Consider the following 142,512-nt stretch of genomic DNA (forward strand, 5'->3'; position numbering starts at 1 on the left):
GATTGTGTGCGCAGCTTGCCAACTGAGAGAAAACAGTACCTGACAACTCTCCTGCCTTTTCTATTCACATGAACATTCGATTGCAAGCTGTTTTGGACAACTTTCTTTCTCTTCTTGCAAAACACTCGGCAGACCTCCGTGCAGCCTCTAGAACACGATAGGAGATGTTTTCTGTGCTGGCGAAGTTTCTCCTTGCCAGACAGAGTGGAAAAGCTTTTTGCTAAGATGTAGACGAGAAGAGAGGCTAAAGACGAAGGTACGGTGCTCTGCAGAGCTGAGCACCGCTCCCGGACCTCTTTCGGCAGAAGGCGCACACCGCAGAGCACTGTGAGCGGCAGAATCGTCTTTGCGCGAAGAAGCAGCTTCTTCGTCTCCGGGAGCCGGAGAGAGCAGCAGCTTCGCAAAGGTGATGAAACAAGCTGTACAACACTGCGATTGTGTGCGCAGCTTGCCAACTGAGAGAAAACAGTACCTGACCACTCTCCTGCCTTTTCTATTCACATGAACATTCGATTGCAAGCTGTTTTGGACAACTTTCTTTCTCTTCTTGCAAAACACTCGGCAGACCTCCGTGCAGCTTCTAGAACACGATGGGAGATGTTTTCTGTGCTGGCACAGTTTCTCCTTGCCAGACAGAGTGGAAAAGCTTTTTGCTAAGATGTAGACGAGAAGAGAGGCTAAAGACGAAGGTACGGTGCTCTGCAGAGCTAAGCACCGCTCCCGGACCTCTTTCGGCAGAAGCCGCACAGCGCAGAGCACTGTGAGCGGCAGAATCGTCTTTGCGCGAAGAAGCAGCTTCTTCGTCTCCGGGAGCCGGAGAGAGCGGCAGCTTCGCAAAGGTGATGAAACAAGCTGTACAACACTGCGATTGTGTGCGCAGCTTGCCAACTGAGATAAAACAGTACCTGACCACTCTCCTGCCTTTTCTCTTCACTTGAACATTCGATTGGAAGCTGTTTTGGACAACTTTCTTTCTCTTCTTGCAAAACACTCGGCAGACCTCCGTGCAGCCTCTAGAACACGATGGGAGATGTTTTTGTGCTGGCACAGTTTCTCCTTGCCAGACAGAGTGGAAAAGCTTTTTGCTAAGATGTAGATGAGAAGAGAAGCTAAAGAAGCAGGTATGGTGCTCTGCAGAGCTAAGCACAGCTCCCGGGCCTCTTGCGGCAGAAGACACACACTGTAGAGCACTGTGAGCGGCAGAATCGTCTTTGCGTGAAGAAGCATCTTCTTCGTCTCCGGGAGCCGGAGAGAGCGGAAACTTTGCAAAGGTGATGAAACAAGCTGTACAACACTGCGATTGTGTGCGCAGCTTGCCAACTGAGAGAAAACAGTACCTGACCACTCTCCTGCCTTTTCTATTCACATGAACATTCGATTGCAAGCTGTTTTGGACAACTTTCTTTCTCTTCTTGCAAAACACTCGGCAGACCTCCGTGCAGCCTCTAGAACACGATGGGAGATGTTTTTTGTGCTGGCACAGTTTCTCCTTGCCAGACAGAGTGGAAAAGCTTTTTGCTAAGATGTAGACGAGAAGAGAGGCTAAAGACGAAGGTACAGTGCTCTGCAGAGCTAAGCACAGCTCCCGGACCTCTTTCGGCAGAAGACACACACTGCAGAGCACGGTGAGCGGCAGAATCGTCTTTGCGCGAAGAAGCAGCTTCTTCGTCTCCGGGAGCCAGAGAGAGCGGCAGCTTCGCAAAGGTGATGAAACAAGCTGTACAACACTGCGATTGTGTGCGCAGCTTGCCAACTGAGAGAAAACAGTACCTGACCACTCTCCTGCCTTTTCTATTCCCATGAACATTCGATTGCAAGCTTCTTTTGGACAACTTTCTTTCTCTTCTTGCAAAAGACTCGGCAGACCTCCGTGCAGCCTCTAGAACACGATGGGATATGTTTTATGTGCTGGCACAGTTTCTCCTTGCCAGACAGAGTGGAAAAGCTTTTTGCTAAGATGTAGACGAGAAGAGAGGCTAAAGACGAAGGTACGGTGCTCTGCAGAGCTAAGCACCGCTCCCGGGCCTCTTTCGGCAGAAGGCGCACAACGCAGAGCACTGTGAGCGGCAGAATCGTCTTTGCGCGAAGAAGCAGCTTCTTCGTCTCCGGGAGCCGGAGAGAGCGGCAGCTTCGCAAAGGTGATGAAACAAGCTGTACAACACTGCGATTGTGTGCGCAGCTTGCCAACTGAGAGAAAACAGTACCTGACCACTCTCCTGCCTTTTCTATTCACATGAACATTCGATTGCAAGCTGTTTTGGACAACTTTCTTTCTCTTCTTGCAAAACACTCGGCAGACCTCCATGCAGCCTCTAGAACATGATGGGAGATGTTTTTTGTGCTGGCACAGTTTCTCCTTGCCAGACAGAGTGGAAAAGCTTTTTGCTAAGATGTAGACGAGAAGAGAGGCTAAAGACGAAGGTACGGTGCTCTGCAGTGCTAAGCACCGCTCCCGGACCTCTTTCGGCAGAAGGCGCATCCCGCAGAGCACTGTGGCGGCAGAATCGTCTTTGCGCGAAGAAGCAGCTTCTTCGTCTCCGGGAGCCGGAGAGAGCGGCAGCTTCGCAAAGGTGATGAAACAAGCTGTACAACACTGCGATTGTGTGCGCAGCTTGCCAACTGAGAGAAAACAGTACCTGACCACTCTCCTGCCTTTTCTATTCACATGAATGTGGAGAATATTGTTAATAAATGGTTAAGTGAGAAAAATCATCCTGACATAATGCCGCTGGTTAAGCTCGATAGGGAAGACAGCAGGCTCTGATTCAGTGACTGCTGACAGGCAAGAATGCCGGATGGCCTTGCTGCAACATGAGGAAAGGGAGGTGAGATTAGTCCTGAATATCTGCAGAATGTAACAGAAGAATAAGCACAAGAATGTAGAAGTAGGTGTAGTTGCTGATATGTAACTAACCAATCCTGAGCTCAACTTTTGCAATATGTATGAAGCTTATTAAGAACTATATTTAACCCGCCGTATTCGATCAATAAATCGGACTTGGATGAACCAACTGGTGTCTGGGTCTCCTTCCTCCGACAAATGGTGGAGAATGCAGGCAAAGGCAGCATTCTGAACGTTCGCTCTCTTGGATTATAAATTCGCCACGGTCGGGGAAGTTGGGTGAGAGTCCTTGCAGCCGGGACGGTGCCGGATTTTAAAAGCACCCTTGAGGATCACAAAGGTGACTCAAGTCTCTACGTGTCGCCTGAAGCCTGGAAGGCTGCAACAGCGCGCGCTGATATATAGGTATGTATAGGCAAGCGACATACGGTCCCTTCTCCTCATATTTAGATAGGCGAGGAGTAAAAGGGATAGATTTAAAAAAGGAATTACCAGGGTTATTAGCTTATGGTCATTCTAAAGGAATTTTTGCTAATCCCCATATATTTAATGAGATAGCAGAGTGGAAAAAGTTTGGGGATATCCTGTGGGATACAGTGTTAGATGATGATAAGTCAGCAAAGAATTTTGGCAAGTTATGGCGGGTGGTATATAACACGTTGCTTCAGCAGGTCTCTGAGAGAAAGGCAGCAGAAAGGGCGACAGAAGCTTATAAGAGGAATATAGGGTATGGTCGTGAGGATGATCCCCTGGCACCTTCTGTAACTCAGATATTTATGCCTAAGGGTCCCCAGCAAAATGGTGTGGAAAACTTTCCTTTAGATACAGTGGAGCCATCTGCACCCTTCCTGTCAGAGGGGGAGGGCGAGTTGGATGGTGGAGGTAGGAGCAAGCCAGCTTCGCCTCCGCCGCCAGCTTCAGGCGGGTCGGATGGTGGGGGTGGGAGCAAGCCAGCTTCGCCTCCGCCGCCAGCCTGGCCTCCGCCGCTTCCCCCGAGCGGGCCGGCTCCGGCGGGGGGGGGTCACTTCCCCCGCACGGGTCGTCTCCGGTTTCACTGTCAGCTCCAGCAGCGGGGGGGCCGCTTCCCCCGCGCGAGCCGGCTCCTGCTCCTCCGCCTTCCCCGTGCGAGAGCTCGGTCTCGGTACCGAAGTGCCAGCAGCATAGCACCCTTAAAAAGTCAGATCCCATCCCGGGGGCACACAGTGACCTATGGGGGGAGATGGCTAAACAGAGGAGGGAAGCTTGGGCTGCTGTGGCAAAAGAAGTAATACAAATGGGGGATGGCGAGGCGGTGGAAGTAGCTTCTAATCTTGCATGTCCGGTCACATACACACCACAATATGATGCACAGGGGGAACCTTACACATAATATAGTGGCATATACTCCCTTAGATTGGAAGTTGTTAGCCCAGTTACGTTCTACGGTTAGTCAGTTTGGAGTAAAAAGTGAACCTGTTAGGCAAATGCAAGAGTGTTAGCTACTTTATGGGAAAATTGGACTATTGAGGAAGCTTCAGAGCGAATGGCATTAATGCCAACAGCTTCACAGGCATTTATAGTAGATACTTTAAAGGAATTAGGATTAGGGTTACAAAGGCAAGCAGAGTCTACTCAAAATCAGGTGTTAGCTGCTCAGAATCAGGTGTTAGCTGCTCTTGCTCCTCTCCGAAGCGGCTCACTGGCGGACACGCAGAGCTCGAGACCGTTCATCAAGTGTTACCGATGCGGCAATGAGGGACATACGCGCCCAGACACAAGTAGCCGCCGTGACATCGGAGACACCAGCTGCTGCCGTAACATCACTGCACCTCCTGTCTGCAACAGCAACAGCAGAGAGCCTCGGTTTGGATTTATCAGCAGCAGTAGACGTCACACTAATGACGAACCGGCCTGAGAGGATACAAACTGGAGTAAAGGGTCCTCTTATGTTAAATGGATAAAGATGTGGAGCATTGTTATTAGGACGTTCTTCAATAACTATGCTGGGATTATTTGTATTGCCTGGTGTTATCGATGTGGATTATACAGGGGAAATACAAATCATGGTTTACACCCTTTATCCTCCTATTAAAATAACAAAAGGACAACGCATCGCACAATTGGTACCACTATCACAAATGACATCTGGTATACCATCATTTACTGGGCAAACACGGAATGAAAAAGGGTTTTGGCTCTACTGGTATTACACTTTTGACTGTGGATTTACAAAATAGACCAAAACAAAAGGTGGAAATTACCCATGGGCATCAAAGCATAACCCTTTATGGATTATTGGATACAGGAGCTATTACTGCTTTTACAGATGCTGGAAAGAAATCAAGGCGTACTGCTGTCACCTGGCAAGAAAAAGGACAATGGAAGCATCAACTTCTTACAGCAGATCCTGCAGATAGTTTACAAACTTTAGATTTGTTAGCAGTAGTATGGGCAGTGTCTAATCTACAGGAGCCTTTAAAGGTGGTCGCAGATTCTATGAAGTGAATAATAAACGATTGTATGAGTTACTGGTACAATTAAGGAAAGCTTTATGGGAGAGAAATGCAGCGTATTCTGTGATTCATATTAGGAGCCTTAAATGGTCTGAAGGTTTAGGAGAAGGGAATGAATGTGCAGATAAATTGGTTGCCTTACCCATTGATAACTCTTGTCCTATTGATAAGCATACATTGGCCAGAGAAGCACATAGTAGATATCATCAAAATACAAAGGGACTAGCAAAGCACTCTGAGCTGAGTTTGTTAGAAGCTAAGGCTATTGTTAGAGCATGTCCAACATGTAGTTATCATAATGGTGGAATAGGTTTAGGCATTGGAGTTAATCCTCGAGGTTTAGAAATAAATGAGAAGTGGCAAATGGATGTTACACATATAGCTAGATTTGGTAAAGTTAAGTGCGTGCATGTCACTATAGATACATATAGTCACTACATATGGGCTACGGCTCAGGCAGGAGAAAAAGCTACACATGTTATCAGGCACCTGTTAAGTTGTTTTGCTGTTATGGGAGTTCCAAGAAGCATCAAAACAGATAATGGTCGAGCTTATGTGTGTGCTAGGGTCCAGAAATTCTTGAATCAGTGGTCTGTTAGGCATGTGACAGGTATTCCACACTCTCCTACTGGATAGGCAATAGTGGAAAGAGCAAATGGTACCCTTAAGCAGTATATTGAGAAGCATCAAGATTTAACAGACCCACAATCATGCTTAGCTAAGGTTCTGTATGTGATCAATCATTTATGTATTTTTGGGGAAGACGATATCCCTCCTGCAATTAAACATCATCCGAGGTCAGGTCAGGAAATTAAAACTCGACTACAGGATTATGGGAAAAACCTGCAAAAGTATTATACTGGGGTCGGGGATATCTTTGTGTTTCCTCACCTACAGGACCTTTGTGGGTGCCTGCTAAGTGGACTAAACCTGTTTTTGATGCAGCCTCTAGTGGACCGCCTCACGGAAAAGGACAGGGAGTGACTGGGGAAGAAACTGCTTCTAGTCCTACGACCACTACTGTTACAGTTGAAGGGACACTTGAAAGCGGTGGACAGAGCACTGACATGTCACTATCGGACAGCCCAGGAGTTGATTGGTTTTATTGACTCATTATCAACTTTTCGTTTAGCAAATCTAACAAAGGAACATTGCCTTGACTGTTACAATCCACATTGTGCTGCCTGGATAGCCCTACATTGTGGGGGTTGTGATAGAACTTTTTGGATAGAACAATCATTATTACGGAATTTATGGTGTCATACTTGTGAGCACGAGCACACGTGGGGTAAAAACTGGCAAGACGAATTAAGGAGACAGATGGGACAAAATGCATATATAGCTTTAAATCTTTATGAGTCTCCTGAACAAAAAATTCTTGCTTATTATCGTTGGGAAGTACAATGTGTTGTAAATAGAATTAAGATTCAGAGTAAATCACATATAGTCTCTGTAAGGTGTAGGAAATTAGTTCCTTTAACACAACGTTCTATTGTAGGACCCTTCAGGGGGAATCCTGAAAGAGCACTAGACTGTTGCATTGAAAAGTTGCAAAAATTAAGTTTGCAAGTGACAGGACCAGTGAAATTAGGAGCAGCAAAACTGAAAACTGATAAGAAAAAGAAGGCTAGAAAGGGAACGACCTCTTCTAAATAAGGCTAATTAGTTTCTATGATTAGAACATTTTTAACAATTCAAACAATGAAAAAAAAAAAAAAAAAAAAAACAAACCACACTTTGCACTAAAGAAAGAGCTTGAACTATTAGCCTTATATAGTAAGAAAGGTGAAGAGGCTTTGCAAACACCATCATTAAACTGGTTGCATTGGATCGAAGAGACAGACTTTTATACTGGTCCTTACTTACATTCACTTCCTTGTTATGTTTGCAAAAGGGATGTTGATAAGTGCTATGCATGGATAGCTTTGCATTGTGCTGATTGCAATAAGGTTTATTGGTATTCACAGAGGACAGTAGGAATTTTATGGTGTCACCCTTGTTTTGGGAAGAGGATTCAATATTTTGTCTGGGTTAGAGCTCTTGAACAAAGCACTGGCCTGCCAGGAAGGGCAGGATTAGAGCTTTTTGAGAGTGCAGAACAAGTGGCTATAGCATATATTAGATGGAAGTTGCAGCAAGTACTTAGAGAGTTTGAAAATTACTAGTGCCTCACGCATCATAGCAGCTTGCTGTAAAGCTGATTTGCCTTTAAATCTACCAGACGCTATATCTGTAAGCAAGGATATTGATTTAGAATTAGACCAGTGTATTCAAAAACTAACTTAGGTCTCTATTAACCATTCTAACAAGTCAGATAAAAGACAGTAAAGAAAAGGAGAAAAATGTAGCTTGTTTTTATTATACTGCTGAATGCTGTAGCAATTAAAGCAGTAAGAATAACACATTTTAGTCAGCCAAGAGAAAATTTATGGGTAACACTTGCTAAACAGATTAACCAATCGTCGCTTTGTCTTAGTCTTGGAAGAGTTACTAACCCATTTCGAACATGCCTGGTAGGACTTCCAGTGTGGTCTCCTAGAGAATTTTGCAGTTTGATAAGTAATCGAACTTTATGCATGCGTAACATGTCAAATATCACACTGCCAGTGCAACAAGGGTATACTGCAGGTCAGAGTGATGGCTATCGCCAATGCTTACTAATCCAATCACTTAACACTTCTTTGCATTCTCCTCCTGAAGAATTGGATCTTTTTGGAAGTGCAAATGCCAGTATGCCTAACACCACAGCTGGAGGATGGTTCAGTTTCAAACCCTTAGATGCCCAGAATTTAAATCAACCTAAAGACACATGGGCCACCTTAGATTCATCCCTGAATTTGAGTGAATTCTCTCCACAGCATTACAGTCAATGTAACGGCACAAACATCACGGCACCAATGAAATTACCTACAGGAATATTTCTAATTTGTGGAGACAGGGTGTGGAATGGTGTACCAGCTAAACCACAGGGTGGACCCTGTTATTTGGGAAAATTGTCCTTGTTTCACCCTAATGTGTCCTTGCTAATGCAGCTCAGTCAAACATCAAACAGGAAAAGGCGTAGCATACATGACTTGGACTGCAGCCAGATTGGAGATCCAAAGTTTTGGGGTACATTCAGACAAGTAGTAGTTTCAACTATCTTACCAGGAGGATCTGCCAATAAAGCTATGAATTTAGCAAAACAATTAGGGTGCTGGACAAGAAATGAGCTGAACCAGACATCCCAAATTCTGGACATGATGACTGCAGATGTGCAAAGTGTTAACCATGCTGTTTTACAAAATAGAGCTGCTGTAGATTTTTTGCTCTTAGCACAAGGGCATGGATGTGAAGAATTTGAGGGAATGTGTTGTATGAATTTGTCTGATCATTCGGTGTCCATTCATACTAAGATAAAAGAACTACAACAGGGACTTCACAATCTCAAAGAAGAAGAAGGTTTAGGAATTGACGAATGGCTTAAAGGCTTAGGGCTTGGACCATGACTAAGGAACATTGTGACATATGCTATCGGCTTACTCGGTGTGATCTTAATGTTTTTGCTTATTTTGCCTTGTATTTTTACTAGTATTCAAAACATGGTTGGTCGTATGATAGCAAAAACTTGGCACACTAATCTCCTTGCTCAAAAAGAAAGCGGGGGAAATGTGGAGAATATTGTTAATAAATGGTTAAGTGAGAAAAATCATCCTGACATAATGCCGCTGGTTAAGCTCGATAGGGAAGACAGCAGGCTCTGATCCAGTGACTGCTGACAGGCAAGAATGCCGGATGGCCTTGCTGCAACATGAGGAAAGGGAGGTGAGATTAGTCCTGAATATCTGCAGAATGTAACAGAAGAATAAGCACAAGAATGTAGAAGTAGGTGTAGTTGCTGATATGTAACTAACCAATCCTGAGCTCAACTTTTGCAATATGTATGAAGCTTATTAAGAACTATATTTAACCCGCCGTATTCGATCAATAAATCGGACTTGGATGAACCAACTGGTGCCTGGGTCTCCTTCCTCCGACACATGAACATTCGATTGCAAGCTGTTTTGGACAACTTTCTTTCTCTTCTTGCAAAACACTCTGCAGACCACCGTGCAGATTCTAGAACATGATGGGAGATGTTTTCTGTGCTGGCGAAATTTCTCCTTGCCAGACAGAGTGGAAAAGCTTTTTGCTAAGATGTAGATGAGAAGAGAGGCTAAAGACGAAGGTACGGTGCTCTGCAGAGCTAAGCACAGCACCCGGGCCTCTTTCGGCAGAAGACACACACTGCAGAGCACTGTGAGCGGCAGAATCGTCTTTGCGCGAAGAAGCAGCTTCTTCGTCTCCGGGAGCCGGAGAGAGCGGCAGCTTCGCAAAGGTGATGAAACAAGCTGTACAACACTGCGATTGTGTGCGCAGCTTGCCAACTGAGAGAAAACAGTACCTGACCACTCTCCTGCCTTTTCTATTCACATGAACATTCGATTGCAAGCTGTTTTGGACAACTTTCTTTCTCTTCTTGCAAAACACTCGGCAGACCTCCGTGCAGCCTCTAGAACACGATGGGAGATGTTTTTTGTGCTGGCACAGTTTCTCCTTGCCAGACAGAGTGGAAAAGCTTTTTGCTAACATGTAGACGAGAAGAGAGGCTAAAGACGAAGGTACGGTGCTCTACAGAGCTAAGCACCGCTCCCGGACCTCTTTCGGCAGAAGGCGCACACCGCAGAGCACTGTGAGCGGCAGAATCGTCTTTGCGCGAAGAAGCAGCTTCTTCGTCTCCGGGAGCCGGAGAGAGCGGCAGCTTCGCAAAGGTGATGAAACAAGCTGTACAACACTGCGATTGTGTGCGCAGCTTGCCAACTGAGAGAAAACAGTACCTGACCATCTCCTGCCTTTTCTATTCACATGAATATTCGATTGCAAGCTGTTTTGGACAACTTTCTTTCTCTTCTTGCAAAACACTCGGCAGACCTCCGTGCAGCCTCTAGAACACGATGGGAGATGTTTTCTGTGCTGGCACAGTTTCTCCTTGCCAGACAGAGTGGAAAAGCTTTTTGCTAAGATGTAGACGAGAAGAGAGGCTAAAGACGAAGGTACGGTGCTCTGCAGAGCTAAGCACCGCTCCCGGGCCTCTTTCGGCAGAAGGCGCACACCGCAGAGCACTGTGAGCGGCAGAATCGTCTTTGCGCGAAGAAGCAGCTTCTTCGTCTCCGGGAGCCGGAGAGAGCGGCAGCTTCGCAAAGGTGATGAAACAAGCTGTACAACACTGCGATTGTGTGCGCAGCTTGCCAACTGAGAGAAAACAGTACCTGACCATCTCCTGCCTTTTTTATTCACATGAATATTTGATGCAAGCTGTTTTGGACAACTTTCTTTCTCTTCTTGCAAAACACTCGGCAGACCTCCGTGCAGCCTCTAGAACACGATGGGAGATGTTTTCTGTGCTGGCACAGTTTCTCCTTGCCAGACAGAGTGGAAAAGCTTTTTGCTAAGATGTAGACGAGAAGAGAGGCTAAAGACGAAGGTACGGTGCTCTGCAGTGCTAAGCACCGCTCCCGGACCTCTTTCGGCAGAAGGCGCACACCGCAGAGCACTGTGGCGGCAGAATCGTCTTTGCGCGAAGAAGCAGCTTCTTCGTCTCCGGGAGCCGGAGAGAGCGGCAGCTTCGCAAAGGTGATGAAACAAGCTGTACAACACTGCGATTGTGTGCGCAGCTTGCCAACTGAGAGAAAACAGTACCTGACAACTCTCCTGCCTTTTCTATTCACATGAACATTCGACTGCAAGCAGTTTTGGACAACTTTCTTTCTCTTCTTGCAAAACACTCGGCAGACCTCCGTGCAGATTCTAGAACATGATGGGAGATGTTTTCTGTGCTGGCGAAGTTTCTCCTTGCCAGACAGAGTGGAAAAGCTTTTTGCTAAGATGTAGACGAGAAGAGAGGCTAAAGACGAAGGTACGGTGCTCTGCAGAGCTAAGCACCGCTCCCGGACCTCTTTCGGCAGAAGGCGCACACCGCAGAGCACTGTGAGCGGCAGAATCGTCTTTGCGCAAAGAAGCAGCTTCTTCGTCTCCGGGAGCCGGAGAGAGCGGCAGCTTCGCAAAGGTGATGAAACAAGCTGTACAACACTGCGATTGTGTGCGCAGCTTGCCAACTGAGATAAAACAGTACCTGACCACTCTCCTGCCTTTTCTATTCACTTGAACATTCGATTGGAAGCTGTTTTGGACAACTTTCTTTCTCTTCTTGCAAAACACTCGGCAGACCTCCGTGCAGCCTCTAGAACACGATGGGAGATGTTTTTTGTGCTGGCACAGTTTCTCCTTGCCAGACAGAGTGGAAAAGCTTTTTGCTAAGATGTAGACGAGAAGAGAGGCTAAAGACGAAGGTACGGTGCTCTGCAGTGCTAAGCACCGCTCCCGGACCTCTTTCGGCAGAAGGCGCACACCGCAGAGCACTGTGGCGGCAGAATCGTCTTTGCGCGAAGAAGCAGCTTCTTCGTCTCCGGGAGCCGGAGAGAGCGGCAGCTTCGCAAAGGTGATGAAACAAGCTGTACAACACTGCGATTGTGTGCGCAGCTTGCCAACTGAGAGAAAACAGTACCTGACCACTCTCCTGCCTTTTCTATTCACATGAACATTCGATTGCAAGCTGTTTTGGACAACTTTCTTTCTCTTCTTGCAAAACACTCTGCAGACCACCGTGCAGATTTTAGAACATGATGGGAGATGTTTTCTGTGCTGGCGAAGTTTCTCCTTGCCAGACAGAGTGGAAAAGCTTTTTGCTAAGATGTAGATGAGAAGAGAGGCTAAAGACGAAGGTACGGTGCTCTGCAGAGCTAAGCACAGCACCCGGGCCTCTTTCGGCAGAAGACACACACTGCAGAGCACTGTGAGCGGCAGAATCGTCTTTGCGCGAAGAAGCAGCTTCTTCGTCTCCGGGAGCCGGAGAGAGCGGCAGCTTCGCAAAGGTGATGAAACAAGCTGTACAACACTGCGATTGTGTGCGCAGCTTGCCAACTGAGAGAAAACAGTACCTGACCACTCTCCTGCCTTTTCTATTCACATGAACATTCGATTGCAAGCTGTTTTCGACAACTTTGTTTCTCTTCTTGCAAAACACTCGGCAGACCTCCGTGCAGCTTCTAGAACACGATGGGAGATGTTTTCTGTGCTGGCGAAGTTTCTCCTTGCCAGACAGAGTGGAAAAGCTTTTTGCTAAGATGTAGACGAGAAGAGAGTCTAAAGACGAAGGTACGGTGCTCTGCAGAGCTAAGCACAGCTCCCGGGCCTCTTTCAGCAGAAGACACACACTGCAGAGCACTGTGAGCGGCAGAATCGTCTTTGCGCGAAGAAGCAGCTTCTTCGTCTCCGGGAGCCGGAGAGAGCGGCAGCTTCGCAAAGGTGATGAAACAAGTTGTACAACACTGCGATTGTGTGCGCAGCTTGCCAACTGAGAGAAAACAGTACCTGACCACTCTCCTGCATTTTCTATTCACATGAACATTCGATTGCAAGCTGTTTTGGACAACTTTCTTTCTCTTCTTGCAAAATAGTCGGCAGACCTGCGTGCAGCCTCTAGAACACGATGGGAGATGTTTTTTGTGCTGGCACAGTTTCTCCTTGCCAGACAGAGTGGAAAAGCTTTTTGCTAAGATTTAGACGAGAAGAGAAGCTAAAGAATCAGGTATGGTGCTCTGCAGAGCTAAGCACCGCTCCCGGACCTCTTTCGGCAGAAGCCGTACACCGCAGAGCACTGTGCGCGGCAGAATTGTCTTTGCGCGAAGAAGCCGCTTCTTCGTCTCCGGGAGCCGGAGAGAGCGGCAACTTCGCAAAGGTGATGAAACAAGCTGTACAACACTGCGATTGTGTGCGCAGCTTGCCAACTGAGAGAAAACAGTACCTGACCACTCTCCTGCCTTTTCTATTCACATGAACCTTCGATTGCAAGCTGTTTTGGACAACTTTCTTTCTCTTCTTGCAAAACACTCGGCAGACCTCCGTGCAGCCTCTAGAACACGATGGGAGATGTTTTCTGTGCTGGCGAAGTTTCTCCTTGCCAGACAGAGTGGAAAAGCTTTTTGCTAAGATGTAGACGAGAAGAGAGGCTAAAGACGAAGGTACGGTGCTCTGCAGAGCTAAGCACAGCTCCCGGGCCTCTTTCGGCAGAAGACACACACTGCAGAGCACTGTGAGCGGCAGAATCGTCTTTGCGCGAAGAAGCAGCTTCTTCGTCTCCGGGAGCCGGAGAGAGCGGCAGCTTCGCAAAGGTGATGAAACAAGTTGTACAACACTGCGATTGTGTGCGCAGCTTGTCAACCGAGAGAAAACAGTACCTGACCACTCTCCTGCCTTTTCTATTCACATGAACATTCGATTGCAAGCTGTTTTGGACAACTTTCTTTCTCTTCCTGCAAAATACTCGGCAGACCTGCGTGCAGCCTCTAGAACACGATGGGAGATGTTTTTTGTGCTGGCACAGTTTCTCCTTGCCAGACAGAGTGGAAAAGCTTTTTGCTAAGATTTAGACGAGAAGAGAAGCTAAAGAAGCAGGTACGGTGCTCTGCAGAGCTAAGCACCGCTCCCGGGCCTCTTTCGGCAGAAGGCGCACACCGCAGAGCACTGTGAGCGGCAGAATCGTCTTTGCGCGAAGAAGCAGCTTCTTCGTCTCTGGGAGCCGGAGAGAGCGGCAGCTCCGCAAAGGTGATGAAACAAGCTGTACAACACTGCGATTGTGTGCGCAGCTTGCCAACTGAGAGAAAACAGTACCTGACCATCTCCTGCCTTTTCTATTCACATGAATATTCGATTGCAAGCTGTTTTGGACAACTTTCTTTCTCTTCTTGCAAAACACTCGGCAGACCTCCGTGCAGCCTCTAGAACACGATGGGAGATGTTTTCTGTGCTGGCACAGTTTCTCCTTGCCAGACAGAGTGGAAAAGCTTTTTGCTAAGATGTAGACGAGAAGAGAGGCTAAAGACGAAGGTACGGTGCTCTGCAGAGCTAAGCACCGCTCCTGGGCCTCTTTCGGCAGAAGGCGCACACCGCAGAGCACTGTGAGCGGCAGAATCGTCTTTGCGCGAAGAAGCAGCTTCTTCGTCTCCGGGAGCCGGAGAGAGCGGCAGCTTCGCAAAGGTGATGAAAAAAGCTGTACAACACTGCGATTGTGTGCGCAGCTTGCCAACTGAGAGAAAACAGTACCTGACCACTCTCCTGCCTTTTCTATTCACATGAACATTCGATTGCAAGCTGTTTTGGACAACTTTCTTTCTCTTCTTGCAAAACACTCGGCAGACCTCCGTGCAACTTCTAGAACACGATGGGAGATGATTTCTCTGCTGGCACAGTTTCTCCTTGCCAGACAGAGTGGAAAAGCTTTTTGCTAAGATGTAGATGAGAAGAGAGGCTAAAGACGAAGGTACGGTGCTCTGCAGAGCTAAGCACAGCTCCCGGGCCTCTATCGGCAGAAGACACACACTGCAGAGCACTGTGAGCCGCAGAATAGTCTTTGCGCGAAGAAGCAGCTTCTTCGTCTCCGGGAGCCGGAGAGAGCGGCAGCTTCGCAAAGGTGATGAAACAAGCTGTACAACACTGCGATTGTGTGCGCAGCATGACAACTGAGAGAAAACAGTACCTGACCACTCTCCTGCCTTTTCTATTCACATGAACATTCGATTGCAAGCTGTTTTGGACAACTTTCTTTCTCTTCTTGCAAAACACTCGGCAGACCTCCGTGCAGCCTCTAGAACACGATGGGAGATGTTTTTTGTGCTGGCACAGTTTTTCCTTGCCAGACAGAGTGGAAAAGATTTTTGCTAAGATGTAGACGAGAAGAGAGGCTAAAGACGAAGGTACGGTGCTCTGCAGAGCTAAGCACCGCTCCCGGGCCTCTTTCGGCACAAGGCGCACACCGCAGAGCACTGTGAGCGGCAGAATCGTCTTTGCGCGAAGAAGCAGCTTCTTCGTCTCCGGGAGCCGGAGAGAGCGGCAGCTTCGCAAAGGTGATGAAACAAGCTGTACAACACTGCGATTGTGTGCGCAGCATGACAACTGAGAGAAAACAGTACCTGACCACTCTCCTGCCTTTTCTATTCACATGAACATTCGATTGGAAGCTGTTTTGGACAACTTCCTTTCTCTTCTTGCAAAACACTCGGCAGACCTCCGTGCAGCTTCTAGAACACGATGGGAGATGTTTTCTGTGCTGGCGAAGTTTCTCCTTGCCAGACAGAGTGGAAAAGCTTTTTGCTAAGATGTAGACGAGAAGAGAGTCTAAAGACGAAGGTACGGTGCTCTGCAGAGCTAAGCACAGCTCCCGGGCCTCATTCAGCAGAAGACACACACTGCAGAGCACTGTGAGCGGCAGAATCGTCTTTGCGCGAAGAAGCAGCTTCTTCGTCTCCGGGAGCCGGAGAGAGCGGCAGCTTCGCAAAGGTGATGAAACAAGTTGTACAACACTGCGATTGTGTGCGCAGCTTGCCAACTGAGAGAAAACAGTACCTGACCACTCTCCTGCATTTTCTATTCACATGAACATTCGATTGCAAGCTGTTTTGGACAACTTTCTTTCTCTTCTTGCAAAATAGTCGGCAGACCTGCGTGCAGCCTCTAGAACACGATGGGAGATGTTTTTTGTGCTGGCACAGTTTCTCCTTGCCAGACAGAGTGGAAAAGCTTTTTGCTAAGATTTAGACGAGAAGAGAAGCTAAAGAATCAGGTATGGTGCTCTGCAGAGCTAAGCACCGCTCCCGGACCTCTTTCGGCAGAAGCCGTACACCGCAGAGCACTGTGCGCGGCAGAATTGTCTTTGCGCGAAGAAGCCGCTTCTTCGTCTCCGGGAGCCGGAGAGAGCGGCAACTTCGCAAAGGTGATGAAACAAGCTGTACAACACTGCGATTGTGTGCGCAGCTTGCCAACTGAGAGAAAACAGTACCTGACCACTCTCCTGCCTTTTCTATTCACATGAACCTTCGATTGCAAGCTGTTTTGGACAACTTTCTTTCTCTTCTTGCAAAACACTCGGCAGACCTCCGTGCAGCCTCTAGAACACGATGGGAGATGTTTTCTGTGCTGGCGAAGTTTCTCCTTGCCAGACAGAGTGGAAAAGCTTTTTGCTAAGATGTAGACGAGAAGAGAGGCTAAAGACGAAGGTACGGTGCTCTGCAGAGCTAAGCACAGCTCCCGGGCCTCTTTCGGCAGAAGACACACACTGCAGAGCACTGTGAGCGGCAGAATCGTCTTTGCGCGAAGAAGCAGCTTCTTCGTCTCCGGGAGCCGGAGAGAGCGGCAGCTTCGCAAAGGTGATGAAACAAGTTGTACAACACTGCGATTGTGTGCGCAGCTTGTCAACCGAGAGAAAACAGTACCTGACCACTCTCCTGCCTTTTCTATTCACATGAACATTCGATTGCAAGCTGTTTTGGACAACTTTCTTTCTCTTCCTGCAAAATACTCGGCAGACCTGCGTGCAGCCTCTAGAACACGATGGGAGATGTTTTTTGTGCTGGCACAGTTTCTCCTTGCCAGACAGAGTGGAAAAGCTTTTTGCTAAGATTTAGACGAGAAGAGAAGCTAAAGAAGCAGGTACGGTGCTCTGCAGAGCTAAGCACCGCTCCCGGGCCTCTTTCGGCAGAAGGCGCACACCGCAGAGCACTGTGAGCGGCAGAATCGTCTTTGCGCAAAGAAGCAGCTTCTTCGTCTCCGGGAGCCGGACAGAGCGGCAACTTCGCAAAGGTGATGAAACAAGCTGTACAACACTGCAATTGTGTGCGCAGCTTGCCAACTGAGAGAAAACAGTACCTGACCACTCTCCTGCCTTTTCTATTCACATGAACATTCGATTGCAAGCTGTTTTCGACAACTTTCTTTCACTTCTTGCAAAACACTCGGCAGACCTCCGTGCAGACTCTAGAACACGATGGGAGATGTCTTCTGTGCTGGCAAAGTTTCTCCTTGCCAGACAGAGTGGAAAAGCTTTTTGCTAAGATGTAGACGAGAAGAGAGGCTAAAGACGAAGGTCCGGTGCTCTGCAGAGCTAAGCACAGCACCCGGGCCTCTTTCGGCAGAAGACACACACTGCAGAGCACTGTGAGCGGCAGAATCGTCTTTGCGCGAAGAAGCAGCTTCTTCGTCTCCGGGAGCCGGAGAGAGCGGCAGCTTCGCAAAGGTGATGAAACAAGCTGTACAACACTGCGATTGTGTGCGCAGCTTGCCAACTGAGAGAAAACAGTACCTGACCACTCTCCTGCCTTTTCTATTCACATGAACATTCGATTGCAAGCTGTTTTGGACAACTTTCTTTCTCTTCTTGCAAAACACTCGGCAGACCTCCGTGCAGCCTCTAGAAGACGATGGGAGATGTTTTCTGTGCTGGCACAGTTTCTCCTTGCCAGACAGAGTGGAAAAGCTTTTTGCTAAGATGTAGACGAGAAGAGAGGCTAAAGACGAAGGTACGGTGCTCTGCAGAGCTAAGCACCGCTCCCGGACCTCTTTCTGCAGAAGGCGCACACCGCAGAGCACTGTGAGCGGCAGAATCGTCTTTGCGCGAAGAAGCAGCTTCTTCGTCTCCGGGAGCCGGAGAGAGCGGCAGCTTCGCAAAGGTGATGAAACAAGCTGTACAACACTGCGATTGTGTGCGCAGCTTGCCAACTGAGAGAAAACAGTACCTGACCATTCTCCTGCATTTTCTAATCACATGAACATTCGATTGCAAGCTGTTTTGGACAACTTTCTTTCTCTTCTTGCAAAACACTCGGCAGACCTCCGTGCAACTTCTAGAACACGATGGGAGATGTTTTTTGTGCTGGCACAGTTTCTCCTTGCCAGACAGAGTGGAAAAGCTTTTTGCTAAGATGTAGACGAGAAGAGAGGCTGACGACGAAGGTACGGTGCTCTGCAGAGCTAAGCACCGCTCCCGGATCTCTTTCGGCAGAAGACGCACACCGCACAGCACTGTGAGCGGCAGAATCGTCTTTGCGCGAAGAAGCAGCTTCTTCGTCTCCGGGAGCCGGAGAGAGCGGCAGCTTCGCAAAGGTGATGAAACAAGCTGTACAACACTGCAATTGTGTGCGCAGCTTGCCAACTGAGAGAAAACAGTACCTGACCACTCTCCTGCCTTTTCTATTCACATGAACATTCGATTGCAAGCTGTTTTGGACAACTTTCTTTCTCTTCTTGCAAAACACTCGGCAGACCTCCGTGCAGCCTCTAGAACACGATGGGAGATGTTTTTGGTGCTGGCACAGATTCTCCTTGCCAGACAGAGTGGAAAAGCTTTTTGCTAAGATGTAGACGAGAAGAGAGGCTAAAGACGAAGGTACGGTGCTCTGCAGAGCTAAGCACCGTTCCCGGACCTCTTTCGGCAGAAGGCGCACACCGCAGAGCACTGTGAGCGGCAGAATCGTCTTTGCGCGAAGAAGCAGCTTCTTCGTCTCCGGGTGCCGGAGAGAGCGGCAGCTTCGCAAAGGTGATGAAACAAGCTGTACAACACTGCGATTGTGTGCGCAGCTTGCCAACTGAGAGAAAACAGTACCTGACCACTCTCCTGCCTTTTCTATTCACATCAACATTCGATTGCAAGCTGTTTTGGACAACTTTCTCTCTCTTCTTGCAAAACACTCGGCAGACCTCCGTGCAGCCTCTAGAACTCGATGGGAGATGTCTTTTGTGCTGGCACAGTTTCTCCTTGCCAGACAGAGTGGAAAAGCTTTTTGCTAACATGTAGACGAGAAGAGAGGCTAAAGACGAAGGTACGGTGCTCTGCAGAGCTAAGCACCGTTCCCGGACCTCTTTCGGCAGAAGGCGCACACCGCAGAGTACTGTGAGTGGCAGAATCGTCTTTGCGCGAAGAAGCAGCTTCTTCGTCTCCGGGTGCCGGAGAGAGCGGCAGCTTCGCAAAGGTGATGAAACAAGCTGTACAACACTGCGATTGTGTGCGCAGCTTGCCAACTGAGAGAAAACAGTACCTGACCACTCTCCTGCCTTTTCTATTCACATGAACATTCGATTGCAAGCTGTTTTGGACAACTTTCTTTCTCTTCTTGCAAAACACTCGGCAGACCTCCGTGCTGCTTCTATTCCACGATGGGAGATGTTTTCTGTGCTGGCACAGTTTCTCCTTGCCAGACAGAGTGGAAAAGCTTTTTGCTAAGATGTAGACGAGAAGAGAGGCTAAAGACGAAGGTACGGTGCTCTGCAGAGCTAAGCACCGCTCCCGGACCTCTTTCGGCAGAATGCGCACACCGCAGCGCACTGTGAACGGCAGAATCGTCTTTGCGCGAAGAATGAGCTTCTTCGTCTCCGGGAACCGGAGAGCGGCAACTTCGCAAAGGTGATGAAACAAGCTGTACAACACTGCGATTGTGTGCGCAGCTTGCCAACTGAGAGAAAACAGTACCTGACCACTCTCCTGCCTTTTCTATTCACATGAACATTCGATTGCAAGCTGTTTTCGACAACTTTCTTTCTCTTCTTGCAAAACACTCGGCAGACCTGCGTGCAGCCTCTAGAACACGATGGGAGATGTTTTTTGTGCTGGCACAGTTTCTCCTTGCCAGACAGAGTGGAAAAGCTTTTTGCTAAGATGTAGACGAGAAGAGAGGCTAAAGACCAAGGTACGGTGCTCTGCAGAGCTAAGCACAGCTCCCGGACCTCTTTCGGCAGAAGGCGCACACCGCAGAGCACTGTGAGCGGCAGAATCGTCTTTGCGCGAAGAAGCAGCTTCTTCGTCTCCGGGAGCCGGAGAGAGCGGCAGCTTCGCAAAGGTGATGAAACAAGCTGTACAACACTGCGATTGTGTGCGCAGCTTGCCAACTGAGAGAAAACAGTACCTGACCACTCTCCTGCCTTTTCTAATCACATGAACATTTGATTGTAAGCTGTTTTGGACAACTTTCTTTCTTCTCTTGCAAAACACTCGGCAGACCTCCGTGCAGCCTCTAGAACACGGTGGGAGATGGTTTTTGTGCTGGCACAGTTTCTCCTTGCCAGACAGAGTGGAAAAGTTTTTGCTAAGATGTAGACGAGAAGAGAGGCTAACGACGAAGGTACGGTGCTCTGCAGAGCTAAGCACCGCTCCCGGATTTCTTTCGGCAGAAGGCGCACACCGCACAGCACTGTGAGCGGCAGAATCGTCTTTGCGCGAAGAAGCAGCTTCTTCGTCTCCGGGAGCCGGAGAGAGCGGCAGCTTCACAAAGGTGATGAAACAAGCTGTACAACACTGCGATTGTGTGCGCAGCTTGCCAACTGAGAGAAAACAGTACCTGACCACTCTCCTGCCTTTTCTATTCACATGAACATTCGATTGCAAGCTGTTTTCGACAACTTTCTTTCTCTTCTTGCAAAACACTCGGCAGACCTCCGTGCAGCCTCTAGAACACGATGGGAGATGTTTTCTGTGCTGGCACAGTTTCTCCTTGCCAGACAGAGTGGAAAAGCTTTTTGCTAAGATGTAGACGAGAAGAGAGGCTAAAGACCAAGGTACGGTGCTCTGCAGAGCTAAGCACAGCTCCCGGACCTCTTTCGGCAGAAGGCGCACACCGCAGAGCACTGTGAGCGGCAGAATCGTCTTTGCGCGAAGAAGCAGCTTCTTCGTCTCCGGGAGCCGGAGAGAGCGGCAGCTTCGCAAAGGTGATGAAACAAGCTGTACAACACTGCGATTGTGTGCGCAGCTTGCCAACTGAGAGAAAACAGTACCTGACCACTCTCCTGCCTTTTCTATTCACATGAACATTCGATTGCAAGCTGTTTTGGACAACTTTCTTTCTCTTCTTGCAAAACACTCGGCAGACCTCCGTGCAGCTTATAGAGCACGATGGGAGATGTTTTTTGTGCTGGCACAGTTTCTCCTTGCCAGACAGAGTGGAAAAGCTTTTTGCTAAGATGTAGACGAGAAGAGAGGCTAAAGACGAAGGTACGGTGCTCTGCAGAGCTAAGCACAGCTCCCGGGACTCTTTCGGCAGAAGGCGCACACCGCAGAGCACTGTGAGCGGCAGAATCGTCTTTGCGCGAAGAAGCAGCTTCTTCGCCTCCGGGAGCCGGAGAGAGCGGCAGCTTCGCAAAGGTGATGAAACAAGCTGTACAACACTGCGATTGTGTGCGCAGCTTGCCAACTGAGAGAAAACAGTACCTGACCACTCTCCTGCCTTTTCTATTCACATGAACATTCGATTGCAAGCTGTTTTGGACAACTTTCTTTCTCTTCTTGCAAAACACTCGGCAGACCTCCGTGCAGCCTCTAGAACACGATGGGAGATGTTTTCTGTGCTGGCACAGTTTCTCCTTGCCAGACAGAGTGGAAAAGCTTTTTGCTAAGATGTAGATGAGAAGAGAGGCTAAAGACCAAGGTACGGTGCTCTGCAGAGCTAAGCACCGCTCCCGGGCCTCTATCGGCAGAAGGCGCACACCGCAGAGCACTGTGAGCGGCAGAATCGTCTTTGCGCGAAGAAGCAGCTTCTTCGTCTCCGGGAGCCGGAGTGAGCGGCAGCTTCGCAAGGTGATGGAACAAGCTGTACAACACTGCGATTGTGTGCGCAGCATGACAACTGAGAGAAAACAGTACCTGACCACTCTCCTGCATTTTCTAATCACATGAACATTCGATTGCAAGCTGTTTTGGACAACTTTCTTTCTCTTCTTGCAAAACACTCGGCAGACCTCCGTGCAGCCTCTAGAACACGATGGGAGATGTTTTCTGTGCTGGCACAGTTTCTCCTTGCCAGACAGAGTGGAAAAGCTTTTTGCTAAGATGTAGACGAGAAGAGAGGCTAAAGACGAAGGTACGGTGCTCTGCAGAGCTAAGCACCGCTCCCGGGCTTCTTTCGGCAGAAGGCGCACACCGCAGAGCACTGTGAGCGGCAGAATCGTCTTTGCGCGAAGAAGCAGCTTCTTCGTCTCCGGGAGCCAGACTGAGCGGCAGCTTCGCAAAGGTGATGAAACAAGTTGTACAACACTACGATTGTGTGCGCAGCTTGCCAACTGAGAGAAAACAGTACCTGACCACTCTCCTGCCTTTTCTATTCACATGAACATTCGATTGCAAGCTGTTTTGGACAACTTTCTTTCTCTTCTTGCAAAACACTCGGCAGACCTCCGTGCAGCCTCTAGAACACGATGGGAGATGTTTTCTGTGCTGGCACAGTTTCTCCTTGCCAGACAGAGTGGAAAAGCGTTTTGCTAAGATGTAGACGAGAAGAGAGGCTAAAGACCAAGGTACGGTGCTCTGCAGAGCTAAGCACAGCTCCCGGGCCTCTTTCGGCAGAAGGTGCACACCGCAGAGCACTGTGAGCGGCAGAATCGTCTTTGCGCGAAGAAGCAGCTTCTTCGTCTCCGGGAGCCGGAGAGAGCGGCAACTTCGCAAAGGTGATGAAACAAGCTGTACAACACTGCGATTGTGTGCGCAGCTTGCCAACTGAGAGAAAACAGTACCTGACCACTCTCCTGCCTTTTCTAATCACATGAACATTCGATTGCAAGCTGTTTTGGACAACTTTCTTTCACTTCTTGCAAAACACTCGGCAGACCTCCGTGCTGCTTCTAGAACACGATGGGGGATGTTTTCTGTGCTGGCACAGTTTCTCCTTGCCAGACAGAGTGGAAAAGCTTTTTGCTAAGATGTAGACGAGAAGAAAGGCTAAAGACGAAGGTACGGTGCTCTGCAGAGCTAAGCACAGCTCCCGGATCTCTTTCGGCAGAAGGCGCACACCGCAGAGCACTGTGAGCGGCAGAATCGTCTTTGCGCGAAGAAGCAGCTTCTTCGTCTCCGGGAGCCGGAGAGAGCGGCAACTTCGCAAAGGTGATGAAACAAGCTGTACAACACTGCGATTGTGTGCGCAGCTTGCCAACTGAGAGAAAACAGTACCTGACCACTCTCCTGACTTTTCTAATCAAAAGAACATTCGATTGAAGGCTGTTTTGGACAACTTTATTTCTCTTCTTGCAAAACACTCAGCAGACCTCCGTGCCGCTTCTAGAACACGATGGGGGATGTTTTTGGTGCTGGCACAGTTTCTCCTTGCCAGACAGAGTGGAAAAGCTTTTTGCTAAGATGTAGACGATAAGAGAGGCTAAAGACGAAGGTACGGTGCTCTGCAGAGCTAAGCACAGCTCCCGGGACTCTTTCGGCAGAAGGCGCACACCGCACAGCACTGTGAGCGGCAGAATCGTCTTTGCGCGAAGAAGCAGCTTCTTAGCCTCCGGGAGCCGGAGAGAGCGGCAGCTTCGCAAAGGTGATGAAACAAGCTGTACAACACTGCGATTGTGTGCGCAGCTTGCCAACTGAGAGAAAACAGTACCTGACCACTCTCCTGCCTTTTCTATTCACATGAACATTCGATTGCAAGCTGTTTTCGACAACTCTGTTTCACTTCTTGCAAAACACTCGGCAGACCTCCGTGCAGCCTCTAGAACACGATGGGAGATGTTTTCTGTGCTGGCAAAGTTTCTCCTTGCCAGACAGAGTGGAAAAGCTTTTTGCTAAGATGTAGACGAGAAGAGAGGCTAAAGACGAAGGTCCGGTGCTCTGCAGAGCTAAGCACAGCACCCGGGCCTCTTTCGGCCGAAGACACACACTGCAGAGCACTGTGAGCGGCAGAATCGTCTTTGCGCGAAGAAGCAGCTTCTTCGTCTCCGGGAGCCGGAGAGAGCGGCAGCTTCGCAAAGGTGATGAAACAAGCTGTACAACACTGCGATTGTGTGCGCAGCTTGCCAACTGAGAGAAAACAGTACCTGACCACTCTCCTGCCTTTTCTATTCACATGAACATTCGATTGCAAGCTGTTTTGGACAACTTTCTTTCTCTTCTTGCAAAACACTCGGCAGACCTCCGTGCAGCCTCTAGAACACGATGGGAGATGTTTTCTGTGCTGGCACAGTTTCTCCTTGCCAGACAGAGTGGAAAAGCTTTTTGCTAAGATGTAGACGAGAAGAGAGGCTAAAGACGAAGGTACGGTGCTCTGCAGAGCTAAGCACCGCTCCCGGACCTCTTTCGGCAGAAGGCGCACACCGCAGAGCACTGTGAGCGGCAGAATCGTCTTTGCGCGAAGAAGCAGCTTCTTCGTCTCCGGGAGCCGGAGAGAGCGGCAGCTTCGCAAAGGTGATGAAACAAGCTGTACAACACTGCGATTGTGTGCGCAGCTTGCCAACTGAGAGAAAACAGTACCTGACCATCTCCTGCCTTTTCTATTCACATGAATATTCGATTGCAAGCTGTTTTGGACAACTTTCTTTCTCTTCTTGCAAAACACTCGGCAGACCTCCGTGCAGCCTCTAGAACACGATGGGAGATGTTTTCTGTGCTGGCACAGTTTCTCCTTAGCAGACAGAGTGGAAAAGCTTTTTTCTAACATATAGACGAGAAGAGAGGCTAAAGACGAAGGTACGGTGCTCTGCAGAGCTAAGCACCGCTCCCGGACCTCTTTCGTCAGAAGGCGCACACCGCAGAGCACTGTGAGCCGCAGAATCGTCTTTGCGCGAAGAAGCAGCTTCTTCGTCTCCGGGAGCCGGAGAGCGGCAACTTCGCAAAGGTGATGAAACAAGCTGTACAACACTGCGATTGTGTGCGCAGCTTGCCAACTGAGAGAAAACAGTACCTGACCACTCTCCTGCCTTTTCTATTCACATGAACATTCGATTGCAAGCTGTTTTGGACAACTTTCTTTCTCTTCTTGCAAAATACTCGGCAGACCTGCGTGCAGCCTCTAGAACACGATGGGAGATGTTTTTTGTGCTGGCACAGTTTCTCCTTGCCAGACAGAGTGGAAAAGATTTTTGCTAAGATGTAGACGAGAAGAGAAGCTAAAGAAGCAGGTATGGTGCTCTGCAGAGCTAAGCACAGCTCCCGGGCCTCTTTCGGCAGAAGACACACACTGTAGAGCACTGTGAGCGGCAGAATCGTCTTTGCGTGAAGAAGCAGCTTCTTCGTCTCCGGGAGCCGGAGAGAGCGGCAACTTTGCAAAGGTGATGAAACAAGCTGTACAACACTGCGATTGTGTGCGCAGCTTGCCAACTGAGAGAAAACAGTACCTGACCACTCTCCTGCATTTTCTATTCAATGAACATTCGATTGCAAGCTGTTTTGGACAACTTTCTCTCTCTTCTTGCAAAACACTCGGCAGACCTCCGTGCAGCCTCTAGAACTCGATGGGAGATGTCTTTTGTGCTGGCACAGTTTCTCCTTGCCAGACAGAGTGGAAAAGCTTTTTGCTAACATGTAGACGAGAAGAGAGGCTAAAGACGAAGGTACGGTGCTCTGCAGAGCTAAGCACCGTTCCCGGACCTCTTTCGGCAGAAGGCGCACACCGCAGAGTACTGTGAGTGGCAGAATCGTCTTTGCGCGAAGAAGCAGCTTCTTCGTCTCCGGGTGCCGGAGAGAGCGGCAGCTTCGCAAAGGTGATGAAACAAGCTGTACAACACTGCGATTGTGTGCGCAGCTTGCCAACTGAGAGAAAACAGTACCTGACCACTCTCCTGCCTTTTCTATTCACATGAACATTCGATTGCAAGCTGTTTTGGACAACTTTCTTTCTCTTCTTGCAAAACACTCGGCAGACCTCCGTGCAGCCTCTAGAACACGATGGGAGATGTTTTCTGTGCTGGCAAAGTTTCTCCTTGCCAGACAGAGTGGAAAAGCTTTTTGCTAAGATGTAGACGAGAAGAGAGGCTAAAGACGAAGGTACGGTGCTCTGCAGAGCTAAGCACCGCTCCCGGACCTCTTTCGGCAGAAGGCGCACACCGCAGCGCACTGTGAACGGCAGAATCGTCTTTGCGCGAAGAATGAGCTTCTTCGTCTCCGGGAACCGGAGAGCGGCAACTTCGCAAAGGTGATGAAACAAGCTGTACAACACTGCGATTGTGTGCGCAGCTTGCCAACTGAGAGAAAACAGTACCTGACCACTCTCCTGCCTTTTCTATTCACATGAACATTCGATTGCAAGCTGTTTTGGACAACTTTCTTTCTCTTCTTGCAAAACACTCGGCAGACCTGCGTGCAGCCTCTAGAACACGATGGGAGATGTTTTTTGTGCTGGCACAGTTTCTCCTTGCCAGACAGAGTGGAAAAGCTTTTTGCTAAGATGTAGACGATAAGAGAGGCTAAAGACCAAGGTACGGTGCTCTGCAGAGCTAAGCACAGCTCCCGGGCCTCTTTCGGCAGAAGGCGCACACCGCAGAGCACTGTGAGCGGCAGAATCGTCTTTGCGCGAAGAAGCAGCTTCTTCGTCTCCGGGAGCCGGAGAGAGCGGCAGCTTCGCAAAGGTGATGAAACAAGCTGTACAACACTGCGATTGTGTGCGCAGCTTGCCAACTGAGAGAAAACAGTACCTGACCACTCTCCTGCCTTTTCTAATCACATGAACATTTGATTGTAAGCTGTTTTGGACAACTTTCTTTCTTCTCTTGCAAAACACTCGGCAGACCTCCGTGCAGCCTCTAGAACACGGTGGGAGATGGTTTTTGTGCTGGCACAGTTTCTCCTTGCCAGACAGAGTGGAAAAGTTTTTGCTAAGATGTAGACGAGAAGAGAGGCTAACGACGAAGGTACGGTGCTCTGCAGAGCTAAGCACCGCTCCCGGATTTCTTTCGGCAGAAGGCGCACACCGCAGATCACTGTGAGCGGCAGAATCGTCTTTGCGCGAAGAAGCAGCTTCTTCGTCTCCGGGAGCCGGAGAGAGCGGCAGCTTCACAAAGGTGATGAAACAAGCTGTACAACACTGCGATTGTGTGCGCAGCTTGCCAACTGAGAGAAAACAGTACCTGACCACTCTCCTGCCTTTTCTATTCACATGAACATTCGATTGCAAGCTGTTTTCGACAACTTTCTTTCTCTTCTTGCAAAACACTCGGCAGACCTCCGTGCAGCCTCTAGAACACGATGGGAGATGTTTTCTGTGCTGGCACAGTTTCTCCTTGCCAGACAGAGTGGAAAAGCTTTTTGCTAAGATGTAGACGAGAAGAGAGGCTAAAGACCAAGGTACGGTGCTCTGCAGAGCTAAGCACAGCTCCCGGACCTCTTTCGGCAGAAGGCGCACACCGCAGAGCACTGTGAGCGGCAGAATCGTCTTTGCGCGAAGAAGCAGCTTCTTCGTCTCCGGGAGCCGGAGAGAGCGGCAGCTTCGCAAAGGTGATGAAACAAGCTGTACAACACTGCGATTGTGTGCGCAGCTTGCCAACTGAGAGAAAACAGTACCTGACCACTCTCCTGCCTTTTCTATTCACATGAACATTCGATTGCAAGCTGTTTTGGACAACTTTCTTTCTCTTCTTGCAAAACACTCGGCAGACCTCCGTGCAGCTTATAGAGCACGATGGGAGATATTTTCTGTGCTGGCACAGTTTCTCCTTGCCAGACAGAGTGGAAAAGCTTTTTGCTAAGATGTAGACGAGAAGAGAGGCTAAAGACGAAGGTACGGTGCTCTGCAGAGCTAAGCACAGCTCCCGGGACTCTTTCGGCAGAAGGCGCACACCGCAGAGCACTGTGAGCGGCAGAATCGTCTTTGCGCGAAGAAGCAGCTTCTTCGCCTCCGGGAGCCGGAGAGAGCGGCAGCTTCGCAAAGGTGATGAAACAAGCTGTACAACACTGCGATTGTGTGCGCAGCTTGCCAACTGAGAGAAAACAGTACCTGACCACTCTCCTGCCTTTTCTATTCACATGAACATTCGATTGCAAGCTGTTTTGGACAACTTTCTTTCTCTTCTTGCAAAACACTCGGCAGACCTCCGTGCAGCCTCTAGAACACGATGGGAGATGTTTTCTGTGCTGGCACAGTTTCTCCTTGCCAGACAGAGTGGAAAAGCTTTTTGCTAAGATGTAGATGAGAAGAGAGGCTAAAGACCAAGGTACGGTGCTCTGCAGAGCTAAGCACCGCTCCCGGGCCTCTTTCGGCAGAAGGCGCACACCGCAGAGCACTGTGAGCGGCAGAATCGTCTTTGCGCGAAGAAGCAGCTTCTTCGTCTCCGGGAGCCGGAGTGAGCGGCAGCTTCGCAAAGGTGATGAAACAAGCTGTACAACACTGCGATTGTGTGCGCAGCATGACAACTGAGAGAAAACAGTACCTGACCACTCTCCTGCATTTTCTAATCACATGAACATTCGATTGCAAGCTGTTTTGGACAACTTTCTTTCTCTTCTTGCAAAACACTCGGCAGACCTCCGTGCAGCCTCTAGAACACGATGGGAGATGTTTTCTGTGCTGGCACAGTTTCTCCTTGCCAGACAGAGTGGAAAAGCTTTTTGCTAAGATGTAGACGAGAAGAGAGGCTAAAGACGAAGGTACGGTGCTCTGCAGAGCTAAGCACCGCTCCCGGGCCTCTTTCGGCAGAAGGCGCACACCGCAGAGCACTGTGAGCGGCAGAATCGTCTTTGCGCGAAGAAGCAGCTTCTTCGTCTCCGGGAGCCAGACTGAGCGGCAGCTTCGCAAAGGTGATGAAACAAGTTGTACAACACTACGATTGTGTGCGCAGCTTGCCAACTGAGAGAAAACAGTACCTGACCACTCTCCTGCCTTTTCTATTCACATGAACATTCGATTGCAAGCTGTTTTGGACAACTTTCTTTCTCTTCTTGCAAAACACTCGGCAGACCTCCGTGCAGCCTCTAGAACACGATGGGAGATGTTTTCTGTGCTGGCACAGTTTCTCCTTGCCAGACAGAGTGGAAAAGCTTTTTGCTAAGATGTAGACGAGAAGAGAGGCTAAAGACGAAGGTACGGTGCTCTGCAGAGCTAAGCACCGCTCCCGGACCTCTTTCGGCAGAAGGCGCACACCGCAGAGCACTGTGAGCGGCAGAATCGTCTTTGCGCGAAGAAGCAGCTTCTTCGTCTCCGGGAGCCGGAGAGAGCGGCAGCTTCGCAAAGGTGATGAAACAAGCTGTACAACACTGCGATTGTGTGCGCAGCTTGCCAACTGAGAGAAAACAGTACCTGACCATCTCCTGCCTTTTCTATTCACATGAATATTCGATTGCAAGCTGTTTTGGACAACTTTCTTTCTCTTCTTGCAAAACACTCGGCAGACCTCCGTGCAGCCTCTAGAACACGATGGGAGATGTTTTCTGTGCTGGCACAGTTTCTCCTTAGCAGACAGAGTGGAAAAGCTTTTTTCTAACATATAGACGAGAAGAGAGGCTAAAGACGAAGGTACGGTGCTCTGCAGAGCTAAGCACCGCTCCCGGACCTCTTTCGTCAGAAGGCGCACACCGCAGAGCACTGTGAGCCGCAGAATCGTCTTTGCGCGAAGAAGCAGCTTCTTCGTCTCCGGGAGCCGGAGAGCGGCAACTTCGCAAAGGTGATGAAACAAGCTGTACAACACTGCGATTGTGTGCGCAGCTTGCCAACTGAGAGAAAACAGTACCTGACCACTCTCCTGCCTTTTCTATTCACATGAATATTCGATTGCAAGCTGTTTTGGACAACTTTCTTTCTCTTCTTGCAAAATACTCGGCAGACCTGCGTGCAGCCTCTAGAACACGATGGGAGATGTTTTTTGTGCTGGCACAGTTTCTCCTTGCCAGACAGAGTGGAAAAGATTTTTGCTAAGATGTAGACGAGAAGAGAAGCTAAAGAAGCAGGTATGGTGCTCTGCAGAGCTAAGCACAGCTCCCGGGCCTCTTTCGGCAGAAGACACACACTGTAGAGCACTGTGAGCGGCAGAATCGTCTTTGCGTGAAGAAGCAGCTTCTTCGTCTCCGGGAGCCGGAGAGAGCGGCAACTTTGCAAAGGTGATGAAACAAGCTGTACAACACTGCGATTGTGTGCGCAGCTTGCCAACTGAGAGAAAACAGTACCTGACCACTCTCCTGCATTTTCTATTCACATGAACATTCGATTGCAAGCTGTTTTGGACAACTTTCTCTCTCTTCTTGCAAAACACTCGGCAGACCTCCGTGCAGCCTCTAGAACTCGATGGGAGATGTCTTTTGTGCTGGCACAGTTTCTCCTTGCCAGACAGAGTGGAAAAGCTTTTTGCTAACATGTAGACGAGAAGAGAGGCTAAAGACGAAGGTACGGTGCTCTGCAGAGCTAAGCACCGTTCCCGGACCTCTTTCGGCAGAAGGCGCACACCGCAGAGTACTGTGAGTGGCAGAATCGTCTTTGCGCGAAGAAGCAGCTTCTTCGTCTCCGGGTGCCGGAGAGAGCGGCAGCTTCGCAAAGGTGATGAAACAAGCTGTACAACACTGCGATTGTGTGCGCAGCTTGCCAACTGAGAGAAAACAGTACCTGACCACTCTCCTGCCTTTTCTATTCACATGAACATTCGATTGCAAGCTGTTTTGGACAACTTTCTTTCTCTTCTTGCAAAACACTCGGCAGACCTCCGTGCTGCTTCTATTCCACGATGGGAGATGTTTTCTGTGCTGGCAAAGTTTCTCCTTGCCAGACAGAGTGGAAAAGCTTTTTGCTAAGATGTAGACGAGAAGAGAGGCTAAAGACGAAGGTACGGTGCTCTGCAGAGCTAAGCACCGCTCCCGGACCTCTTTCGGCGGAAGGCGCACACCGCAGCGCACTGTGAACGGCAGAATCGTCTTTGCGCGAAGAATGAGCTTCTTCGTCTCCGGGAACCGGAGAGCGGCAACTTCGCAAAGGTGATGAAACAAGCTGTACAACACTGCGATTGTGTGCGCAGCTTGCCAACTGAGAGAAAACAGTACCTGACCACTCTCCTGCCTTTTCTATTCACATGAACATTCGATTGCAAGCTGTTTTGGACAACTTTCTTTCTCTTCTTGCAAAACACTCGGCAGACCTGCGTGCAGCCTCTAGAACACGATGGGAGATGTTTTTTGTGCTGGCACAGTTTCTCCTTGCCAGACAGAGTGGAAAAGCTTTTTGCTAAGATGTAGATGATAAGAGAGGCTAAAGACCAAGGTACGGTGCTCTGCAGAGCTAAGCACAGCTCCCGGGCCTCTTTCGGCAGAAGGCGCACACCGCAGAGCACTGTGAGCGGCAGAATCGTCTTTGCGCGAAGAAGCAGCTTCTTCGTCTCCGGGAGCCGGAGAGAGCGGCAGCTTCGCAAAGGTGATGAAACAAGCTGTACAACACTGCGATTGTGTGCGCAGCTTGCCAACTGAGAGAAAACAGTACCTGACCACTCTCCTGCCTTTTCTAATCACATGAACATTTGATTGTAAGCTGTTTTGGACAACTTTCTTTCTTCTCTTGCAAAACACTCGGCAGACCTCCGTGCAGCCTCTAGAACACGGTGGGAGATGGTTTTTGTGCTGGCACAGTTTCTCCTTGCCAGACAGAGTGGAAAAGTTTTTGCTAAGATGTAGACGAGAAGAGAGGCTAACGACGAAGGTACGGTGCTCTGCAGAGCTAAGCACCGCTCCCGGATTTCTTTCGGCAGAAGGCGCACACCGCACAGCACTGTGAGCGGCAGAATCGTCTTTGCGCGAAGAAGCAGCTTCTTCGTCTCCGGGAGCCGGAGAGAGCGGCAGCTTCACAAAGGTGATGAAACAAGCTGTACAACACTGCGATTGTGTGCGCAGCTTGCCAACTGAGAGAAAACAGTACCTGACCACTCTCCTGCCTTTTCTATTCACATGAACATTCGATTGCAAGCTGTTTTGGACAACTTTCTTTCTCTTCTTGCAAAACACTCGGCAGACCTCCGTGCAGCCTCTAGAACACGATGGGAGATGTTTTCTGTGCTGGCACAGTTTCTCCTTGCCAGACAGAGTGGAAAAGCTTTTTGCTAAGATGTAGACGAGAAGAGAGGCTAAAGACGAAGGTACGGTGCTCTGCAGAGCTAAGCACCGCTCCCGGACCTCTTTCGGCAGAAGGCGCACACCGCAGAGCACTGTGAGCGGCAGAATCGTCTTTGCGCGAAGAAGCAGCTTCTTCGTCTCCGGGAGCCGGAGAGAGCGGCAGCTTCGCAAAGGTGATGAAACAAGCTGTACAACACTGCGATTGTGTGCGCAGCTTGCCAACTGAGAGAAAACAGTACCTGACCATCTCCTGCCTTTTCTATTCACATGAATATTCGATTGCAAGCTGTTTTGGACAACTTTCTTTCTCTTCTTGCAAAACACTCGGCAGACCTCCGTGCAGCCTCTAGAACACGATGGGAGATGTTTTCTGTGCTGGCACAGTTTCTCCTTAGCAGACAGAGTGGAAAAGCTTTTTTCTAACATATAGACGAGAAGAGAGGCTAAAGACGAAGGTACGGTGCTCTGCAGAGCTAAGCACCGCTCCCGGACCTCTTTCGTCAGAAGGCGCACACCGCAGAGCACTGTGAGCCGCAGAATCGTCTTTGCGCGAAGAAGCAGCTTCTTCGTCTCCGGGAGCCGGAGAGCGGCAACTTCGCAAAGGTGATGAAACAAGCTGTACAACACTGCGATTGTGTGCGCAGCTTGCCAACTGAGAGAAAACAGTACCTGACCACTCTCCTGCCTTTTCTATTCACATGAATATTCGATTGCAAGCTGTTTTGGACAACTTTCTTTCTCTTCTTGCAAAATACTCGGCAGACCTGCGTGCAGCCTCTAGAACACGATGGGAGATGTTTTTTGTGCTGGCACAGTTTCTCCTTGCCAGACAGAGTGGAAAAGATTTTTGCTAAGATGTAGACGAGAAGAGAAGCTAAAGAAGCAGGTATGGTGCTCTGCAGAGCTAAGCACAGCTCCCGGGCCTCTTTCGGCAGAAGACACACACTGTAGAGCACTGTGAGCGGCAGAATCGTCTTTGCGTGAAGAAGCAGCTTCTTCGTCTCCGGGAGCCGGAGAGAGCGGCAACTTTGCAAAGGTGATGAAACAAGCTGTACAACACTGCGATTGTGTGCGCAGCTTGCCAACTGAGAGAAAACAGTACCTGACCACTCTCCTGCATTTTCTATTCACATGAACATTCGATTGCAAGCTGTTTTGGACAACTTTCTCTCTCTTCTTGCAAAACACTCGGCAGACCTCCGTGCAGCCTCTAGAACTCGATGGGAGATGTCTTTTGTGCTGGCACAGTTTCTCCTTGCCAGACAGAGTGGAAAAGCTTTTTGCTAACATGTAGACGAGAAGAGAGGCTAAAGACGAAGGTACGGTGCTCTGCAGAGCTAAGCACCGTTCCCGGACCTCTTTCGGCAGAAGGCGCACACCGCAGAGTACTGTGAGTGGCAGAATCGTCTTTGCGCGAAGAAGCAGCTTCTTCGTCTCCGGGTGCCGGAGAGAGCGGCAGCTTCGCAAAGGTGATGAAACAAGCTGTACAACACTGCGATTGTGTGCGCAGCTTGCCAACTGAGAGAAAACAGTACCTGACCACTCTCCTGCCTTTTCTATTCACATGAACATTCGATTGCAAGCTGTTTTGGACAACTTTCTTTCTCTTCTTGCAAAACACTCGGCAGACCTCCGTGCTGCTTCTATTCCACGATGGGAGATGTTTTCTGTGCTGGCAAAGTTTCTCCTTGCCAGACAGAGTGGAAAAGCTTTTTGCTAAGATGTAGACGAGAAGAGAGGCTAAAGACGAAGGTACGGTGCTCTGCAGAGCTAAGCACCGCTCCCGGACCTCTTTCGGCGGAAGGCGCACACCGCAGCGCACTGTGAACGGCAGAATCGTCTTTGCGCGAAGAATGAGCTTCTTCGTCTCCGGGAACCGGAGAGCGGCAACTTCGCAAAGGTGATGAAACAAGCTGTACAACACTGCGATTGTGTGCGCAGCTTGCCAACTGAGAGAAAACAGTACCTGACCACTCTCCTGCCTTTTCTATTCACATGAACATTCGATTGCAAGCTGTTTTGGACAACTTTCTTTCTCTTCTTGCAAAACACTCGGCAGACCTGCGTGCAGCCTCTAGAACACGATGGGAGATGTTTTTTGTGCTGGCACAGTTTCTCCTTGCCAGACAGAGTGGAAAAGCTTTTTGCTAAGATGTAGATGATAAGAGAGGCTAAAGACCAAGGTACGGTGCTCTGCAGAGCTAAGCACAGCTCCCGGGCCTCTTTCGGCAGAAGGCGCACACCGCAGAGCACTGTGAGCGGCAGAATCGTCTTTGCGCGAAGAAGCAGCTTCTTCGTCTCCGGGAGCCGGAGAGAGCGGCAGCTTCGCAAAGGTGATGAAACAAGCTGTACAACACTGCGATTGTGTGCGCAGCTTGCCAACTGAGAGAAAACAGTACCTGACCACTCTCCTGCCTTTTCTAATCACATGAACATTTGATTGTAAGCTGTTTTGGACAACTTTCTTTCTTCTCTTGCAAAACACTCGGCAGACCTCCGTGCAGCCTCTACAACACGGTGGGAGATGGTTTTTGTGCTGGCACAGTTTCTCCTTGCCAGACAGAGTGGAAAAGTTTTTGCTAAGATGTAGACGAGAAGAGAGGCTAACGACGAAGGTACGGTGCTCTGCAGAGCTAAGCACCGCTCCCGGATTTCTTTCGGCAGAAGGCGCACACCGCACAGCACTGTGAGCGGCAGAATCGTCTTTGCGCGAAGAAGCAGCTTCTTCGTCTCCGGGAGCCGGAGAGAGCGGCAGCTTCACAAAGGTGATGAAACAAGCTGTACAACACTGCGATTGTGTGCGCAGCTTGCCAACTGAGAGAAAACAGTACCTGACCACTCTCCTGCCTTTTCTATTCACATGAACATTCGATTGCAAGCTGTTTTGGACAACTTTCTTTCTCTTCTTGCAAAACACTCGGCAGACCTCCGTGCAGCCTCTAGAACACGATGGGAGATGTTTTCTGTGCTGGCACAGTTTCTCCTTGCCAGACAGAGTGGAAAAGCTTTTTGCTAAGATGTAGACGAGAAGAGAGGCTAAAGACGAAGGTACGGTGCTCTGCAGAGCTAAGCACCGCTCCCGGACCTCTTTCGGCAGAAGGCGCACACCGCAGAGCACTGTGAGCGGCAGAATCGTCTTTGCGCGAAGAAGCAGCTTCTTCGTCTCCGGGAGCCGGAGAGAGCGGCAGCTTCGCAAAGGTGATGAAACAAGCTGTACAACACTGCGATTGTGTGCGCAGCTTGCCAACTGAGAGAAAACAGTACCTGACCATCTCCTGCCTTTTCTATTCACATGAATATTCGATTGCAAGCTGTTTTGGACAACTTTCTTTCTCTTCTTGCAAAACACTCGGCAGACCTCCGTGCAGCCTCTAGAACACGATGGGAGATGTTTTCTGTGCTGGCACAGTTTCTCCTTAGCAGACAGAGTGGAAAAGCTTTTTTCTAACATATAGACGAGAAGAGAGGCTAAAGACGAAGGTACGGTGCTCTGCAGAGCTAAGCACCGCTCCCGGACCTCTTTCGTCAGAAGGCGCACACCGCAGAGCACTGTGAGCCGCAGAATCGTCTTTGCGCGAAGAAGCAGCTTCTTCGTCTCCGGGAGCCGGAGAGCGGCAACTTCGCAAAGGTGATGAAACAAGCTGTACAACACTGCGATTGTGTGCGCAGCTTGCCAACTGAGAGAAAACAGTACCTGACCACTCTCCTGCCTTTTCTATTCACATGAATATTCGATTGCAAGCTGTTTTGGACAACTTTCTTTCTCTTCTTGCAAAATACTCGGCAGACCTGCGTGCAGCCTCTAGAACACGATGGGAGATGTTTTTTGTGCTGGCACAGTTTCTCCTTGCCAGACAGAGTGGAAAAGATTTTTGCTAAGATGTAGACGAGAAGAGAAGCTAAAGAAGCAGGTATGGTGCTCTGCAGAGCTAAGCACAGCTCCCGGGCCTCTTTCGGCAGAAGACACACACTGTAGAGCACTGTGAGCGGCAGAATCGTCTTTGCGTGAAGAAGCAGCTTCTTCGTCTCCGGGAGCCGGAGAGAGCGGCAACTTTGCAAAGGTGATGAAACAAGCTGTACAACACTGCGATTGTGTGCGCAGCTTGCCAACTGAGAGAAAACAGTACCTGACCACTCTCCTGCATTTTCTATTCACATGAACATTCGATTGCAAGCTGTTTTGGACAACTTTCTCTCTCTTCTTGCAAAACACTCGGCAGACCTCCGTGCAGCCTCTAGAACTCGATGGGAGATGTCTTTTGTGCTGGCACAGTTTCTCCTTGCCAGACAGAGTGGAAAAGCTTTTTGCTAACATGTAGACGAGAAGAGAGGCTAAAGACGAAGGTACGGTGCTCTGCAGAGCTAAGCACCGTTCCCGGACCTCTTTCGGCAGAAGGCGCACACCGCAGAGTACTGTGAGTGGCAGAATCGTCTTTGCGCGAAGAAGCAGCTTCTTCGTCTCCGGGTGCCGGAGAGAGCGGCAGCTTCGCAAAGGTGATGAAACAAGCTGTACAACACTGCGATTGTGTGCGCAGCTTGCCAACTGAGAGAAAACAGTACCTGACCACTCTCCTGCCTTTTCTATTCACATGAACATTCGATTGCAAGCTGTTTTGGACAACTTTCTTTCTCTTCTTGCAAAACACTCGGCAGACCTCCGTGCTGCTTCTATTCCACGATGGGAGATGTTTTCTGTGCTGGCAAAGTTTCTCCTTGCCAGACAGAGTGGAAAAGCTTTTTGCTAAGACGTAGACGAGAAGAGAGGCTAAAGACGAAGGTACGGTGCTCTGCAGAGCTAAGCACCGCTCCCGGACCTCTTTCGGCGGAAGGCGCACACCGCAGCGCACTGTGAACGGCAGAATCGTCTTTGCGCGAAGAATGAGCTTCTTCGTCTCCGGGAACCGGAGAGCGGCAACTTCGCAAAGGTGATGAAACAAGCTGTACAACACTGCGATTGTGTGCGCAGCTTGCCAACTGAGAGAAAACAGTACCTGACCACTCTCCTGCCTTTTCTATTCACATGAACATTCGATTGCAAGCTGTTTTGGACAACTTTCTTTCTCTTCTTGCAAAACACTCGGCAGACCTCCGTGCAGCCTCTAGAACACGATGGGAGATGTTTTTTGTGCTGGCACAGTTTCTCCTTGCCAGACAGAGTGGAAAAGCTTTTTGCTAAGATGTAGACGATAAGAGAGGCTAAAGACCAAGGTACGGTGCTCTGCAGAGCTAAGCACAGCTCCCGGGCCTCTTTCGGCAGAAGGCGCACACCGCAGAGCACTGTGAGCGGCAGAATCGTCTTTGCGCGAAGAAGCAGCTTCTTCGTCTCCGGGAGCCGGAGAGAGCGGCAGCTTCGCAAAGGTGATGAAACAAGCTGTACAACACTGCGATTGTGTGCGCAGCTTGCCAACTGAGAGAAAACAGTACCTGACCACTCTCCTGCCTTTTCTAATCACATGAACATTTGATTGTAAGCTGTTTTGGACAACTTTCTTTCTTCTCTTGCAAAACACTCGGCAGACCTCCGTGCAGCCTCTAGAACACGGTGGGAGATGGTTTTTGTGCTGGCACAGTTTCTCCTTGCCAGACAGAGTGGAAAAGTTTTTGCTAAGATGTAGACGAGAAGAGAGGCTAACGACGAAGGTACGGTGCTCTGCAGAGCTAAGCACCGCTCCCGGATTTCTTTCGGCAGAAGGCGCACACCGCACAGCACTGTGAGCGGCAGAATCGTCTTTGCGCGAAGAAGCAGCTTCTTCGTCTCCGGGAGCCGGAGAGAGCGGCAGCTTCACAAAGGTGATGAAACAAGCTGTACAACACTGCGATTGTGTGCGCAGCTTGCCAACTGAGAGAAAACAGTACCTGACCACTCTCCTGCCTTTTCTATTCACATGAACATTCGATTGCAAGCTGTTTTCGACAACTTTCTTTCTCTTCTTGCAAAACACTCGGCAGACCTCCGTGCAGCCTCTAGAACACGATGGGAGATGTTTTCTGTGCTGGCACAGTTTCTCCTTGCCAGACAGAGTGGAAAAGCTTTTTGCTAAGATGTAGACGAGAAGAGAGGCTAAAGACCAAGGTACGGTGCTCTGCAGAGCTAAGCACAGCTCCCGGACCTCTTTCGGCAGAAGGCGCACACCGCAGAGCACTGTGAGCGGCAGAATCGTCTTTGCGCGAAGAAGCAGCTTCTTCGTCTCCGGGAGCCGGAGAGAGCGGCAGCTTCGCAAAGGTGATGAAACAAGCTGTACAACACTGCGATTGTGTGCGCAGCTTGCCAACTGAGAGAAAACAGTACCTGACCACTCTCCTGCCTTTTCTATTCACATGAACATTCGATTGCAAGCTGTTTTGGACAACTTTCTTTCTCTTCTTGCAAAACACTCGGCAGACCTCCGTGCAGCTTATAGAGCACGATGGGAGATATTTTCTGTGCTGGCACAGTTTCTCCTTGCCAGACAGAGTGGAAAAGCTTTTTGCTAAGATGTAGACGAGAAGAGAGGCTAAAGACGAAGGTACGGTGCTCTGCAGAGCTAAGCACAGCTCCCGGGACTCTTTCGGCAGAAGGCGCACACCGCAGAGCACTGTGAGCGGCAGAATCGTCTTTGCGCGAAGAAGCAGCTTCTTCGCCTCCGGGAGCCGGAGAGAGCGGCAGCTTCGCAAAGGTGATGAAACAAGCTGTACAACACTGCGATTGTGTGCGCAGCTTGCCAACTGAGAGAAAACAGTACCTGACCACTCTCCTGCCTTTTCTATTCACATGAACATTCGATTGCAAGCTGTTTTGGACAACTTTCTTTCTCTTCTTGCAAAACACTCGGCAGACCTCCGTGCAGCCTCTAGAACACGATGGGAGATGTTTTCTGTGCTGGCACATTTTCTCCTTGCCAGACAGAGTGGAAAAGCTTTTTGCTAAGATGTAGATGAGAAGAGAGGCTAAAGACCAAGGTACGGTGCTCTGCAGAGCTAAGCACCGCTCCCGGGCCTCTTTCGGCAGAAGGCGCACACCGCAGAGCACTGTGAGCGGCAGAATCGTCTTTGCGCGAAGAAGCAGCTTCTTCGTCTCCGGGAGCCGGAGTGAGCGGCAGCTTCGCAAAGGTGATGAAACAAGCTGTACAACACTGCGATTGTGTGCGCAGCATGACAACTGAGAGAAAACAGTACCTGACCACTCTCCTGCATTTTCTAATCACATGAACATTCGATTGCAAGCTGTTTTGGACAACTTTCTTTCTCTTCTTGCAAAACACTCGGCAGACCTCCGTGCAGCCTCTAGAACACGATGGGAGATGTTTTCTGTGCTGGCACAGTTTCTCCTTGCCAGACAGAGTGGAAAAGCTTTTTGCTAAGATGTAGACGAGAAGAGAGGCTAAAGACGAAGGTACGGTGCTCTGCAGAGCTAAGCACCGCTCCCGGGCCTCTTTCGGCAGAAGGCGCACACCGCAGAGCACTGTGAGCGGCAGAATCGTCTTTGCGCGAAGAAGCAGCTTCTTCGTCTCCGGGAGCCAGACTGAGCGGCAGCTTCGCAAAGGTGATGAAACAAGTTGTACAACACTACGATTGTGTGCGCAGCTTGCCAACTGAGAGAAAACAGTACCTGACCACTCTCCTGCCTTTTCTATTCACATGAACATTCGATTGCAAGCTGTTTTGGACAACTTTCTTTCTCTTCTTGCAAAACACTCGGCAGACCTCCGTGCAGCCTCTAGAACACGATGGGAGATGTTTTCTGTGCTGGCACAGTTTCTCCTTGCCAGACAGAGTGGAAAAGCTTTTTGCTAAGATGTAGACGAGAAGAGAGGCTAAAGACCAAGGTACGGTGCTCTGCAGAGCTAAGCACAGCTCCCGGGCCTCTTTCGGCAGAAGGTGCACACCGCAGAGCACTGTGAGCGGCAGAATCGTCTTTGCGCGAAGAAGCAGCTTCTTCGTCTCCGGGAGCCGGAGAGAGCGGCAACTTCGCAAAGGTGATGAAACAAGCTGTACAACACTGCGATTGTGTGCGCAGCTTGCCAACTGAGAGAAAACAGTACCTGACCACTCTCCTGCCTTTTCTATTCACATGAACATTCGATTGCAAGCTGTTTTGGACAACTTTCTTTCACTTCTTGCAAAACACTCGGCAGACCTCCGTGCTGCTTCTAGAACACGATGGGGGATGTTTTCTGTGCTGGCACAGTTTCTCCTTGCCAGACAGAGTGGAAAAGCTTTTTGCTAAGATGTAGACGAGAAGAAAGGCTAAAGACGAAGGTACGGTGCTCTGCAGAGCTAAGCACAGCTCCCGGATCTCTTTCGGCAGAAGGCGCACACCGCAGAGCACTGTGAGCGGCAGAATCGTCTTTGCGCGAAGAAGCAGCTTCTTCGTCTCCGGGAGCCGGAGAGAGCGGCAACTTCGCAAAGGTGATGAAACAAGCTGTACAACACTGCGATTGTGTGCGCAGCTTGCCAACTGAGAGAAAACAGTACCTGACCACTCTCCTGCCTTTTCTAATCAAAAGAACATTCGATTGAAGGCTGTTTTGGACAACTTTATTTCTCTTCTTGCAAAACACTCAGCAGACCTCCGTGCCGCTTCTAGAACACGATGGGGGATGTTTTTGGTGCTGGCACAGTTTCTCCTTGCCAGACAGAGTGGAAAAGCTTTTTGCTAAGATGTAGACGATAAGAGAGGCTAAAGACGAAGGTACGGTGCTCTGCAGAGCTAAGCACAGCTCCCGGGACTCTTTCGGCAGAAGGCGCACACCGCAGAGCACTGTGAGCGGCAGAATCGTCTTTGCGCGAAGAAGCAGCTTCTTCGCCTCCGGGAGCCGGAGAGAGCGGCAGCTTCGCAAAGGTGATGAAACAAGCTGTACAACACTGCGATTGTGTGCGCAGCTTGCCAACTGAGAGAAAACAGTACCTGACCACTCTCCTGCCTTTTCTATTCACATGAACATTCGATTGCAAGCTGTTTTGGACAACTTTCTTTCTCTTCTTGCAAAACACTCGGCAGACCTCCGTGCAGCCTCTAGAACACGATGGGAGATGTTTTCTGTGCTGGCACAGTTTCTCCTTCCCAGACAGAGTGGAAAAGCTTTTTGCTAACATGTAGACGAGAAGAGAGGCTAAAGACCAAGGTACGGTGCTCTGCAGAGCTAAGCACCGCTCCCGGGCCTCTTTCGGCAGAAGGCGCACACCGCAGAGCACTGTGAGCGGCAGAATCGTCTTTGCGCGAAGAAGCAGCTTCTTCGTCTCCGGGAGCCAGAGTGAGCGGCAGCTTCGCAAAGGTGATGAAACAAGCTGTACAACACTGCGATTGTTTGCGCAGCATGACAACTGAGAGAAAACAGTACCTGACCACTCTCCTGCATTTTCTAATCACATGAACATTCGATTGCAAGCTGTTTTGGACAACTTTCTTTCTCTTCTTGCAAAACACTCGGCAGACCTCCGTGCAGCCTCTAGAACACGATGGGAGATGTTTTCTGTGCTGGCACAGTTTCTCCTTGCCAGACAGAGTGGAAAAGCTTTTTGCTAAGATGTAGACGAGAAGAGAGGCTAAAGACGAAGGTACGGTGCTCTGCAGAGCTAAGCACCGCTCCCGGGCCTCTTTCGGCAGAAGGCGCACACCGCAGAGCACTGTGAGCGGCAGAATCGTCTTTGCGCGAAGAAGCAGCTTCTTCGTCTCCGGGAGCCAGACTGAGCGGCAGCTTCGCAAAGGTGATGAAACAAGTTGTACAACACTACGATTGTGTGCGCAGCTTGCCAACTGAGAGAAAACAGTACCTGACCACTCTCCTGCCTTTTCTATTCACATGAACATTCGATTGGAAGCTGTTTTGGACAACTTTCTTTCTCTTCTTGCAAAACACTCGGCAGACCTCCGTGCAGCCTCTAGAACACGATGGGGGATGTTTTTTGTGCTGGCACAGTTTCTCCTTGCCAGACAGAGTGGAAAAGCTTTTTGCTAAGATGTAGACGAGAAGAGAGGCTAAAGACCAAGGTACGGTGCTCTGCAGAGCTAAGCACAGCTCCCGGGCCTCTTTCGGCAGAAGGTGCACACCGCAGAGCACTGTGAGCGGCAGAATCGTCTTTGCGCGAAGAAGCAGCTTCTTCGTCTCCGGGAGCCGGAGAGAGCGGCAACTTCGCAAAGGTGATGAAACAAGCTGTACAACACTGCGATTGTGTGCGCAGCTTGCCAACTGAGAGAAAACAGTACCTGACCACTCTCCTGCCTTTTCTAATCACATGAACATTCGATTGCAAGCTGTTTTGGACAACTTTCTTTCACTTCTTGCAAAACACTCGGCAGACCTCCGTGCTGCTTCTAGAACACGATGGGGGATGTTTTCTGTGCTGGCACAGTTTCTCCTTGCCAGACAGAGTGGAAAAGCTTTTTGCTAAGATGTAGACGAGAAGAGAGGCTAAAGACGAAGGTACGGTGCTCTGCAGAGCTAAGCACAGCTCCCGGATCTCTTTCGGCAGAAGGCGCACACCGCAGAGCACTGTGAGCGGCAGAATCGTCTTTGCGCGAAGAAGCAGCTTCTTCGTCTCCGGGAGCTGGAGAGAGCGGCAACTTCGCAAAGGTGATGAAACAAGCTGTACAACACTGCGATTCTGTGCGCAGCTTGCCAAGTGAGAGAAAACAGTACCTGACCACTCTCCTGCCTTTTCTAATCAAAAGAACATTCGATTGAAGGCTGTTTTGGACAACTTTATTTCTCTTCTTGCAAAACACTCGGCAGACCTCCGTGCCGCTTCTAGAACACGATGGGGGATGTTTACTGTGCTGGCACAGTTTCTCCTTGCCAGACAGAGTGGAAAAGCTTTTTGCTAAGATGTAGACGAGAAGAGAGGCTAACGACGAAGGTACGGTGCTCTGCAGAGCTAAGCACCGCTCCCGGACCTCTTTCGGCAGAAGCCGTACACCGCAGAGCACTGTGCGCGGTACAATCGTCTTTGCGCGAAGAAGCAGCTTCTTCGTCTCCGGGAGCCGGAGAGAGCGGCAACTTCGCAAAGGTGATGAAACAAGCTGTACAACACTGCGATTGTGTGCGCAGCTTGCCAACTGAGAGAAAACAGTACCTGACCACTCTCCTGCCTTTTCTATTCAATGAACATTCGATTGCAAGCTGTTTTGGACAACTTTCTTTCTCTTCTTGCAAAACACTCGGCAGACCTCCGTGCAGCCTCTAGAACACGATGGGAGATGTTTTCTGTGCTGGCGAAGTTTCTCCTTGCCAGACAGAGTGGAAAAGCTTTTTGCTAAGATGTAGACGAGAAGAGAGGCTAAAGACGAAGGTACGGTGCTCTGCAGAGCTAAGCATAGTTCTTGGGCCTCTTTCGGCAGAAGACACACACTGCAGAGCACTGTGAGCGGCAGAATCGTCTTTGCGCGAAGAAGCAGCTTCTTCGTCTCCGGGAGCCGGAGCGAGCGGCAACTTTGCAAAGGTGATGAAACAAGCTGTACAACACTGCGATTGTGTGCGCAGCTTGCCAACTGAGAGAAAACAGTACCTGACCATCTCCTGCCTTTTCTATTCACATGAATATTCGATTGCAAGCTGTTTTGGACAACTTTCTTTATCTTCTTGCAAAACACTCGGCAGACCTGCGTGCAGCCTCTAGAACACGATGGGAGATGTTTTCTGTGCTGGCACAGTTTCTCCTTGCCAGACAGAGTGGAAAAGCTTTTTGCTAAGATGTAGACGAGAAGAGAGGCTAAAGACGAAGGTACGGTGCTCTGCAGAGCTAAGCACCGCTCCCGGACCTCTTTCGGCAGAAGGCGCACACCGCAGAGCACTGTGAACGGCAGAATCGTCTTTGCGCGAAGAAGCAGCTTCTTCGTCTCCGGGAGCCGGAGAGCGGCAACTTCGCAAAGGTGATGAAACAAGCTGTACAACACTGCGATTGTGTGCGCAGCTTGCCAACTGAGAGAAAACAGTACCTGACCACTCTCCTGCCTTTTCTATTCACATGAACATTCGATTGCAAGCTGTTTTGGACAACTTTCTTTCTCTTCTTGCAAAACACTCGGCAGACCACCGTGCAGCCTCTAGAACACGATGGGAGATGTTTTTTGTGCTGGCACAGTTTCTCCTTGCCAGACAGAGTGGAAAAGCTTTTTGCTAAGATGTAGACGAGAAGAGAGGCTAAAGACGAAGGTACGGTGCTCTGCAGAGCTAAGCACAGCTCTTGGGCCTCTTTCGGCAGAAGACACACCCTGCAGAGCACTGTGAGCGGCAGAATCGTCTTTGCGCGAAGAAGCAGCTTCTTCGTCTCCGGGAGCCGGAGCGAGCGGCAACTTTGCAAAGGTGATGAAACAAGCTTTACAACACTGCGATTATGTGCGCAGCTTGCCAACTGAGAGAAAACAGTACCTGACCACTCTCCTGCCTTTTCTATTCACATGAACATTCGATTGCAAGCTGTTTTGGACCACTTTCTTTCTCTTCTTGCAAAACACTCGGCAGACCTCCGTGCAGCCTCTAGAACACGATGGGAGATGTTTTCTGTGCTGGCACAGTTTCTCCTTGCCAGACAGAGTGGAAAAGCTTTTTGCTAAGATGTAGACGAGAAGAGAGGCTAAAGACGAAGGTACGGTGCTCTGCAGAGCTAAGCACAGCTCTTGGGCCTCTTTCGGCAGAAGCCGTACACCGCAGAGCACTGTGCGCGGCAGAATCGTCTTTGCGCGAAGAAGCAGCTTCTTCGTCTCCGGGAGCCGGAGCGAGCGGCAACTTTGCAAAGGTGATGAAACAAGCTTTACAACACTGCGATTGTGTGCGCAGCTTGCCAACTGAGAAAAAACAGTACCTGACCACTCTCCTGCCTTTTCTATTCACATGAACATTCGATTGCAAGCTGTTTTGGACCACTTTCTTTCTCTTCTTGCAAAACACTCGGCAGACCTCCGTGCAGCCTCTAGAACACGATGGGAGATGTCTTCTGTGCTGGCACAGTTTCTCCTTGCCAGACAGAGTGGAAAAGCTTTTTGCTAAGATGTAGACGAGAAGAGAGGCTAAAGACGAAGGTACGGTGCTCTGCAGAGCTAAGCACCGCTCCCGGGCCTCTTTCGGCAAAAGGCGCACACCGCAGAGCACTGTGAGCGGCAGAATCGTCTTTGCGCGAAGAAGCAGCTTCTTCGTCTCCGGGAGCCGGAGAGAGCGGCAGCTTCGCAAAGGTGATGAAACAAGCTGTACAACACTGCGATTGTGTGCGCAGCATGACAACTGAGAGAAAACAGTACCTGACCACTCTCCTGCATTTTCTAATCACATGAACATTCGATTGCAAGCTGTTTTGGACAACTTCCTTTCTCTTCTTGCAAAACAGTCGGCAGACCTCCGTGCAGCTTCTAGAACACGATGGGAGATGTTTTCTGTGCTTGCGAAGTTTCTCCTTGCCAGACAGAGTGGAAAAGCTTTTTGCTAAGATGTAGACGAGAAGAGAGGCTAAAGACGAAGGTACGGTGCTCTGCAGAGCTAAGCACAGCTCCCGGGCCTCTTTCGGCAGAAGACACACACTGCAGAGCACTGTGAGCGGCAGAATTGTCTTTGCGCGAAGAAGCAGCTTCTTCGTCTCCGGGAGCCGGAGAGAGCGGCAACTTCGCAAAGGAGATGAAACAAGCTGTACAACACTGCGATTGTGTGCGCAGCTTGCCAAGTGAGAGAAAACAGTACCTGACCACTCTCCTGCCTTTTCTAATCAAAAGAACATTCGATTGAAGGCTGTTTTGGACAAGTTTATTTCTCTTCTTGCAAAACACTCGGCAGACCTCCGTGCCGCTTCTAGAACACGATGGGGGATGTTTACTGTGCTGGCACAGTTTCTCCTTGCCAGACAGAGTGGAAAAGCTTTTTGCTAAGATGTAGACGAGAAGAGAGGCTAAAGACGAAGGTACGGTGCTCTGCAGAGCTAAGCACCGCTCCCGGACCTCTTTCGGCAGAAGCCGTACACCGCAGAGCACTGTGCGCGGCAGAATCGTCTTTGCGCGAAGAAGCAGCTTCTTCGTCTCCGGGAGCCGGAGAGAGCGGCAACTTCGCAAAGGTGATGAAACAAGCTGTACAACACTGCGATTGTGTGCGCAGCTTGCCAACTGAGAGAAAACAGTACCTGACCACTCTCCTGCCTTTTCTATTCACATGAACATTCGATTGCAAGCTGTTTTGGACAACTTTCTTTCTCTTCTTGCAAAACACTCGGCAGACCTCCGTGCAGCCTCTAGAACACGATGGGAGATGTTTTTTGTGCTGGCACAGTTTCTCCTTGCCAGACAGAGTGGAAAAGCTTTTTGCTAAGATGTAGACGAGAAGAGAGGCTAAAGACGAAGGTACGGTGCTCTGCAGAGCTAAGCACAGCTCTTGGGCCTCTTTCGGCAGAAGACACACCCTGCAGAGCAGTGTGAGCGGCAGAATCGTCTTTGCGCGAAGAAGCAGCTTCTTCGTCTCCGGGAGCCGGAGAGAGCGGCAACTTCGCAAAGGTGATGAAACAAGCTGTACAACACTGCGATTGTGTGCGCAGCTTGCCAAGTGAGAGAAAACAGTACCTGACCACTCTCCTGTCTTTTCTAATCAAAAGAACATTCGATTGAAGGCTGTTTTGGACAACTTTCTTTCTCTTCTTGCAAAACACTCGGCAGACCTCCGTGCCGCTTCTAGAACACGATGGGGGATGTTTACTGTGCTGGCACAGTTTCTCCTTGCCAGACAGAGTGGAAAAGCTTTTTGCTAAGATGTAGACGATAAGAGAGGCTAAAGACGAAGGTACGGTGCTCTGCAGAGCTAAGCACCGCTCCCGGACCTCTTGCGGCAGAAGCCGTACACCGCAGAGCACTGTGCGCGGCAGAATCGTCTTTGCGCGAAGAAGCAGCTTCTTCGTCTCCGGGAGCCGGAGAGAGCGGCAACTTCGCAAAGGTGATGAAACAAGCTGTACAACACTGCGATTGTGTGCGCAGCTTGCCAACTGAGAGAAAACAGTACCTGACCACTCTCCTGCCTTTTCTATTCACATGAACCTTCGATTGCAAGCTGTTTTGGACAACTTTCTTTCTCTTCTTGCAAAACACTCGGCAGACCTCCGTGCGGCCTCTAGAACACGATGGGAGATGTTTTCTGTGCTGGCGAAGTTTCTCCTTGCCAGACAGAGTGGAAAAGCTTTTTGCTAAGATGTAGACGAGAAGAGAGGCTAAAGACGAAGGTACGGTGCTCTGCAGAGCTAAGCACAGCTCCCAGGCCTCTTTCGGCAGAAGGCGCACACCGCAGAGCACTGTGAGCGGCAGAATCGTCTTTGCGCGAAGAAGCAGCTTCTTCGCCTCCGGGAGCCGGAGAGAGCGGCAGCTTCGCAAAGGTGATGAAACAAGCTGTACAACACTGCGATTGTGTGCGCAGCTTGCCAACTGAGAGAAAACAGTACCTGACCACTCTCCTGCCTTTTCTATTCACATGAACCTTCGATTGCAAGCTGTTTTGGACAACTTTCTTTCTCTTCTTGCAAAACACTCGGCAGACCTCCGTGCAGCCTCTAGAACACGATGGGAGATGTTTTCTGTGCTGGCACAGTTTCTCCTTGCCAGACAGAGTGGAAAAGCTTTTTGCTAAGATGTAGACGAGAAGAGAGGCTAAAGACGAAGGTACGGTGCTCTGCAGAGCTAAGCACCGCTCCCGGGCCTCTTTCGGCAGAAGGCGCACACCGCAGAGCACTGTGAGCGGCAGAATCGTCTTTGCGCGAAGAAGCAGCTTCTTCGTCTCCGGGAGCCAGACTGAGCGGCAGCTTCGCAAAGGTGATGAAACAAGTTGTACAACACTACGATTGTGTGCGCAGCTTGCCAACTGAGAGAAAACAGTACCTGACCACTCTCCTGCCTTTTCTATTCACATGAACATTCGATTGCAAGCTGTTTTGGACAACTTTCTTTCTCTTCTTGCAAAACACTCGGCAGACCTCCGTGCAGCCTCTAGAACACGATGGGAGATGTTTTTTGTGCTGGCACAGTTTCTCCTTGCCAGACAGAGTGGAAAAGCTTTTTGCTAAGATGTAGACGAGAAGAGAGGCTAAAGACGAAGGTACGGTGCTCTGCAGAGCTAAGCACAGCTCCCGGGCCTCTTTCGGCAGAAGGTGCACACCGCAGAGCACTGTGAGCGGCAGAATCGTCTTTGCGCGAAGAAGCAGCTTCTTCGTCTCCGGGAGCCGGAGAGAGCGGCAACTTCGCAAAGGTGATGAAACAAGCTGTACAACACTGCGATTGTGTGCGCAGCTTGCCAACTGAGAGAAAACAGTACCTGACCACTCTCCTGCCTTTTCTATTCACATGAACATTCGATTGCAAGCTGTTTTGGACAACTTTCTTTCTCTTCTTGCAAAACACTCGGCAGACCTCCGTGCAGCCTCTAGAACACGATGGGAGATGTTTTTTGTGCTGGCACAGTTTCTCCTTGCCAGACAGAGTGGAAAAGCTTTTTGCTAAGATGTAGACGAGAAGAGAGGCTAAAGACGAAGGTACGGTGCTCTGCAGAGCTAAGCACCGCTCCCGGGCCTCTTTCGGCAGAAGGCGCACACCGCAGAGCACTGTGAGCGGCAGAATCGTCTTTGCGCGAAGAAGCAGCTTCTTCGTCTCCGGGAGCCGGAGAGAGCGGCAACTTCGCAAAGGTGATGAAACAAGCTGTACAACACTGCGATTGTGTGCGCAGCTTGCCAACTGAGAGAAAACAGTACCTGACCACTCTCCTGCCTTTTCTAATCACATGAACATTTGATTGCAAGCTGTTTTGGACAACTTTCTTTCTCTTCTTGCAAAACACTCGGCAGACCTCCGTGCAGCCTCTAGAACACGGTGGGAGATGTTTTTTGTGCTGGCACAGTTTCTCCTTGCCAGACAGAGTGGAAAAGCTTTTTGCTAAGATGTAGACGAGAAGAGAGGCTAACGACGAAGGTACGGTGCTCTGCAGAGCTAAGCACCGCTCCCGGATCTCTTTCGGCAGAAGGCGCACACCGCACAGCACTGTGAGCGGCAGAATCGTCTTTGCGCGAAGAAGCAGCTTCTTCGTCTCCGGGAGCCGGAGAGAGCGGCAGCTTCGCAAAGGTGATGAAACAAGCTGTACAACACTGCGATTGTGTGCGCAGTTTGCCAACTGAGAGAAAACAGTACCTGACCACTCTCCTGCCTTTTCTATTCACATGAACATTCGATTGCAAGCTGTTTTGGACAACTTTCTTTCTCTTCTTGCAAAACACTCGGCAGACCTCCGTGCAGCCTCTAGAACACGGTGGGAGATGTTTTTTGTGCTGGCACAGTTTCTCCTCGCCAGACAGAGTGGAAAAGGTTTTTGCTAAGATGTAGACGAGAAGAGAGGCTAACGACGAAGGTACGGTGCTCTGCAGAGCTAAGCACCGCTCCCGGATCTCTTTCGGCAGAAGGCGCACACCGCAGAGCACTGTGAGCGGCAGAATCGTCTTTGCGCGAAGAAGCAGCTTCTTCGTCTCCGGGAGCCGGAGAGAGCGGCAGCTTCGCAAAGGTGATGAAACAAGCTGTACAACACTGCGATTGTGTGCGCAGCTTGCCAACTGAGAGAAAACAGTACCTGACCACTCTCCTGCCTTTTCTATTCACATGAACATTCGATTGCAAGCTGTTTTGGACAACTTTCTTTCTCTTCTTGCAAAACACTCGGCAGACCTCCGTGCAGCCTCTAGAACACGCAGGGAGATGTTTTTTCTGCTGGCACAGTTTCTCCTTGCCAGACAGAGTGGAAAAGCTTTTTGCTAAGATGTAGACGAGAAGAGAGGCTAAAGACCAAGGTACGGTGCTCTGCAGAGCTAAGCACAGCTCCCGGGCCTCTTTCGGCAGAAGCCGCACACCGCAGAGCACTGTGAGCGGCAGAATCGTCTTTGCGCGAAGAAGCAGCTTCTTCGTCTCCGGGAGCCGGAGAGAGCGGCAACTTCGCAAAGGTGATGAAACAAGCTGTACAACACTGCGATTGTGTGCGCAGCTTGCCAACTGAGAGAAAACAGTACCTGACCACTCTCCTGCCTTTTCTATTCACATGAACATTCGATTGCAAGCTGTTTTGGACAACTTTCTTTCACTTCTGGCAAAACACTCGGCAGACCTCCGTGCAGCTTCTAGAACACGATGGGAGATGTTTTCTGTGCTGGCACAGTTTCTCCTTGCCAGACAGAGTGGAAAAGCTTTTTGCTAAGATGTAGACGAGAAGAGAGGCTAAAGACGGAGGTACGGTGCTCTGCAGAGCTAAGCACAGCTCCCGGGCCTCTTTCGGCAGAAGGCGCACACCGCAGAGCACTGTGAGCGGCAGAATCGTCTTTGCGCGAAGAAGCAGCTTCTTCGTCTCCGGGAGCCGGAGAGAGCGGCAGCTTCGCAAAGGTGATGAAACAAGCTGTACAACACTGCGATTGTGTGCGCAGCTTGCCAACTGAGAGAAAACAGTACCTGACCACTCTCCTGCCTTTTCTATTCACATGAACATTCGATTGCAAGCTGTTTTGGACAACTTTCTTTCACTTCTGGCAAAACACTCGGCAGACCTCCGTGCAGCTTCTGGAACACGATGGGAGATGTTTTCTGTGCTGGCACAGTTTCTTTTTGCCAGACAGAGTGGAAAAGCTTTTTGCTAAGATGTAGACGAGAAGAGAGGCTAAAGACGGAGGTACGGTGCTCTGCAGAGCTAAGCACAGCTCCCGGGCCTCTTTCGGCAGAAGGCGCACACCGCAGAGCACTGTGAGCGGCAGAATCGTCTTTGCGCGAAGAAGCAGCTTCTTCGTCTCCGGGAGCCGGAGAGAGCGGCAGCTTCGCAAAGGTGATGAAACAAGCTGTACAACACTGCGATTGTGTGCGCAGCTTACCAACTGAGAGAAAACAGTACCTGACCACTCTCCTGACTTTTCTATTCACATGAACATTCGATTGCAAGCTGTTTTGGACAACTTTCTTTCTCTTCTTGCAAAACACTCGGCAGACCTCCGTGCAGCCTCTAGAACACGATGGGAGATGTTTTCTGTGCTGGCACAGTTTCTCCTTGCCAGACAGAGTGGAAAAGCTTTTTGCTAAGATGTAGACGAGAAGAGAGGCTAAAGACGAAGGTACGGTGCTCTGCAGAGCTAAGCACCGCTCCCGGGCCTCTTTCGGCAGAAGGCGCACACCGCAGAGCACTCTGAGCGGCAGAATCGTCTTTGCGCGAAGAAGCAGCTTCTTCGTCTCCGGGAGCCAGAGTGAGCGGCAGCTTCGCAAAGGTGATGAAACAAGTTGTACAACACTACGATTGTGAGCGCAGCTTGCCAACTGAGAGAAAACAGTACCTGACCACTCTCCTGCCTTTTCTATTCACATGAACATTCGATTGCAAGCTGTTTTGGACAACTTTCTTTCTCTTCTTGCAAAACACTCGGCAGACCTCCGTGCAGCCTCTAGAACACGATGGGAGATGTTTTTTGTGCTGGCACAGTTTCTCCTTGCCAGACAGAGTGGAAAAGCTTTTTGCTAAGATGTAGACGAGAAGAGAGGCTAAAGACGAAGGTACGGTGCTCTGCAGAGCTAAGCACCGCTCCCGGGCCTCTTTCGGCAGAAGGCGCACACCGCAGAGCACTGTGAGCGGCAGAATCGTCTTTGCGCGAAGAAGCAGCTTCTTCGTCTCCGGGAGCCGGAGAGAGCGGCAACTTCGCAAAGGTGATGAAACAAGCTGTACAACACTGCGATTGTGTGCGCAGCTTGCCAACTGAGAGAAAACAGTACCTGACCACTCTCCTGCCTTTTCTAATCACATGAACATTTGATTGCAAGCTGTTTTGGACAACTTTCTTTCTCTTCTTGCAAAACACTCGGCAGACCTCCGTGCAGCTTCTAGAACACGGTGGGAGATGTTTTTTGTGCTGGCACAGTTTCTCCTTGCCAGACAGAGTGGAAAAGCTTTTTGCTAAGATGTAGACGAGAAGAGAGGCTAACGACGAAGGTACGGTGCTCTGCAGAGCTAAGCACCGCTCCCGGATCTCTTTCGGCAGAAGGCGCACACCGCACAGCACTGTGAGCGGCAGAATCGTCTTTGCGCGAAGAAGCAGCTTCTTCGTCTCCGGGAGCCGGAGAGAGCGGCAGCTTCGCAAAGGTGATGAAACAAGCTGTACAACACTGCGATTGTGTGCGCAGCTTGCCAACTGAGAGAAAACAGTACCTGACCACTCTCCTGCCTTTTCTAATCACATGAACATTTGATTGCAAGCTGTTTTGGACAACTTTCTTTCTCTTCTTGCAAAACACTCGGCAGACCTCCGTGCAGCCTCTAGAACACGGTGGGAGATGTTTTTTGTGCTGGCACAGTTTCTCCTTGCCAGACAGAGTGGAAAAGCTTTTTGCTAAGATGTAGACGAGAAGAGAGGCTAACGACGAAGGTACGGTGCTCTGCAGAGCTAAGCACCGCTCCCGGATCTCTTTCGGCAGAAGGCGCACACCGCAGAGCACTGTGAGCGGCAGAATCGTCTTTGCGCGAAGAAGCAGCTTCTTCGTCTCCGGGAGCCGGAGAGAGCGGCAGCTTCGCAAAGGTGATGAAACAAGCTGTACAACACTGCGATTGTGTGCGCAGTTTGCCAACTGAGAGAAAACAGTACCTGACCACTCTCCTGCCTTTTCTATTCACATGAACATTCGATTGCAAGCTGTTTTGGACAACTTTCTTTCTCTTCTTGCAAAACACTCGGCAGACCTCCGTGCAGCCTCTAGAACACGGTGGGAGATGTTTTTTGTGCTGGCACAGTTTCTCCTCGCCAGACAGAGTGGAAAAGGTTTTTGCTAAGATGTAGACGAGAAGAGAGGCTAACGACGAAGGTACGGTGCTCTGCAGAGCTAAGCACCGCTCCCGGATCTCTTTCGGCAGAAGGCGCACACCGCAGAGCACTGTGAGCGGCAGAATCGTCTTTGCGCGAAGAAGCAGCTTCTTCGTCTCCGGGAGCCGGAGAGAGCGGCAGCTTCGCAAAGGTGATGAAACAAGCTGTACAACACTGCGATTGTGTGCGCAGCTTGCCAACTGAGAGAAAACAGTACCTGACCACTCTCCTGCCTTTTCTATTCACATGAACATTCGATTGCAAGCTGTTTTGGACAACTTTCTTTCTCTTCTTGCAAAACACTCGGCAGACCTCCGTGCAGCCTCTAGAACACGCAGGGAGATGTTTTTTCTGCTGGCACAGTTTCTCCTTGCCAGACAGAGTGGAAAAGCTTTTTGCTAAGATGTAGACGAGAAGAGAGGCTAAAGACCAAGGTACGGTGCTCTGCAGAGCTAAGCACAGCTCCCGGGCCTCTTTCGGCAGAAGCCGCACACCGCAGAGCACTGTGAGCGGCAGAATCGTCTTTGCGCGAAGAAGCAGCTTCTTCGTCTCCGGGAGCCGGAGAGAGCGGCAACTTCGCAAAGGTGATGAAACAAGCTGTACAACACTGCGATTGTGTGCGCAGCTTGCCAACTGAGAGAAAACAGTACCTGACCACTCTCCTGCCTTTTCTATTCACATGAACATTCGATTGCAAGCTGTTTTGGACAACTTTCTTTCACTTCTGGCAAAACACTCGGCAGACCTCCGTGCAGCTTCTAGAACACGATGGGAGATGTTTTCTGTGCTGGCACAGTTTCTCCTTGCCAGACAGAGTGGAAAAGCTTTTTGCTAAGATGTAGACGAGAAGAGAGGCTAAAGACGGAGGTACGGTGCTCTGCAGAGCTAAGCACAGCTCCCGGGCCTCTTTCGGCAGAAGGCGCACACCGCAGAGCACTGTGAGCGGCAGAATCGTCTTTGCGCGAAGAAGCAGCTTCTTCGTCTCCGGGAGCCGGAGAGAGCGGCAGCTTCGCAAAGGTGATGAAACAAGCTGTACAACACTGCGATTGTGTGCGCAGCTTGCCAACTGAGAGAAAACAGTACCTGACCACTCTCCTGCCTTTTCTATTCACATGAACATTCGATTGCAAGCTGTTTTGGACAACTTTCTTTCACTTCTGGCAAAACACTCGGCAGACCTCCGTGCAGCTTCTGGAACACGATGGGAGATGTTTTCTGTGCTGGCACAGTTTCTTTTTGCCAGACAGAGTGGAAAAGCTTTTTGCTAAGATGTAGACGAGAAGAGAGGCTAAAGACGGAGGTACGGTGCTCTGCAGAGCTAAGCACAGCTCCCGGGCCTCTTTCGGCAGAAGGCGCACACCGCAGAGCACTGTGAGCGGCAGAATCGTCTTTGCGCGAAGAAGCAGCTTCTTCGTCTCCGGGAGCCGGAGAGAGCGGCAGCTTCGCAAAGGTGATGAAACAAGCTGTACAACACTGCGATTGTGTGCGCAGCTTACCAACTGAGAGAAAACAGTACCTGACCACTCTCCTGACTTTTCTATTCACATGAACATTCGATTGCAAGCTGTTTTGGACAACTTTCTTTCTCTTCTTGCAAAACACTCGGCAGACCTCCGTGCAGCCTCTAGAACACGATGGGAGATGTTTTCTGTGCTGGCACAGTTTCTCCTTGCCAGACAGAGTGGAAAAGCTTTTTGCTAAGATGTAGACGAGAAGAGAGGCTAAAGACGAAGGTACGGTGCTCTGCAGAGCTAAGCACCGCTCCCGGGCCTCTTTCGGCAGAAGGCGCACACCGCAGAGCACTCTGAGCGGCAGAATCGTCTTTGCGCGAAGAAGCAGCTTCTTCGTCTCCGGGAGCCAGAGTGAGCGGCAGCTTCGCAAAGGTGATGAAACAAGTTGTACAACACTACGATTGTGAGCGCAGCTTGCCAACTGAGAGAAAACAGTACCTGACCACTCTCCTGCCTTTTCTATTCACATGAACATTCGATTGCAAGCTGTTTTGGACAACTTTCTTTCTCTTCTTGCAAAACACTCGGCAGACCTCCGTGCAGCCTCTAGAACACGATGGGAGATGTTTTTTGTGCTGGCACAGTTTCTCCTTGCCAGACAGAGTGGAAAAGCTTTTTGCTAAGATGTAGACGAGAAGAGAGGCTAAAGACGAAGGTACGGTGCTCTGCAGAGCTAAGCACCGCTCCCGGGCCTCTTTCGGCAGAAGGCGCACACCGCAGAGCACTGTGAGCGGCAGAATCGTCTTTGCGCGAAGAAGCAGCTTCTTCGTCTCCGGGAGCCGGAGAGAGCGGCAACTTCGCAAAGGTGATGAAACAAGCTGTACAACACTGCGATTGTGTGCGCAGCTTGCCAACTGAGAGAAAACAGTACCTGACCACTCTCCTGCCTTTTCTAATCACATGAACATTTGATTGCAAGCTGTTTTGGACAACTTTCTTTCTCTTCTTGCAAAACACTCGGCAGACCTCCGTGCAGCTTCTAGAACACGGTGGGAGATGTTTTTTGTGCTGGCACAGTTTCTCCTTGCCAGACAGAGTGGAAAAGCTTTTTGCTAAGATGTAGACGAGAAGAGAGGCTAACGACGAAGGTACGGTGCTCTGCAGAGCTAAGCACCGCTCCCGGATCTCTTTCGGCAGAAGGCGCACACCGCACAGCACTGTGAGCGGCAGAATCGTCTTTGCGCGAAGAAGCAGCTTCTTCGTCTCCGGGAGCCGGAGAGAGCGGCAGCTTCGCAAAGGTGATGAAACAAGCTGTACAACACTGCGATTGTGTGCGCAGCTTGCCAACTGAGAGAAAACAGTACCTGACCACTCTCCTGCCTTTTCTATTCACATGAACATTCGATTGCAAGCTGTTTTGGACAACTTTCTTTCCCTTCTTGCAAAACACTCGGCAGACCTCCGTGCAGCCTCTAGAACACGGTGGGAGATGTTTTTTGTGCTGGCACAGTTTCTCCTCGCCAGACAGAGTGGAAAAGCTTTTTGCTAAGATGTAGACGAGAAGAGAGGCTAACGACGAAGGTACGGTGCTCTGCAGAGCTAAGCACCGCTCCCGGATCTCTTTCGGCAGAAGGCGCACACCGCAGAGCACTGTGAGCGGCAGAATCGTCTTTGCGCGAAGAAGCAGCTTCTTCGTCTCCGGGAGCCGGAGAGAGCGGCAGCTTCGCAAAGGTGATGAAACAAGCTGTACAACACTGCGATTGTGTGCGCAGCTTGCCAACTGAGAGAAAACAGTACCTGACCACTCTCCTGCCTTTTCTATTCACATGAACATTCGATTGCAAGCTGTTTTGGACAACTTTCTTTCTCTTCTTGCAAAACACTCGGCAGACCTCCGTGCAGCCTCTAGAACACGCAGGGAGATGTTTTTTCTGCTGGCACAGTTTCTCCTTGCCAGACAGAGTGGAAAAGCTTTTTGCTAAGATGTAGACGAGAAGAGAGGCTAAAGACGGAGGTACGGTGCTCTGCAGAGCTAAGCACAGCTCCCGGGCCTCTTTCGGCAGAAGCCGCACACCGCAGAGCACTGTGAGCGGCAGAATCGTCTTTGCGCGAAGAAGCAGCTTCTTCGTCTCCGGGAGCCGGAGAGAGCGGCAACTTCGCAAAGGTGATGAAACAAGCTGTACAACACTGCGATTGTGTGCGCAGCTTGCCAACTGAGAGAAAACAGTACCTGGCCACTCTCCTGCCTTTTCTATTCACATGAACATTCGATTGCAAGCTGTTTTGGACAACTTTCTTTCTCTTCTTGCAAAACACTCGGCAGACCTCCGTGCAGCCTCTAGAACACGATGGGAGATGTTTTCTGTGCTGGCGAAGTTTCTCCTTGCCAGACAGAGTGGAAAAGCTTTTTGCTAAGATGTAGACGAGAAGAGAGGCTAAAGACGAAGGTACGGTGCTCTGCAGAGCTAAGCACAGCTCTTGGGCCTCTTTCGGCAGAAGACACACACTGCAGAGCACTGTGAGCGGCAGAATCGTCTTTGCGCGAAGAAGCAGCTTCTTCGTCTCCGGGAGCCGGAGAGAGCGGCAACTTCGCAAAGGTGATGAAACAAGCTGTACAACACTGCGATTGTGTGTGCAGCTTGCCAACTGAGAGAAAACAGTACCTGACCACTCTCCTGCCTTTTCTAATCACAAGAACATTCGATTGAAGGCTGTTTTGGACAACTTTCTTTCTCTTCTTGCAAAACACTCGGCAGACCTCCGTGCCGCTTCTAGAACACGATGGGGGATGTTTTCTGTGCTGGCACAGTTTCTCCTTGCCAGACAGAGTGGAAAAGCTTTTTGCTAAGATGTAGACGAGAAGAGAGGCTAAAGACGAAGGTACGGTGCTCTGCAGAGATAAGCACCGCTCCCGGACCTCTTTCGGCAGAAGCCGTACACCGCAGAGCACTGTGCGCGGCAGAATCGTCTTTGCGCGAAAAAGCAGCTTCTTCGTCTCCGGGAGCCGGAGAGAGCGGCAACTTCGCAAAGGTGATGAAACAAGCTGTACAACACTGCGATTGTGTGCGCAGCTTGCCAACTGAGAGAAAACAGTACCTGACCACTCTCCTGCCTTTTCTATTCACATGAACATTCGATTGCAAGCTGTTTTGGACAACTTTCTTTCTCTTCTTGCAAAACACTCGGCAGACCTCCGTGCAGCCTCTAGAACACGATGGGAGATGTTTTCTGTGCTGGCACAGTTTCTCCTTGCCAGACAGAGTGGAAAAGCTTTTTGCTAAGATGTAGACGAGAAGAGAGGCTAAAGACCAAGGTACGGTGCTCTGCAGAGCTAAGCACCGCTCCCGGGCCTCTTTCGGCAGAAGGCGCACACCGCAGAGCACTGTGAGCGGCAGAATCGTCTTTGCGCGAAGAAGCAGCTTCTTCGTCTCCGGGAGCCGGAGAGAGCGGCAGCTTCGCAAAGGTGATGAAACAAGCTGTACAACACTGCGATTGTGTGCGCAGCTTACCAACTGAGAGAAAACAGTACCTGACCACTCTCCTGCCTTTTCTATTCACATGAACATTCGATTGCAAGCTGTTTTGGACAACTTTCTTTCTCTTCTTGCAAAACACTTGGCAGACCTCCGTGCAGCCTCTAGAACACGATGGGAGATGTTTTCTGTGCTGGCACAGTTTCTCCTTGCCAGACAGAGTGGAAAAGCTTTTTGCTAAGATGTAGACGAGAAGAGAGGCTAAAGACGAAGGTACGGTGCTCTGCAAAGCTAAGCACCGCTCCCGTGCCTCTTTCGGCAGAAGGCGCACACCGCAGAGCACTGTGAGCGGCAGAATCGTCTTTGCGCGAAGAAGCAGCTTCTTCGTCTCCGGGAGCCGGAGAGAGCGGCAACTTCGCAAAGGTGATGAAACAAGCTGTACAACACTGCGATTGTGTGCGCAGCTTGCCAACTGAGAGAAAACAGTACCTGACCACTCTCCTGCCTTTTCTAATCACATGAACATTCGATTGCAAGCTGTTTTGGACAACTTTCTTTCACTTCTTGCAAAACACTCGGCAGACCTCCGTGCTGCTTCTAGAAAACGATGGGGGATGTTTTCTGTGCTGGCACAGTTTCTCCTTGCCAGACAGAGTGGAAAAGCTTTTTGCTAAGATGTAGACGAGAAGAGAGGCTAAAGACGAAGGTACGGTGCTCTGCAGAGCTAAGCACAGCTCCCGGATCTCTTTCGGCAGAAGGCGCACACCGCAGAGCACTGTGAGCGGCAGAATCGTCTTTGCGCGAAGAAGCAGCTTCTTCGTCTCCGGGAGCCGGAGAGAGCGGCAACTTCGCAAAGGTGATGAAACAAGCTGTACAACACTGCGATTGTGTGCGCAGCTTGCCAAGTGAGAGAAAACAGTACCTGACCACTCTCCTGCCTTTTCTAATCAAAAGAACATTCGATTGAAGGCTGTTTTGGACAACTTTATTTCTCTTCTTGCAAAACACTCGGCAGACCTCCGTGCCGCTTCTAGAACACGATGGGGGATGTTTACTGTGCTGGCACAGTTTCTCCTTGCCAGACAGAGTGGAAAAGCTTTTTGCTAAGATGTAGACGAGAAGAGAGGCTAAAGACGAAGGTACGGTGCTCTGCAGAGCTAAGCACCGCTCCCGGACCTCTTTCGGCAGAAGCCGTACACCGCAGAGCACTGTGCGCGGTACAATCGTCTTTGCGCGAAGAAGCAGCTTCTTCGTCTCCGGGAGCCGGAGAGAGCGGCAACTTCGCAAAGGTGATGAAACAAGCTGTACAACACTGCGATTGTGTGCGCAGCTTGCCAACTGAGAGAAAACAGTACCTGACCACTCTCCTGCCTTTTCTAATCACATGAACATTTGATTGCAAGCTGTTTTGGACAACTTTCTTTCTCTTCTTGCAAAACACTCGGCAGACCTCCGTGCAGCCTCTAGAACACGGTGGGAGATGTTTTTTGTGCTGGCACAGTTTCTCCTTGCCAGACAGAGTGGAAAAGCTTTTTGCTAAGATGTAGACGAGAAGAGAGGCTAACGACGAAGGTACGGTGCTCTGCAGAGCTAAGCACCGCTCCCGGATCTCTTTCGGCAGAAGGCGCACACCGCACAGCACTGTGAGCGGCAGAATCGTCTTTGCGCGAAGAAGCAGCTTCTTCGTCTCCGGGAGCCGGAGAGAGCGGCAGCTTCGCAAAGGTGATGAAACAAGCTGTACAACACTGCGATTGTGTGCGCAGTTTGCCAACTGAGAGAAAACAGTACCTGACCACTCTCCTGCCTTTTCTATTCACATGAACATTCGATTGCAAGCTGTTTTGGACAACTTTCTTTCTCTTCTTGCAAAACACTCGGCAGACCTCCGTGCAGCCTCTAGAACACGGTGGGAGATGTTTTTTGTGCTGGCACAGTTTCTCCTCGCCAGACAGAGTGGAAAAGGTTTTTGCTAAGATGTAGACGAGAAGAGAGGCTAACGACGAAGGTACGGTGCTCTGCAGAGCTAAGCACCGCTCCCGGATCTCTTTCGGCAGAAGGCGCACACCGCAGAGCACTGTGAGCGGCAGAATCGTCTTTGCGCGAAGAAGCAGCTTCTTCGTCTCCGGGAGCCGGAGAGAGCGGCAGCTTCGCAAAGGTGATGAAACAAGCTGTACAACACTGCGATTGTGTGCGCAGCTTGCCAACTGAGAGAAAACAGTACCTGACCACTCTCCTGCCTTTTCTATTCACATGAACATTCGATTGCAAGCTGTTTTGGACAACTTTCTTTCTCTTCTTGCAAAACACTCGGCAGACCTCCGTGCAGCCTCTAGAACACGCAGGGAGATGTTTTTTCTGCTGGCACAGTTTCTCCTTGCCAGACAGAGTGGAAAAGCTTTTTGCTAAGATGTAGACGAGAAGAGAGGCTAAAGACCAAGGTACGGTGCTCTGCAGAGCTAAGCACAGATCCCGGGCCTCTTTCGGCAGAAGCCGCACACCGCAGAGCACTGTGAGCGGCAGAATCGTCTTTGCGCGAAGAAGCAGCTTCTTCGTCTCCGGGAGCCGGAGAGAGCGGCAACTTCGCAAAGGTGATGAAACAAGCTGTACAACACTGCGATTGTGTGCGCAGCTTGCCAACTGAGAGAAAACAGTACCTGACCACTCTCCTGCCTTTTCTATTCACATGAACATTCGATTGCAAGCTGTTTTGGACAACTTTCTTTCACTTCTGGCAAAACACTCGGCAGACCTCCGTGCAGCTTCTAGAACACGATGGGAGATGTTTTCTGTGCTGGCACAGTTTCTCCTTGCCAGACAGAGTGGAAAAGCTTTTTGCTAAGATGTAGACGAGAAGAGAGGCTAAAGACGGAGGTACGGTGCTCTGCAGAGCTAAGCACAGCTCCCGGGCCTCTTTCGGCAGAAGGCGCACACCGCAGAGCACTGTGAGCGGCAGAATCGTCTTTGCGCGAAGAAGCAGCTTCTTCGTCTCCGGGAGCCGGAGAGAGCGGCAGCTTCGCAAAGGTGATGAAACAAGCTGTACAACACTGCGATTGTGTGCGCAGCTTGCCAACTGAGAGAAAACAGTACCTGACCACTCTCCTGCCTTTTCTATTCACATGAACATTCGATTGCAAGCTGTTTTGGACAACTTTCTTTCACTTCTGGCAAAACACTCGGCAGACCTCCGTGCAGCTTCTGGAACACGATGGGAGATGTTTTCTGTGCTGGCACAGTTTCTTTTTGCCAGACAGAGTGGAAAAGCTTTTTGCTAAGATGTAGACGAGAAGAGAGGCTAAAGACGGAGGTACGGTGCTCTGCAGAGCTAAGCACAGCTCCCGGGCCTCTTTCGGCAGAAGGCGCACACCGCAGAGCACTGTGAGCGGCAGAATCGTCTTTGCGCGAAGAAGCAGCTTCTTCGTCTCCGGGAGCCGGAGAGAGCGGCAGCTTCGCAAAGGTGATGAAACAAGCTGTACAACACTGCGATTGTGTGCGCAGCTTACCAACTGAGAGAAAACAGTACCTGACCACTCTCCTGACTTTTCTATTCACATGAACATTCGATTGCAAGCTGTTTTGGACAACTTTCTTTCTCTTCTTGCAAAACACTCGGCAGACCTCCGTGCAGCCTCTAGAACACGATGGGAGATGTTTTCTGTGCTGGCACAGTTTCTCCTTGCCAGACAGAGTGGAAAAGCTTTTTGCTAAGATGTAGACGAGAAGAGAGGCTAAAGACGAAGGTACGGTGCTCTGCAGAGCTAAGCACCGCTCCCGGGCCTCTTTCGGCAGAAGGCGCACACCGCAGAGCACTCTGAGCGGCAGAATCGTCTTTGCGCGAAGAAGCAGCTTCTTCGTCTCCGGGAGCCAGAGTGAGCGGCAGCTTCGCAAAGGTGATGAAACAAGTTGTACAACACTACGATTGTGAGCGCAGCTTGCCAACTGAGAGAAAACAGTACCTGACCACTCTCCTGCCTTTTCTATTCACATGAACATTCGATTGCAAGCTGTTTTGGACAACTTTCTTTCTCTTCTTGCAAAACACTCGGCAGACCTCCGTGCAGCCTCTAGAACACGATGGGAGATGTTTTTTGTGCTGGCACAGTTTCTCCTTGCCAGACAGAGTGGAAAAGCTTTTTGCTAAGATGTAGACGAGAAGAGAGGCTAAAGACGAAGGTACGGTGCTCTGCAGAGCTAAGCACCGCTCCCGGGCCTCTTTCGGCAGAAGGCGCACACCGCAGAGCACTGTGAGCGGCAGAATCGTCTTTGCGCGAAGAAGCAGCTTCTTCGTCTCCGGGAGCCGGAGAGAGCGGCAACTTCGCAAAGGTGATGAAACAAGCTGTACAACACTGCGATTGTGTGCGCAGCTTGCCAACTGAGAGAAAACAGTACCTGACCACTCTCCTGCCTTTTCTAATCACATGAACATTTGATTGCAAGCTGTTTTGGACAACTTTCTTTCTCTTCTTGCAAAACACTCGGCAGACCTCCGTGCAGCTTCTAGAACACGGTGGGAGATGTTTTTTGTGCTGGCACAGTTTCTCCTTGCCAGACAGAGTGGAAAAGCTTTTTGCTAAGATGTAGACGAGAAGAGAGGCTAACGACGAAGGTACGGTGCTCTGCAGAGCTAAGCACCGCTCCCGGATCTCTTTCGGCAGAAGGCGCACACCGCACAGCACTGTGAGCGGCAGAATCGTCTTTGCGCGAAGAAGCAGCTTCTTCGTCTCCGGGAGCCGGAGAGAGCGGCAGCTTCGCAAAGGTGATGAAACAAGCTGTACAACACTGCGATTGTGTGCGCAGCTTGCCAACTGAGAGAAAACAGTACCTGACCACTCTCCTGCCTTTTCTATTCACATGAACATTCGATTGCAAGCTGTTTTGGACAACTTTCTTTCCCTTCTTGCAAAACACTCGGCAGACCTCCGTGCAGCCTCTAGAACACGGTGGGAGATGTTTTTTGTGCTGGCACAGTTTCTCCTCGCCAGACAGAGTGGAAAAGGTTTTTGCTAAGATGTAGACGAGAAGAGAGGCTAACGACGAAGGTACGGTGCTCTGCAGAGCTAAGCACCGCTCCCGGATCTCTTTCGGCAGAAGGCGCACACCGCAGAGCACTGTGAGCGGCAGAATCGTCTTTGCGCGAAGAAGCAGCTTCTTCGTCTCCGGGAGCCGGAGAGAGCGGCAGCTTCGCAAAGGTGATGAAACAAGCTGTACAACACTGCGATTGTGTGCGCAGCTTGCCAACTGAGAGAAAACAGTACCTGACCACTCTCCTGCCTTTTCTATTCACATGAACATTCGATTGCAAGCTGTTTTGGACAACTTTCTTTCTCTTCTTGCAAAACACTCGGCAGACCTCCGTGCAGCCTCTAGAACACGCAGGGAGATGTTTTTTCTGCTGGCACAGTTTCTCCTTGCCAGACAGAGTGGAAAAGCTTTTTGCTAAGATGTAGACGAGAAGAGAGGCTAAAGACGGAGGTACGGTGCTCTGCAGAGCTAAGCACAGCTCCCGGGCCTCTTTCGGCAGAAGCCGCACACCGCAGAGCACTGTGAGCGGCAGAATCGTCTTTGCGCGAAGAAGCAGCTTCTTCGTCTCCGGGAGCCGGAGAGAGCGGCAACTTCGCAAAGGTGATGAAACAAGCTGTACAACACTGCGATTGTGTGCGCAGCTTGCCAACTGAGAGAAAACAGTACCTGGCCACTCTCCTGCCTTTTCTATTCACATGAACATTCAATTGCAAGCTGTTTTGGACAACTTTCTTTCTCTTCTTGCAAAACACTCGGCAGACCTCCGTGCAGCCTCTAGAACACGATGGGAGATGTTTTCTGTGCTGGCGAAGTTTCTCCTTGCCAGACAGAGTGGAAAAGCTTTTTGCTAAGATGTAGACGAGAAGAGAGGCTAAAGACGAAGGTACGGTGCTCTGCAGAGCTAAGCACAGCTCTTGGGCCTCTTTCGGCAGAAGACACACACTGCAGAGCACTGTGAGCGGCAGAATCGTCTTTGCGCGAAGAAGCAGCTTCTTCGTCTCCGGGAGCCGGAGAGAGCGGCAACTTCGCAAAGGTGATGAAACAAGCTGTACAACACTGCGATTGTGTGTGCAGCTTGCCAACTGAGAGAAAACAGTACCTGACCACTCTCCTGCCTTTTCTAATCACAAGAACATTCGATTGAAGGCTGTTTTGGACAACTTTCTTTCTCTTCTTGCAAAACACTCGGCAGACCTCCGTGCCGCTTCTAGAACACGATGGGGGATGTTTTCTGTGCTGGCACAGTTTCTCCTTGCCAGACAGAGTGGAAAAGCTTTTTGCTAAGATGTAGACGAGAAGAGAGGCTAAAGACGAAGGTACGGTGCTCTGCAGAGATAAGCACCGCTCCCGGACCTCTTTCGGCAGAAGCCGTACACCGCAGAGCACTGTGCGCGGCAGAATCGTCTTTGCGCGAAAAAGCAGCTTCTTCGTCTCCGGGAGCCGGAGAGAGCGGCAACTTCGCAAAGGTGATGAAACAAGCTGTACAACACTGCGATTGTGTGCGCAGCTTGCCAACTGAGAGAAAACAGTACCTGACCACTCTCCTGCCTTTTCTATTCACATGAACATTCGATTGCAAGCTGTTTTGGACAACTTTCTTTCTCTTCTTGCAAAACACTCGGCAGACCTCCGTGCAGCCTCTAGAACACGATGGGAGATGTTTTCTGTGCTGGCACAGTTTCTCCTTGCCAGACAGAGTGGAAAAGCTTTTTGCTAAGATGTAGACGAGAAGAGAGGCTAAAGACCAAGGTACGGTGCTCTGCAGAGCTAAGCACCGCTCCCGGGCCTCTTTCGGCAGAAGGCGCACACCGCAGAGCACTGTGAGCGGCAGAATCGTCTTTGCGCGAAGAAGCAGCTTCTTCGTCTCCGGGAGCCGGAGAGAGCGGCAGCTTCGCAAAGGTGATGAAACAAGCTGTACAACACTGCGATTGTGTGCGCAGCTTACCAACTGAGAGAAAACAGTACCTGACCACTCTCCTGCCTTTTCTATTCACATGAACATTCGATTGCAAGCTGTTTTGGACAACTTTCTTTCTCTTCTTGCAAAACACTTGGCAGACCTCCGTGCAGCCTCTAGAACACGATGGGAGATGTTTTCTGTGCTGGCACAGTTTCTCCTTGCCAGACAGAGTGGAAAAGCTTTTTGCTAAGATGTAGACGAGAAGAGAGGCTAAAGACGAAGGTACGGTGCTCTGCAAAGCTAAGCACCGCTCCCGTGCCTCTTTCGGCAGAAGGCGCACACCGCAGAGCACTGTGAGCGGCAGAATCGTCTTTGCGCGAAGAAGCAGCTTCTTCGTCTCCGGGAGCCGGAGAGAGCGGCAACTTCGCAAAGGTGATGAAACAAGCTGTACAACACTGCGATTGTGTGCGCAGCTTGCCAACTGAGAGAAAACAGTACCTGACCACTCTCCTGCCTTTTCTAATCACATGAACATTCGATTGCAAGCTGTTTTGGACAACTTTCTTTCACTTCTTGCAAAACACTCGGCAGACCTCCGTGCTGCTTCTAGAACACGATGGGGGATGTTTTCTGTGCTGGCACAGTTTCTCCTTGCCAGACAGAGTGGAAAAGCTTTTTGCTAAGATGTAGACGAGAAGAGAGGCTAAAGACGAAGGTACGGTGCTCTGCAGAGCTAAGCACAGCTCCCGGATCTCTTTCGGCAGAAGGCGCACACCGCAGAGCACTGTGAGCGGCAGAATCGTCTTTGCGCGAAGAAGCAGCTTCTTCGTCTCCGGGAGCCGGAGAGAGCGGCAACTTCGCAAAGGTGATGAAACAAGCTGTACAACACTGCGATTGTGTGCGCAGCTTGCCAAGTGAGAGAAAACAGTACCTGACCACTCTCCTGCCTTTTCTAATCAAAAGAACATTCGATTGAAGGCTGTTTTGGACAACTTTATTTCTCTTCTTGCAAAACACTCGGCAGACCTCCGTGCCGCTTCTAGAACACGATGGGGGATGTTTACTGTGCTGGCACAGTTTCTCCTTGCCAGACAGAGTGGAAAAGCTTTTTGCTAAGATGTAGACGAGAAGAGAGGCTAAAGACGAAGGTACGGTGCTCTGCAGAGCTAAGCACCGCTCCCGGACCTCTTTCGGCAGAAGCCGTACACCGCAGAGCACTGTGCGCGGTACAATCGTCTTTGCGCGAAGAAGCAGCTTCTTCGTCTCCGGGAGCCGGAGAGAGCGGCAACTTCGCAAAGGTGATGAAACAAGCTGTACAACACTGCGATTTTTTGCGCAGCTTGCCAACTGAGAGAAAACAGTACCTGACCACTCTCCTGCCTTTTCTATTCACATGAACATTCGATTGCAAGCTGTTTTGGACAACTTTCTTTCTCTTCTTGCAAAACACTCGGCAGACCTCCGTGCAGCCTCTAGAACACGATGGGAGATGTTTTCTGTGCTGGCGAAGTTTCTCCTTGCCAGACAGAGTGGAAAAGCTTTTTGCTAAGATGTAGACGAGAAGAGAGGCTAAAGACGAAGGTACGGTGCTCTGCAGAGCTAAGCATAGTTCTTGGGCCTCTTTCGGCAGAAGACACACACTGCAGAGCACTGTGAGCGGCAGAATCGTCTTTGCGCGAAGAAGCAGCTTCTTCGTCTCCGGGAGCCGGAGCGAGCGGCAACTTTGCAAAGGTGATGAAACAAGCTGTACAACACTGCGATTGTGTGCGCAGCTTGCCAACTGAGAGAAAACAGTACCTGACCATCTCCTGCCTTTTCTATTCACATGAATATTCGATTGCAAGCTGTTTTGGACAACTTTCTTTATCTTCTTGCAAAACACTCGGCAGACCTGCGTGCAGCCTCTAGAACACGATGGGAGATGTTTTCTGTGCTGGCACAGTTTCTCCTTGCCAGACAGAGTGGAAAAGCTTTTTGCTAAGATGTAGACGAGAAGAGAGGCTAAAGACGAAGGTACGGTGCTCTGCAGAGCTAAGCACCGCTCCCGGACCTCTTTCGGCAGAAGGCGCACACCGCAGAGCACTGTGAACGGCAGAATCGTCTTTGCGCGAAGAAGCAGCTTCTTCGTCTCCGGGAGCCGGAGAGCGGCAACTTCGCAAAGGTGATGAAACAAGCTGTACAACACTGCGATTGTGTGCGCAGCTTGCCAACTGAGAGAAAACAGTACCTGACCACTCTCCTGCCTTTTCTATTCACATGAACATTCGATTGCAAGCTGTTTTGGACAACTTTCTTTCTCTTCTTGCAAAACACTCGGCAGACCACCGTGCAGCCTCTAGAACACGATGGGAGATGTTTTTTGTGCTGGCACAGTTTCTCCTTGCCAGACAGAGTGGAAAAGCTTTTTGCTAAGATGTAGACGAGAAGAGAGGCTAAAGACGAAGGTACGGTGCTCTGCAGAGCTAAGCACAGCTCTTGGGCCTCTTTCGGCAGAAGACACACCCTGCAGAGCACTGTGAGCGGCAGAATCGTCTTTGCGCGAAGAAGCAGCTTCTTCGTCTCCGGGAGCCGGAGCGAGCGGCAACTTTGCAAAGGTGATGAAACAAGCTTTACAACACTGCGATTGTGTGCGCAGCTTGCCAACTGAGAGAAAACAGTACCTGACCACTCTCCTGCCTTTTCTATTCACATGAACATTCGATTGCAAGCTGTTTTGGACCACTTTCTTTCTCTTCTTGCAAAACACTCGGCAGACCTCCGTGCAGCCTCTAGAACACGATGGGAGATGTTTTCTGTGCTGGCACAGTTTCTCCTTGCCAGACAGAGTGGAAAAGCTTTTTGCTAAGATGTAGACGAGAAGAGAGGCTAAAGACGAAGGTACGGTGCTCTGCAGAGCTAAGCACAGCTCTTGGGCCTCTTTCGGCAGAAGCCGTACACCGCAGAGCACTGTGCGCGGCAGAATCGTCTTTGCGCGAAGAAGCAGCTTCTTCGTCTCCGGGAGCCGGAGCGAGCGGCAACTTTGCAAAGGTGATGAAACAAGCTTTACAACACTGCGATTGTGTGCGCAGCTTGCCAACTGAGAAAAAACAGTACCTGACCACTCTCCTGCCTTTTCTATTCACATGAACATTCGATTGCAAGCTGTTTTGGACCACTTTCTTTCTCTTCTTGCAAAACACTCGGCAGACCTCCGTGCAGCCTCTAGAACACGATGGGAGATGTCTTCTGTGCTGGCACAGTTTCTCCTTGCCAGACAGAGTGGAAAAGCTTTTTGCTAAGATGTAGACGAGAAGAGAGGCTAAAGACGAAGGTACGGTGCTCTGCAGAGCTAAGCACCGCTCCCGGGCCTCTTTCGGCAAAAGGCGCACACCGCAGAGCACTGTGAGCGGCAGAATCGTCTTTGCGCGAAGAAGCAGCTTCTTCGTCTCCGGGAGCCGGAGAGAGCGGCAGCTTCGCAAAGGTGATGAAACAAGCTGTACAACACTGCGATTGTGTGCGCAGCATGACAACTGAGAGAAAACAGTACCTGACCACTCTCCTGCATTTTCTAATCCCATGAACATTCGATTGCAAGCTGTTTTGGACAACTTCCTTTCTCTTCTTGCAAAACAGTCGGCAGACCTCCGTGCAGCTTCTAGAACACGATGGGAGATGTTTTCTGTGCTTGCCAAGTTTCTCCTTGCCAGACAGAGTGGAAAAGCTTTTTGCTAAGATGTAGACGAGAAGAGAGGCTAAAGACGAAGGTACGGTGCTCTGCAGAGCTAAGCACAGCTCCCGGGCCTCTTTCGGCAGAAGACACACACTGCAGAGCACTGTGAGCGGCAGAATTGTCTTTGCGCGAAGAAGCAGCTTCTTCGTCTCCGGGAGCCGGAGAGAGCGGCAACTTCGCAAAGGAGATGAAACAAGCTGTACAACACTGCGATTGTGTGCGCAGCTTGCCAAGTGAGAGAAAACAGTACCTGACCACTCTCCTGCCTTTTCTAATCAAAAGAACATTCGATTGAAGGCTGTTTTGGACAAGTTTATTTCTCTTCTTGCAAAACACTCGGCAGACCTCAGTGCCGCTTCTAGAACACGATGGGGGATGTTTACTGTGCTGGCACAGTTTCTCCTTGCCAGACAGAGTGGAAAAGCTTTTTGCTAAGATGTAGACGAGAAGAGAGGCTAAAGACGAAGGTACGGTGCTCTGCAGAGCTAAGCACCGCTCCCGGGCCTCTTTCGGCAGAAGCCGTACACCGCAGAGCACTGTGCGCGGCAGAATCGTCTTTGCGCGAAGAAGCAGCTTCTTCGTCTCCGGGAGCCGGAGAGAGCGGCAACTTCGCAAAGGTGATGAAACAAGCTGTACAACACTGCGATTGTGTGCGCAGCTTGCCAACTGAGAGAAAACAGTACCTGACCACTCTCCTGCCTTTTCTATTCACATGAACATTCGATTGCAAGCTGTTTTGGACAACTTTCTTTCTCTTCTTGCAAAACACTCGGCAGACGTGCGTGCAGCCTCTAGAACACGATGGGAGATGTTTTTTGTGCTGGCACAGTTTCTCCTTGCCAGACAGAGTGGAAAAGCTTTTTGCTAAGATGTAGACGAGAAGAGAGGCTAAAGACCAAGGTACGGTGCTCTGCAGAGCTAAGCACAGCTCTTGGGCCTCTTTCGGCAGAAGACACACCCTGCAGAGCAGTGTGAGCGGCAGAATCGTCTTTGCGCGAAGAAGCAGCTTCTTCGTCTCCGGGAGCCGGAGAGAGCGGCAACTTCGCAAAGGTGATGAAACAAGCTGTACAACACTGCGATTGTGTGCGCAGCTTGCCAAGTGAGAGAAAACAGTACCTGACCACTCTCCTGTCTTTTCTAATCAAAAGAACATTCGATTGAAGGCTGTTTTGGACAACTTTCTTTCTCTTCTTGCAAAACACTCGGCAGACCTCCGTGCCGCTTCTAGAACACGATGGGGGATGTTTACTGTGCTGGCACAGTTTCTCCTTGCCAGACAGAGTGGAAAAGCTTTTTGCTAAGATGTAGACGATAAGAGAGGCTAAAGACGAAGGTACGGTGCTCTGCAGAGCTAAGCACCGCTCCCGGACCTCTTGCGGCAGAAGCCGTACACCGCAGAGCACTGTGCGCGGCAGAATCGTCTTTGCGCGAAGAAGCAGCTTCTTCGTCTCCGGGAGCCGGAGAGAGCGGCAACTTCGCAAAGGTGATGAAACAAGCTGTACAACACTGCGATTGTGTGCGCAGCTTGCCAACTGAGAGAAAACAGTACCTGACCACTCTCCTGCCTTTTCTATTCACATGAACCTTCGATTGCAAGCTGTTTTGGACAACTTTCTTTCTCTTCTTGCAAAACACTCGGCAGACCTCCGTGCGGCCTCTAGAACACGATGGGAGATGTTTTCTGTGCTGGCGAAGTTTCTCCTTGCCAGACAGAGTGGAAAAGCTTTTTGCTAAGATGTAGACGAGAAGAGAGGCTAAAGACGAAGGTACGGTGCTCTGCAGAGCTAAGCACAGCTCCCAGGCCTCTTTCGGCAGAAGGCGCACACCGCAGAGCACTGTGAGCGGCAGAATCGTCTTTGCGCGAAGAAGCAGCTTCTTCGCCTCCGGGAGCCGGAGAGAGCGGCAGCTTCGCAAAGGTGATGAAACAAGCTGTACAACACTGCGATTGTGTGCGCAGCTTGCCAACTGAGAGAAAACAGTACCTGACCACTCTCCTGCCTTTTCTATTCACATGAACCTTCGATTGCAAGCTGTTTTGGACAACTTTCTTTCTCTTCTTGCAAAACACTCGGCAGACCTCCGTGCAGCCTCTAGAACACGATGGGAGATGTTTTCTGTGCTGGCACAGTTTCTCCTTGCCAGACAGAGTGGAAAAGCTTTTTGCTAAGATGTAGACGAGAAGAGAGGCTAAAGACGAAGGTACGGTGCTCTGCAGAGCTAAGCACCGCTCCCGGGCCTCTTTCGGCAGAAGGCGCACACCGCAGAGCACTGTGAGCGGCAGAATCGTCTTTGCGCGAAGAAGCAGCTTCTTCGTCTCCGGGAGCCAGACTGAGCGGCAGCTTCGCAAAGGTGATGAAACAAGTTGTACAACACTACGATTGTGTGCGCAGCTTGCCAACTGAGAGAAAACAGTACCTGACCACTCTCCTGCCTTTTCTATTCACATGAACATTCGATTGCAAGCTGTTTTGGACAACTTTCTTTCTCTTCTTGCAAAACACTCGGCAGACCTCCGTGCAGCCTCTAGAACACGATGGGAGATGTTTTTTGTGCTGGCACAGTTTCTCCTTGCCAGACAGAGTGGAAAAGCTTTTTGCTAACATGTAGACGAGAAGAGAGGCTAAAGACCAAGGTACGGTGCTCTGCAGAGCTAAGCACAGCTCCCGGGCCTCTTTCGGCAGAAGGTGCACACCGCAGAGCACTGTGAGCGGCAGAATCGTCTTTGCGCGAAGAAGCAGCTTCTTCGTCTCCGGGAGCCGGAGAGAGCGGCAACTTCGCAAAGGTGATGAAACAAGCTGTACAACACTGCGATTGTGTGCGCAGCTTGCCAACTGAGAGAAAACAGTACCTGACCACTCTCCTGCCTTTTCTATTCACATGAACATTCGATTGCAAGCTGTTTTGGACAACTTTCTTTCTCTTCTTGCAAAACACTCGGCAGACCTCCGTGCAGCCTCTAGAACACGATGGGAGATGTTTTTTGTGCTGGCACAGTTTCTCCTTGCCAGACAGAGTGGAAAAGCTTTTTGCTAAGATGTAGACGAGAAGAGAGGCTAAAGACGAAGGTACGGTGCTCTGCAGAGCTAAGCACCGCTCCCGGGCCTCTTTCGGCAGAAGGCGCACACCGCAGAGCACTGTGAGCGGCAGAATCGTCTTTGCGCGAAGAAGCAGCTTCTTCGTCTCCGGGAGCCGGAGAGAGCGGCAACTTCGCAAAGGTGATGAAACAAGCTGTACAACACTGCGATTGTGTGCGCAGCTTGCCAACTGAGAGAAAACAGTACCTGACCACTCTCCTGCCTTTTCTAATCACATGAACATTTGATTGCAAGCTGTTTTGGACAACTTTCTTTCTCTTCTTGCAAAACACTCGGCAGACCTCCGTGCAGCCTCTAGAACACGGTGGGAGATGTTTTTTGTGCTGGCACAGTTTCTCCTTGCCAGACAGAGTGGAAAAGCTTTTTGCTAAGATGTAGACGAGAAGAGAGGCTAACGACGAAGGTACGGTGCTCTGCAGAGCTAAGCACCGCTCCCGGATCTCTTTCGGCAGAAGGCGCACACCGCACAGCACTGTGAGCGGCAGAATCGTCTTTGCGCGAAGAAGCAGCTTCTTCGTCTCCGGGAGCCGGAGAGAGCGGCAGCTTCGCAAAGGTGATGAAACAAGCTGTACAACACTGCGATTGTGTGCGCAGTTTGCCAACTGAGAGAAAACAGTACCTGACCACTCTCCTGCCTTTTCTATTCACATGAACATTCGATTGCAAGCTGTTTTGGACAACTTTCTTTCTCTTCTTGCAAAACACTCGGCAGACCTCCGTGCAGCCTCTAGAACACGGTGGGAGATGTTTTTTGTGCTGGCACAGTTTCTCCTCGCCAGACAGAGTGGAAAAGGTTTTTGCTAAGATGTAGACGAGAAGAGAGGCTAACGACGAATGTACGGTGCTCTGCAGAGCTAAGCACCGCTCCCGGATCTCTTTCGGCAGAAGGCGCACACCGCAGAGCACTGTGAGCGGCAGAATCGTCTTTGCGCGAAGAAGCAGCTTCTTCGTCTCCGGGAGCCGGAGAGAGCGGCAGCTTCGCAAAGGTGATGAAACAAGCTGTACAACACTGCGATTGTGTGCGCAGCTTGCCAACTGAGAGAAAACAGTACCTGACCACTCTCCTGCCTTTTCTATTCACATGAACATTCGATTGCAAGCTGTTTTGGACAACTTTCTCTTCTTGCAAAACACTCGGCAGACCTCCGTGCAGCCTCTAGAACACGCAGGGAGATGTTTTTTCTGCTGGCACAGTTTCTCCTTGCCAGACAGAGTGGAAAAGCTTTTTGCTAAGATGTAGACGAGAAGAGAGGCTAAAGACCAAGGTACGGTGCTCTGCAGAGCTAAGCACAGCTCCCGGGCCTCTTTCGGCAGAAGCCGCACACCGCAGAGCACTGTGAGCGGCAGAATCGTCTTTGCGCGAAGAAGCAGCTTCTTCGTCTCCGGGAGCCGGAGAGAGCGGCAACTTCGCAAAGGTGATGAAACAAGCTGTACAACACTGCGATTGTGTGCGCAGCTTGCCAACTGAGAGAAAACAGTACCTGACCACTCTCCTGCCTTTTCTATTCACATGAACATTCGATTGCAAGCTGTTTTGGACAACTTTCTTTCACTTCTGGCAAAACACTCGGCAGACCTCCGTGCAGCTTCTAGAACACGATGGGAGATGTTTTCTGTGCTGGCACAGTTTCTCCTTGCCAGACAGAGTGGAAAAGCTTTTTGCTAAGATGTAGACGAGAAGAGAGGCTAAAGACGGAGGTACGGTGCTCTGCAGAGCTAAGCACAGCTCCCGGGCCTCTTTCGGCAGAAGGCGCACACCGCAGAGCACTGTGAGCGGCAGAATCGTCTTTGCGCGAAGAAGCAGCTTCTTCGTCTCCGGGAGCCGGAGAGAGCGGCAGCTTCGCAAAGGTGATGAAACAAGCTGTACAACACTGCGATTGTGTGCGCAGCTTGCCAACTGAGAGAAAACAGTACCTGACCACTCTCCTGCCTTTTCTATTCACATGAACATTCGATTGCAAGCTGTTTTGGACAACTTTCTTTCTCTTCTTGCAAAACACTCGGCAGACCTCCGTGCAGCCTCTAGAACACGCAGGGAGATGTTTTTTCTGCTGGCACAGTTTCTCCTTGCCAGACAGAGTGGAAAAGCTTTTTGCTAAGATGTAGACGAGAAGAGAGGCTAAAGACCAAGGTACGGTGCTCTGCAGAGCTAAGCACAGCTCGCGGGCCTCTTTCGGCAGAAGCCGCACACCGCAGAGCACTGTGAGCGGCAGAATCGTCTTTGCGCGAAGAAGCAGCTTCTTCGTCTCCGGGAGCCGGAGAGAGCGGCAACTTCGCAAAGGTGATGAAACAAGCTGTACAACACTGCGATTGTGTGCGCAGCTTGCCAACTGAGAGAAAACAGTACCTGACCACTCTCCTGCCTTTTCTATTCACATGAACATTCGATTGCAAGCTGTTTTGGACAACTTTCTTTCACTTCTGGCAAAACACTCGGCAGACCTCCGTGCAGCTTCTGGAACACGATGGGAGATGTTTTCTGTGCTGGCACAGTTTCTTTTTGCCAGACAGAGTGGAAAAGCTTTTTGCTAAGATGTAGACGAGAAGAGAGGCTAAAGACGGAGGTACGGTGCTCTGCAGAGCTAAGCACAGCTCCCGGGCCTCTTTCGGCAGAAGGCGCACACCGCAGAGCACTGTGAGCGGCAGAATCGTCTTTGCGCGAAGAAGCAGCTTCTTCGTCTCCGGGAGCCGGAGAGAGCGGCAGCTTCGCAAAGGTGATGAAACAAGCTGTACAACACTGCGATTGTGTGCGCAGCTTACCAACTGAGAGAAAACAGTACCTGACCACTCTCCTGACTTTTCTATTCACATGAACATTCGATTGCAAGCTGTTTTGGACAACTTTCTTTCTCTTCTTGCAAAACACTCGGCAGACCTCCGTGCAGCCTCTAGAACACGATGGGAGATGTTTTCTGTGCTGGCACAGTTTCTCCTTGCCAGACAGAGTGGAAAAGCTTTTTGCTAAGATGTAGACGAGAAGAGAGGCTAAAGACGAAGGTACGGTGCTCTGCAGAGCTAAGCACCGCTCCCGGGCCTCTTTCGGCAGAAGGCGCACACCGCAGAGCACTCTGAGCGGCAGAATCGTCTTTGCGCGAAGAAGCAGCTTCTTCGTCTCCGGGAGCCAGAGTGAGCGGCAGCTTCGCAAAGGTGATGAAACAAGTTGTACAACACTACGATTGTGAGCGCAGCTTGCCAACTGAGAGAAAACAGTACCTGACCACTCTCCTGCCTTTTCTATTCACATGAACATTCGATTGCAAGCTGTTTTGGACAACTTTCTTTCTCTTCTTGCAAAACACTCGGCAGACCTCCGTGCAGCCTCTAGAACACGATGGGAGATGTTTTTTGTGCTGGCACAGTTTCTCCTTGCCAGACAGAGTGGAAAAGCTTTTTGCTAAGATGTAGACGAGAAGAGAGGCTAAAGACGAAGGTACGGTGCTCTGCAGAGCTAAGCACCGCTCCCGGGCCTCTTTCGGCAGAAGGCGCACACCGCAGAGCACTGTGAGTGGCAGAATCGTCTTTGCGCGAAGAAGCAGCTTCTTCGTCTCCGGGAGCCGGAGAGAGCGGCAACTTCGCAAAGGTGATGAAACAAGCTGTACAACACTGCGATTGTGTGCGCAGCTTGCCAACTGAGAGAAAACAGTACCTGACCACTCTCCTGCCTTTTCTAATCACATGAACATTTGATTGCAAGCTGTTTTGGACAACTTTCTTTCTCTTCTTGCAAAACACTCGGCAGACCTCCGTGCAGCTTCTAGAACACGGTGGGAGATGTTTTTTGTGCTGGCACAGTTTCTCCTTGCCAGACAGAGTGGAAAAGCTTTTTGCTAAGATGTAGACGAGAAGAGAGGCTAAAGACGGAGGTACGGTGCTCTGCAGAGCTAAGCACCGCTCCCGGATCTCTTTCGGCAGAAGCCGCACACCGCAGAGCACTGTGAGCGGCAGAATCGTCTTTGCGCGAAGAAGCAGCTTCTTCGTCTCCGGGAGCCGGAGAGAGCGGCAGCTTCGCAAAGGTGATGAAACAAGCTGTACAACACTGCGATTGTGTGCGCAGCTTGCCAACTGAGAGAAAACAGTACCTGACCACTCTCCTGCCTTTTCTATTCACATGAACATTCGATTGCAAGCTGTTTTGGACAACTTTCTTTCTCTTCTTGCAAAACACTCGGCAGACCTCCGTGCAGCCTCTAGAACACGGTGGGAGATGTTTTTTGTGCTGGCACAGTTTCTCCTCGCCAGACAGAGTGGAAAAGGTTTTTGCTAAGATGTAGACGAGAAGAGAGGCTAACGACGAAGGTATGGTGCTCTGCAGAGCTAAGCACCGCTCCCGGATCTCTTTCGGCAGAAGGCGCACACCGCAGAGCACTGTGAGCGGCAGAATCGTCTTTGCGCGAAGAAGCAGCTTCTTCGTCTCCGGGAGCCGGAGAGAGCGGCAGCTTCGCAAAGGTGATGAAACAAGCTGTACAACACTGCGATTGTGTGCGCAGCTTGCCAACTGAGAGAAAACAGTACCTGACCACTCTCCTGCCTTTTCTATTCACATGAACATTCGATTGCAAGCTGTTTTGGACAACTTTCTTTCTCTTCTTGCAAAACACTCGGCAGACCTCCGTGCAGCCTCTAGAACACGCAGGGAGATGTTTTTTCTGCTGGCACAGTTTCTCCTTGCCAGACAGAGTGGAAAAGCTTTTTGCTAAGATGTAGACGAGAAGAGAGGCTAAAGACGGAGGTACGGTGCTCTGCAGAGCTAAGCACAGCTCCCGGGCCTCTTTCGGCAGAAGCCGCACACCGCAGAGCACTGTGAGCGGCAGAATCGTCTTTGCGCGAAGAAGCAGCTTCTTCGTCTCCGGGAGCCGGAGAGAGCGGCAACTTCGCAAAGGTGATGAAACAAGCTGTACAACACTGCGATTGTGTGCGCAGCTTGCCAACTGAGAGAAAACAGTACCTGGCCACTCTCCTGCCTTTTCTATTCACATGAACATTCGATTGCAAGCTGTTTTGGACAACTTTCTTTCTCTTCTTGCAAAACACTCGGCAGACCTCCGTGCAGCCTCTAGAACACGATGGGAGATGTTTTCTGTGCTGGCGAAGTTTCTCCTTGCCAGACAGAGTGGAAAAGCTTTTTGCTAAGATGTAGACGAGAAGAGAGGCTAAAGACGAAGGTACGGTGCTCTGCAGAGCTAAGCACAGCTCTTGGGCCTCTTTCGGCAGAAGACACACACTGCAGAGCACTGTGAGCGGCAGAATCGTCTTTGCGCGAAGAAGCAGCTTCTTCGTCTCCGGGAGCCGGAGAGAGCGGCAACTTCGCAAAGGTGATGAAACAAGCTGTACAACACTGCGATTGTGTGTGCAGCTTGCCAACTGAGAGAAAACAGTACCTGACCACTCTCCTGCCTTTTCTAATCACAAGAACATTCGATTGAAGGCTGTTTTGGACAACTTTCTTTCTCTTCTTGCAAAACACTCGGCAGACCTCCGTGCCGCTTCTAGAACACGATGGGGGATGTTTTCTGTGCTGGCACAGTTTCTCCTTGCCAGACAGAGTGGAAAAGCTTTTTGCTAAGATGTAGACGAGAAGAGAGGCTAAAGACGAAGGTACGGTGCTCTGCAGAGATAAGCACCGCTCCCGGACCTCTTTCGGCAGAAGCCGTACACCGCAGAGCACTGTGCGCGGCAGAATCGTCTTTGCGCGAAAAAGCAGCTTCTTCGTCTCCGGGAGCCGGAGAGAGCGGCAACTTCGCAAAGGTGATGAAACAAGCTGTACAACACTGCGATTGTGTGCGCAGCTTGCCAACTGAGAGAAAACAGTACCTGACCACTCTCCTGCCTTTTCTATTCACATGAACATTCGATTGCAAGCTGTTTTGGACAACTTTCTTTCTCTTCTTGCAAAACACTCGGCAGACCTCCGTGCAGCCTCTAGAACACGATGGGAGATGTTTTCTGTGCTGGCACAGTTTCTCCTTGCCAGACAGAGTGGAAAAGCTTTTTGCTAAGATGTAGACGAGAAGAGAGGCTAAAGACCAAGGTACGGTGCTCTGCAGAGCTAAGCACCGCTCCCGGGCCTCTTTCGGCAGAAGGCGCACACCGCAGAGCACTGTGAGCGGCAGAATCGTCTTTGCGCGAAGAAGCAGCTTCTTCGTCTCCGGGAGCCGGAGAGAGCGGCAGCTTCGCAAAGGTGATGAAACAAGCTGTACAACACTGCGATTGTGTGCGCAGCTTACCAACTGAGAGAAAACAGTACCTGACCACTCTCCTGCCTTTTCTATTCACATGAACATTCGATTGCAAGCTGTTTTGGACAACTTTCTTTCTCTTCTTGCAAAACACTTGGCAGACCTCCGTGCAGCCTCTAGAACACGATGGGAGATGTTTTCTGTGCTGGCACAGTTTCTCCTTGCCAGACAGAGTGGAAAAGCTTTTTGCTAAGATGTAGACGAGAAGAGAGGCTAAAGACGAAGGTACGGTGCTCTGCAGAGCTAAGCACCGCTCCCGGGCCTCTTTCGGCACAAGGCGCACACCGCAGAGCACTGTGAGCGGCAGAATCGTCTTTGCGCGAAGAAGCAGCTTCTTCGTCTCCGGGAGCCGGAGCGAGCGGCAACTTTGCAAAGGTGATGAAACAAGCTTTACAACACTGCGATTGTGTGCGCAGCTTGCCAACTGAGAAAAAACAGTACCTGACCACTCTCCTGCCTTTTCTATTCACATGAACATTCGATTGGAAGCTGTTTTGGACAACTTTCTTTCTCTTCTTGCAAAACACTCGGCAGACCTCCGTGCAGCCTCTAGAACAGGATGGGAGATGTTTTCTGTGCTGGCACAGTTTCTCCTTGCCAGACAGAGTGGAAAAGCTTTTTGCTAAGATGTAGACGAGAAGAGAGGCTAAAGACGAAGGTACGGTGCTCTGCAGAGCTAAGCACCGCTCCCGGGCCTCTTTCGGCAGAAGGCGCACACCGCAGAGCACTGTGAGCGGCAGAATCGTCTTTGCGCGAAGAAGCAGCTTCTTCGTCTCCGGAAGCCGGAGAGAGCGGCAGCTTCGCAAAGGTGATGAAACAAGCTGTACAACACTGCGATTGTGTGCGCAGCTTGCCAACTGAGAGAAAACAGTACCTGACCACTCTCCTGCCTTTTCTATTCACATGAATATTCCATTGGAAGCTGTTTTGGACAACTTTCTTTCTCTTCTTGCAAAACACTCGGCAGACCTCCGTGCAGCCTCTAGAACACGATGGGAGATGTTTTTTGTGCTGGCACAGTTTCTCCTTGCCAGACAGAGTGGAAAAGCTTTTTGCTAAGATGTAGACGAGAAGAGAGGCTAAAGACGAAGGTACGGTGCTCTGCAGAGCTAAGCACAGCTCCCGGGACTCTTTCGGCAGAAGGCGCACACCGCAGAGCACTGTGAGCGGCAGAATCGTCTTTGCGCAAAGAAGCAGCTTCTTCGTCTCCGGGAGCCGGAGAGAGCGGCAGCTTCGCAAAGGTGATGAAACAAGCTGTACAACACTGCGATTGTGTGCGCAGCTTGCCAACTGAGAGAAAACAGTACCTGACCACTCTCCTGCCTTTTCTATTCACATGAACATTCGATTGCAAGCTGTTTTGGACAACTTTCTTTCTCTTCTTGCAAAACACTCGGCAGACCTCCGTGCAGCCTCTAGAACACGATGGGAGATGTTTTCTGTGCTGGCACAGTTTCTCCTTGCCAGACAGAGTGGAAAAGCTTTTTGCTAAGATGTAGACGAGAAGAGAGGCTAAAGACGAAGGTACGGTGCTCTGCAGAGCTAAGCACCGCTCCTGGGCCTCTTTCGGCAGAAGGCGCACACCGCAGAGCACTGTGAGCGGCAGAATCGTCTTTGCGCGAAGAAGCAGCTTCTTCGTCTCCGGGAGCCAGAGTGAGCGGCAGCTTCGCAAAGGTGATGAAACAAGCTGTACAACACTGCGATTGTGTGCGCAGCTTGCCAACTGAGAGAAAACAGTACCTGACCATCTCCTGCCTTTTCTATTCACATGAACATTCGATTGCAAGCTGTTTTGGACAACTTTCTTTCTCTTCTTGCAAAACACTCGGCAGACCTCCGTGCAGCCTCTAGAACACGATGGGAGATGTTTTTTGTGCTGGCACAGTTTCTCCGTGCCAGACAGAGTGGAAAAGCTTTTTGCTAAGATGTAGACAAGAAGAGAGGCTAAAGAAGTAGGTATGGTGCTCTGCAAAGCTAAGCACAGCTCCCAGGCCTCTTTCGGCAGAAGAAACACACTGCAGAGCACTGTGAGCGGCAGAATCGTCTTTGCGCGAAAAAGCAGCTTCTTCGTCTCCGGGAGCCGGAGAGAGCGGCAAGTTCGCAAAGGTGATGAAACAAGCTGTACAACACTGCGATTGTGTGCGCAGCTTGCCAACTGATAGAAAACAGTACCTGACCACTCTCCTGCATTTTCTATTCACATGAACATTCGATTGCAAGCTGTTTTGGACAACTTTCTTTCTCTTCTTGCAAAACACTCGGCAGACCTCCGTGCAGCCTCTAGAACACGATGGGAGATGTTTTCTGTGCTGGCACAGTTTCTCCTTGCCAGACAGAGTGGAAAAGCTTTTTGCTAAGATGTAGACGAGAAGAGAGGCTAAAGACGAAGGTACAGTGCTCTGCAGAGCTAAGCACCGCTCCCGGGCCTCTTTCGGCAGAAGGCGCACACCGCAGAGCACTGTGAGCGGCAGAATCGTCTTTGCGCGAAGAAGCAGCTTCTTCGTCTCCGGGAGCCGGAGAGAGCGGCAGCTTCGCAAAGGTGATGAAACAAACTGTACAACACTGCGATTGTGTGCGCAGCTTGCCAACTGAGAGAAAACAGTACCTGACCACTCTCCTGCCTTTTCTATTCACATGAACATTCGATTGCAAGCTGTTTTGGACAACTTTCTTTCTCTTCTTGCAAAACACTCGGCAGACCTCCGTGCAGCCTCTAGAACAGGATGGGAGATGTTTTCTGTGCTGGCACAGTTTCTCCTTGCCAGACAGAGTGGAAAAGCTTTTTGCTAAGATGTAGACGAGAAGAGAGGCTAAAGACCAAGGTACGGTGCTCTGCAGAGCTAAGCACCGCTCCTGGGCCTCTTTCGGCAGAAGGCGCACACCGCAGAGCACTGTGAGCGGCAGAATCGTCTTTGCGCGAAGAAGCAGCTTCTTCGTCTCCGGGAGCCAGAGTGAGCGGCAGCTTCGCAAAGGTGATGAAACAAGCTGTACAACACTGCGATTGTGTGCGCAGCTTGCCAACTGAGAGAAAACAGTACCTGACCATCTCCTGCCTTTTCTATTCACATGAACATTCGATTGGAAGCTGTTTTGGACAACATTCTTTCTCTTCTTGCAAAACACTCGGCAGACCTCCGTGCAGCCTCTAGAACACGATGGGAGATGTTTTTTGTGCTGGCACAGTTTCTCCTTGCCAGACAGAGTGGAAAAGCTTTTTGCTAAGATGTAGACGAGAAGAGAGGCTAAAGACGAAGGTACGGTGCTCTGCAGAGCTAAGCACCGCTCCCGGGCCTCTTTCGGCAGAAGGCGCACACCGCAGAGCACTGTGAGCGGCAGAATCGTCTTTGCGCGAAGAAGCAGCTTCTTCGTCTCCGGGAGCCGGAGCGAGCGGCAACTTTGCAAAGGTGATGAAACAAGCTTTACAACACTGCGATTGTGTGCGCAGCTTGCCAACTGAGAAAAAACAGTACCTGACCACTCTCCTGCCTTTTCTATTCACATGAACATTCGATTGGAAGCTGTTTTGGACAACTTTCTTTCTCTTCTTGCAAAACACTCGGCAGACCTCCGTGCAGCCTCTAGAACACGATGGGAGATGTTTTCTGTGCTGGCACAGTTTCTCCTTGCCAGACAGAGTGGAAAAGCTTTTTGCTAAGATGTAGACGAGAAGAGAGGCTAAAGACCAAGGTACGGTGCTCTGCAGAGCTAAGCACCGCTCCCGGGCCTCTTTCGGCAGAAGGCGCACACCGCAGAGCACTGTGAGCGGCAGAATCGTCTTTGCGCGAAGAAGCAGCTTCTTCGTCTCCGGAAGCCGGAGAGAGCGGCAGCTTCGCAAAGGTGATGAAACAAGCTGTACAACACTGCGATTGTGTGCGCAGCTTGCCAACTGAGAGAAAACAGTACCTGACCACTCTCCTGCCTTTTCTATTCACATGAACATTCGATTGCAAGCTGTTTTGGACAACTTTCTTTCTCTTCTTGCAAAACACTCGGCAGACCTCCGTGCAGCCTCTAGAACACGATGGGAGATGTTTTCTGTGCTGGCACAGTTTCTCCTTGCCAGACAGAGTGGAAAAGCTTTTTGCTAAGATGTAGACGAGAAGAGAGGCTAAAGACGAAGGTACGGTGCTCTGCAGAGCTAAGCACCGCTCCTGGGCCTCTTTCGGCAGAAGGCGCACACCGCAGAGCACTGTGAGCGGCAGAATCGTCTTTGCGCGAAGAAGCAGCTTCTTCGTCTCCGGGAGCCAGAGTGAGCGGCAGCTTCGCAAAGGTGATGAAACAAGCTGTACAACACTGCGATTGTGTGCGCTGCTTGCCAACTGAGAGAAAACAGTACCTGACCATCTCCTGCCTTTTCTATTCACATGAACATTCGATTGCAAGCTGTTTTGGACAACTTTCTTTCTCTTCTTGCAAAACACTCGGCAGACCTCCGTGCAGCCTCTAGAACACGATGGGAGATGTTTTTTGTGCTGGCACAGTTTCTCCTTGCCAGACAGAGTGGAAAAGCTTTTTGCTAAGATGTAGACGAGAAGAGAGGCTAAAGAAGTAGGTATGGTGCTCTGCAAAGCTAAGCACAGCTCCCAGGCCTCTTTCGGCAGAAGACACACACTGCAGAGCACTGTGAGCGGCAGAATCGTCTTTGCGCGAAAAAGCAGCTTCTTCGTCTCCGGGAGCCGGAGAGAGCGGCAAGTTCGCAAAGGTGATGAAACAAGCTGTACAACACTGCGATTGTGTGCGCAGCTTGCCAACTGATAGAAAACAGTACCTGACCACTCTCCTGCATTTTCTATTCACATGAACATTCGATTGCAAGCTGTTTTGGACAACTTTCTTTCTCTTCTTGCAAAACACTCGGCAGACCTCCGTGCAGCCTCTAGAACACGATGGGAGATGTTTTCTGTGCTGGCACAGTTTCTCCTTGCCAGACAGAGTGGAAAAGCTTTTTGCTAAGATGTAGACGAGAAGAGAGGCTAAAGACGAAGGTACAGTGCTCTGCAGAGCTAAGCACCGCTCCCGGGCCTCTTTCGGCAGAAGGCGCACACCGCAGAGCACTGTGAGCGGCAGAATCGTCTTTGCGCGAAGAAGCAGCTTCTTCGTCTCCGGGAGCCGGAGTGAGCGGCAGCTTCGCAAAGGTGATGAAACAAGCTGTACAACACTGCGATTGTGTGCGCAGCTTGCCAACTGAGAGAAAACAGTACCTGACCACTCTCCTGCCTTTTCTATTCACATGAACATTCGATTGCAAGCTGTTTTGGACAACTTTCTTTCTCTTCTTGCAAAACACTCGGCAGACCTCCGTGCAGCCTCTAGAACAGGATGGGAGATGTTTTCTGTGCTGGCACAGTTTCTCCTTGCCAGACAGAGTGGAAAAGCTTTTTGCTAAGATGTAGACGAGAAGAGAGGCTAAAGACCAAGGTACGGTGCTCTGCAGAGCTAAGCACCGCTCCTGGGCCTCTTTCGGCAGAAGGCGCACACCGCAGAGCACTGTGAGCGGCAGAATCGTCTTTGCGCGAAGAAGCAGCTTCTTCGTCTCCGGGAGCCAGAGTGAGCGGCAGCTTCGCAAAGGTGATGAAACAAGCTGTACAACACTGCGATTGTGTGCGCAGCTTGCCAACTGAGAGAAAACAGTACCTGACCATCTCCTGCCTTTTCAATTCACATGAACATTCGATTGGAAGCTGTTTTGGACAACTTTCTTTCTCTTCTTGCAAAACACTCGGCAGACCTCCGTGCAGCCTCTAGAACACGATGGGAGATGTTTTTTGTGCTGGCACAGTTTCTCCTTGCCAGACAGAGTGGAAAAGCTTTTTGCTAAGATGTAGACGAGAAGAGAGGCTAAAGAAGTAGGTATGGTGCTCTGCAAAGCTAAGCACAGCTCCCAGGCCTCTTTCGGCAGAAGACACACACTGCAGAGCACTGTGAGCGGCAGAATCGTCTTTGCGCGAAAAAGCAGCTTCTTCGTCTCCGGGAGCCGGAGAGAGCGGCAAGTTCGCAAAGGTGATGAAACAAGCTGTACAACACTGCGATTGTGTGCGCAGCTTGCCAACTGAGAGAAAACAGTACCTGACCACTCTCCTGCCTTTTCTATTCACATGAACATTCGATTGCAAGCTGTTTTGGACAACTTTCTTTCTCTTCTTGCAAAACACTCGGCAGACCTCTGTGCAGCCTCTAGAACACGATGGGAGATGTTTTCTGTGCTGGCACAGTTTCTCCTTGCCAGACAGAGTGGAAAAGCTTTTTGCTAAGATGTAGACGAGAAGAGAGGCTAAAGACGAAGGTACGGTGCTCTGCAGAGCTAAGCACAGCTCCCGGGCCTCTTTCGGCAGAAGGCGCACACCGCAGAGCACTGTGAGCGGCAGAATCGTCTTTGCGCGAAGAAGCAGCTTCTTCGTCTCCGGGAGCCGGAGAGAGCGGCAACTTCGCAAAGGTGATGAAACAAGCTGTACAACACTGCGATTGTGTGCGCAGCTTGCCAACTGAGAGAAAACAGTACCTGACCACTCTCCTGCCTTTTCTATTCACATGAACATTCGATTGCAAGCTGTTTTGGACAACTTTCTTTCACTTCTGGCAAAACACTCGGCAGACCTCCGTGCAGCTTCTAGAACACGATGGGAGATGTTTTTTGTGCTGGCACAGTTTCTCCTTGCCAGACAGAGTGGAAAAGCTTTTTGCTAAGATGTAGACGAGAAGAGAGGCTAAAGACGGAGGTACGGTGCTCTGCAGAGCTAAGCACAGCTCCCGGGCCTCTTTCGGCAGAAGCCGCACACCGCAGAGCACTGTGAGCTGCAGAATTGTCTTTGCGCGAAGAAGCAGCTTCTTCGTCTCCGGGAGCCGGAGAGAGCGGCAGCTTCGCAAAGGTGATGAAACAAGCTGTACAACACTGCGATTGTGTGCGCAGCTTGCCAACTGAGAGAAAACAGTACCTGACCACTCTCCTGCCTTTTCTATTCACATGAACATTCGATTGCAAGCTGTTTTGGACAACTTTCTTTCTCTTCTTGCAAAACACTCGGCAGACCTCCGTGCAGCTTCTAGAACACGATGGGAGATGTTTTCTGTGCTGGCACAGTTTCTCCTTGCCAGACAGAGTGGAAAAGCTTTTTGCTAAGATGTAGACGAGAAGAGAGGCTAAGGACGGAGGTACGGTGCTCTGCAGAGCTAAGCACCGCTCCCGGGCCTCTTTCGGCAGAAGGCGCACACCGCAGAGCACTGTGAGCTGCAGAATTGTCTTTGCGCGAAGAAGCAGCTTCTTCGTCTCCGGGAGCCGGAGAGAGCAGCAGCTTCGCAAAGGTGATGAAACAAGCTGTACAACACTGCGATTGTGTGCGCAGCTTGCCAACTGAGAGAAAACAGTACCTGACCACTCTCCTGCCTTTTCTATTCACATGAACATTCGATTGCAAGCTGTTTTGGACAACTTTCTTTCACTTCTGGCAAAACACTCGGCAGACCTCCGTGCAGCTTCTAGAACACGATGGGAGATGTTTTCTGTGCTGGCACAGTTTCTCCTTGCCAGACAGAGTGGAAAAGCTTTTTGCTAAGATGTAGACGAGAAGAGAGGTTAAAGACGAAGGTACGGTGCTCTGCAGAGCAAAGCACAGCTCCCGGACCTCTTTCGGCAGAAGGCGCACACCGCAGAGCACTGTGAGCGGCAGAATCGTCTTTGCGCGAAGAAGCAGCTTCTTCGTCTCCGGGAGCCGGAGAGAGCGGCAGCTTCGCAAAGGTGATGAAACAAGCTGTACAACACTGCGATTGTGTGCGCAGCTTGCCAACTGAGAGAAAACAGTACCTGACCACTCTCCTGCCTTTTCTATTCACATGAACATTCGATTGCAAGCTGTTTTGGACAACTTTCTTTCTCTTCTTGCAAAACACTCGGCAGACCTCCGTGCAGCCTCTAGAACACGATGGGAGATGTTTTCTGTGCTGGCACAGTTTCTCCTTGCCAGACAGAGTGGAAAAGCTTTTTGCTAAGATGTAGACGAGAAGAGAGGCTAAAGACGAAGGTACGGTGCTCTGCAGAGCTAAGCACAGCTCCCGGGCCTCTTTCGGCAGAAGCCGCACACCGCAGAGCACTGTGAGCGGCAGAATCGTCTTTGCGCGAAGAAGCAGCTTCTTCGTCTCCGGGAGCCGGAGAGAGCGGCAGCTTCGCAAAGGTGATGAAACAAGCTGTACAACACTGCGATTGTGTGCGCAGCTTGCCAACTGAGAGAAAACAGTACCTGACCACTCTCCTGCCTTTTCTATTCACATGAACATTCGATTGCAAGCTGTTTTGGACAACTTTCTTTCTCTTCTTGCAAAACACTCGGCAGACCTCCGTGCAGCCTCTAGAACACGATGGGAGATGTTTTCTGTGCTGGCACAGTTTCTCCTTGCCAGACAGAGTGGAAAAGCTTTTTGCTAAGATGTAGACGAGAAGAGAGGCTAAAGACGAAGGTACGGTGCTCTGCAGAGCTAAGCACCGCTCCCGGGCCTCTTTCGGCAGAAGGCGCACACCGCAGAGCACTGTGAGCGGCAGAATCGTCTTTGCGCGAAGAAGCAGCTTCTTCGTCTCCGGGAGCCGGAGTGAGCGGCAGCTTCGCAAAGGTGATGAAACAAGCTGTACAACACTGCGATTGTGTGCGCAGCTTGCCAACTGAGAGAAAACAGTACCTGACCACTCTCCTGCCTTTTCTATTCACATGAACATTCGATTGCAAGCTGTTTTGGACAACTTTCTTTCTCTTCTTGCAAAACACTCGGCAGACCTCCGTGCAGCCTCTAGAACAGGATGGGAGATGTTTTCTGTGCTGGCACAGTTTCTCCTTGCCAGACAGAGTGGAAAAGCTTTTTGCTAAGATGTAGACGAGAAGAGAGGCTAAAGACCAAGGTACGGTGCTCTGCAGAGCTAAGCACCGCTCCTGGGCCTCTTTCGGCAGAAGGCGCACACCGCAGAGCACTGTGAGCGGCAGAATCGTCTTTGCGCGAAGAAGCAGCTTCTTCGTCTCCGGGAGCCAGAGTGAGCGGCAGCTTCGCAAAGGTGATGAAACAAGCTGTACAACACTGCGATTGTGTGCGCAGCTTGCCAACTGAGAGAAAACAGTACCTGACCATCTCCTGCCTTTTCTATTCACATGAACATTCGATTGGAAGCTGTTTTGGACAACTTTCTTTCTCTTCTTGCAAAACACTCGGCAGACCTCCGTGCAGCCTCTAGAACACGATGGGAGATGTTTTTTGTGCTGGCACAGTTTCTCCTTGCCAGACAGAGTGGAAAAGCTTTTTGCTAAGATGTAGACGAGAAGAGAGGCTAAAGAAGTAGGTATGGTGCTCTGCAAAGCTAAGCACAGCTCCCAGGCCTCTTTCGGCAGAAGACACACACTGCAGAGCACTGTGAGCGGCAGAATCGTCTTTGCGCGAAAAAGCAGCTTCTTCGTCTCCGGGAGCCGGAGAGAGCGGCAAGTTCGCAAAGGTGATGAAACAAGCTGTACAACACTGCGATTGTGTGCGCAGCTTGCCAACTGAGAGAAAACAGTACCTGACCACTCTCCTGCCTTTTCTATTCACATGAACATTCGATTGCAAGCTGTTTTGGACAACTTTCTTTCTCTTCTTGCAAAACACTCGGCAGACCTCTGTGCAGCCTCTAGAACACGATGGGAGATGTTTTCTGTGCTGGCACAGTTTCTCCTTGCCAGACAGAGTGGAAAAGCTTTTTGCTAAGATGTAGACGAGAAGAGAGGCTAAAGACGAAGGTACGGTGCTCTGCAGAGCTAAGCACAGCTCCCGGGCCTCTTTCGGCAGAAGCCGCACACCGCAGAGCACTGTGAGCGGCAGAATCGTCTTTGCGCGAAGAAGCAGCTTCTTCGTCTCCGGGAGCCGGAGAGAGCGGCAACTTCGCAAAGGTGATGAAACAAGCTGTACAACACTGCGATTGTGTGCGCAGCTTGCCAACTGAGAGAAAACAGTACCTGACCACTCTCCTGCCTTTTCTATTCACATGAACATTCGATTGCAAGCTGTTTTGGACAACTTTCTTTCACTTCTGGCAAAACACTCGGCAGACCTCCGTGCAGCTTCTAGAACACGATGGGAGATGTTTTTTGTGCTGGCACAGTTTCTCCTTGCCAGACAGAGTGGAAAAGCTTTTTGCTAAGATGTAGACGAGAAGAGAGGCTAAAGACGGAGGTACGGTGCTCTGCAGAGCTAAGCACAGCTCCCGGGCCTCTTTCGGCAGAAGCCGCACACCGCAGAGCACTGTGAGCTGCAGAATTGTCTTTGCGCGAAGAAGCAGCTTCTTCGTCTCCGGGAGCCGGAGAGAGCGGCAGCTTCGCAAAGGTGATGAAACAAGCTGTACAACACTGCGATTGTGTGCGCAGCTTGCCAACTGAGAGAAAACAGTACCTGACCACTCTCCTGCCTTTTCTATTCACATGAACATTCGATTGCAAGCTGTTTTGGACAACTTTCTTTCTCTTCTTGCAAAACACTCGGCAGACCTCCGTGCAGCTTCTAGAACACGATGGGAGATGTTTTCTGTGCTGGCACAGTTTCTCCTTGCCAGACAGAGTGGAAAAGCTTTTTGCTAAGATGTAGACGAGAAGAGAGGCTAAAGACGGAGGTACGGTGCTCTGCAGAGCTAAGCACCGCTCCCGGGCCTCTTTCGGCAGAAGGCGCACACCGCAGAGCACTGTGAGCTGCAGAATTGTCTTTGCGCGAAGAAGCAGCTTCTTCGTCTCCGGGAGCCGGAGAGAGCAGCAGCTTCGCAAAGGTGATGAAACAAGCTGTACAACACTGCGATTGTGTGCGCAGCTTGCCAACTGAGAGAAAACAGTACCTGACCACTCTCCTGCCTTTTCTATTCACATGAACATTCGATTGCAAGCTGTTTTGGACAACTTTCTTTCTCTTCTTGCAAAACACTCGGCAGACCTCCGTGCAGCCTCTAGAACAGGATGGGAGATGTTTTCTGTGCTGGCACAGTTTCTCCTTGCCAGACAGAGTGGAAAAGCTTTTTGCTAAGATGTAGACGAGAAGAGAGGCTAAAGACGAAGGTACGGTGCTCTGCAGAGCTAAGCACAGCTCCCGGGCCTCTTTCGGCAGAAGCCGCACACCGCAGAGCACTGTGAGCGGCAGAATCGTCTTTGCGCGAAGAAGCAGCTTCTTCGTCTCCGGGAGCCGGAGAGAGCGGCAGCTTCGCAAAGGTGATGAAACAAGCTGTACAACACTGCGATTGTGTGCGCAGCTTGCCAACTGAGAGAAAACAGTACCTGACCACTCTCCTGCCTTTTCTATTCACATGAACATTCGATTGCAAGCTGTTTTGGACAACTTTCTTTCTCTTCTTGCAAAACACTCGGCAGACCTCCGTGCAGCCTCTAGAACACGATGGGAGATGTTTTCTGTGCTGGCACAGTTTCTCCTTGCCAGACAGAGTGGAAAAGCTTTTTGCTAAGATGTAGACGAGAAGAGAGGCTAAAGACGAAGGTACGGTGCTCTGCAGAGCTAAGCACCGCTCCCGGGCCTCTTTCGGCAGAAGGCGCACACCGCAGAGCACTGTGAGCGGCAGAATCGTCTTTGCGCGAAGAAGCAGCTTCTTCGTCTCCGGGAGCTGGAGTGAGCGGCAGCTTCGCAAAGGTGATGAAACAAGCTGTACAACACTGCGATTGTGTGCGCAGCTTGCCAACTGAGAGAAAACAGTACCTGACCACTCTCCTGCCTTTTCTATTCACATGAACATTCGATTGCAAGCTGTTTTGGACAACTTTCTTTCTCTTCTTGCAAAACACTCGGCAGACCTCCGTGCAGCCTCTAGAACACGATGGGAGATGTTTTCTGTGCTGGCACAGTTTCTCCTTGCCAGACAGAGTGGAAAAGCTTTTTGCTAAGATGTAGACGAGAAGAGAGGCTAAAGACGAAGGTACGGTGCTCTGCAGAGCTAAGCACCGCTCCCGGGCCTCTTTCGGCAGAAGGCGCACACCGCAGAGCACTGTGAGCGGCAGAATCGTCTTTGCGCGAAGAAGCAGCTTCTTCGTCTCCGGGAGCCAGAGTGAGCGGCAGCTTCGCAAAGGTGATGAAACAAGCTGTACAACACTGCGATTGTGTGCGCAGCTTGCCAACTGAGAGAAAACAGTACCTGACCATCTCCTGCCTTTTCTATTCACATGAACATTCGATTGCAAGCTGTTTTGGACAACTTTCTTTCTCTTCTTGCAAAACACTCGGCAGACCTCCGTGCAGCCTCTAGAACACGATGGGAGATGTTTTTTGTGCTGGCACAGTTTCTCCTTGCCAGACAGAGTGGAAAAGCTTTTTGCTAAGATGTAGACGAGAAGAGAGGCTAAAGAAGTAGGTATGGTGCTCTACAAAGCTAAGCACAGCTCCCGGGCCTCTTTCGGCAGAAGACACACACTGCAGAGCACTGTGAGCGGCAGAATCGTCTTTGCGCGAAAAAGCAGCTTCTTCGTCTCCGGGTGCCGGAGAGAGCGGCAGCTTCGCAAAGGTGATGAAACAAGCTGTACAACACTGCGATTGTGTGCGCAGCTTGCCAACTGAGAGAAAACAGTACCTGACCACTCTCCTGCCTTTTCTATTCACATGAACATTCGATTGCAAGCTGTTTTGGACAACTTTCTTTCTCTTCTTGCAAAACACTCGGCAGACCTCCGTGCAGCTTCTATAACACGATGGGAGATGTTTTCTGTGCTGGCAAAGTTTCTCCTTGCCAGACAGAGTGGAAAAGCTTTTTGCTAAGATGTAGACGAGAAGAGAGGCTAAAGACGAAGTTACGGTGCTCTGCAGAGCTAAGCACAGTTCCCGGGCCTCTTTCGGCAGAAGGCGCACACCGCAGAGCACTGTGAGCGGCAGAATCGTCTTTGCGCGAAGAAGCAGCTTCTTCGTCTCCGGGAGCCGGAGAGAGCGGCAACTTCGCAAAGGTGATGAAACAAGCTGTACAACACTGCGATTGTGTGCGCAGCTTGCCAACTGAGAGAAAACAGTACCTGACCACTCTCCTGTCTTTTCTAATCACATGAACATTCGATTGAAGGCTGTTTTGGACAACTTTCTTTCTCTTCTTGCAAAACACTCGGCAGACCTCCGTGCAGCTTCTAGAACAGGATGGGAGATGTTTTCTGTGCTGGCACAGTTTCTCCTTGCCAGACAGAGTGGAAAAGCTTTTTGCTAAGATGTAGACGAGAAGAGAGGCTAAAGACGAAGGTACGGTGCTCTGCAGAGCTAAGCACAGCTCCCGGGCCTCTTTCGGCAGAAGCCGCACACCGCAGAGCACTGTGAGCGGCAGAATCGTCTTTGCGCGAAGAAGCAGCTTCTTCGTCTCCGGGAGCCGGAGAGAGCGGCAGCTTCGCAAAGGTGATGAAACAAGCTGTACAACACTGCGATTGTGTGCGCAGCTTGCCAACTGAGAGAAAACAGTACCTGACCACTCTCCTGCCTTTTCTATTCACATGAACATTCGATTGCAAGCTGTTTTGGACAACTTTCTTTCTCTTCTTGCAAAACACTCGGCAGACCTCCGTGCAGCCTCTAGAACACGATGGGAGATGTTTTCTGTGCTGGCACAGTTTCTCCTTGCCAGACAGAGTGGAAAAGCTTTTTGCTAAGATGTAGACGAGAAGAGAGGCTAAAGACGAAGGTACGGTGCTCTGCAGAGCTAAGCACCGCTCCCGGGCCTCTTTCGGCAGAAGGCGCACACCGCAGAGCACTGTGAGCGGCAGAATCGTCTTTGCGCGAAGAAGCAGCTTCTTCGTCTCCGGGAGCTGGAGTGAGCGGCAGCTTCGCAAAGGTGATGAAACAAGCTGTACAACACTGCGATTGTGTGCGCAGCTTGCCAACTGAGAGAAAACAGTACCTGACCACTCTCCTGCCTTTTCTATTCACATGAACATTCGATTGCAAGCTGTTTTGGACAACTTTCTTTCTCTTCTTGCAAAACACTCGGCAGACCTCCGTGCAGCCTCTAGAACACGATGGGAGATGTTTTCTGTGCTGGCACAGTTTCTCCTTGCCAGACAGAGTGGAAAAGCTTTTTGCTAAGATGTAGACGAGAAGAGAGGCTAAAGACGAAGGTACGGTGCTCTGCAGAGCTAAGCACCGCTCCCGGGCCTCTTTCGGCAGAAGGCGCACACCGCAGAGCACTGTGAGCGGCAGAATCGTCTTTGCGCGAAGAAGCAGCTTCTTCGTCTCCGGGAGCCAGAGTGAGCGGCAGCTTCGCAAAGGTGATGAAACAAGCTGTACAACACTGCGATTGTGTGCGCAGCTTGCCAACTGAGAGAAAACAGTACCTGACCATCTCCTGCCTTTTCTATTCACATGAACATTCGATTGCAAGCTGTTTTGGACAACTTTCTTTCTCTTCTTGCAAAACACTCGGCAGACCTCCGTGCAGCCTCTAGAACACGATGGGAGATGTTTTTTGTGCTGGCACAGTTTCTCCTTGCCAGACAGAGTGGAAAAGCTTTTTGCTAAGATGTAGACGAGAAGAGAGGCTAAAGAAGTAGGTATGGTGCTCTACAAAGCTAAGCACAGCTCCCGGGCCTCTTTCGGCAGAAGACACACACTGCAGAGCACTGTGAGCGGCAGAATCGTCTTTGCGCGAAAAAGCAGCTTCTTCGTCTCCGGGTGCCGGAGAGAGCGGCAGCTTCGCAAAGGTGATGAAACAAGCTGTACAACACTGCGATTGTGTGCGCAGCTTGCCAACTGAGAGAAAACAGTACCTGACCACTCTCCTGCCTTTTCTATTCACATGAACATTCGATTGCAAGCTGTTTTGGACAACTTTCTTTCTCTTCTTGCAAAACACTCGGCAGACCTCCGTGCAGCTTCTATAACACGATGGGAGATGTTTTCTGTGCTGGCAAAGTTTCTCCTTGCCAGACAGAGTGGAAAAGCTTTTTGCTAAGATGTAGACGAGAAGAGAGGCTAAAGACGAAGGTACGGTGCTCTGCAGAGCTAAGCACAGTTCCCGGGCCTCTTTCGGCAGAAGGCGCACACCGCAGAGCACTGTGAGCGGCAGAATCGTCTTTGCGCGAAGAAGCAGCTTCTTCGTCTCCGGGAGCCGGAGAGAGCGGCAACTTCGCAAAGGTGATGAAACAAGCTGTACAACACTGCGATTGTGTGCGCAGCTTGCCAACTGAGAGAAAACAGTACCTGACCACTCTCCTGTCTTTTCTAATCACATGAACATTCGATTGAAGGCTGTTTTGGACAACTTTCTTTCTCTTCTTGCAAAACACTCGGCAGACCTCCGTGCAGCTTCTAGAACACGATGGGAGATGTTTTCTGTTCTGGCAGAGTTTCTCCTTGCCAGACAGAGTGGAAAAGCTTTTTGCTAAGATGTAGACGAGAAGAGAGGCTAAAGACGAAGGTACGGTGCTCTGCAGAGCTAAGCACCGCTCCCGGACCTCTTTCGGCAGAAGCCGTACATGGCAGAGCACTGTGAGCGGCAGAATCGTCTTTGCGCGAAGAAGCAGCTTCTTCGTCTCCGGGAGCCGGAGCGAGCGGCAACTTCGCAAAGGTGATGAAACAAGCTGTACAACACTGCGATTGTGTGCGCAGCTTGCCAACTGAGAGAAAACAGTACCTGACCACTCTCCTGCCTTTTCTATTCACATGAACATTGGATTGCAAGCTGTTTTGGACAACTTTCTTTCTCTTCTTGCAAAACACTCGGCAGACCTCCGTGCAGCCTCTAGAACACGATGGGAGATGTTTTCTGTGCCGGCACAGTTTCTCCTTGCCAGACAGAGTGGAAAAGCTTTTTGCTAAGATGTAGACGAGAAGAGAGGCTAAAGACGAAGGTACGGTGCTCTGCAGAGCTAAGCACCGCTCCCGGGCCTCTTTCGGCAGAAGGCGCACACCGCAGAGCACTGTGAGCGGCAGAATCGTCTTTGCGCGAAGAAGCAGCTTCTTCGTCTCCGGGAGCCGGAGAGAGCGGCAACTTCGCAAAGGTGATGAAACAAGCTGTACAACACTGCGATTGTGTGCGCAGCTTGCCAACTGAGAGAAAACAGTACCTGACCACTCTCCTGCCTTTTCTATTCACATGAACATTCGATTGCAAGCTGTTTTGGACAACTTTCTTTCTCTTCTTGCAAAACACTCGGCAGACCTCCGTGCAGCCTCTAGAACACGATGGGATATGTTAGCACCGCTCCCGGGCCTCTTTCGGCAGAAGACACACACTGCAGAGCACTGTGAGCGGCAGAATCGTCTTTGCGCGAAGAAGCAGCTTCTTCGTCTCCGGGAGCCGGAGAGAGCGGCAGCTTCGCAAAGGTGATGAAACAAGCTGTACAACACTGCGATTGTGTGCGCAGCTTGCCAACTGAGAGAAAACAGTACCTGACCACTCTCCTGCCTTTTCTATTCACATGAACATTCGATTGCAAGCTGTTTTGGACAACTTTCTTTCTCTTCTTGCAAAACACTCGGCAGACCTCCGTGCAGCCTCTAGAACACGATGGGAGATGTTTTCTGTGCTGGCACAGTTTCTCCTTGCCAGACAGAGTGGAAAAGCTTTTTGCTAAGATGTAGACGAGAAGAGAGGCTAAAGACCAAGGTACGGTGCTCTGCAGAGCTAAGCACCGCTCCCGGGCCTCTTTCGGCAGAAGGCGCACACCGCAGAGCACTGTGAGCGGCAGAATCGTCTTTGCGCGAAGAAGCAGCTTCTTCGTCTCCGGGAGCTGGAGTGAGCGGCAGCTTCGCAAAGGTGATGAAACAAGCTGTACAACACTGCGATTGTGTGCGCAGCTTGCCAACTGAGAGAAAACAGTACCTGACCACTCTCCTGCCTTTTCTATTCACATGAATATTCGATTGCAAGCTGTTTTGGACAACTTTCTTTCTCTTCTTGCAAAACACTCGGCAGACCTCCGTGCAGCCTCTAGAACACGATGGGAGATGTTTTCTGTGCTGGCACAGTTTCTCCTTGCCAGACAGAGTGGAAAAGCTTTTTGCTAAGATGTAGACGAGAAGAGAGGCTAAAGACGAAGGTACGGTGCTCTGCAGAGCTAAGCACCGCTCCCGGACCTCTTTGGGCAGAAGGCGCACACCGCAGAGCACTGTGAGCGGCAGAATCGTCTTTGCGCGAAGAAGCAGCTTCTTCGTCTCCGGGAGCTGGAGTGAGCGGCAGCTTCGCAAAGGTGATGAAACAAGCTGTACAACACTGCGATTGTGTGCGCAGCTTGCCAACTGAGAGAAAACAGTACCTGACCACTCTCCTGCCTTTTCTATTCACATGAATATTCGATTGCAAGCTGTTTTGGACAACTTTCTTTCTCTTCTTGCAAAACACTCGGCAGACCTCCGTGCAGCCTCTAGAACACGATGGGAGATGTTTTCTGTGCTGGCACAGTTTCTCCTTGCCAGACAGAGTGGAAAAGCTTTTTGCTAAGATGTAGACGAGAAGAGAGGCTAAAGACCAAGGTACGGTGCTCTGCAGAGCTAAGCACCGCTCCCGGGCCTCTTTCGGCAGAAGGCGCACACCGCAGAGCACTGTGAGCGGCAGAATCGTCTTTGCGCGAAGAAGCAGCTTCTTCGTCTCCGGGAGCCAGAGTGAGCGGCAGCTTCGCAAAGGTGATGAAACAAGCTGTACAACACTGCGATTGTGTGCGCAGCTTGCCAACTGAGAGAAAACAGTACCTGACCATCTCCTGCCTTTTCTATTCACATGAACATTCGATTGCAAGCTGTTTTGGACAACTTTCTTTCTCTTCTTGCAAAACACTCGGCAGACCTCCGTGCAGCCTCTAGAACACGATGGGAGATGTTTTTTGTGCTGGCACAGTTTCTCCTTGCCAGACAGAGTGGAAAAGCTTTTTGCTAAGATGTAGACGAGAAGAGAGGCTAAAGAAGTAGGTATGGTGCTCTGCAAAGCTAAGCACAGCTCCCGGGCCTCTTTCGGCAGAAGACACACACTGCAGAGCACTGTGAGCGGCAGAATCGTCTTTGCGCGAAAAAGCAGCTTCTTCGTCTCCGGGTGCCGGAGAGAGCGGCAGCTTCGCAAAGGTGATGAAACAAGCTGTACAACACTGCGATTGTGTGCGCAGCTTGCCAAGTGAGAGAAAACAGTACCTGACCACTCTCCTGCCTTTTCTATTCACATGAACATTCGATTGCAAGCTGTTTTGGACAACTTTCTTTCTCTTCTTGCAAAACACTCGGCAGACCTCCGTGCAGCTTCTATAACACGATGGGAGATGTTTTCTGTGCTGGCAAAGTTTCTCCTTGCCGGACAGAGTGGAAAAGCTTTTTGCTAAGATGTAGACGAGAAGAGAGGCTAAAGACGAAGGTACGGTGCTCTGCAGAGCTAAGCACAGCTCCCGGGCCTCTTTCGGCAGAAGGCGCACACTGCAGAGCACTGTGAGCGGCAGAATCGTCTTTGCGCGAAGAAGCAGCTTCTTCGTCTCCGGGAGCCGGAGTGAGCGGCAGCTTCGCAAAGGTGATGAAACAAGCTTTACAGCACTGCGATTGTGTGGGCAGCTTGCCAAGTGAGAGAAAACAGTACCTGACCACTCTCCTGCCTTTTCTATTCCCATGAACATTCGATTGCAAGCTGTTTTGGACAACTTTCTTTCACTTCTGGCAAAACACTCGGCAGACCTCCGTGCAGCTTCTAGAACGCGATGGGAGATGTTTTCTGTGCTGGCACAGTTTCTTTTTGCCAGACAGAGTGGAAAAGCTTTTTGCGAACATGTAGACGAGAAGAGAGGCTAAAGACGAAGGTACGGTGCTCTGCAGAGCTAAGCACAGCTCCCGGGCCTCTTTCGGCAGAAGCCGCACACCGCAGAGCACTGTGAGCGGCAGAATCGTCTTTGCGCGAAGAAGCAGCTTCTTCGTCTCCGGGAGCCGGAGAGAGCGGCAACTTCGCAAAGGTGATGAAACAAGCTGTACAACACTGCGATTGTGTGCGCAGCTTGCCAACTGAGAGAAAACAGTACCTGACCACTCTCCTGCCTTTTCTATTCACATGAACATTCGATTGCAAGCTGTTTTGGACAACTTTCTTTCTCTTCTTGCAAAACACTCGGCAGACCTCCGTGCAGCCTCTAGAACACGATGGGAGATGTTTTTTGTGCTGGCACAGTTTCTCCTTGCCAGACAGTGTGGAAAAGCTTTTTGCTAAGATGTAGACGAGAAGAAATGCTAAAGACGAAGGTACGGTGCTTTGCAGAGCTAAGCACCGCTCCCGGGCCTCTTTCGGCAGAAGACACACACTGCAGAGCACTGTGAGCGGCAGAATCGTCTTTGCGCGAAGAAGCAGCTTCTTCGTCTCCGGGAGCCGGAGAGAGCGGCAGCTTCGCAAAGGTGATGAAACAAGCTGTACAACACTGCGATTGTGTGCGCAGCTTGCCAACTGAGAGAAAACAGTACCTGACCACTCTCCTGCCTTTTCTATTCACATGAACATTCGATTGCAAGCTGTTTTGGACAACTTTCTTTCTCTTCTTGCAAAACACTCGGCAGACCTCCGTGCAGCCTCTAGAACACGATGGGAGATGTTTTCTGTGCTGGCACAGTTTCTCCTTGCCAGACAGAGTGGAAAAGCTTTTTGCTAAGATGTAGACGAGAAGAGAGGCTAAAGACGGAGGTACGGTGCTCTGCAGAGCTAAGCACAGCTCCCGGGACTCTTTCGGCAGAAGGCGCACACCGCAGAGCACTGTGAGCGGCAGAATCGTCTTTGCGCGAAAAAGCAGCTTCTTCGTCTCCGGGAGCCGGAGAGAGCGGCAGCTTCGCAAAGGTGATGAAACAAGCTGTACAACACTGCGATTGTGTGCGCAGCTTGCCAACTGAGAGAAAACAGTACCTGACCACGCTCCTGCCTTTTCTATTCACATGAACATTCGATTGCAAGCTGTTTTGGACAACTTTCTTTCTCTTCTTGCAAAACACTCGGCAGACCTCCGTGCAGCCTCTAGAACACGATGGGAGATGTTTTCTGTGCTGGCACAGTTTCTCCTTGCCAGACAGGGTGGAAAAGCTTTTTGCTAAGATGTAGACGAGAAGAGAGGCTAAAGACGAAGGTACGGTGCTCTGCAGAGCTAAGCACCGCTCCCGGGCCTCTTTCGGCAGAAGGCGCACACCGCAGAGCACTGTGAGCGGCAGAATCGTCTTTGCGCGAAGAAGCAGCTTCTTCGTCTCCGGGAGCTGGAGTGAGCGGCAGCTTCGCAAAGGTGATGAAACAAGCTGTACAACACTGCGATTGTGTGCGCAGCTTGCCAACTGAGAGAAAACAGTACCTGACCACTCTCCTGCCTTTTCTATTCACATGAATATTCGATTGCAAGCTGTTTTGGACAACTTTCTTTCTCTTCTTGCAAAACACTCGGCAGACCTCCGTGCAGCCTCTAGAACACGATGGGGGATGTTTTCTGTGCTGGCACAGTTTCTCCTTGCCAGACAGAGTGGAAAAGCTTTTTGCTAAGATGTAGACGAGAAGAGAGGCTAAAGACGGAGGTACGGTGCTCTGCAGAGCTAAGCACAGCTCCCGGGACTCTTTCGGCAGAAGGCGCACACCGCAGAGCACTGTGAGCGGCAGAATCGTCTTTGCGCGAAAAAGCAGCTTCTTCGTCTCCGGGAGCCGGAGAGAGCGGCAGCTTCGCAAAGGTGATGAAACAAGCTGTACAACACTGCGATTGTGTGCGCAGCTTGCCAACTGAGAGAAAACAGTACCTGACCACTCTCCTGCCTTTTCTATTCACATGAACATTCGATTGCAAGCTGTTTTGGACAACTTTCTTTCTCTTCTTCCAAAACACTCGGCAGACCTCCGTGCAGCCTCTAGAACACGATGGGAGATGTTTTCTGTGCTGGCACAGTTTCTCCTTGCCAGACAGAGTGGAAAAGCTTTTTGCTAAGATGTAGACGAGAAGAGAGGCTAAAGACGAAGGTACGGTGCTCTGCAGAGCTAAGCACCGCTCCCGGGCCTCTTTCGGCAGAAGGCGCACACCGCAGAGCACTGTGAGCGGCAGAATCGTCTTTGCGCGAAGAAGCAGCTTCTTCGTCTCCGGGAGCTGGAGTGAGCGGCAGCTTCGCAAAGGTGATGAAACAAGCTGTACAACACTGCGATTGTGTGCGCAGCTTGCCAACTGAGAGAAAACAGTACCTGACCACTCTCCTGCCTTTTCTATTCACATGAATATTCGATTGCAAGCTGTTTTGGACAACTTTCTTTCTCTTCTTGCAAAACACTCGGCAGACCTCCGTGCAGCCTCTAGAACACGATGGGGGATGTTTTCTGTGCTGGCACAGTTTCTCCTTGCCAGACAGAGTGGAAAAGCTTTTTGCTAAGATGTAGACGAGAAGAGAGGCTAAAGACGAAGGTACGGTGCTCTGCAGAGCTAAGCACCGCTCCTGGGCCTCTTTCGGCAGAAGCCGCACACCGCAGAGCACTGTGAGCGGCAGAATCGTCTTTGCGCGAAGAAGCAGCTTCTTCGTCTCCGGGAGCCAGAGTGAGCGGCAGCTTCGCAAAGGTGATGAAACAAGCTGTACAACACTGCGATTGTGTGCGCAGCTTGCCAACTGAGAGAAAACAGTACCTGACCATCTCCTGCCTTTTCTATTCACATGAACATTCGATTGCAAGCTGTTTTGGACAACTTTCTTTCTCTTCTTGCAAAACACTCGGCAGACCTCCGTGCAGCCTCTAGAACACGATGGGGGATGTTTTCTGTGCTGGCACAGTTTCTCCTTGCCAGACAGAGTGGAAAAGCTTTTTGCTAAGATGTAGACGAGAAGAGAGGCTAAAGACGAAGGTACGGTGCTCTGCAGAGCTAAGCACCGCTCCTGGGCCTCTTTCGGCAGAAGCCGCACACCGCAGAGCACTGTGAGCGGCAGAATCGTCTTTGCGCGAAGAAGCAGCTTCTTCGTCTCCGGGAGCCAGAGTGAGCGGCAGCTTCGCAAAGGTGATGAAACAAGCTGTACAACACTGCGATTGTGTGCGCAGCTTGCCAACTGAGAGAAAACAGTACCTGACCATCTCCTGCCTTTTCTATTCACATGAACATTCGATTGCAAGCTGTTTTGGACAACTTTCTTTCTCTTCTTGCAAAACACTCGGCAGACCTCCGTGCAGCCTCTAGAACACGATGGGAGATGTTTTTTGTGCTGGCACAGTTTCTCCTTGCCAGACAGAGTGGAAAAGCTTTTTGCGAACATGTAGACGAGAAGAGAGGCTAAAGAAGTAGGTATGGTGCTCTGCAAAGCTAAGCACCGCTCCCGGGCCTCTTTCGGCAGAAGGCGCACACCGCAGAGCACTGTGAGCGGCAGAATCGTCTTTGCGCGAAGAAGCAGCTTCTTCGTCTCCGGGAGCTGGAGTGAGCGGCAGCTTCGCAAAGGTGATGAAACAAGCTGTACAACACTGCGATTGTGTGCGCAGCTTGCCAACTGAGAGAAAACAGTACCTGACCACTCTCCTGCCTTTTCTATTCACATGAACATTCGATTGCAAGCTGTTTTGGACAACTTTCTTTCTCTTCTTGCAAAACACTCGGCAGACCTCCGTGCAGCCTCTAGAACACGATGGGAGATGTTTTCTGTGCTGGCACAGTTTCTCCTTGCCAGACAGAGTGGAAAAGCTTTTTGCTAAGATGTAGACGAGAAGAGAGGCTAAAGACGAAGGTACGGTGCTCTGCAGAGCTAAGCACCGCTCCCGGGCCTCTTTCGGCAGAAGGCGCACACCGCAGAGCACTGTGAGCGGCAGAATCGTCTTTGCGCGAAGAAGCAGCTTCTTCGTCTCCGGGAGCCGGAGTGAGCGGCAGCTTCGCAAAGGTGATGAAACAAGCTTTACAACACTGCGATTGTGTGCGCAGCTTGCCAACTGAGAGAAAACAGTACCTGACCACTCTCCTGCCTTTTCTATTCACATGAACATTCGATTGCAAGCTGTTTTGGACAACTTTCTTTCACTTCTGGCAAAACACTCGGCAGACCTCCGTGCAGCTTCTAGAACACGATGGGAGATGTTTTCTGTGCTGGCACAGTTTCTTTTTGCCAGACAGAGTGGAAAAGCTTTTTGCGAACATGTAGACGAGAAGAGAGGCTAAAGACGGAGGTACGGTGCTCTGCAGAGCTAAGCACAGTTCCCGGGCCTCTTTCGGCAGAAGGCGCACACCGCAGAGCACTGTGAGCGGCAGAATCGTCTTTGCGCGAAGAAGCAGCTTCTTCGTCTCCGGGAGCCGGAGAGAGCGGCAACTTCGCAAAGGTGATGAAACAAGCTGTACAACACTGCGATTGTGTGCGCAGCTTGCCAACTGAGAGAAAACAGTACCTGACCACTCTCCTGTCTTTTCTAATCACATGAACATTCGATTGAAGGCTGTTTTGGACAACTTTCTTTCTCTTCTTGCAAAACACTCGGCAGACCTCCGTGCAGCTTCTAGAACACGATGGGAGATGTTTTCTGTGCTGGCACAGTTTCTCCTTGCCAGACAGAGTGGAAAAGCTTTTTGCTAAGATGTAGACGAGAAGAGAGGCTAAAGACGAAGGTACGGTGCTCTGCAGAGCTAAGCACCGCTCCCGGACCTCTTTCGGCAGAAGCCGTACATGGCAGAGCACTGTGAGCGGCAGAATCGTCTTTGCGCTAAGAAGCAGCTTCTTCGTCTCCGGGAGCCGGAGAGAGCGGCAACTTCGCAAAGGTGATGAAACAAGCTGTACAACACTGCGATTGTGTGCGCAGCTTGCCAACTGAGAGAAAACAGTACCTGACCACTCTCCTGCCTTTTCTATTCACATGAACATTGGATTGCAAGCTGTTTTGGACAACTTTCTTTCTCTTCTTGCAAAACACTCGGCAGACCTCCGTGCAGCCTCTAGAACACGATGGGAGATGTTTTCTGTGCCGGCACAGTTTCTCCTTGCCAGACAGAGTGGAAAAGCTTTTTGCTAAGATGTAGACGAGAAGAGAGGCTAAAGACGAAGGTACGGTGCTCTGCAGAGCTAAGCACCGCTCCCGGGCCTCTTTCGGCAGAAGGCGCACACCGCAGAGCACTGTGAGCGGCAGAATCGTCTTTGCGCGAAGAAGCAGCTTCTTCGTCTCCGGGAGCCGGAGAGAGCGGCAACTTCGCAAAGGTGATGAAACAAGCTGTACAACACTGCGATTGTGTGCGCAGCTTGCCAACTGAGAGAAAACAGTACCTGACCACTCTCCTGCCTTTTCTATTCACATGAACATTCGATTGCAAGCTGTTTTGGACAACTTTCTTTCTCTTCTTGCAAAACACTCGGCAGACCTCCGTGCAGCCTCTAGAACACGATGGGATATGTTTTTTGTGCTGGCACAGTTTCTCCTTGCCAGACAGTGTGGAAAAGCTTTTTGCTAAGATGTAGACGAGAAGAAATGCTAAAGACGAAGGTACGGTGCTTTGCAGAGCTAAGCACCGCTCCCGGGCCTCTTTCGGCAGAAGACACACACTGCAGAGCACTGTGAGCGGCAGAATCGTCTTTGCGCGAAGAAGCAGCTTCTTCGTCTCCGGGAGCCGGAGAGAGCGGCAGCTTCGCAAAGGTGATGAAACAAGCTGTACAACACTGCGATTGTGTGCGCAGCTTGCCAACTGAGAGAAAACAGTACCTGACCACTCTCCTGCCTTTTCTATTCACATGAACATTCGATTGCAAGCTGTTTTGGACAACTTTCTTTCTCTTCTTGCAAAACACTCGGCAGACCTCCGTGCAGCCTCTAGAACACGATGGGAGATGTTTTCTGTGCTGGCACAGTTTCTCCTTGCCAGACAGAGTGGAAAAGCTTTTTGCTAAGATGTAGACGAGAAGAGAGGCTAAAGACGAAGGTACGGTGCTCTGCAGAGCTAAGCACCGCTCCCGGGCCTCTTTCGGCAGAAGGCGCACACCGCAGAGCACTGTGAGCGGCAGAATCGTCTTTGCGCGAAGAAGCAGCTTCTTCGTCTCCGGGAGCTGGAGTGAGCGGCAGCTTCGCAAAGGTGATGAAACAAGCTGTACAACACTGCGATTGTGTGCGCAGCTTGCCAACTGAGAGAAAACAGTACCTGACCACTCTCCTGCCTTTTCTATTCACATGAATATTCGATTGCAAGCTGTTTTGGACAACTTTCTTTCTCTTCTTGCAAAACACTCGGCAGACCTCCGTGCAGCCTCTAGAACACGATGGGAGATGTTTTCTGTGCTGGCACAGTTTCTCCTTGCCAGACAGAGTGGAAAAGCTTTTTGCTAAGATGTAGACGAGAAGAGAGGCTAAAGACGAAGGTACGGTGCTCTGCAGAGCTAAGCACCGCTCCCGGACCTCTTTGGGCAGAAGGCGCACACCGCAGAGCACTGTGAGCGGCAGAATCGTCTTTGCGCGAAGAAGCAGCTTCTTCGTCTCCGGGAGCTGGAGTGAGCGGCAGCTTCGCAAAGGTGATGAAACAAGCTGTACAACACTGCGATTGTGTGCGCAGCTTGCCAACTGAGAGAAAACAGTACCTGACCACTCTCCTGCCTTTTCTATTCACATGAATATTCGATTGCAAGCTGTTTTGGACAACTTTCTTTCTCTTCTTGCAAAACACTCGGCAGACCTCCGTGCAGCCTCTAGAACACGATGGGAGATGTTTTCTGTGCTGGCACAGTTTCTCCTTGCCAGACAGAGTGGAAAAGCTTTTTGCTAAGATGTAGACGAGAAGAGAGGCTAAAGACCAAGGTACGGTGCTCTGCAGAGCTAAGCACCGCTCCCGGGCCTCTTTCGGCAGAAGGCGCACACCGCAGAGCACTGTGAGCGGCAGAATCGTCTTTGCGCGAAGAAGCAGCTTCTTCGTCTCCGGGAGCCAGAGTGAGCGGCAGCTTCGCAAAGGTGATGAAACAAGCTGTACAACACTGCGATTGTGTGCGCAGCTTGCCAACTGAGAGAAAACAGTACCTGACCATCTCCTGCCTTTTCTATTCACATGAACATTCGATTGCAAGCTGTTTTGGACAACTTTCTTTCTCTTCTTGCAAAACACTCGGCAGACCTCCGTGCAGCCTCTAGAACACGATGGGAGATGTTTTTTGTGCTGGCACAGTTTCTCCTTGCCAGACAGAGTGGAAAAGCTTTTTGCTAAGATGTAGACGAGAAGAGAGGCTAAAGAAGTAGGTATGGTGCTCTGCAAAGCTAAGCACAGCTCCCGGGCCTCTTTCGGCAGAAGACACACACTGCAGAGCACTGTGAGCGGCAGAATCGTCTTTGCGCGAAAAAGCAGCTTCTTCGTCTCCGGGTGCCGGAGAGAGCGGCAGCTTCGCAAAGGTGATGAAACAAGCTGTACAACACTGCGATTGTGTGCGCAGCTTGCCAAGTGAGAGAAAACAGTACCTGACCACTCTCCTGCCTTTTCTATTCCCATGAACATTCGATTGCAAGCTGTTTTGGACAACTTTCTTTCTCTTCTTGCAAAACACTCGGCAGACCTCCGTGCAGCTTCTAGAACACGATGGGAGATGTTTTCTGTGCTGGCAAAGTTTCTCCTTGCCGGACAGAGTGGAAAAGCTTTTTGCTAAGATGTAGACGAGAAGAGAGGCTAAAGACGAAGGTACGGTGCTCTGCAGAGCTAAGCACAGCTCCCGGGCCTCTTTCGGCAGAAGGCGCACACTGCAGAGCACTGTGAGCGGCAGAATCGTCTTTGCGCGAAGAAGCAGCTTCTTCGTCTCCGGGAGCCGGAGTGAGCGGCAGCTTCGCAAAGGTGATGAAACAAGCTTTACAGCACTGCGATTGTGTGGGCAGCTTGCCAAGTGAGAGAAAACAGTACCTGACCACTCTCCTGCCTTTTCTATTCCCATGAACATTCGATTGCAAGCTGTTTTGGACAACTTTCTTTCACTTCTGGCAAAACACTCGGCAGACCTCCGTGCAGCTTCTATAACACGATGGGAGATGTTTTCTGTGCTGGCAAAGTTTCTCCTTGCCGGACAGAGTGGAAAAGCTTTTTGCTAAGATGTAGACGAGAAGAGAGGCTAAAGACGAAGGTACGGTGCTCTGCAGAGCTAAGCACAGCTCCCGGGCCTCTTTCGGCAGAAGGCGCACACTGCAGAGCACTGTGAGCGGCAGAATCGTCTTTGCGCGAAGAAGCAGCTTCTTCGTCTCCGGGAGCCGGAGTGAGCGGCAGCTTCGCAAAGGTGATGAAACAAGCTTTACAGCACTGCGATTGTGTGGGCAGCTTGCCAAGTGAGAGAAAACAGTACCTGACCACTCTCCTGCCTTTTCTATTCACATGAACATTCGATTGCAAGCTGTTTTGGACAACTTTCTTTCACTTCTGGCAAAACACTCGGCAGACCTCCGTGCAGCTTCTAGAACGCGATGGGAGATGTTTTCTGTGCTGGCACAGTTTCTTTTTGCCAGACAGAGTGGAAAAGCTTTTTGCGAACATGTAGACGAGAAGAGAGGCTAAAGACGAAGGTACGGTGCTCTGCAGAGCTAAGCACAGCTCCCGGGCCTCTTTCGGCAGAAGCCGCACACCGCAGAGCACTGTGAGCGGCAGAATCGTCTTTGCGCGAAGAAGCAGCTTCTTCGTCTCCGGGAGCCGGAGAGAGCGGCAACTTCGCAAAGGTGATGAAACAAGCTGTACAACACTGCGATTGTGTGCGCAGCTTGCCAACTGAGAGAAAACAGTACCTGACCACTCTCCTGCCTTTTCTATTCACATGAACATTCGATTGCAAGCTGTTTTGGACAACTTTCTTTCTCTTCTTGCAAAACACTCGGCAGACCTCCGTGCAGCCTCTAGAACACGATGGGAGATGTTTTTTGTGCTGGCACAGTTTCTCCTTGCCAGACAGTGTGGAAAAGCTTTTTGCTAAGATGTAGACGAGAAGAAATGCTAAAGACGAAGGTACGGTGCTTTGCAGAGCTAAGCACCGCTCCCGGGCCTCTTTCGGCAGAAGACACACACTGCAGAGCACTGTGAGCGGCAGAATCGTCTTTGCGCGAAGAAGCAGCTTCTTCGTCTCCGGGAGCCGGAGAGAGCGGCAGCTTCGCAAAGGTGATGAAACAAGCTGTACAACACTGCGATTGTGTGCGCAGCTTGCCAACTGAGAGAAAACAGTACCTGACCACTCTCCTGCCTTTTCTATTCACATGAACATTCGATTGCAAGCTGTTTTGGACAACTTTCTTTCTCTTCTTGCAAAACACTCGGCAGACCTCCGTGCAGCCTCTAGAACACGATGGGAGATGTTTTCTGTGCTGGCACAGTTTCTCCTTGCCAGACAGAGTGGAAAAGCTTTTTGCTAAGATGTAGACGAGAAGAGAGGCTAAAGACGGAGGTACGGTGCTCTGCAGAGCTAAGCACAGCTCCCGGGACTCTTTCGGCAGAAGGCGCACACCGCAGAGCACTGTGAGCGGCAGAATCGTCTTTGCGCGAAAAAGCAGCTTCTTCGTCTCCGGGAGCCGGAGAGAGCGGCAGCTTCGCAAAGGTGATGAAACAAGCTGTACAACACTGCGATTGTGTGCGCAGCTTGCCAACTGAGAGAAAACAGTACCTGACCACTCTCCTGCCTTTTCTATTCACATGAACATTCGATTGCAAGCTGTTTTGGACAACTTTCTTTCTCTTCTTGCAAAACACTCGGCAGACCTCCGTGCAGCCTCTAGAACACGATGGGAGATGTTTTCTGTGCTGGCACAGTTTCTCCTTGCCAGACAGAGTGGAAAAGCTTTTTGCTAAGATGTAGACGAGAAGAGAGGCTAAAGACGAAGGTACGGTGCTCTGCAGAGCTAAGCACCGCTCCCGGGCCTCTTTCGGCAGAAGGCGCACACCGCAGAGCACTGTGAGCGGCAGAATCGTCTTTGCGCGAAGAAGCAGCTTCTTCGTCTCCGGGAGCTGGAGTGAGCGGCAGCTTCGCAAAGGTGATGAAACAAGCTGTACAACACTGCGATTGTGTGCGCAGCTTGCCAACTGAGAGAAAACAGTACCTGACCACTCTCCTGCCTTTTCTATTCACATGAACATTCGATTGCAAGCTGTTTTGGACAACTTTCTTTCTCTTCTTGCAAAACACTCGGCAGACCTCCGTGCAGCCTCTAGAACACGATGGGAGATGTTTTTTGTGCTGGCACAGTTTCTCCTTGCCAGACAGTGTGGAAAAGCTTTTTGCTAAGATGTAGACGAGAAGAAATGCTAAAGACGAAGGTACGGTGCTTTGCAGAGCTAAGCACCGCTCCCGGGCCTCTTTCGGCAGAAGACACACACTGCAGAGCACTGTGAGCGGCAGAATCGTCTTTGCGCGAAGAAGCAGCTTCTTCGTCTCCGGGAGCCGGAGAGAGCGGCAGCTTCGCAAAGGTGATGAAACAAGCTGTACAACACTGCGATTGTGTGCGCAGCTTGCCAACTGAGAGAAAACAGTACCTGACCACTCTCCTGCCTTTTCTATTCACATGAACATTCGATTGCAAGCTGTTTTGGACAACTTTCTTTCTCTTCTTGCAAAACACTCGGCAGACCTCCGTGCAGCCTCTAGAACACGATGGGAGATGTTTTCTGTGCTGGCACAGTTTCTCCTTGCCAGACAGAGTGGAAAAGCTTTTTGCTAAGATGTAGACGAGAAGAGAGGCTAAAGACGGAGGTACGGTGCTCTGCAGAGCTAAGCACAGCTCCCGGGACTCTTTCGGCAGAAGGCGCACACCGCAGAGCACTGTGAGCGGCAGAATCGTCTTTGCGCGAAAAAGCAGCTTCTTCGTCTCCGGGAGCCGGAGAGAGCGGCAGCTTCGCAAAGGTGATGAAACAAGCTGTACAACACTGCGATTGTGTGCGCAGCTTGCCAACTGAGAGAAAACAGTACCTGACCACTCTCCTGCCTTTTCTATTCACATGAACATTCGATTGCAAGCTGTTTTGGACAACTTTCTTTCTCTTCTTGCAAAACACTCGGCAGACCTCCGTGCAGCCTCTAGAACACGATGGGAGATGTTTTCTGTGCTGGCACAGTTTCTCCTTGCCAGACAGAGTGGAAAAGCTTTTTGCTAAGATGTAGACGAGAAGAGAGGCTAAAGACGAAGGTACGGTGCTCTGCAGAGCTAAGCACCGCTCCCGGGCCTCTTTCGGCAGAAGGCGCACACCGCAGAGCACTGTGAGCGGCAGAATCGTCTTTGCGCGAAGAAGCAGCTTCTTCGTCTCCGGGAGCTGGAGTGAGCGGCAGCTTCGCAAAGGTGATGAAACAAGCTGTACAACACTGCGATTGTGTGCGCAGCTTGCCAACTGAGAGAAAACAGTACCTGACCACTCTCCTGCCTTTTCTATTCACATGAATATTCGATTGCAAGCTGTTTTGGACAACTTTCTTTCTCTTCTTGCAAAACACTCGGCAGACCTCCGTGCAGCCTCTAGAACACGATGGGGGATGTTTTCTGTGCTGGCACAGTTTCTCCTTGCCAGACAGAGTGGAAAAGCTTTTTGCTAAGATGTAGACGAGAAGAGAGGCTAAAGACGAAGGTACGGTGCTCTGCAGAGCTAAGCACCGCTCCTGGGCCTCTTTCGGCAGAAGCCGCACACCGCAGAGCACTGTGAGCGGCAGAATCGTCTTTGCGCGAAGAAGCAGCTTCTTCGTCTCCGGGAGCCAGAGTGAGCGGCAGCTTCGCAAAGGTGATGAAACAAGCTGTACAACACTGCGATTGTGTGCGCAGCTTGCCAACTGAGAGAAAACAGTACCTGACCATCTCCTGCCTTTTCTATTCACATGAACATTCGATTGCAAGCTGTTTTGGACAACTTTCTTTCTCTTCTTGCAAAACACTCGGCAGACCTCCGTGCAGCCTCTAGAACACGATGGGAGATGTTTTTTGTGCTGGCACAGTTTCTCCTTGCCAGACAGAGTGGAAAAGCTTTTTGCGAACATGTAGACGAGAAGAGAGGCTAAAGAAGTAGGTATGGTGCTCTGCAAAGCTAAGCACAGCTCCCGGGCCTCTTTCGGCAGAAGACACACACTGCAGAGCACTGTGAGCGGCAGAATCGTCTTTGCGCGAAAAAGCAGCTTCTTCGTCTCCGGGAGCCGGAGAGAGCGGCAGCTTCGCAAAGGTGATGAAACAAGCTGTACAACACTGTGATTGTGTGCGCAGCTTGCCAACTGAGAGAAAACAGTACCTGACCACTCTCCTGCCTTTTCTATTCACATGAACATTCGATTGGAAGCTGTTTTGGACAACTTTCTTTCACTTCTGGCAAAACACTCGGCAGACCTCCGTGCAGCTTCTAGAACACGATGGGAGATGTTTTCTGTGCTGGCACAGTTTCTTTTTGCCAGACAGAGTGGAAAAGCTTTTTGCGAACATGTAGACGAGAAGAGAGGCTAAAGACGGAGGTACGGTGCTCTGCAGAGCTAAGCACAGCTCCCGGGCCTCTTTCGGCAGAAGCCGCACACCGCAGAGCACTGTGAGCGGCAGAATCGTCTTTGTGCGAAGAAGCAGCTTCTTCGTCTCCGGGAGCCGGAGAGAGCGGCAACTTCGCAAAGGTGATGAAACAAGCTGTACAACACTGCGATTGTGTGCGCAGCTTGCCAACTGAGAGAAAACAGTACCTGACCACTCTCCTGCCTTTTCTAATCACATGAACATTTGATTGAAGGCTGTTTTGGACAACTTTCTTTCTCTTCTTGCAAAACACTCGGCAGACCTCCGTGCAGCTTCTTGAACACGATGGGAGATGTTTTCTGTGCTGGCACAGTTTCTCCTTGCCAGACAGAGTGGAAAAGCTTTTTGCTAAGATGTAGACGAGAAGAGAGGCTAAAGACGAAGGTACGGTGCTCTGCAGAGCTAAGCACCGCTCCGGGACCTCTTTCGGCTGAAGCCGTACACCGCAGAGCACTGTGCGCGGCAGAATCGTCTTTGCGCGAAGAAGCAGCTTCTTCGTCTCCAGGAGCCGGAGAGAGCGGCAACTTTGCAAAGGTGATGAAACAAGCTGTACAACACTGCGATTGTGTGCGCAGCTTGCCAACTGAGAGAAAACAGTACCTGACCACTCTCCTGCCTTTTCTATTCACATGAACATTCGATTGCAAGCTGTTTTGGACAACTTTCTTTCTCTTCTTGCAAAACACTCGGCAGACCTCCGTGCAGCCTCTAGAACACAATGGGAGATGTTTTCTGTGCCGGCACAGTTTCTCCTTGCCAGACAGAGTGGAAAAGCTTTTTGCTAAGATGTAGACGAGAAGAGAGGCTAAAGACGGAGGTACGGTGCTCTGCAGAGCTAAGCACAGCTCCCGGACCTCATTCGGCAGAAGCCGCACACCGCAGAGCACTGTGAGCGGCAGAATCGTCTTTGCGCGAAGAAGCAGCTTCTTCGTCTCCGGGAGCCGGAGAGAGCGGCAACTTCGCAAAGGTGATGAAACAAGCTGTACAACACTGCGATTGTGTGCGCAGCTTGCCAACTGAGAGAAAACAGTACCTGACAACTCTCCTGTCTTTTCTAATCACATGAACATTCGATTGAAGGCTGTTTTGGACAACTTTCTTTCTCTTCTTGCAAAACACTCGGCAGACCTCCGTGCAGCTTCTAGAACACGATGGGAGATGTTTTCTGTGCTGGCACAGTTTCTCCTTGCCAGACAGAGTGGAAAAGCTTTTTGCTAAGATGTAGACGAGAAGAGAGGCTAAAGAAGTAGGTATGGTGCTCTACAAAGCTAAGCACAGCTCCCGGGCCTCTTTCGGCAGAAGACACACACTGCAGAGCACTGTGAGCGGCAGAATCGTCTTTGCGCGAAAAAGCAGCTTCTTCGTCTCCGGGTGCCGGAGAGAGCGGCAGCTTCGCAAAGGTGATGAAACAAGCTGTACAACACTGCGATTGTGTGCGCAGCTTGCCAACTGAGAGAAAACAGTACCTGACCACTCTCCTGCCTTTTCTATTCACATGAACATTCGATTGCAAGCTGTTTTGGACAACTTTCTTTCTCTTCTTGCAAAACACTCGGCAGACCTCCGTGCAGCTTCTATAACACGATGGGAGATGTTTTCTGTGCTGGCAAAGTTTCTCCTTGCCAGACAGAGTGGAAAAGCTTTTTGCTAAGATGTAGACGAGAAGAGAGGCTAAAGACGAAGGTACGGTGCTCTGCAGAGCTAAGCACAGCTCCCGGGCCTCTTTCGGCAGAAGACACACACTGCAGAGCACTGTGAGCGGCAGAATCGTCTTTGCGCGAAGAAGCAGCTTCTTCGTCTCCGGGAGCCGGAGTGAGCGGCAGCTTCGCAAAGGTGATGAAACAAGCTTTACAACACTGCGATTGTGTGCGCAGCTTGCCAACTGAGAGAAAACAGTACCTGACCACTCTCCTGCCTTTTCTATTCACATGAACATTCGATTGCAAGCTGTTTTGGACAACTTTCTTTCACTTCTGGCAAAACACTCGGCAGACCTCCGTGCAGCTTCTAGAACACGATGGGAGATGTTTTCTGTGCTGGCACAGTTTCTTTTTGCCAGACAGAGTGGAAAAGCTTTTTGCGAACATGTAGACGAGAAGAGAGGCTAAAGACGGAGGTACGGTGCTCTGCAGAGCTAAGCACAGTTCCCGGGCCTCTTTCGGCAGAAGCCGCACACCGCAGAGCACTGTGAGCGGCAGAATCGTCTTTGCGCGAAGAAGCAGCTTCTTCGTCTCCGGGAGCCGGAGAGAGCGGCAACTTCGCAAAGGTGATGAAACAAGCTGTACAACACTGCGATTGTGTGCGCAGCTTGCCAACTGAGAGAAAACAGTACCTGACAACTCTCCTGTCTTTTCTAATCACATGAACATTCGATTGAAGGCTGTTTTGGACAACTTTCTTTCTCTTCTTGCAAAACACTCGGCAGACCTCCGTGCAGCTTCTAGAACACGATGGGAGATGTTTTCTGTGCTGGCACAGTTTCTCCTTGCCAGACAGAGTGGAAAAGCTTTTTGCTAAGATGTAGACGAGAAGAGAGGCTAAAGACGAAGGTACGGTGCTCTGCAGAGCTAAGCACCGCTCCCGGACCTCTTTCGGCAGAAGCCGTACATGGCAGAGCACTGTGAGCGGCAGAATCGTCTTTGCGCGAAGAAGCAGCTTCTTCGTCTCCGGGAGCCGGAGAGAGCGGCAACTTCGCAAAGGTGATGAAACAAGCTGTACAACACTGCGATTGTGTGCGCAGCTTGCCAACTGAGAGAAAACAGTGCCTGACCACTCTCCTGCCTTTTCTATTCACATGAACATTGGATTGCAAGCTGTTTTGGACAACTTTCTTTCTCTTCTTGCAAAACACTCGGCAGACCTCCGTGCAGCCTCTAGAACACGATGGGAGATGTTTTCTGTGCCGGCACAGTTTCTCCTTGCCAGACAGAGTGGAAAAGCTTTTTGCTAAGATGTAGACGAGAAGAGAGGCTAAAGACGAAGGTACGGTGCTCTGCAGAGCTAAGCACCGCTCCCGGGCCTCTTTCGGCAGAAGGCGCACACCGCAGAGCACTGTGAGCGGCAGAATCGTCTTTGCGCGAAGAAGCAGCTTCTTCGTCTCCGGGAGCCGGAGAGAGCGGCAACTTCGCAAAGGTGATGAAACAAGCTGTACAACACTGCGATTGTGTGCGCAGCTTGCCAACTGAGAGAAAACAGTACCTGACCACTCTCCTGCCTTTTCTATTCACATGAACATTCGATTGCAAGCTGTTTTGGACAACTTTCTTTCTCTTCTTGCAAAACACTCGGCAGACCTCCGTGCAGCCTCTAGAACACGATGGGAGATGTTTTTTGTGCTGGCACAGTTTCTCATTGCCAGACAGAGTGGAAAAGCTTTTTGCTAAGATGTAGACGAGAAGAGAGGCTAAAGAAGTAGGTATGGTGCTCTGCAAAGCTAAGCACAGCTCCCGGGCCTCTTTCGGCAGAAGACACACACTGCAGAGCACTATGAGCGGCAGAATCGTCTTTGCGCGAAAAAGCAGCTTCTTCGTCTCCGGGTGCCGGAGAGAGCGGCAGCTTCGCAAAGGTGATGAAACAAGCTGTACAACACTGCGATTGTGTGCGCAGCTTGCCAAGTGAGAGAAAACAGTACCTGACCACTCTCCTGCCTTTTCTATTCACATGAACATTCGATTGCAAGCTGTTTTGGACAACTTTCTTTCTCTTCTTGCAAAACACTCGGCAGACCTCCGTGCAGCTTCTATAACACGATGGGAGATGTTTTCTGTGCTGGCAAAGTTTCTCCTTGCCAGACAGAGTGGAAAAGCTTTTTGCTAAGATGTAGACGAGAAGAGAGGCTAAAGACGAAGGTACGGTGCTCTGCAGAGCTAAGCACAGCTCCCGGGCCTCTTTCGGCAGAAGGCGCACACTGCAGAGCACAGTGAGCGGCAGAATCGTCTTTGCGCGAAGAAGCAGCTTCTTCGTCTCCGGGAGCCGGAGTGAGCGGCAGCTTCGCAAAGGTGATGAAACAAGCTTTACAGCACTGCGATTGTGTGGGCAGCTTGCCAACTGAGAGAAAACAGTACCTGACCACTCTCCTGCCTTTTCTATTCACATGAACATTCGATTGCAAGCTGTTTTGGACAACTTTCTTTCTCTTCTTGCAAAACACTCGGCAGACCTCCGTGCAGCCTCTAGAACACGATGGGAGATGTTTTCTGTGCTGGCACAGTTTCTCCTTGCCAGACAGAGTGGAAAAGCTTTTTGCTAAGATGTAGACGAGAAGAGAGGCTAAAGACGGAGGTACGGTGCTCTGCAGAGCTAAGCACAGCTCCCGGGACTCTTTCGGCAGAAGGCGCACACCGCAGAGCACTGTGAGCGGCAGAATCGTCTTTGCGCGAAGAAGCAGCTTCTTCGTCTCCGGGAGCCGGAGAGAGCGGCAGCTTCGCAAAGGTGATGAAACAAGCTGTACAACACTGCGATTGTGTGCGCAGCTTGCCAACTGAGAGAAAACAGTACCTGACCACTCTCCTGCCTTTTCTATTCACATGAACATTCGATTGCAAGCTGTTTTGGACAACTTTCTTTCTCTTCTTGCAAAACACTCGGCAGACCTCCGTGCAGCCTCTAGAACACGATGGGAGATGTTTTCTGTGCTGGCACAGTTTCTCCTTGCCAGACAGAGTGGAAAAGCTTTTTGCTAAGATGTAGACGAGAAGAGAGGCTAAAGACGAAGGTACGGTGCTCTGCAGAGCTACTCACCGCTCCCGGGCCTCTTTCGGCAGAAGGCGCACACCGCAGAGCACTGTGAGCGGCAGAATCGTCTTTGCGCGAAGAAGCAGCTTCTTCGTCTCCGGAAGCTGGAGTGAGCGGCAGCTTCGCAAAGGTGATGAAACAAGCTGTACAACACTGCGATTGTGTGCGCAGCTTGCCAACTGAGAGAAAACAGTACCTGACCACTCTCCTGCCTTTTCTATTCACATGAATATTCGATTGCAAGCTGTTTTGGACAACTTTCTTTCTCTTCTTGCAAAACACTCGGCAGACCTCCGTGCAGCCTCTAGAACACGATGGGGGATGTTTTCTGTGCTGGCACAGTTTCTCCTTGCCAGACAGAGTGGAAAAGCTTTTTGCTAAGATGTAGACGAGAAGAGAGGCTAAAGACGAAGGTACGGTGCTCTGCAGAGCTAAGCACCGCTCCTGGGCCTCTTTCGGCAGAAGCCGCACACCGCAGAGCACTGTGAGCAGCAGAATCGTCTTTGCGCGAAGAAGCAGCTTCTTCGTCTCCGGGAGCCAGAGTGAGCGGCAGCTTCGCAAAGGTGATGAAACAAGCTGTACAACACTGCGATTGTGTGCGCAGCTTGCCAACTGAGAGAAAACAGTACCTGACCATCTCCTGCCTTTTCTATTCACATGAACATTCGATTGCAAGCTGTTTTGGACAACTTTCTTTCTCTTCTTGCAAAACACTCCGCAGACCTCCGTGCAGCCTCTAGAACACGATGGGAGATGTTTTTTGTGCTGGCACAGTTTCTCCTTGCCAGACAGAGTGGAAAAGCTTTTTGCGAACATGTAGACGAGAAGAGAGGCTAAAGAAGTAGGTATGGTGCTCTGCAAAGCTAAGCACAGCTCCCGGGCCTCTTTCGGCAGAAGACACACACTGCAGAGCACTGTGAGCGGCAGAATCGTCTTTGCGCGAAAAAGCAGCTTCTTCGTCTCCGGGTGCCGGAGAGAGCGGCAGCTTCGCAAAGGTGATGAAACAAGCTGTACAACACTGCGATTGTGTGCGCAGCTTGCCAACTGAGAGAAAACAGTACCTGACCACTCTCCTGCCTTTTCTATTCACATGAACATTCGATTGCAAGCTGTTTTGGACAACTTTCTTTCACTTCTGGCAAAACACTCGGCAGACCTCCGTGCAGCTTCTAGAACACGATGGGAGATGTTTTCTGTGCTGGCACAGTTTCTTTTTGCCAGACAGAGTGGAAAAGCTTTTTGCGAACATGTAGACGAGAAGAGAGGCTAAAGACGGAGGTACGGTGCTCTGCAGAGCTAAGCACAGCTCCCGGGCCTCTTTCGGCAGAAGCCGCACACCGCAGAGCACTGTGAGCGGCAGAATCGTCTTTGTGCGAAGAAGCAGCTTCTTCGTCTCCGGGAGCCGGAGAGAGCGGCAACTTCGCAAAGGTGATGAAACAAGCTGTACAACACTGCGATTGTGTGCGCAGCTTGCCAACTGAGAGAAAACAGTACCTGACCACTCTCCTGCCTTTTCTAATCACATGAACATTTGATTGAAGGCTGTTTTGGACAACTTTCTTTCTCTTCTTGCAAAACACTCGGCAGACCTCCGTGCAGCTTCTAGAACACGATGGGAGATGTTTTCTGTGCTGGCACAGTTTCTCCTTGCCAGACAGAGTGGAAAAGCTTTTTGCTAAGATGTAGACGAGAAGAGAGGCTAAAGACGAAGGTACGGTGCTCTGCAGAGCTAAGCACCGCTCCGGGACCTCTTTCGGCTGAAGCCGTACACCGCAGAGCACTGTGCGCGGCAGAATCGTCTTTGCGCGAAGAAGCAGCTTCTTCGTCTCCAGGAGCCGGTGAGAGCGGCAACTTTGCAAAGGTGATGAAACAAGCTGTACAACACTGCGATTGTGTGCGCAGCTTGCCAACTGAGAGAAAACAGTACCTGACCACTCTCCTGCCTTTTCTATTCACATGAACATTCGATTGCAAGCTGTTTTGGACAACTTTCTTTCTCTTCTTACAAAACACTCGGCAGACCTCCGTGCAGCCTCTAGAACACAATGGGAGATGTTTTCTGTGCCGGCACAGTTTCTTTTTGCCAGACAGAGTGGAAAAGCTTTTTGCTAAGATGTAGACGAGAAGAGAGGCTAAAGACGAAGGTACGGTGCTCTGCAGAGCTAAGCACCGCTCCCGGACCTCTTTCGGCAGAAGCCGTACACCGCAGAGCACTGTGAGCGGCAGAATCGTCTTTGCGCGAAGAAGCAGCTTCTTCGTCTCCGGGAGCCGGAGAGAGCGGCAACTTCGCAAAGGTGATGAAACAAGCTGTACAACACTGCGATTGTGTGCGCAGCTTGCCAAGTGAGAGAAAACAGTACCTGACCACTCTCCTGCCTTTTCTATTCACATGAACATTCGATTGCAAGCTGTTTTGGACAACTTTCTTTCTCTTCTTGCAAAACACTCGGCAGACCTCCGTGCAGCCTCTAGAACACGATGGGAGATGTTTTCTGTGCCGGCACAGTTTCTCCTTGCCAGACAGAGTGGAAAAGCTTTTTGCTAAGATGTAGACGAGAAGAGAGGCTAAAGACGAAGGTACGGTGCTCTGCAGAGCTAAGCACCGCTCCCTGGCCTCTTTCGGCAGAAGCCGCACACCGCAGAGCACTGTGAGCGGCAGAATCGTCTTTGCGCGAAGAAGCAGCTTCTTCGTCTCCGGGAGCCGGAGAGAGCGGCAACTTCGCAAAGGTGATGAAACAAGCTGTACAACACTGCGATTGTGTGCGCAGCTTGCCAACTGAGAGAAAACAGTACCTGACCACTCTCCTGCCTTTTCTATTCACATGAACATTCGATTGCAAGCTGTTTTGGACAACGTTCTTTCTCTTCTTGCAAAACACTCGGCAGACCTCCGTGCAGCCTCTAGAACACGATGGGAGATGTTTTCTGTGCCGGCACAGTTTCTCCTTGCCAGACAGAGTGGAAAAGCTTTTTGCTAAGATGTAGACGAGAAGAGAGGCTAAAGACGAAGGTACGGTGCTCTGCAGAGCTAAGCACCGCTCCCTGGCCTCTTTCGGCAGAAGGCGCACACCGCAGAGCACTGTGAGCGGCAGAATCGTCTTTGCGCGAAGAAGCAGCTTCTTCGTCTCCGGGAGCCGGAGAGAGCGGCAACTTCGCAAAGGTGATGAAACAAGCTGTACAACACTGCGATTGTGTGCGCAGCTTGCCAACTGAGAGAAAACAGTACCTGACCACTCTCCTGCCTTTTCTATTCACATGAATATTCGATTGCAAGCTGTTTTGGACAACTTTCTTTCTCTTCTTGCAAAACACTCGGCAGACCTCCGTGCAGCCTCTAGAACACGATGGGGGATGTTTTCTGTGCTGGCACAGTTTCTCCTTGCCAGACAGAGTGGAAAAGCTTTTTGCTAAGATGTAGACGAGAAGAGAGGCTAAAGACGAAGGTACGGTGCTCTGCAGAGCTAAGCACCGCTCCTGGGCCTCTTTCGGCAGAAGCCGCACACCGCAGAGCACTGTGAGCGGCAGAATCGTCTTTGCGCGAAGAAGCAGCTTCTTCGTCTCCGGGAGCCAGAGTGAGCGGCAGCTTCGCAAAGGTGATGAAACAAGCTGTACAACACTGCGATTGTGTGCGCAGCTTGCCAACTGAGAGAAAACAGTACCTGACCACTCTCCTGCCTTTTCTATTCACATGAACATTCGATTGCAAGCTGTTTTGGACAACTTTCTTTCACTTCTGGCAAAACACTCGGCAGACCTCCGTGCAGCTTCTAGAACACGATGGGAGATGTTTTCTGTGCTGGCACAGTTTCTTTTTGCCAGACAGAGTGGAAAAGCTTTTTGCGAACATGTAGACGAGAAGAGAGGCTAAAGACGGAGGTACGGTGCTCTGCAGAGCTAAGCACAGCTCCCGGGCCTCTTTCGGCAGAAGCCGCACACCGCAGAGCACTGTGAGCGGCAGAATCGTCTTTGTGCGAAGAAGCAGCTTCTTCGTCTCCGGGAGCCGGAGAGAGCGGCAACTTCGCAAAGGTGATGAAACAAGCTGTACAACACTGCGATTGTGTGCGCAGCTTGCCAACTGAGAGAAAACAGTACCTGACCACTCTCCTGCCTTTTCTAATCACATGAACATTTGATTGAAGGCTGTTTTGGACAACTTTCTTTCTCTTCTTGCAAAACACTCGGCAGACCTCCGTGCAGCTTCTAGAACACGATGGGAGATGTTTTCTGTGCTGGCACAGTTTCTCCTTGCCAGACAGAGTGGAAAAGCTTTTTGCTAAGATGTAGACGAGAAGAGAGGCTAAAGACGAAGGTACGGTGCTCTGCAGAGCTAAGCACCGCTCCGGGACCTCTTTCGGCTGAAGCCGTACACCGCAGAGCACTGTGCGCGGCAGAATCGTCTTTGCGCGAAGAAGCAGCTTCTTCGTCTCCAGGAGCCGGAGAGAGCGGCAACTTTGCAAAGGTGATGAAACAAGCTGTACAACACTGCGATTGTGTGCGCAGCTTGCCAACTGAGAGAAAACAGTACCTGACCACTCTCCTGCCTTTTCTATTCACATGAACATTCGATTGCAAGCTGTTTTGGACAACTTTCTTTCTCTTCTTACAAAACACTCGGCAGACCTCCGTGCAGCCTCTAGAACACAATGGGAGATGTTTTCTGTGCCGGCACAGTTTCTTTTTGCCAGACAGAGTGGAAAAGCTTTTTGCTAAGATGTAGACGAGAAGAGAGGCTAAAGACGAAGGTACGGTGCTCTGCAGAGCTAAGCACCGCTCCCGGACCTCTTTCGGCAGAAGCCGTACACCGCAGAGCACTGTGAGCGGCAGAATCGTCTTTGCGCGAAGAAGCAGCTTCTTCGTCTCCGGGAGCCGGAGAGAGCGGCAACTTCGCAAAGGTGATGAAACAAGCTGTACAACACTGCGATTGTGTGCGCAGCTTGCCAAGTGAGAGAAAACAGTACCTGACCACTCTCCTGCCTTTTCTATTCACATGAACATTCGATTGCAAGCTGTTTTGGACAACTTTCTTTCTCTTCTTGCAAAACACTCGGCAGACCTCCGTGCAGCCTCTAGAACACGATGGGAGATGTTTTCTGTGCCGGCACAGTTTCTCCTTGCCAGACAGAGTGGAAAAGCTTTTTGCTAAGATGTAGACGAGAAGAGAGGCTAAAGACGAAGGTACGGTGCTCTGCAGAGCTAAGCACCGCTCCCTGGCCTCTTTCGGCAGAAGCCGCACACCGCAGAGCACTGTGAGCGGCAGAATCGTCTTTGCGCGAAGAAGCAGCTTCTTCGTCTCCGGGAGCCGGAGAGAGCGGCAACTTCGCAAAGGTGATGAAACAAGCTGTACAACACTGCGATTGTGTGCGCAGCTTGCCAACTGAGAGAAAACAGTACCTGACCACTCTCCTGCCTTTTCTATTCACATGAACATTCGATTGCAAGCTGTTTTGGACAACGTTCTTTCTCTTCTTGCAAAACACTCGGCAGACCTCCGTGCAGCCTCTAGAACACGATGGGAGATGTTTTCTGTGCCGGCACAGTTTCTCCTTGCCAGACAGAGTGGAAAAGCTTTTTGCTAAGATGTAGACGAGAAGAGAGGCTAAAGACGAAGGTACGGTGCTCTGCAGAGCTAAGCACCGCTCCCTGGCCTCTTTCGGCAGAAGGCGCACACCGCAGAGCACTGTGAGCGGCAGAATCGTCTTTGCGCGAAGAAGCAGCTTCTTCGTCTCCGGGAGCCGGAGAGAGCGGCAACTTCGCAAAGGTGATGAAACAAGCTGTACAACACTGCGATTGTGTGCGCAGCTTGCCAACTGAGAGAAAACAGTACCTGACCACTCTCCTGCCTTTTCTATTCACATGAACATTCGATTGCAAGCTGTTTTGGACAACTTTCTTTCTCTTCTTGCAAAACACTCGGCAGACCTCCGTGCAGACTCTAGAACACGATGGGAGATGTTTTTTGTGCTGGCACAGTTTCTCCTTGCCAGACAGTGTGGAAAAGCTTTTTGCTAAGATGTAGACGAGAAGAAATGCTAAAGACGAAGGTACGGTGCTTTGCAGAGCTAAGCACCGCTCCCGGGCCTCTTTCGGCAGAAGACACACACTGCAGAGCACTGTGAGCGGCAGAATCGTCTTTGCGCGAAGAAGCAGCTTCTTCGTCTCCGGGAGCCGGAGAGAGCGGCAGCTTCGCAAAGGTGATGAAACAAGCTGTACAACACTGCGATTGTGTGCGCAGCTTGCCAACTGAGAGAAAACAGTACCTGACCACTCTCCTGCCTTTTCTATTCACATGAACATTCGATTGCAAGCTGTTTTGGACAACTTTCTTTCTCTTCTTGCAAAACACTCGGCAGACCTCCGTGCAGCCTCTAGAACACGATGGGAGATGTTTTCTGTGCTGGCACAGTTTCTCCTTGCCAGACAGAGTGGAAAAGCTTTTTGCTAAGATGTAGACGAGAAGAGAGGCTAAAGACGAAGGTACGGTGCTCTGCAGAGCTAAGCACAGCTCCCGGGACTCTTTCGGCAGAAGCCGCACACCGCAGAGCACTGTGAGCGGCAGAATCGTCTTTGCGCGAAGAAGCAGCTTCTTCGTCTCCGGGAGCCGGAGAGAGCGGCAGCTTCGCAAAGGTGATGAAACAAGCTGTACAACACTGCGATTGTGTGCGCAGCTTGCCAACTGAGAGAAAACAGTACCTGACCACTCTCCTGCCTTTTCTATTCACATGAACATTCGATTGCAAGCTGTTTTGGACAACTTTCTTTCTCTTCTTGCAAAACACTCGGCAGACGTCCGTGCAGCCTCTAGAATACGATGGGAGATGTTTTCTGTGCTGGCACAGTTTCTCCTTGCCAGACAGAGTGGAAAAGCTTTTTGCTAAGATGTAGACGAGAAGAGAGGCTAAAGACGAAGGTACGGTGCTCTGCAGAGCTAAGCACCGCTCCCGGGCCTCTTTCGGCAGAAGGCGCACACCGCAGAGCACTGTGAGCGGCAGAATCGTCTTTGCGCGAAGAAGCAGCTTCTTCGTCTCCGGGAGCGAGAGTGAGCGGCAGCTTCGCAAAGGTGATGAAACAAGCTGTACAACACTGCGATTGTGTGCGCAGCTTGCCAACTGAGAGAAAACAGTACCTGACCATCTCCTGCCTTTTCTATTCACATGAACATTCGATTGCAAGCTGTTTTGGACAACTTTCTTTCTCTTCTTGCAAAACACTCGGCAGACCTCCGTGCAGCCTCTAGAACACGATGGGAGATGTTTTTTGTGCTGTCACGGTTTCTCCTTGCCAGACAGAGTGGAAAAGCTTTTTGCTAAGATGTAGACGAGAAGAGAGGCTAAAGAAGTAGGTATGGTGCTCTGCAAAGCTAAGCACAGCTCCCGGGCCTCTTTCGGCAGAAGACACACACTGCAGAGCACTGTGAGCGGCAGAATCGTCTTTGCGCGAAAAAGCAGCTTCTTCGTCTCCGGGTGCCGGAGAGAGCGGCAGCTTCGCAAAGGTGATGAAACAAGCTGTACAACACTGCGATTGTGTGCGCAGCTTGCCAACTGAGAGAAAACAGTACCTGACCACTCTCCTGCCTTTTCTATTCACATGAACATTCGATTGCAAGCTGTTTTGGACAACTTTCTTTCACTTCTGGCAAAACACTCGGCAGACCTCCGTGCAGCTTCTAGAACACGATGGGAGATGTTTTCTGTGCTGGCACAGTTTCTTTTTGCCAGACAGAGTGGAAAAGCTTTTTGCGAACATGTAGACGAGAAGAGAGGCTAAAGACGGAGGTACGGTGCTCTGCAGAGCTAAGCACAGCTCCCGGGCCTCTTTCGGCAGAAGCCGCACACCGCAGAGCACTGTGAGCGGCAGAATCGTCTTTGCGCGAAGAAGCAGCTTCTTCGTCTCCGGGAGCCGGAGAGAGCGGCAACTTCGCAAAGGTGATGAAACAAGCTGTACAACACTGCGATTGTGTGCGCAGCTTGCCAACTGAGAGAAAACAGTACCTGACCACTCTCCTGTCTTTTCTAATCACATGAACATTCGATTGAAGGCTGTTTTGGACAACTTTCTTTCTCTTCTTGCAAAACACTCGGCAGACCTCCGTGCAGCTTCTAGAACACGATGGGAGATATTTTCTGTGCTGGCACAGTTTCTCCTTGCCAGACAGAGTGGAAAAGCTTTTTGCTAAGATGTAGACGAGAAGAGAGGCTAAAGACGAAGGTACGGTGCTCTGCAGAGCTAAGCACCGCTCCCGGACCTCTTTCGGCAGAAGCCGTACACCGCAGAGCACTGTGAGCGGCAGAATCGTCTTTGCGCGAAGAAGCAGCTTCTTCGTCTCTGGGAGCCGGAGAGAGCGGCAACTTCGCAAAGGTGATGAAACAAGCTTTACAACACTGCGATTGTGTGCGCAGCTTGCCAAGTGAGAGAAAACAGTACCTGACCACTCTCCTGCCTTTTCTATTCACATGAACATTCGATTGCAAGCTGTTTTGGACAACTTTCTTTCTCTTCTTGCAAAACACTCGGCAGACCTCCGTGCAGCCTCTAGAACACGATGGGAGATGTTTTCTGTGCCGGCACAGTTTCTCCTTGCCAGACAGAGTGGAAAAGCTTTTTGCTAAGATGTAGACGAGAAGAGAGGCTAAAGACGAAGGTACGGTGCTCTGCAGAGCTAAGCACCGCTCCCGGGCCTCTTTCGGCAGAAGCCGCACACCGCAGAGCACTGTGAGCGGCAGAATCGTCTTTGCGCGAAGAAGCAGCTTCTTCGTCTCCGGGAGCCGGAGAGCGCGGCAACTTCGCAAAGGTGATGAAACAAGCTGTACAACACTGCGATTGTGTGCGCAGCTTGCCAACTGAGAGAAAACAGTACCTGACCACTCTCCTGCCTTTTCTATTCACATGAACATTCCATTGCAAGCTGTTTTGGACAACTTTCTTTCTCTTCTTGCAAAACACTCGGCAGACCTCCGTGCAGCCTCTAGAACACGATGGGAGATGTTTTCTGTGCTGGCACAGTTTCTCCTTGCCAGACAGAGTGGAAAAGCTTTTTCCTAACATGTAGCCTAGAAGAGAGTGTTGCCTTCCGATGCAAGGCAGGCGACCTGGTTCAGACGAACAGCACGGCAGCCCTCTCACTAGGGCCACTCGGGCCAATGACACACGCAGACATCAATGTGATGGGCAGTCAAAAGGCGTTTATTATGTCGTCTCTTGGGTTTTTATAGTCTAAGGGGTCTCTACGTCAGCATGGGTCTGTCTTTACCTTCTATGGTTAGTAAGAGGTGGACTGTTTCTGGGTAGGGGATGGAAAGTTACTGGAATTTGGTTAGGCGGGTTACATTCCTATGTAAGTTTCTTATCTATGGGAGGCAGATGGTCTTATCCAAGGGGATCTGAGGGTCCTGGCTTTCCGTGACATCGCGAGATCTTCCGCAGCGCCTTTCCCTGTCTACCACATCTCCCCCCCCCTTTTTACAAATGGATGAGGTAGTCATGCCTATAGGTACTTAAGTGAGGTATAAGGTCGTAGCTTGACAAGGGAAAAGGGTCTTGGGAGTCCTGAGTAAGCTTTTGTCAGACAAGCTCGGAGGATCTTGTGACTGACGGTGTTCCCTGGTTGAATTCCCTGGTTGAATTCTCTGGTTGATTTCACAGCAATTGTCGTCGGCCTAAGAACAGGATGTTGGTCCGTTCCAGGCGGGTCTGAACGAACGAGACCAGTTTGTTCAGCAGGCATGGTCCGAAGGTGACTGTTAGAAACAGCATGGCCAATGGACCTATCAGGACAGAAATCAGAGTGGTTAGCCAAGGTGATTGATTGAACCAGGACTCGTACCAGCCCTGTTGGGCCTCCCTGTCTTTCTGTCTCTGAGCCAGTCGGTTCCGGGATTCTGCCATGGAGTCCCTCACGACTCCCGTGTGAGCTGCGTAGAAACAGCACTCCTCCTTCAAGGCGGCGCACAGGCCCCCTTGCTGCATGAACAGGAGGTCTAGGCCTCGCCTGTTCTGCAAGACCACTTCTGAGAGTGAGGAGACCGACTTCTCTAGAAAGGAGATGGATTTCTCGATCCTTTGCAGGTCCTCGTCAATTGTTGCTTGCAGCTGTGACAGTCCTTGGTGCTGGGTCGCTAGGGCTGAGACTCCTGTGGCCGTTCCGGCTGCTCCCAGGCCGAGCAGCATCGCGATAGTTATACCTGTCAATATTTCTCTTTTGTGGATCCGGCCGGGTCCCTCAAGAAGATGGTACATTTCTTCGTCTGAGTGGTACAGGATCCTAGGAACAATCAGAACTTGGACACAGAAGTCGTTAGAGTCATTGAATTTGGGAAGGAACACACAAGGACTCACTCCGGATCGCTGGCAAACCCACATCCCAGATGCGGCTGGGACTGCCCATTTATTGTTTTTCCTGTTAGGCTTGACGATTTTGGTGCAGACGTTGCCTTTCCGCCTAGCTAGGGTTGCATTGCCAAAGCATCTGCCTCGGCCTGTGACTTGACTCAGGGTGATTCCCTTGCGAGGGGTGTCCCATCTGCACTGGTGAGGGGCGTCGGCTGAGGAGTAACTGAAGGGAGTGTTTAGAGCGACTCCTTCGAAAAAGGGGGGTTTGACATCGTAACAAAGCCAGCAGGATTCGGTTAGGTTAGGGTTGGATTCGTTCAGGGATACAAAGGTAGCTTCTAACATGCGAAGGATTGGGTCTGCGTCTGACTCGGTTAAGCGGCTCATCTGAAAGGTCTCCGCTTGACTGGTCGGGACTTTGCTGACCCCTGTGGGTAAGGTTTTGGGGTAGGTTACGTTTCTCCCTTTCGGCACGCTTTTAATCGCTTTGTTGGGTCCGACTGCTCGGGGTGCTGACGGTTGAAGCCTGATAATTTGCACATTCGCCCTCTCTTTTGACCCTTGAAGGACTACTGTCCACGTTCTGCCTGTGGCCCAGCTAGGGTGATCTGGCTGCAAGACCGTCATGTTGTACTCAGTGCATGCCCGAAATCTAGGGATTTTATGTTGGTTTCGATGGAAGTTCCCGTGAAAGAAGAGGGGTATTTTGCAACCGATGGGTGCCCAGGTGAACTGTAGGAATTTGTCTGGCTCTTGTGGATCCCACCCAGGCCCCGATGGCCTGGCATCTGTAACTATAGTTTCGCAACCCCAGTGCCCACAGTATCCCCACCCTGGGTGATTGCAGTAACTTTTCCCAGGGTTTGAAGCTGGGCACCAGTAGGATAGGTACGAGTGTGTGACGTGTGGGGAATAGGGGTGTACCTTTGGCTGTCCTGGAAACAGGTCGGTGATGCGGAGCACGAAGGATGGGGTGTTCGGTGTGGTGATTTGTCTGAGCGCTTTGCCCCTACTAAGGTGTCGCATTACCCACCTGAAGGGCTGATGGGGGTAGTGGTCTGGGCTGGCTTGCCCCCTGGCAACAAGCCCCAACAGCAAAATCGCACAGAAACACCCTTGGTGCTTGGGTCTCACCCGTGCGGGTCTCTCGGGTGCTGCTTGGCGGCTTGGTGGTCTGTCGCTTTCGTCCGGAACTGGAAAGTACGCGTCACGAGGACGTCCTACGAGCAGGTCCTGTAAACAGATACTCGCAATTCTCGTCAGTCTCATTCTGCTCGCCCTGAAGGTCCGGTTTAATCGACTTAAGTGGACACCACCTGATTTTGCCGTCCTTTTTGACCGCTGCGTACCCTCGCCCTGTGAGCACCAGCCTCCAACCCTGTTCCCACTCGCCTAGCTCGTTTCTGATTACCACCTGCGGGCCCTCTTCTAGCGTTCGAGTAACCCAGTGTTTTTGAACGGGACTGTTTCATCTCCCCTAGGGAATTGATTCAGTGCCAGCAAGGCGGTTGCCAGCATACGTGCCTGATCTCCTGGGGGAATGGCGTTGGCAAAGCCCTCTGCTTTTGCCAACACTTCTATCTTGGTTTTCAGGGTCTGGTTTGCTCTCTCTACTATGGCCTGTCCGGTACTGTTATGTGGGATGCCGTGCACTAGCGTGATACCCCATTTCGAGGCGAATTCCTGTACTTGTTTGGATTTGAAGTTGGAGCCGTTGTCCGTTTTGATCTGCTTGGGGATGCCAAGCCAGGCCATGGCTGTCAGCCAGTGCTGAATTGTGGCTTTGGAATTGGTTTTGGGGTGCTGTGTAGCTACGATCGCTCCGCTATAAGTGTCTACTGTCACTGCAAGCCAAGCTCGGGGCCTTAGTATTTCGCACCAGGTGAAGTCCGACTGCCAGATTTCTGAGGGCTTGAGGCCTCTCGGGTTGACTCCGTAGGACCAAAGGGGTGACTTCTGGCAATGAGGGCAAGTGGCTACCACATGTTTGGCGTCCGCCGTCGAGATTCCGCATCTCTTCGCCAGTGCTTTGACTCCGATGTGGAGCGACTCGTGCAGTTGACGAGCTCTTTGCAAGGTCCAAACGCCTTTCGCTGCGGCGTCTGCTTTGTCGTTGCCGATCTGAAAGTAACCTTTGACTGGGTCATGGCTGTTGATGTGGATGACTGACACGGTGCCCTGTTGCGAGGAGAGTGCTTCTTCCAGCATTAGGGCTGCTGCTGATGTTGACACTTCGATGAAGTCGAGGGAGCTCTTTGCTTGCTGTGTCAGCTCCTTGGGTTCCCAGGGGTGCTTTCCTTTCAGGAGGTCGTACAGAGGGTCCATGATCTCGGGAGGAATCAGGACGATGTTGCGAAGCCACTGCAGCGATCCCACCAGGCGTTGCACGTCGTGGAGCGTCTCGATGTCTCGGTTGATCTTCATCTCGGGGGGTGTCACGTAGGAGCTTGTGATGCCTACTCCCAGGAAGGTCACGCAGGGTCCTCTCTTGATCTTTGCGCTCGCGATCTCGAAGCCGTTGGCTTGAAGGGTTTCCGTGACTGTGGACACCAGGTGATCCACTTGGCTTGTCGATGGTGCTGCGACCAGGATGTCGTCCATGTACTGGATGATGGTTGCGGTGGGGTATGAGTGTCGGACTGGCGTCAGTGCTTTGTCCACGGTGATTTGGCATATGGTGGGACTGTCGACCAGGCCTTGCGGAAGTACTCTCCATTGGAAGCGAAGGTTGGGCCTCTCGCCGTTCCGAAATGCCACGGAAAAGGCGAATCGTTCTCTGTCCTCAGGGTGCAGGGGTATTGAAAAGAAGCAGTCCTTGATGGCCAGTACTGCACACGGCTGCCCTGTGGGGACGGCTGAGTTCGTGGGAAGCAGTGTCTGGACTGGACCCATGGGTCGAATCGTCTTGTTCACTTCTCTCAGGTCGTGGACGAGACGATAGCCTTGTCCGGACCTTTTGGGGACTACGAATACCGGGGTGTTCCATGGGCTGGTGGAGGGTTCTATGTGACCCTTTTCCAGTTCTCGATCGACCAGTTCCAGCAAGGCTGCCTGTCGGAGGAAGGAGACCCAGACACCAATTGGTTCATCCAAGTCCAATTTATTGATCGAATACGGCGGGTTAAATATGGTTCTTAATAAGCTTCATACATATTGCAAAAGTTGAGCTCAGGATTGGTTAGTTACATATCAGCAACTACACCTACTTCTACATTCTTGTGCTTATTCTTCTGTTACATTCTGCAGATATTCAGGACTAATCTCACCTCCCTTTCCTCATGTTGCAGCAAGGCCATCCGGCATTCTTGCCTGTCAGCAGTCACTGAATCGGAGACTGCTGACCTCCCTTTCAAGCTTAACCAGCGGCATTAAATCAGTATGGCCTTTCTCAATTAACCAACTCTTAATAAAATCCTCCACATTTCCCCCGCTTTCTTCTTGAGCAAGGAGATTAGTTTGCCAGGTTTTTGCTATCATACGGCTAACCATGTTTTGAATACAAGTAAAAATACAAGGCAAAATAAGCAAAAACATTAAGATCACACCCAGTAAGCCGATAGCATATGTCACAATGTTCCTTAGCCATGGTCCAAGCCCTAAGCCTTTAAGCCATTCGTCAATTCCTAAACCTTCTTCTTCTTTGAGATTGTGAAGTCCCTGTTGTAGTTCTTTTATCTTAGTATGAATGGATACCGAATGATCAGACAAATTCATACAACACATTCCCTCAAATTCTTCACATCCATGCCCTTGTGCTAAGAGCAAAAAATCTACAGCAGCTCTATTTTGTAAAACAGCATGGTTAACACTTTGCACATCTGCAGTCATCATGTCCAGAATTTGGGATGTCTGGTTCAGCTCATTTCTTGTCCAGCACCCTAATTGTTTTGCTAAATTCATAGCCTTATTGGCAGATCCTCCTGGTAAGATAGTTGAAACTACTACTTGTCTGAATGTACCCCAAAACTTTGGATCTCCAATCTGGCTGCAGTCCAAGTCATGTATACTACGCCTTTTCCTGTTTGATGTTTGACTGAGCTGCATTAGCAAGGATACATTAGGGTGAAACAAGGACAATTTTCCCAAATAACAGGGTCCACCCTGTGGCTTAGCTGGTACACCATTCCACGCCCTGTCTCCACAAATTAGAAATATTCCTGTAGGTAATTTCATTGGTGCCGTAATGTTTGTGCCGTTACATTGACTGTAATGCTGTGGAGAGAATTCACTCAAATTCAGGGATGAATCCAAGGTGGCCCATGTGTCTTTAGGTTGATTTAAATTCTGGACATCCAAGGGTTTGAAACTAAACCATCCGCCAGCTGTGGTGTTAGACATACTGGCATTTGCACTTCCAAAAAGATCTAATTCTTCAGGAGGAGAACGCAAGGAAGTGTTAAGTGATTGGATTAGTAAACATTGGCGATAGCCATCACTCTGACCTGCAGTATATCCTTGCTGTGCTGGCAATGTGATGTTAGACATGTTACGCATGCATAAGGTTCGATTATTTATTAAACTGCAAAATTCTCCAGGAGACCACACTGGAAGTCCTACCAAGCATGTTCGAAATGGATTAGTAACCCCTCCAAGACTAAGACAAAGTGATGATTGATTAGTTTGATTAGCAAGTGTTACCCATAGATTTTCTCTTGGCTGACTGAAGTGTGTTATTCCTGCTGCTTTAACTGCTACAGCGTTAAGCAGTATAATAAAAACAAACTTCATTTTTCTTTCCTTTTTGCCTGTTTTTTCTTCCTCTGCTGTCTTTTACTTGACTTGTTAGGCTGATTAAAATGGACCTGAGTCAGTCTTTGAATACACTGATCTAACCCCAAATCAGCATCCTTGCTCACAGGTATAGCATATGGCAAGTTTAAAGGCAAATCAGCTTTACAGCGAGCTGCTATAATGCGTGAGGCACTAGTAACTTCAAGCTCTCTAAGTGCTTGCTGCAACTTCCATCTAATATATGCTATAACCACTTGTTCTGCACTCTCAAAAAGCTCCAATCCTGCCCTTCCTGGCAGACCAGTATTTTGTTCAAGAGCTCTAACCCAGACAAAATCTTGAATCCACTTCCCGAAACAAGGTCCACACCATAAATTTGCTATTGTCTTTTGTGAGTACCAATAAATCTTATTACAACCTGCACAAAGCAAAGCTATCCATGCATAGCACTTATCAGCATCCCTTTTGCAAACATAACAAGGAAGTGAATGTAAGTAGGGACCAGTATAAAAATCTGTCTCTTCGACCCAATGCAACCAATTTAATGGTGGTGATTGCAAAGCCTCTTCACCTTTCTTACTATATAAGGCTAATAGTTCAAGCTCTTTCTTTAGCGCAAGGCGTATTTTATTTCGTAATCGTTGTTCCTGCTCGTTATCTTCTTCAATAACTGTATCCTCCCGAGGGTCCCACAAATGTAAAATTGTCCTAATCATAGAAAACTAATTAGCCTTATTTAGAAGAGGTTGCTCCCTTTCTAGCCTTCTTTTTCTTATCAGTTTTCAGTTTTGCTGCTCCTAATTTCACTGGTCCCGTCACTTTCAAACTTAATTTTTGTAATTTTTCAATGCAATGATCTAATGCTCTTTCAGGATTCCCCCTGAAGGGCCCTACAATAGAACGTTGTGTTAAAGATACTAATTTTCTACACCTTACAGAGATTATACGTGATTTACTTTGAACCTTAATTCTACTTACAACACATTGTACTTCCCAACGATAATAAGCAAGAATTTTTTGTTCAGGAGACTCATAAAGATTTAAAGCGACATACGCATTTAGTCCCGTTTGTCTCCTTAATTCATCTTGCCAGTTTTTACCCCACGTGTGCTCGTGCTCGCAAGTATGACACCATAAATCCCGTAATAATGATTGTTCTATCCAAAAAGTATTATCACAGCCCCCACAACGTAGAGCTATCCAGGCAGCACAATGTGGATCATAACAGTCAAGGCAATGTTCCTTTGCTGGATTTGTTAAACGAAAAGTTGATAATGAGTCAGTAAAACCAATCAACTCCTGGGCCGTCCGATAGTGACATGTCAGTGCTCTGTCCAACACTTTCGAGTGTCCCTTCAGCTGTAGCAGCAGCGGTTGTAGGACTAGAGGCAGTTTCTCCCTCAGTCGCTCCCTGTCCTCCTCTGTGAGGCGATCCACTAGAGGCTGCATCAAAAACAGGTTTAGTCCACTTAGCAGGCACCCACAAAGGTCCTGTAGGTGAAGAAACACAAAGATACCCCCGACCCCAATATAATACTTTCGCAGGTTTTTCCCATAATCCTGTACTCGGGTTCTTATACCTAACCCAGACCTCTGTCTCCTCAGTATTTTTCTGACCTGACCTTGGATGATGTTTAATCGCAGGAGGGGTATCATCTTCTCCAAAAATACATAAATGATTGATCACATACAGAACCTTGGCCAAACATGATTGTGGGTCTGTTAAGTCTTGATGCTTCTCAATATACCGTTTAAGGGTACCGTTTGCTCTTTCCACTATTGCCTGTCCAGTAGAAGAGTGTGGAATACCTGTCACATGCTTAATGGACCACCGATTTAAGAATTTCTGGACCCTAGCACACACATAAGCTCGACCATTATCTGTTTTGATGCTTCTTGGAACTCCCATAACAGCAAAGCAACTTAACAGGTGCCTAATAACATGTGTAGCTTTTTGTCCTGCCTGAGCCGTAGCCCATATGTAGTGACTATATGTATCTACAGTGACATGCACGTACTTAACTTTACCAAATCTAGGTACCTGTGTAACATCCATTTGCCATTTTTCATTTATTTCCAAACCTCGAGGATTAACTCCCACGCCTAAACCTATTCCTTCATTATGATAACTACATATTGGACATGCTCTAACAATGGCTTTAGCTTCTGATAAACTCAGTTCAAAATGTTTTGCAAGCCCTCTTGCATTTTGATGATATCTGCTATGTGCTTCTCTGGCCAATACATGCTTGTCAATAGGACAAGAGTTATCAATGGGTAAAGTAACCAATTTGTCTGCACGTTCATTCCCTTCTCCTAAACCTTCAGACCATTTATGGCTCCTAATATGAATCACAGAATACGCTGCACTTCTTTCTCGTAAAGCTTTCCTTAATTGTATCAATAGTTCATACAATCGTTTATTATTCACTTCCTTAATTGCTGCTTCCTCTATTCGTCTGGCTACTCCGGCAACATACATAGAGTCTGTGACCACATTTAAAGGCTCCTGTAAATTAGACACTGCCCATACTACTGCCAACAATTCCAAAGTTTGTAAACTATCTGCAGGATCTGCTGTAAGAAGTTGATGCTTCCATTGTCCTTTTTCTTGCCAGGTGACAGCAGCACGCCTTGATTTCTTTCCCGCATCTGTAAAAGCTGTAATAGCTCCTTCTATAGGGCGTTCTTCCCTCAATGGTCGAGTAATCCAGTTCCATTCTGTCATCCATTGCAAAACTTTAGGCACTAATTTGCTGGTTTCTACTTTAGCAGGTGATGCTAATAATGCTTCCTGCAAGTTCTTTGAATTAATCAAGTACCAGTCTAAAGTCTCTTTCTCCATAGGCAATCTAATGGTAGCAGGTTCTCGACCATCCACTTCAATAATTCTGAGACGCCCTTTTTTGACTAACACAGCCAATTGTTCAATTTTTGAGAATATTGTTCTCTTATGTTGTAGTGATGGTGACAACCATTCCAGAACTCGTATCTCCCCCGTTTTCTCCTGTTGTTGAGAGAGAGCACCAAGCAAATGGCAAGGACTATTCCAAATAGTAAGGTCAATAGGGCAGTCGAGTTGTCGACGAGACACATATCCCTGTTGTACACAATTACTAATTTGTTGCAAGGCAAGATAGTGCTCCTTTGTCAGGTGTACAGGAGTAGTAGGATCAATACCCTTTAACAAAGGCCGCAGGGTTTCTAATAAATGATTTGGTATTCCCACAATAGGTTTTAACCACTGTAAATCTCCCAGCAACTTCTGTGCATCATGCAAAGTTTTAATGTCCAATTGTAATTCCAATTTTTGAGGTATTACTTTTTGATCTGTTAAAGTCCATCCCAGATATTTCCACGGTGTGGTGGTCTGAATTTTCTCAGCAGCAATAACAAGCGAATATGCTGAAAGAGTATCTCTAATACTGTCAATCTGCAGAGAGGAGAATGGTTGTTGCTGGGCAAACAAAATGTCGTCCATGTAATGATATATTATAGTTGCTGGCCACTTACGACGTAGTGGCTGTAATGCAGCATCAACATAAAGCTGACACAACATCGGGGAATTACGCATGCCTTGCGGAAGAGTCGTCCATTCAAATCTTTTATCTGGCTCTCCACGATTTATTGCCGGTAAAGTAAAAGCAAATCTCTTCATATCATCAGGATGCAGCCCAATAGTGAAAAAACAATCCTTTAGATCAATAATTAAAAGTGGCCAGTGTTCTGGGATCATAGCTGGATTTGGAAGACCAGGCTGTAAGGCCCCCATTGATTCCATCTGTTCATTTACAGCCCGTAAATCATGTATCAAATGATATTTCCCTGATTTCTTCTTGATAACAAAAATAGGTGTATTCCAAGGGCTCGTAGAAAGTCGTAAGTGTCCCTGTGAATATTGTTCCTTTACCAATTCATGGGCATGCATAAGACTCTCCCCTTTTAATGGCCATTGCTTAACCATCACCGGTGTATCCGTTTTCCAGGTGAGTGGAATGGGGAAAGTCCAAGCAATGGCAATTACCCCAAAGGGTGATGATTAGTTAACACCACTCCCAATTGTGTTAAAATATCCCTTCCAATTAAACAAGAAACTGTAGGTGGTAATTGAACAACTGAAAACACAGCAGATACTTGTTGATCATCAATACACACTAACAAAAGTGGTGATCTACTTGCTAATGTAAATCCTCCTACTCCGGTGAGCATATTTGATGATGGGAACAGAGGCCAATGTTGTGGCCATGCTTCTGGAGAGATAGTGCTGGTATCTGCTCCTGTATCCAATAATCCATAAAGGGTTATGCTTTGATGTCCATGGGTAATTTCCACCTTTTGTTTTGGTCTATTTTGTAAATCCACAGTTAAAAGTGTAACACCAGTAGAGCCAAAACCCTTTTCATCCCGCGTTTGTCCAGTAAATGATGGTATACCAGATGTCATTTGACATAGTGGTATTAATTGTGCAATGCGTTGTCCTTTTGTTATTTTAATAGGAGGATAAAGGGTGTAAACCATAATTTGTATTTCCCCTGTATAATCCGCATCGATAACACCAGGCAATACAAATAATCCCAGCATAGTTATTGAAGAACGTCCTAATAACAATGCTCCACATTTTTGTTCATTCAAAATGAGAGGACCCTTTACTCCAGTTGGTATCCTCTCAGGCCGATTCGTCATTAATGTGACGTCTACTGCTGCTGATAAGTCCAAGCCGAGGCTGCCTTCTGTGGCTGGTTGCAGACAGGGGGTGGCAGCGATGTTGCGTCGGTAGCTGGTGTTTCCGATGTCACGGCGGCTACTTGTGTCTGGGCGCGGCTCGCCTGCTGCGCGCTCCTGAAATAGTTTCCCGACCGGCGCCTACAAGCTGTAGAGTTGTGGGAACTGGATCGGCAGTTGTGACACCATATCCCGGTTGCTTGACATGTTCGTCGCGTGTGTCCCTCACTGCCGCATCTGTAGCACTTGAGGAATGGTCTCGAGCTCTGCGTGACCGCCAGTGAGCCATTTCAGAGAGGAGCAAGAGCAGCTAACACCTGACTTTGAGTAGACTCTGCTTGCTTTTGTAATCCTAACCCTAGCTCCTTTATTGCATCTACTATAAATGCCTGTGAAGCTGTTGGCATTAATGCCATTCGCTCTAATGCTTCCTCAATGGTCCAATTTGCCCCCAAAGTAGCTAACACTCTTTGTGTTGCTGGATTGCTATTTTGAAGAGCACACTGCTTCAATAGCGCCCCCTTCATGTAGTCTGCGACACCAGCCCGATCTATAGCAGTAGCTGCCCTGTCTATAAAATTCCCAAATGATTCTTCTCTACCTTGTTTAATGCCCATATAAGCCGGTAACCCTCCTGGTTCTTTAACCATATCTATTGCAGCACGCACTAACCGCATAGACTCTCTAAGCTTATCTGCTCCCGATATCATCTGTGCCTCTGTACGCAAAAATGCCCCTAAGCCCATAAGCTCAGCTACTGTCACTCCATGTAATGGATCTCCTTGAGCTCGCTGTACAGCAACTGACTCATTTACCAAAGCGTGCCAATGTGCATTAAACAGTAACTGCTGATGCTGAGTAAATATCAACCGAACTATTCCTCTTAAATCATTTGGGCATAAAATCTGAGTATTAAAAAGATAATCTAACATTTGCCTAACAGGTTCACTTTTTACTCCAAACTGACTAACTGTAGAACGTAACTGAGCTAGCAGCTTCCAGTCTAAGGGCTCATAGGCTGCTATATTATGCGTAAGGTTCCCCTGTGCATCATATTGTGGTGTATATGTAACCGGACATGCAAGACTAGAGACTACTTCCATCGCCTCGCCATCCCCCATTTGCATTACTTCTTTTGCCACAGCAGCCCAAGCTTCCCTTCTCTGCTTAGCCATCTCCCCCCATAGGTCACTGTGTGCCCCCGGGATAGGATCTGACTCTTTAAGGGTGCTATGCTGCTGGCATTTCGGTACCGAGACCGAGGTTTCCGGCGGGGGATTCAGCCCCCCCGCCGGAGCTGACTCATACTGGGGAAGCGGCGGAGGCAAAGCCGGTGAAACCGGAGCTGGCTCGCGCGGGGGAAGCGGCCCCCCCCCCTACCGAAGTCGAGGGTGAAACCGGAGCCGGCTCACGCGGGGGAAGCGGCCCCCCCCCCACCGAAGCCGAGGGTGAAGCCGGAGCTGGCTCGCGCGGGGGAAGCGGCCCCCCCCCCCACCGAAGCCGACTCTCGCGGGGGAAGTGGCGGAGGCAAAGCTGGAGACGGAGGTGAAGCTGGCTTGCTCCCACCCCCACCATCCAACCTGCCTGAAGCTGGCGGCGGAGGCGAGCTCTTACCTCCACCATCCAGCCTGCCCTCCTCCCCCAACAGTAAAGGTGCAGACGGTTCCACACTATTTATAGGAAAATCCTGCACACCACTCTGCTGGGGACTCTTAGGCATAAGTATCTGAGTTACAGAAGGTGCCAGGGGATCATCCTCACGACCATACCCTATATTCTTCTTATAAGCTTCTGTTGCCCTTTCTGCTGCCTTTCTCTCAGAAACCTGCTGAAGCAACGTATTATACACCACCCGCCATAACTTGCCAAATTTCTTTGCTGACTTATCATCATCTAACACTGCATCCCACAGGATATCCCCAAACTTTTTCCACTCTGCTATCTCATGAACTGTATGTGGGTTAGCAAAAATCCCTTTAGAATGACCATAAGCTAATAACCCTGGTAACTCCTTTTTTAAATCTACCCCTTTTACTCCTCGCTTTTCTAAATATGAGGAGAATAGGTCGTATGTCGCTTGCCTATCCATACCTATATATCAGCGCGCGCTGTTGCAGCTCTTCCAGGCTCCTGCGACATGTAGAGACTTGAGATACCATTGTAATCCTCAAGGGTGCTATTAAAATCCGGCACCGTCCCGGCTGCAAGGACTCTCACCCAACTTCCTCGACCGTGGCGAATTTATAATCCAAAAGAGCAAACGTTCAGAATGCTGCCTTTGCCCGCATTCTCCACCATTTGTCGGAGGAAGGAGACCCAGACACCAATTGGTTCATCCAAGTCCGATTTATTGATCGAATACGGCGGGTTAAATATGGTTCTTAATAAGCTTCATACATATTGCAAAAGTTGAGCTCAGGATTGGTTAGTTACATATCAGCAACTACACCTACTTCTACATTCTTATGCTTATTCTTCTGTTACATTCTGCAGATATTCAGGACTAATCTCACCTCCCTTTCCTCATGTTGCAGCAAGGCCATCCGGCATTCTTGCCTGTCAGCAGTCACTGAATCGGAGACTGCTGACCTCCCTTTCAAGCTTAACCAGCGGCATTAAGTCAGTATGGCCTTTCTCAGCTAACCAACTCTTAATAAAATCCTCCACAGAACTCAGGTAAACCAGTTTTGTGCCTCTCTGTCTCTTGGAATAGACTTAACACTGAATGATAGGAAACATTCAGGTATGGGTGAAGGGAAAAATAAGAATATTGATGCCTGCAAAAAGAGACTTGGAAGTGGCAGAGACATTATAAACAGGGTTTTAATACGATGTGAATTACAAGCACTTGATACAGAGGGGATGATATATTGATTTTCCTCATTCTGAACTATGCCTGTCACTAAGATCAATGGAAGTCACAAACCTATATCAAGGAAATTATAATATGTGGAATTATTTATAGAATGGCTGCTCCAGGTACACATCAATTGCAGCATCATAATGGCCCGACTTATGACTGAGGACAAAGCCATCTATTACATATTGTAAATGAGAAAGTGTGCATTGCCATCATTGCTTCATTTTCCACATTTTTCATAAGTGAAAGGAAGAACTAATAGAAGCATTCTTGTACAGCCTTTTTTTATAAAGAAGCAACAAACATTGTAGAGTTTATCACTAAACGACAACAATTCCACTTACAAACTAAGTCATTAAAAGAACAGCTACAGGCAGTATTTTCCAAAACAGAGTTATGCAATGTACACCAAGGCAAATACGCTGAAACTTTGGGAATCACTTCTGGATTGCTCAAAATTCTGGGCACCCTGAAGAAGCTGAAAAGCAGCAGCACACAGGAGGGCAGCATCTCCAAGCTGCTGGTGGCAAGGAAGCATGAACCTGTAAACGCATGCTTCCCTTTTCCACTGCAAAAGCTCTGCCACCACTGGCAGACAAAGAAAAAGTCTAATGGCTACACAGGCAGGCACCTTTATAATTTTCATATCTCAAAATTATGGCATTTCCAATAAAGTCTGCTTTTGAATCACCATTTACTTCTACAGTTCACTTAGTTTCACAGCAGTCTCTACCTCCCACTGTTAACTCTTAAAAGAAGCCTTTCAAAGGTCAACCCAAACTGTTAGGATTCTAGATGGTAAAACTGAATTTTTCATGTCTACTTGTTCTTCTGAAAGGCTTAAAAGCAATTTGTGGCAATCAGCACAAAGGGATTTGATTGACAAACTTTAACAAAGTGATCTAGAGAAGATTCATTGGGAAAAAAACTGCTAAAATTGCAAATTAAATGGCAAATAGTTTTTCTCTGTCTGCCCTTGAAGGAAAATAGGTTCTCTTCTTAGACGTGAAAATTTTGAATTCGGGAGGGAAAAAGAGGAATTTGGCTGGGTTTTTTTTGTATTTTATTTTTAAACCTCTAGTATTGTGTTAGACTGATAGCAACCAGCATAGTTAGAAGATTTATTTCTTTACTATCCTGATGGTGCAAATTATTTTGTATGCTACTGCCACTACTGCAAAGCCTTTGCTTTAGTCCTCAGACAATCCTATTACCCAAGTCAAAGTAACTCATTTTTCACCTACTTTAAGTCAGTTCTGAAATTCATATACAGGGCAAGAGCAGGATAAAGCTTTTGTCTGTTTGAAAGTACAGCATAACTGATAGATTTTACATTTTTGTAATGGTGCTTCAACCTCATATACCCATTTGCTTGTTTAATTTTTAAGTATTATTCTGATTTTTTTGCCTTTACAACATTCTTCTGTGACTTCAAATTACTGTTGCCTGCAAATATAACTAATGTGTTAATCTTCTCAACTTTCAAATCACTCACATGACATAAACCCACTCAAAACCATTTATATTTTGATCTACAAAAACCTACTACATTTTTTTACTAACAAGTTCAGGTTTTTTAAAATTATATTTATGTCTGTGAAAATTTTCCAATCTCCTACTCTACTCAAAGCTATTCTAACATTATGGCGATTTTATGTAATGAAATTATTTTCCTGTCTGGTAACTTACTGTAGTTTACATACTTTTGTATTTATTGGAGACATACCAGAAAAAAAAAAAAAGCATTTGAAATGCCAACAAACAAAATTTAACACAGAAAACTCAGAATTCATTAATGATAAAATATGTAGTTATGAAAGACTGCACAAAACTCATTCACTCACTGAATCACTACAGAGACTGAGGGATTTATGCAAGGTGCAATACATCCAAAACAATACAGCTCAGTTCAACACACCACATCTCACTGCATTAGTAGCACTTGTAAACTAAACCTACAGCTAAGCCATCTCAGCTCATTTACTCTTTATAAAATTACCTTTTCTCTTCAGAGCAGCTATCTTTGCCAAAGGACAAAGGGTTTATGTGGGCAAACCTACAGTATTAATCTACACATTAAGCACCTATTCTGGCAATAATAAATATGAAGGTCCAGAATTACCCATTACAGACCGTAAACATGCTTGTTTACTTATTAGGATCTTTATAAAGCCACCATACAAACAATTTGTGTTTAAGAAAAGTCCAAGATATGATTCAGTTACTTCTTTGCAGGCTGACCAAAATATTTTCTATTAGTTTTGCAGTGACCTTTGTTATATGTTATTCTAGTGTCGGGGATACACATTTTAAAACTCCTCTTGACAATGTGATTAGAACTGTTACTGTATGATTAAAACTATATGATTAAGCTCATTAAAACCAATGATGAAAGTTTCTTTAGATAATCTAGCATGTGGATTAATTTTATGATTGACATTTGTTTGCTCAAGAAGGTTTTTTTATTCATCAAAGACTCAGGTAATGAAAAATCTTTACATCTTTTAATTACACATTCCTGATAATATCAGCCTCAATTTCTGCATAGTTGCAATTTAGAATAAAACATGTTTTAATTCACTTCTTCTAAAGCGCAGTAAAGATTTCATCAGGTATTAGTGGCAAACACCACCAGTCCAAACCTACTTGGATGTTTCTTTTCAATAACGTGACTAGTAAGAATTGCCATGCGTAACAAATTTTTCTTTTGCTTTCTCAGTGTTTGTGTAGATGTCGAACAAAAAATTTAATGACTGCGCAAATGGTTTTTAAAATACCCTCAAAATTGAAAGATAACTTTTTTTAAAAGCAACTGCTGCTCAGACTACTGCTCATATTCTACACTCGGTGAGCTGACCCTTGCAAGATTTCACATATCTGTCTCACAAACTGTTAATGACAGATAAAACACACCGCTGCAAAGAGCCTGCCCTGAGGTGACCCAGCAGCAGTCAGGCTGCTGCTCAGGCAGGCCTGGGCTCTGCTGGGCACTCAGAACCAGCCTCAGACCCTGTGCAGGCAGGCCTGGGCTCTGCTGGGCACTCAGAACCAGCCTCAGACCCTGTGCAGGCAGGCCTGGGCTCTGCTGGGCACTCAGAACCAGCCTCAGACCCTGTGCAGGCAGGCCTGGGCTCTGCTGGGCACTCAGAACCAGCCTGGGCTCTGCTGGGCACTCAGAACCAGCCTCAGACCCTGTGCAGGCAGGCCTGGGCTCTGCTGGGCACTCAGAACCAGCCTCAGATCCTGTGCAGGCAGGCCTGGGCTCTGCTGGGCACTCAGAACCAGCCTGGGCTCTGCTGGGCACTCAGAACCAGCCTCAGACCCTGTGCAGGCAGGCCTGGGCTCTGCTGGGCACTCAGAACCAGCCTCAGACCCTGTGTGCCCGTGGCCCTGGGCTCTGCTGGGCACTCAGCACCAGCCTGGGCTCTGCTGGGCACTCAGAACCAGCCTCAGACCCTGTGTGCCCGTGGCCCTGGGCACTCAGAACCAGCCTGGGCTCTGCTGGGCACTCAGCACCAGCCTGGGCTCTGCTGGGCCCTCAGAACCAGCCTCAGACCCTGTGTGCCCGTGGCCCTGGGTTCTGCTGGGCACTCAGCACCAGCCTGGGCTCTGCTGGGCACTCAGAACCAGCCTCAGACCCTGTGTGCCCGTGGCCCTGGGCACTCAGAACCAGCCTGGGCTCTGCTGGGCACTCAGCACCAGCCTGGGCTCTGCTGGGCACTCAGAACCAGCCTCAGACCCTGTGTGCCCGTGGCCCTGGGCTCTGCTGGGCACTCAGCACCAGTCTGGGCTCTGCTGGGCACTCAGAACCAGCCTCAGACCCTGTGTGCCCGTGGCCCTGGGCACTCAGAACCAGCCTGGGCTCTGCTGGGCACTCAGCACCAGCCTGGGCTCTGCTGGGCACTCAGAACCAGCCTCAGACCCTGTGTGCCCGTGGCCCTGGGCTCTGCTGGGCACTCAGCACCAGCCTGGGCTCTGCTGGGCACTCAGAACCAGCCTCAGACCCTGTGCAGGCAGGCCTGGGCTCTGCTGGGCCCTCAGAACCAGCCTCAGACCCTGTGTGCCCGTGGCCCTGGGCTCTGCTGGGCACTCAGAACCAGCCTGGGCTCTGCTGGGCACTCAAAACCAGCCTGGGCTCTGCTGGGCACTCAGAACCAGCCTCAGACCCTGTGTGCCCGTGGCCCTGGGCTCTGCTGGGCACTCAGAACCAGCCTCAGGCTCTGCTGGGCACTCAGAACCAGCCTCAGACCCTGTGTGCCCGTGGCCCTGGGCTCTGCTGGGCACTCAGAACCTGCCTCAGGCTCTGCTGGGCCCTCAGAACCAGCCTCAGGCCCTGTTCGCTGGCAGCCCTGGCCTGGCTCAGAGTTCCATGGAGCCCCACGTACCTCCTCATGCAATCCAGCGCCCGGATGAAGAAGTCTTTGTGCAGCTGGTGCCTGTCCCTCAGGATGGAGCACTGCTCCAGCGTCACTGACATGGATGTCCTGTCTTTGGCACTCTTGCAGCAGGTGAAGCGCACTCCGTTCAGCTTGCGGCAAATCTGAAACACGGGCAGGCCCCACGGGTCAGCCCTTCCTTCCTACCAGGCTGCGCAGCCCTACAGCTCTGCAAGCCCAGCGAGGGCTTCCAGACAGCTACAGCACTTCTCAAGAAGAAAACACCTTCTGGAAGTTAGTACCAGTACACTGAATTCCTGAATTTGACATGGGACTTTCATAACTATAAAAGAAACAGTTCCTTCACCGTTTCCTCACTGAATGCAGCAGCTGCCCTGTTCAATGAAAGCTAAATTGTCTGAATATCTGATGAATGAAGATATGGTGAGTCTTAACTCACAAACATGAATGTAGCAGACTAACTTCTTGTGAAGGTATGGAGTCAGACACATCTAACTTACATAGTTTTTATTTTCAACAGGTGAACTGTTCAATGTATGGCTCACAATTAATAAAGTTTAACAAATTGCTGCCATGGATTGTCTACTTTCACTTATACTTTGAAAAAGTTATAACACATAAAGGAAACATGACATTTTGGAGGATGATTCTTCCTCTTAGGAATCAATCTGTGGTTCTATCATTCCATTAGTTTATACTATGGTTTCAAATGATATTTTACTAGAAAAAGAAAAATTGAAGGAGAGCTTCTGTGCCCAAATCTACCATTTCCCAGATATAACCTGTCCTGAGAAAAGGTAATACTTTGCTTACACCTATCCCTGGGGAATCACAGCTGTAATGGTACAAAACCTCAAAATGTTTGTGAGAATGTAGCAAGGCAATAAACTACAGCAGGAATCACAAAAAGAAACTTCCCGCATTGGCTATCATGGGAGAGCTCGCAGGATGAACTGGAACATGAACTGAAACATGACCAGTGTCAGTCCAGCAAATAAGTGTTTCTTCATCTAATGCTAATTGCATTCTTAGAAATTCTATTAAACAATAAATACTATTAAATTCTATAAAAATCAAAAAATACTTAGAGCCTTTAAGTTCTTTGTGATACCATGGTGAGGACAATCTCAAAAGTTTAATTTAGGGAACCAATTAAGGGAATCTTACTTAGAATCCAAAGAGGTACAGGATAGTGAAGGAGAACCTATGAGTGTTTCTTCCATCATATAATTGAAAATTTTAAAAGTTAAATCTGTTTAAAAATTTGAACAGTTGCACTGGGATTTAAAACAAGTACTATATGATAATCTGCTTAAATAATTATGTGAAAGAATTGTTTCATTGAAGAGATTAATTCTCTTTGCACTAGTATCTTTGGAAGCCCCCGATTCATTGGGGCTATTCGATGTGAATGAGTCCTAAAAAAATTTTAAAATATTAAAAAATCATTTATAAAATAAAGTAAAAAAATCCCAGGTAATTATTCTGGATGAGTGATGGGCTCATATGTGGAATCTTGTACTTCCACTGCAATAAAAAAGTGATATTGCACAGCTACTGCACTGACAAAGTTTTCTTCTTACATCTTTTTCAATAAATAAATGGAATATAGAATAACAGTGTGTAGATCACTAGGACCAGAAATACACATTTCAGAAAGTTAAAGTAAGGGAACCAAGCAATCATGTCCCACATCATACCTCAAGGACACTAAAAAATTATTTTGAG

At 49.9% G+C, this 142,512-nt stretch overlaps 1 long non-coding RNA gene across 1 annotated transcript in view; it reads right to left on the bottom strand.

Annotated features, from left to right (window-relative positions):
• Positions 1-140,871: 140,871 nt before the first annotated feature.
• Positions 140,872-142,512, bottom strand: part of LOC128943395 (uncharacterized) — a 5,714-nt gene continuing 4,073 nt past the window's right edge. Inside the window, exon 3 of the long non-coding RNA XR_008483698.1 lies at positions 140,872-140,927. This is a non-coding gene — a long non-coding RNA (uncharacterized LOC128943395). The remainder of the gene's footprint in view (positions 140,928-142,512) is intronic.

Source organism: Melozone crissalis, unplaced genomic scaffold (assembly GCF_028551555.1).
Source record: "Melozone crissalis strain CALT ecotype California unplaced genomic scaffold, PUWL_Pcris_2 ptg000045l_1, whole genome shotgun sequence".
Taxonomy (NCBI): domain Eukaryota; kingdom Metazoa; phylum Chordata; class Aves; order Passeriformes; family Passerellidae; genus Melozone; species Melozone crissalis.